Here is a 117,128-nt window from a genome sequence, read left to right as displayed (position 1 = left end):
CTTGATCGTCTAATTTTGAAAATTATCCTTCTTAGTTATGCACTTGTGAAGCTTAGAATGAACATATTTGGTACCTATTTTCTTTTAGTCACACTTAAAGGTATGATGTTTTTTGGAGAGCTGATTTTAAGCTGCAACCTTTTGATAGAGAATGTTAGGAGGATAATGACAATCAATAGGTTTTTCTTAAACTATATATTTTGAAAAGTTAAGGACACATTTTCATGAGAAAATATATTGCATAAAAAGATATGATTTTATCAAAATACATTTAAGATATCCAAATTCATATCCACAACTCTTTTAAACATATGATCATGTAGATAAAAACATTTACTCCCTAGATCATAAATAGTGGCGGAGCCACACACAGTCAATGGCCCACCCTAGATTTTTATTTTTTATTTTAATTAATTAAAATTAATTATTAAAAAATTTAAAAATATACTAATAATTATTTAAAAGTCTCATATATATATATATAATATACTAAAGAAGCATCTCATAGAAACCTTAGTCTGACATTTGACAAAGAGAAAAAGCAAGAAACGTTTTCCCATGAAAGTTTCTGAGAGAGAGAAAATCAAATTGTCACAAAGATGGGATGGGGTGGTTGTTGCTTGAAGTTGTTGTCCTTGCTTCTTCTTCATCTTCTTTGTTTGTCTTAGACAACAACAGCACCAGAATGCTCCACTCCAACTAGTCTTCTCATCGATTGCCCACTATTGCTGTAAAGGTTAGATAATAACTTATTATAAATAATATATATATATATACATGTTTGTATAGTTATTAAGCATTGATAAAATGTCATGTTGGACCAGTCTGTAAGCCAGTGTTTTTTTTAATATACTGTAAGAAAAAAAATACTTAAAAATTTAAACAAAAATTCAAAAATCAGCAGGTATGACTACAAGTTTGAGTTATATGGTCTGGTCATTGTGTTTGTGTGCGTTTTACTTAAAACTCGTGTGGTTCTGAATTCTGATTAGTTTCTTACATCATTTAGGCGATTCTCTAATTCAGTCATTTCTCATCACCAGCCACCACCACTACCACCAAGTATGACTATAGCTGTTTATAATCTATTATAGACGCATAATTGTATGCATATAAAATGTTTAGTTGAACTCCTATTAACTTGTGTTTTTTTGCATTCATTGCTACAATTTGTTAGATTGTTTTTTAATCAATTTACTTGAGTCTTGAGTATAAGAGTTACTAGAGACCTCTTCAAACTTCTATTTGTTTTTCTTCACTTACTCCTGTTTGATATAAATGAATTGCTAATTGGAATTGATTTTTGAAACTATGCTAATTTTTTATTTAAATTTATTGTCAACGGTTATGGAAAGATATTTCAAAAGAATAGCTCCATTTTCTATTGAAGAGCAAAATGTTAATAGAAAGAAATCTAAAGTTGTTCGGGACAAGGTTGTTAAAATCGGGATTTTAAGTGGGATCGACAAAGGGTCTATAAAATCGAATCGTAAAATCGTAAGATTTTAGAGATAATTAAAAATACCCTTAAATTTGTGTAAATATATGTTTATAATAATATAATTTTGTAGAAAATGAATTTATATTATTTAATAACTTGATTATTCCTTATTATAATTCAAAAAATGATACTTCCCAAATATAGCTCAAAAATTAGCAGGTTGGTATAGGCAATTTAGAGGCAAAATATAGGTAATTTATAGGTAAAATATAGCTTAAAATTCTTTAGAGGATGCTTCCAATGTCTTCCATTAGATTTAGATTGCAATTTTTTCTTGATTTAACATTGATTAAATCAAGTAATATCCCAATTTGGGGTTGGGTGGTCCATTAATTAATTACTTGTTTGTCTTGATTTACTTATGCAATCAATGTTAAATCAAGTAAAAATTATAATTTAAATCAAGTAAATTAGAACTTATGCAATTAATGTTAGATGCTATGTGACATTGGAATTTATGTAATCAATGTTAAATCAAATTCCAATTTAGAGGCAAAATATAACAATTCATTGCATAAGTTCCAATGTCAGATGCTGTGTGACATTGAGACGTTGGAAGCATCCTCTAAATTACAATTTAAATCAATAGAGGTCTTTGAATCGTAAAATCGTTTGGGAATCTTTGAAGCGTAAAATCGTAAAATCCTATATGTAAAATCGAGATTTTATAGGATTTTATCCCAAATTGGATTTTACATGGGATTTGAATCGTTTGGGGGTCTTCGAATCGTAAAATCGTACGAGTAAAATCGGGATTTTAACAACAATGGTTTGGGATCAAAGTGAAACTGATGTTGTTCGACAAGAAAGTGATATTTGCGTGGAAAGTAATGTTGCTCGGGATCAAAATGAAATTCATGATAAAGGAGATATTTAGGTTGAAATGGATGTTCAGGATGAAGATATTCAGAATAAAATTGATGTTACTCAACTTCCTACAGATCCTGGAGTACAAATTCCAATTATGGAATATGATGTTAAAGTCCAAGATGAAATTTGAAGAGCATACATACAATTGGGTACTTGTCAACCTTGTAAGCATAAATTTTCACAGATAAAAATTAAAAAATCATCATTGAGACGTTTCCAAGCTTCTTGGCTTAATGAATTTCCTTCTTGGTTAGAATATAGCATAAAGAAAGATGCATCATTTTGTTTCTATTGTTATCTTTTCCAACCAAGTGTGGAATGAGGAGATAATGACACTTTTGTTGAGAAAGGGTTTTCAAATTGAAAAATGAAAGAAAAACTTCAGGAGCAAGTTGGAAGTCACAATAGTCCACACAATAAAGCTCGAATTAAGTTCGAGCCTTTATGAATCAAGAGAAAAATATTCGGGCAATTTTCTTGAAGCAATCACATCAAACACGAAATGACTACCGAATTTGTTTAGGTGCATCAATAGATTGTGTTCGATTTCTTTTACGGCAGGGACTTGCATTTCATGGACATGATAATCTGAAGATTCAAATAATCAAGGGAATTTTCTCGAATTGTTGCACTTTTTGGCAGATCATAATGATGAGATTAAGGTCGTTTTTTTCAAGAATGCTCCTAAAAATCTTAAACTAACATCACCTGATATTCAAAAAATATTGTAAGTGCTGCTGCCTTTGAAACAATAAATGTCATTATCAACGAGATTGGTGATGGGTTATTTTCTATTCTAGTTGATGAATCTTGTGATATCTCAGTTAGGGAACAAATGTCTATTGTTTTGCGTTATGTGATAAGAAGAGATGTGTAGTTGAACATTTTGTAGGTTTCGAGCATGTTTCAAGTACCACAACTCTCTCACTTAAGGATGTTATTGATCATTTGTTCTTTAGATACAAATTGAGTATATCTAGTTTGAGAGGTTAAGGTTATGATGGGGCTAGTAATATGCAATGTGAGTTTAATGGTCTCAAAGCACTTATTTTAAAGGAGAACCCAAGTGCTTTTTATATTCATTACTTTGCTTATCAATTTCAACTAGCTCTTGTAGCCGTGACAAACAAGCATGTAAAGATTGAAGCATTCTTTGATTTGGTTGATAGGGTTGTGAATGTTGTTGGAGGATCAGCTAAACGTTGTGATCTTTTTAGAGAAAAACAAAGACTCCAAATTCTTGAAACACTCAATCATGGTAAAATATCAAGTGGACAGGGCCTTAATCAACAAACTATTCTTAAGCGTTCTGGTGATACACGTTGGGGCTCTTATTATAGTTCTTTATTGAACTTGATTCACATGTTTTCGCCTACAATTGATGTCCTTGAAATGATGGCTAATGTTTCAAGTTCTGGAAAAAGAGGTAAAACACGTAATTTGTTGAGTTTGATAATAAGATTTGACTTTACATTTAGTCTACATCTCATGAATTTTTTTTAGGAATGTCAAAGAATTGTCAAATACACTACAAAAGAAAGATCAAGATATTGCTAATGCCATGAGATTGGTGAAAATTTGTAAAGAACAACTTCAAGCAAAGAGGGACAATGGATGAGATTCTTTTTTGGAAACAATTTATTCTTTTTGTTAGAAGCACAATATTAATGTTCCCAACATGGATGATATGTATATACCTCCAAGTCGTTCACAACGTAATACTCCAGAAATGACAAATTTACATCACTTGCCACGGAATTTTTTTTATGCAGTTATTGATATGCAACTTTAAGAGTTGAATGATCATTTTTCTGAGGTAAATAGTGACTTGTGCATTTGTGTAGCATGCTTGTGTCTAGATGATTCATTCTCTGCTTTTGACAAGAACAAATTAATTCGACTTGGTGAGTATTATTTTGAAGATTTTTCACCAATAGATCTCTTGGCGCTTGATGATATATTTGAAACATATATTATTGATGTGCGTACTGACAAGAATTTTGAAGGACTACGGGGCTTTAGTGATCTTGCACAGAAGTTGGTAGCAACAAAGAAAAATGATGTGTATCCATTAGTTTACAAACTTATAACACTAGCATTAATTCTTCCTGTTGCTACTGCTATAGTAGAAAGAGTTTTTTCTACTATGAAGATTGTCAAGACCCGGCTACCCAATTGAATTGGAGATCAATGGTTGAATGACAGTTTTGTTGTATATATTAAAAATGATATATTTAGTGAAATTAATAATGATTCATTATGTGATGTTATCAAAATATGAAAACGCATCGAGAACCATTGTAGTAATTTATCATATATTTTCTTTAGTATAATGTTATTTCAAATTTTCTTTTGTTATTTAATTTTTGCACACCCAAGTAAAAATTTCTGGCTCTGCCACTGATCATAAATAATGCCATCAAAGTAAAATGCAGTATCCATAAGATATGCCTTTTTAATATTGAAATTCTAGGATGGCTGTAACAGTTAAGTCACTAACGGTTAAGTCACAAATAAGAGCACATATTCTGATACCATTTGTAAGTTACCTTCAGGAGTGTGTACCCAAGATGGGGTGAATTGAGTGTTTTCAAAACTTTTGCAAGTTTTAACTTTCATGTGTAAAGTCTAATTTTGAAGAATTTTATTTTCAAAAAGAAACTGTTGTTGAGAACAAAAATTGTCAATAACGAACATTTGAGATTACAAAATTTAGGCTTTGACAAGAAAATATTTATGCTTGTGATAAAAAAACAATTTAACACATAAAATGTAAATCTACAACAAGTGAAAGTTTAAATACAAAGACAAATAGAAGTCAAACATAAGACAACATTTAGAGTGGTTCAACCAAAAGGCCTACATTCACTATTTTAACTCCTTACTAAGGATTTTAAAACTCTTTACTAAATAAATAGATTTTCAAGAGATCAACTACAATTTATACACAGCTTTTACAGACTCAGCTGGAATGTCAATTTTTATAGGCTAAACTGAAACCTCAATTTTTCAAGGTCAAGTTGGAACCTTCGCTTTTTAAGGCTAAGCAATAACCTCAACTTTTCAATGCTAGGTTGAAACCTTAGCTTTTATAAATTAAGCAGTAGCCTCTGCTTTTAAGGTGAAAGCTACAACCTTATACATTTTTTCATGGGATCAGGTATAACCCTTACAATTACTTGTTGGAAAGAGAATTCAAAAATAAGCTCACAACAAAGAATATCCCTCAAAGAATAAGAAACAAGGCTCATGAGGGTTTATGTAAGAAGAGTGTAAAGAATAAGAATTGAATCACTCCATATTCTTGAAGTTTGTTGGTTTTGAAACAATTAACATGTAGCACAACCAAACAAGACTTGAGTTGTGGCCACAAATATAAACTTTTGAAAGCACTGCTCAAGTAGCCATAACATCATAATCCGACTAACAATCAGCTTGGTATGAATAAGCAACAATAACTTGACCTCGTGCAGCTCATGACCTTATATAGAAGATTTGAATTCTTAAATATTTATTACCTGCACATCTCAAGAGCTTTTTTGATATGATTGATAACAATCAAATTTGTTATACAAAATATGTTGCACAAAATATATAAGTATATTTTTTTTCTTTCTATTAAAAGAAAACACAATCACACCGCATAAAATAATGAAAGATAGCTCAAATGATTGAAACTGTTCTCTCTGATCGCTTCGTTAATGGCTATATTTTCCAATTTTGTCACACAGATACTTGAATGAAAAATAATGATACTTAACTGGATTTGACACATACTTGAGTGGACTAAATAGACAATTGATTGAGCACAAACTTCACTTGATTGCATGAATACTCAATCAATTACTTTTTAGATTATAGAGACCAACTTTTTCTCCAAGCTAATTCACTTAATTGGGTTATACTACATACTCGATTACATGAATAATATTATTTGAATACTAGATAGTTTACAATTCATTAGCAAATATGCTTCAGAACACTAGATTGAATATTTTTTGTATTCAATTGGACATGTTATCACTTAGAGTCTAAAATATCTAGTAGTCGATTTGGAAATAGAGACACAGAGACCCGCTCTCTATTCTTTTTAAAGTATTCGATTATAGTATTGATCATACTCTACTAAATGAATCAAGATACTCAATTTGGCATATACTTTAGTCTATTGCTTCATAGTTTAGAGACTTGACACCCTACAACCAATCTAATACTTGATTGTAAAAATCTTTTAATCAATTTAATATTTTAGCATATTTATTATCTCCAGTCGATTGTTTAAATGATGCACTTGATTGATGACTTAAGTATTCGAAAACAATTTGAACAATTTTCAAAGAGACATTTGAAATTATCAAGTTGATACTTGAATGGGTTTTATCAAACTTGTTTGGATACTCGATTACAGTAAGCCCAAATATTTTTCTACTCGATAACTAACATAAATTCACTCAAGTGATAGTTTGAAAGATGGTTAACAATATCTATCGCATTGCATTCACTCAAATACTTAGAAAGCTCCTATTCAAGTAGATTTAAATCTCTTGATTTATTCATAATTGTTGTGGGGTGCCCTAAGAAATTCTTAAAGTTTAAAAATTCCAAAAATTCCTAAGTATTTTGCATATCTCTAGATGACCCTAGAGAGTCTCCTGGACAAGAGTCCCCCGGAACCCCCGGGGCTTCTTTGAGATGCTCGAGCCTTTACATGTTTAAGCCTGAGACTCACCTAGAGTCTTCCAGGCCCAACTCACTCGGTGGCTCTAAAAAGTTTTTGGACCAACTCGAAAGAAATTCATCGGGGCACTTTCACCCCAAAAACCCTTCAGGCCCACCAACCTCACCTGATGCATCTCCCCGAAGAGTCTAAAGACTCTCATCAGTGAACCCCACTTGACTCTCCTCCCAAACATTATCTCGAACCTTTTCCTTGTGACTTTAGACCCGAAGACTTAAGACTCTAGACCCATTGGGAGCTTACTTCCCTAAAGACTCACACTGGACATATACTACATGCATTTATACATACATCTGCACTTCATCTCCAAACATCAATGTCTGGCTTAGGCATTAGAGGGCCTGTGTAGGAAAGATCACTGGGTGCATTTTAACTATTTTTGTGTTGTAGATACTTGGAAGACCTCGAGTACCATACCCTAAAGACCCTGAGAATAGTTCTCTAGAAAACCCAAAAAATAGTCATTCGAAGACCTTCCGAACCCATCCGGAGGCTGCTCCTCGAAGACCTGTAGGGTCGGTCTTCTCGAAGACTTCTGAGACTCTTCAGGGACCCCAAAGCCTCAGTCATCCTTGGGACAGACCCCAGTTTTTGTTAACCCTTGACAACCCTATCAATTTTCTCAAGGACTCTGCCTTGACTATTCCCAAGACAAATAAATCAAATTATTGTAGTTAGATAATAACAATTTGGCACTATTTGTGGGAAATGAATGAAAGGTCATGAACCTTGAGACAATCTATGAAGGCTAATTGTGTGAAATGCCATCTCAGTATGACAATTGTCAGCAACACTTGCTCCTTAGTATGTAACACCTCCCCGTGGCTCAGTTTCCAAATCCCTTTGGGAGTCACTAAGGAGTTTTCGCGAGGTTTTTCTCCTACTATTATGGGCCTTCTAAGGCTTTTTCTCCTACTATTATGCCAGCTCATGGGGGAAAAGCATACCTTCCCACCATCATTCTTCAGAGTTCTCAAGTATAGTCGTTTGAGAATCAGTTAAATAATGTGGGAAGCACTGGGAGATGTGCCTCTCATGCATGCCCTTCTTGAGCTGGGATTTGATGATGAGGTTAATAACTCCCTAGTAATGCTAGCACCTAAGGAAGAACGAGCCTTGAAGTCGTTTAAAAGTGGAGCAACTTCTTCCTTAGGGATGAATGGGTCAGTCGACCTCTTAGGTCCATCTTATCCCGACCCAAACATGTCACAATACCTTAGGCTTGTTAGTTTTCTTAGATATGCCTCTCCCCAAGCTTGAGGGTATTTTGGAGCAAAAGAATGCCTTCCAGTTCAAGTGGAGGCAGGAGTTGGTGAGTTGCACGAGGTGTTGACGAGAGAAGATTAATTATCAGCACTCTCTACAATAGCCTATTCTGCAACCACTTATGTCTCTCAATTGTTGCACATGCTCCAATCGATAGAAAATGCCTAGCATTTAGCACCAATCCTTTCCAACCCTGCGCAGGCTGGAGCATGCGATCGTTGGCGACAAAGGCCATAAATGCTTCAAAGGCAAAAAAATTGATAAAGTCGCTAACAACGTTATGTTAATCACTTTAGGAATGCCATACTCAAAAAGTTTGAGATAAATTATTTAAGATTGCAGACTAAAAGCTGCTAGTCCACAGACAAAGCACTTGAGTGAAGACAATACTAACTGAAAACTAACTCATTGTAACACGCGGTTATAGATACATGTATCAAACTACGTAAACAAAATACACTTGTATGTAAAATAGTGTAGTAGTGATAGCGAGCATGTATTTTATATGCTCGTATTTTTGTGTCTTTATGTTACATCAACTCAGTAAGAGACTGAGGAATCTGGATTAACTAACACTGGAGAGCCAAGGGGATAGAGCTCCCTGGGTTTGTCTGAACCTTTTGAATAAAGAACCAAGATTCAGCCAGAGAAGAACTTATGAATAAACAAGGACATTCTAGTGGAAGCATCAGAGTTGACCTTTTATTCAAAACATATGGATGGACTCGATTATGAACAGACACTCCAATAATTCAACGATTAGATTCCAAGTGCCTTGTCACAGACTCTGTAGCGACTTGAAAATTTTGGTACACATCTAAGAATGATAGTGATGTTGGAAGTAGACCTCGGTCTTAGCATTCTTATGGTTGCGAATGTAGGCGTCTTGCCGAACTGCCAAAACAAAATGCTCGTGGTTGTGAATGTAGGCGTTCTTCTAAAGGGCTAAAACAAAATGCTCGTAGTTGCAAATATAGGCATCCTACCGAATCACCAGAACAAAAGGCACTCATTCTCGTGATCGCAGACGTAGGGGTTCTATTAAACCACCAAAACAAAACATTGAGATCCTCTTTGATTGCGGATATAGGTGTTTCACTGAACCCCTAAAACAAAAATCTTGCTATTGCTGATGTTATTACAAAAAATATTCATCATCGTGGAAGTAGGCAATATGTTGTATCACCAAAACAAAATATTGATACTTTGATGGCAAAAAAAGGCATTTTGAGTAGGCACTTCGTCGAGCCATCACATTAGTATTTTGGTTGTGGAAGTAGGTACTCCGCCAAATCGCCATAACAAAATATTGGTATTCTGATTGAGGATATAAGCATTACACTAGATCATCGAACCGCCACAACGAAATAGATGAAGAGCGGATGTAGGCACTAGGTCGAACCATGTAAACAAAATAGAGTGCCCCTGGGCACGCCCCGTTCCAATAGGTAGATAGGCTCATGTCCTATCCACTCAGAATTCATCATCATGTGGGCACATGATACAATCTGCGAGACTGTTCCATTAGCTTTGGATGCAAAAACGAGGGTCACTCCTTTTAATGACTACATCTCTTACTCTACACAATTGTGCACCAACCAATGGAAGGAACGGGGTGTAGGAAACATTTCTCTTATGTAGGTCCACTAGTACTTACCCCCTTCACTGCACTAGGGTTCCTAGGGTAGTGAATTTCTCCCTGTCAAGCAAACCTTTCCACAAAGAGCTCGGGAAATAGGGGGGTCGACCAAGCTACAAACAAGATCGGCGAGTAAAAGGCGATTTGGGGACTCAGGCACGTGCCTCACCCCTAGTTGTAAGTGGCGGTAGTGGTACCCCCTGTTGATGCCATTTGCAGGAGAATATATCTTATCTTATACATTTATTGGAATTCTATATTATATATATTTATACATATATCAAGCTCAGGCATTTCATAGTGCCCTGGCAGGTACATCTGTATCCTTTGAATTGTTACATTTTTCTATAACTTTATACATATTGTTGCCTTACCCCCATAAAGTGGGATAGATCAACACTCGGCAGAACAATTACATTAGGGAGTTGGGTTTTCTTTGTATGTATGCTCGTGTGCGTAGGAACACAGGTATCCACGGAGTGTACAATCCCCGCTTAAGGTGATGGCATGCCATTAACGGTAATTGGTTATCGTTTATGATGTTTATCCATTTTACGTTCGTGCATTGTTCTTGTTTATGCTACATGCAGGCACTAGATTCATACATACGCTAGGTCCATGCACTTTGTCATTCAAACATCAGTCTATCCCCCAAAAGAATACCCATTCTATTGACATATGTGTATGAGTTTCAAAATACAAAAAATAAGATGAGCCGAAAAGTCAAAAAAGGCAAAGTTAGCCCTAGGCTAAATCAGTGCCCCAGGAAATTCGTCATCTAGAGTGAGGACCCTTCTATGAAGTCTAGGTTTGTAAATTCAATGCCGGCTAGAGCGTCGATCATCTATATCTCCTGAGGAGCCGTATGATTTGCTTGCGTCGGAGGATCTATATTTGGGTTCAGCACATATGGACTCCATGGACTAGCTGGGTTAGGTAGATCCCTTACCTCACCTTCTAGATAATCCTTTTGCGCTTTTGGGTCTGGATCCCCATACTCCTGCCAATCGCAAATTTTTCCAACTATCTCAGTTGAGAAAGTAACATCTGAGTGATCACTCTCCAGGTGTGTTCTCTTTAAATATTCCTGGGCCAAGTAAAATCCATATTTGATAAAACCCGAGGCATACGTCTCATTTTCTTTAAAGCACGCATAGGAAAGCTAATATTCCTTGACTACTGCAGCTCGGAATGGCATCAATGTCGGCCTCCTTGAGCTAGCAGACAAGTTCCTCAGACTGTCTCATCGTCTCCTAGAGTTGAGTCCGTAAGTTGTCCTTCTCCTTCAGAGTATGGTCGAGTTTAGCGTTTGTCAAGGCGTTACCTTCTTTAAGTGCCACCTTGACCCCTCTGTTGCTTCCTCAGCTCATCTTCTAGCCACTCAACCTCTCTCTTCAAGGAGTCTCTCTTCAAAGAGTCTCTCTCCCCAATTGCCTTCTCGGCATCTTGCTCGTAGCGTTGGGCATGGTCCCTATATTCCTCTAGGTTTGTAATCTTATGCTCCAAAAGCCTCTACCTATCTCTAAGGCGAAGAAAGTCTTAGACCATCTTGTCTCTGTCTGCCTTAGCCTTGGCTAAATTCACACGAGCATTCGTTATCACAATCACTTACTATTGGATTCCCTACTAGTCAAACCATAATTCCAAAATTAGCAACCATAATAAAAAGAGGGAAAACATTAAAAAGAAATCCCAAAATCTCTTATACCTTAATCAAGCACTGTTCCACCATGCTCAATTGCTCCCAAGTACTCCTCGAATAATTTGGTTCATCACGGGGCATTATCGTGGCATAAATCAACCTCACTTAACACATGGCTCTCTTATAGAATTCATATCCAAAAGTCCAAGACACACCTAGAATTCATGCTCATATAGTTGTCGATGTCGCAAAGGCACTACCCCCAGATGGATTGGGCCCATATATGGAAGTAGGGGCAGGTGTACTCTGGACTCCAAGTCTAGCTCTTTTCACCTCGGGTGCTCCATGGGCTGTGGAAAAGAAAGGTAGCACATGACCCGATTTTGGCTGTGGTGCCTCTCAAATTCAGCTTGTGCCTCAGCCTCTTCCCTTGCTACCTCTGTAATCTTAACAGCTTTTAGAGCGGACTACGTCATTGGGGTCAATGGTGATGGTAGCGGTGGTATTTCTTTTTCATCAATATTGCCGCTCGAAGGCTGGGGAGATGGTGGAACATTCAATGAGGGAAAATCGAAGAAGTCATCAAAATAGAATCCGCGATAGCCCCCTCCATGTTCATTCATTCTCCAACTGTTCTAACTCTCTTGCTACTCCGAGCCAAAGAAACCTCATCCTCTTCAATTTCTTCAGAGTGGGGAGGCTTTGGATAGCTTGTGGTTGTGTCTCCTACTAGGCCTCTCGCGCTAGTTGTAAAGACTCCTCCAACCTGCCCAACATCATTCTTTCATATTGTCGCATCTTTGTGTGCCAAAGAATAATAAATCATTAGTGAGATCATCAAAATATCAAAAAAAGAAAAATAACAAGCAAAAAGAAAAAGGGGATGGTAGTACCCTCAAGGTTCGCCTCCTATTTGCACCTTTCTTCCTCATCTTCTCTTGTCGCATCCTTGTCTCCGTTACATCCACCTCTTCGTCCTACTCTTTTTCTCTTTCTTTATCTTCTTCTTCTTCGTTCTTATCCAATGAAAAAGATTATGAGGACACAACCTCCTAGGACTCATTTGGTCTCGATGGACCATTATTATTGTCCCCCTCAACAACCATCCACCCAGGTTCGATGAGGCACCTGTCGACTATTAAGTTAAACAAGGCCACTAAACCCTCACGAATCAATTTATTAATTTCATCCTAGTGCTTATTCACCAGTGTATTCACATTCGACCATCGTGCCTTTGCTTCTTATTTCTTCAATACGCCAATATCACAACGACCTCTAGTAGCCTTGGGACGACACAACTACCAATCACCTAATCTCAAAATCATTTAATTTTTAAGGTCCACCCTTAAACAACCTAATATTAATAGGCATCTTTTGAAGCATCACAAATTCTTTCTTTCCTCTGGTGGACTAGACATGGTAAAAACAATCCAATAGAGATGTGGTAGGTTCTACCCCACACTCCTTACACAAAGTAAAAAATCCTGCCAGCACAACCCAATCGTTATGATGTAGTTAGGCCAACACCAACATCTCTTCATCTAAAAATTGCATCCCAAAAAGATGCAATGGAATCCTTAGTCCTACTCTCAAGCTATCTAATGGATCGCTACCCCACCCCCCTCAATAGTAGCTGTGAGTTTCGTAACTCTAGGGCTTATTTGGTCTAGGGCTTAAGGGTTGTATTTGTGGAGAAATGGTAATTTCGGAAGGAGGTTGGGGAGAAGCCATTGGGATGTTACCTCAAAAGAGTTTGATTTTCAGAGGAAAAGATAGTCTTCAGGAGCAAAGTGTTTTTCGGAGACTCAGAGTCTTCGGGGCCTATTGGCAAAGTGTCCGAGAGGGTTGACAAACTCTTTGGGTGCTCTAGATGACTCTAGCTCTTCGCGAGAAAAGACGTAAGGATTACCTATTTGGGACCATCGTTTATTTATAGTTTGCGTTTTTAGAAGCCCAAAAGTCTCCAAAAGTCCCTCAAAAACTTTCCCTCAGTGACTTTTATTTAACATCTAATCAAGTCGGTCTCTATCCTAATTTTTAGGCATCGGGCACCCACTTTTTACTTTTCTCTTTTCCTTTTAGCCAAAGACAATAGTGGGGAGCTATTGTTGTGGGGTGACCTAAGAAATTCCTAAAGTCCCAAAATCTCAAAAATTCCTAAATGTTTTGCATATCCTCAGATGACCCCGAAAAGTCTCCCAGATAAGAGTCCCCCGAAGCCCTTAGAGAGTCTTTGGGACAATCAAGCCTTTGCATGTTTAAGGCCGAAGACTTACCCAGAGTTTTTCGGGCCCAACTCACCCAATGGCTCCAAAGAGTCTTCAGACCCAATCGGAGGAAATTTGTCGAGGCACTTTTACCCCAAAGACCCTGTAGGCCCTTTGGCCTCACTTGATGCATATCTCCAAAAAGTCTGAAGACTCTCATCCATGGACCTTATCAAGTGTCTATAAATACCCACATGCTTCAAGGCAAATGGATCATTTTGGATAATATTTTTCCAAACGCTTATCCTAGACATTATTTTTGACCTTCTCTCTATGACTTTAGACTCGAAAACTTAAGACTCTGGACCCATCGGGAGCTTACTCCCCCAAAGACTCACATTGGACATACTACATACATTTATACATATATCTGTATTTCATCTCCAGACATTAGTGTTTGACTTAAGTATCAGAGAGCCTGTGTAAGAAAGATCCATGTGTGCCTTATATGTCTTTGTATTGCAGATACCTGAAAAATCCCAAAGACCATACCTCGAAAACCTTGAAAATAGTTCCTCAGAAACCCTGAAGACAGTCATCCGAAGACTCTCTAAACCCATCCAGAGGTTGTTCCCTGAAGACCATCCAGGGTCGATCTTCCCGAAGACTCCTAAGACCCTCTAAGGATCCCGAAGCCTTAGTCCTTCTCAGGTCCGAGCCCAGTTTCTGTTGACCTCTGGTAGTCCTTTTGATTTTCTCAAGAATTTTGCCATTGACTGTTTCCAAAACAAATAAATTTAATTGTTGTAGTTAGACTATAACAATAATGCCTCATTTGATTATTTGATATATTATTAATTAAAGTTTTGTATTAATATACTGTCATCAACAAGATCATAAAAACAACATCAATAGATTAACTTAATAACCAAAATGAATTTGATGAGGTCTATGAAGAAGGCATAAATAAAATTATATTTTATGTTTCATACCATGTATCTACATAATACTAGACCATTCCTATCTACCATATTAACTATGCTTGTCCATTAGCCATATTATTCATACCATAATATATAAAATGTTTCTTTTATTGGTATTGATATTGTTCATTTGCATGTCTTTATAGGTTCATAAACAAATTTGTTAACCCCAAAATTGTTGGTATGATCCAACCCTAGCGAATGCTGGGTTCAATTGAAGAAGATTGAATTATCATTCAATCATAGTTTATTTATTTATTTATTCTCCCACTCGCCCGCCATGGCTGTTTCCGTCATTTTTGATATTTCAGGGGGGTTTATGTTTTTTTTATTAAATCAGGTGTTAGGTGTAATTATTCCAAAACCATTATGTACATGTATGTATATGTAAGTATAAACTTGCCAATATTGCGAAAGCTGACAGCTGAAGGTAGCGAACTACTCCTCCATCGCCATGGCATCATTCCAGCGGCGAAGGGCCGCCTCTTTCCTCTGCAGCATCCTCAACTAGGGTTTATTTATCCTTCATCTTCATTCTTGACTCTTTCCAAACACTACACCAATTGTTCATCAATTCCTCGGTCGGAAGGTAATACTCTTCCCTCTGCCACCGTTCAATTCAGTCTTCTCCCGACCATAGTTGAGCGAATATACGGAGTCATCGTGTTTCCAGGTTTGGATTCTCCGTGTCTTTCAGCGTCTGAATTGTGATGGAAAACCCGACTTGAGAGAAGGTGATCGTTGTTCTCGAACCTCGGAGTTGAAATTTGTCGTGTTAGTTTGTGTGAGATTTTTTTCCTCGTTGGAATTTAGGGACTGTTTCGTGAATGACTTTGTATTGTGTAGATTTCGTATTACTTAGCATAGGCCTTAAAGCTCTCCGTTTTGTCATTGTAATTTTTCCCATGGAGTAAGCATAGATGTTTGGCATGATCGTTTGAGATAGTGTGTACGTGCGTATCAAACTCAGTGTGACTGATACTTAATTGTTTTAATTTTTTGTTACGGGTCGCAAAATGCCCAAGGTTTGCCTTTGTTCCTATCATCTACTTTGGACACTGACAAGCACTAAAACTCCACCAGTAAGCACCAAAACCCCACCAGTGGTTTTATGATAGAGCTTGCTCCACTATAGTGATCTCTAGGCCGCAATTTTGTCTTTTTGTCATTTTTTTTTTAAGTTTTTCAGGATTTTTCCCACCTAATGGAATTTTGGCTTGTGATTGTTGTTATTATTAATATAAGTTTTAGGAGCTTTGTCATACCACTGCTATTTCACCGTCTTAGTACTCTTTGCATTTATTGTTAGACGGTGAAGGGACAGGTAGACCAATATTGCTTCTCCACAGGTCTCAGCACTGACATTCATGGTGGAGCTACACAAATTGGTGCCAAGTCATGCAGCTTCTTACCCTTGAGTCTCTCAGAAAGATTGATTTTCCCTTCTGATTCACCTTCAATGGACTCTCCTGTAGACTGATTTTTCCTATATCTTCCAGTTCCTTATCTTTATTGCCATTCATATGTGTGCCTATGTCAACATTGGGTCTAGGGATTCCCTCCTCGAGTTGGTGTCTTGTTTATTAAGGCTTGCCTAAGTGGTACCCTGTGACCAAGTAGAGAGGTCTGATAGTTTTGAATCTGAGGTTTTTTAACATCAGGACCCATTAGTCGTACAATGAGAGCCTCAGAACACATAAAAGATCTGTAGTGCATTTATCATGTCTCCATATATTCGCCACCTGAGTTCTTATGGAATGTTAAGAGTTGCTAAATCATTTCACTTGAGGTTGCACCATTAGTGTGGTGTTAAGCTAAATCTAATCAACCACAATTCCCTCTTATGCAATAAGGCACGTGCACACCCACATTCCAAGATAACTCATCCTTCATGGTTTAACACTGAGCTTCCTATCAAGCATTCATTCCTTTGGGACCTTGGTGGCTGTAGTTTATAGTTAGGGCTGGAAATATGATAGATATTAATTGGTCTCCCTTTCCCATTGCGTTTTCTAGCTGGGGAAGGCCAAAAGTGGTTTAGGTGATAGCAGAAAGGTTTAGCCTGACCTGATCTGTGCCTAATGAGAAAAGTTTTTTGAATACCCATTCCCAAATCTTTGGCTGGTTGGACACCTTGATCCAATCCTTGTGATTAGTTTAATTCCCTTATCCTAACCCCCAACTCACCTAATTTCAGCTAGTTTGAGAATTAAACTATCACAAAACTCCAAAAATAAAAGACAATATTAAAATATGAAATATACAAATATTAACATGAAATAAAATAGAAACAAGTTTTTCTTAAGGAAACCAAACTCCATATAGTTCTTATTATAGGAATACTGATATTGTATGGTACAAGAATTTAAAACATGTTATTATATAATTGCTGGAATGGGGTAACTTAAACCATATTCGGTTCCAAACCTGTTTTGGGTTGTAACAATTTCTCCATAATCCACCCCAAGTCAATTGTATAAACCCCATATAACTGCTGTAAATATTATTATATAATTGGGGATGAGGATGATATCACTGTCATTGATCTCTCAATAGTGAGTACTTAGATGCCCTAATTTAGAGAGAGATTGAATGAGAGCTTAGATCTGAACAAAACTTGGTAATTAAGTGACATGGTAACCACAAACTTACAAAAGGATTTAACTTCTATTGATTTTCCATTCTTGTCCTCTTATTCATTATAAGCGTAGTAAGTGTGATAGCTATCCTTCCTTATTTATGTGCTCCCCAGCTGGTAATTTTATTTTAAGCTAGGAACAAGGTGGAATTAAAAAGCTTGGGCATCAATGCATTATTTCCACCCCATATAGAGATGGTCTACTTATAGTGCTACACATGACCAATATGCTCAAATTTGCCATCATATACAATGATATTGTAATCATATACTTCTCAGATGTTATGATTTGTTGATAATTTGGTTGAAGTGTTTTAGATGCGCCTCAAAATTCTTCATTCCATAGCTCGGGATCTTCTTTGTTGGTTTCTCCTCTTAGATCATCCTTTCATCAATTTTTGTTCTCCCCTTGTCTATAAATGGTATGTTCATGGTTATCTTAGCGATTTGATGTTGAAGTGGTTTTTTATATGTGTTAGTTTAACTTTTTTTGGTAGCTCTTGGTTGAATCTTTGGAAAATGAAGTTTCCTTATCTTTCTTTTTCTGCCTTTCTTTCCCTGTCATATTCATAACTTTGATTGAGCTAAGTTTCTTTGCTCATTCGAAGGAGTCTTTTGGATTGCTGCTTTCTCAAGACACATTAACTTAACTTTGTAGCTTGAAGCAATAGACCAACTATGACTCTTATTATGGGACAAGAAGCTTGTTAGTAACTTGATTACATAAGGTAGGTTTTCTTTTTTCAATAATTCCATGTTTGAGGTCCTATCTCTCCATATAAAAGGTTTGATTCTCTTAACCCACTCTGTTCTCATCATTCTTCTTTATTTCCTTCTTATGTAATTGAGATATCTCAACTACTAAGTTTTGGAAGTGTCATGATCCTAGGGTTTAGCCTAGGACTAGAATGGAAATCGGAAGGATCTGATGCCGTTGAAGTTAAGAACATAATGTATAGAAGGGAAATTGAAGAAGAATGGGGGGAGAAACTTAGAGAGGATTGAGGGAGAATGGTGGCAGAAGAACGAGGGAGAGAGATTAGAGAGAAATTGTAGAGAGAAATTGGAATTTCAATTATCATTCAACATATCCTTCTCCTCTTACAATTGGCCTTTTTATAGGCATAGTTAGATGTTTAACTAATTTCTAACAATATCCTAACAGCACCCATGTGCTTCTTACAACTTGTAAAATATCTCTAACTAACTATTATACCCTATTACAATAATGCCCCTTTATTACTCCTAAGGTCATGACAATTCCCCCGCCTTAAAAGGTTTCTTGTCCCCAAGAAACTTATTACAACCGAGCTATTGTTTCTTCATCCAATGCCCGCTTTCTCTATCTGTTTAATTCTTCTTTCTTTCTTTCTCCTTCTAGGCTTCTTCGTCTTCGTTATTATGTTTACAAGATCAAATCCAAGCATAAATTGGCCCAAAATTTCAATAGGGAAAACTTCATCACCATCCAATACAAGTAAGAAGGGAAGATCTATAGCCATTGTTGCTGTTACTATATCCCCATTCAACCCACAACTATGTTTTGCTGCAAAAATATCAACAACAGCCTCAAAATGCCGCAATGGAGGTTTGTATTCTTTCCTTGAATACTCATACCAAGGCTGTTTGTGAGCATTAACATTAGGAGATGCTGCAACTTCACTTCTAGCCAACGATTGCTCAATGATTAACACCTGGCCAAGTGTCTCAGCACTAGTAAGAGTGCTTGAGAGGTTGTCAATTGATTGAATGTCATCCTCCAATCCCTTTTCCTCACTCTCCTCTTCTTCCTCTCCCCCTTCTTCCTCAAAGTTGGACTGCTCTTGTTGCAGAATCCCAAAAACATCACCATCGAGAACTTCTTTTCCCTTTTGTTGGCCACAATTCCCCTCTATTTGGACTTCTTTTTTAGCAATATCAGATGATCCCTCTGCATTGGCTTCCCTATCAATCTGTTCATTACAGGTTCCCTTTGAAGGATGTAATCCATCACCAATATCCTCTCTGATGCTGCCAACATCCTTCTTGATATTGCTGCCTAATTCAAAATACCCAAGCACATACTCGGAAGTCAATGATGAATCAGTTTTCCACCTTCTTGTCTTCTCCTTCGGCTTCTCCCTTTTAAGAAACTCCTCCTTATTAAAACTTTTATGATAGTCATCAAAGTATTTGGCGGGAAAACTGTAATGATACTCCTTAGATAGTATCATTGCAAACTCTTGCAACTTCTCGCGAAACATTCGACCGAATTCCTTACACTCTTCATGAATCCCATTGCTTATTCCTTTGTCCCTGTTGCTGCCCACTGAAAATGCAGTCTTCTTTGGCTGCCATTGAGGCTCCATTTCCGCTAAAAATGAAACATTCTTTTGCTGCAATTTAGGGCTCATCTGCTCCATATATGCATTGCTCCCAATGGCCTCACCATCAGGTCGTCCCCTTGAAAATGAAGCACCCTTTTGTTGCGACTGAGACTCCCATGTCCTTGTGCTTGCACTACTGCCCCTAGCAAACTTCTCACTTGCAGGACAACTCAAAGGCCAATAAACAGGAGCTTTGTACATCCTTAATCCCTCACTTCTCTTTAGTTTGTACCTCTCAACAGTCACCCTGAAGTTGATCCAAGAAGTGGCAAATTACAGCCACTGTTTTGCTTCTAGGACAAGTTTATTGTAGCAGTGGAAGAAGTTACACAATTACAGCGACTTGATCAGCCTTCTAGAATCGCCTAAGGCTACCGAATATCCTGTCTCGCTTGCTGCAATAATACCTAATACTTGCTGGAATCACTGTCGGAAACACCGGCCTACTCGCCTCCAAAAGTTAGGCTGAAATTCTGATCTCTGGTCCTTATAGCCACGAAGATAACCTCGCTCTGTGACTCCTTTCGATTCAGACCGTGAGGTGATCGGAAATCTCCAAACCCTGGTTCTCCCTTCAATTCCAAACACTAGTTAGTGAAATTATTTACCGAGGGTCACTCACTTGTTGCATCTTCCAAGTTTGGACTGAGGGTGCTTGCTTGCTTGGAGATACATCAAAAGCAAGAGTCTAGGACCGATCGGACTTCACCTGATTAGATCATCGACGAATTTCGCCTTCCGAATGCCGTCAATTCCGCCACTGGACCACCTTCGTAAAACAACGTTGGAGATTACTACCTCCAAACGTCAACCGCCTTCTAGGTCATTGGAGTCACCGAACCTGCTCTTCCTAACCATCGACTGCAATTGACAATGATCGTGTCTCCTACTTCCTCACCCGACTCACTCGTGAACCTCTTGGTCGTCTGCGTCACCACCTTCGACGGACTCCCACACCAATCGTGAATGCTCCTCGATTCATGTCCCACCTAGCCGTTGCTTCTTTCTGGTACTCGAATCCTTCCCAACCCAATTGGTTGGTGTTTCGATCGGGTTGATGTTTGATAGGATACCAAATAGAAAATCCAAATAACAATCAAATATCAATAGTTTCCAATACTTTTCAGCAGAAAACAAGAACAAACCAGGGCATTCGAGAGACCCTTACTCTCCCAATTCTTCTATCAAAAACTAGCTACCCTCTCTCTCTTCTTCTCAGCTCTTTATACTGCTCCTCTACCCCTCTCTAACCGAATTCCCTTGCACATGCAGATTATTCCGTCAACCTATGGATTACAAAACTATCCCCATGCGCACATGTTGGTTGTAACAACCTACATGTGCTAATTCCCTATTCTCCCCTTCATGCTTGCTGGTCTTTGGTAGGTCTGGTACATCGGTGGCCTATCATTACTCCCCTCCCGCACTTTCACCTTGTCCTCAAGGTGAAAAGTAGAAAATTGTTGCTGAATCGTAGGGCTCCCAATTCATCGTGGCGATTGCTTGCACTACTGCTACTACCAGTGGTGTTACCATTCTCACTGTCCTCAAACTCACTAGTAGCATAAAAAACATGTTCTCTGCAGAATTCCACGAGTATCGGCTCATGAAGTAACTGGTGTCAAGTGCACTCTCTGATGAAGGAACAAAAGCAGCCTTCTGTTTAGCAAGGGTGTCCCAGTTAATATCTCTGAAAAATGCATGTTGCTTCACCTCCGAGGCTCCTTCTGCTCCTAGTCTCTGATGAGGATCTTCGGTTAATAACTGATCAATGAGATATTGGGCTTCATAGCTCATTTCTTCAGGTACCCGGGGCCAAGGTATCTTTCAGTTGAGAATATTATCAGTTATTATCTGAGGATGCTCAGCATTAAAAGGTGGGATACCAACAATCAGCTCAAATAGAATGATACCCACAGACCACCAATCCGCAGTTGCACCATGCCCTGTCCCTAAAAGAATCTCGAGAGCCAAATGGTCAGGTGTTCCAACAACAGACCGTTTCTTTCGTCTTTCTCGCTGATGCTCAGATGCAGTTAACTGAGGTTCATCTTCTCCCAATAGCGATGTCCCACTAACAGCCGGACCAGATAAATCATCGACGCTGTTGATGAGACCAACCCTTGAAAGCCCAAAATCTGTTAACTCATCCCACAGAGTAGAATCAACCAATTCCTCCTTTCGCATTTCAACAGATTCAGCACTGTTAGCATTCTGACATCTCTGTGCCTAAGAGTGAAAAGAATGTTGGAGCTAATCAGAATTTAAACAAGACTCCATTATCATAAGCGGAGCTTCTAAATCATTGGGCTCCACAACAAAATGCGAATTGAGCCCTTGACTTCTAGAAACATGCTGTCCTTCCACCATCACAACCTCCTTGGGCGAGGCACCCACCCCCTCATGATGGTGAGAATACATGAGGGGCCCTCCATTATCAGCCAACCCCATGTAAAATTTATGAGAAACCTGGCTAGGAATCGCACCATCTTCCCAGACAACATGGATCGTTGATGGCGCCCCCTTCCTCGGCGAGATGCTCTCCTTGGTTGTCACCAGTTCGGCCGTCCGCGACCTTTTAAATGGATCGATCGTCAGCTGCCCTTCTACCTCGCCGTGGAACTCCCCAACACCATCGTCGTCGGCAGCCACTCTGCCTTGCGACACCATCATCTGCTCAACCGCCAATCCCCCTTCAATATGCAGCTCGTCCCCCGCGCCTTCCAGCATGGCCCCTAAGCGATTCCTCAGCAGCCCCTTCAACTCTTCCCAGCTTCTCACTCTTCATCTCCGTTGCTTGCACTGGACCCATGAAAGAGCAGCACCCTCCAAACACAGTGCTGCCGAGTCCATCTTCTCCTCAACAACCAGCCCCTTCACCGCAACTCCCAACTCTTCACCCGTCGCCTTAAGCTCCGCCCAACTCCTCACCTGTCGCCTTCGCTGCTCCCACTGGAACCACGATAGAGCCGCTCCTTCAACGCATAAGGCCGCTGTCTCCAGCTTCTCCACATCGGACAGCTGGTTCACAATGAAGTAGCACTCAGCCCTAAAGACCCAGCCATTTGGATCATCTCCCTCGAAGATGGGTATTTCCGGGCGTCTCCCACAGTACTCCTGCTTTCCGACACCATCGACCCATTCGCCCCCTTCGCCACTTCTCGCTCCAGCTACCGGCGTTCCCTCCCATGTCAAGGGCGAACCCGCAGGTGGGTCTTCCTCATCTCGCTTCCCCTTCCTCTCTCTCTCTTGCTCCTCCCGTCTCTCCTCGTTCTTCCTCTTGCTCTTGCTCGCCCGCTCCTGTTCTTCCCATCTTACTCGCATCCTCGCGAACAGCTCTAGCAGGTTCACTAGGTGACTCTCCATCTTTTGAAACGCACTCCTCATAACATCATCTCCCAGTGGAATGCCTTCCACCCTCACCTCCAAATCACCGACTGGGTCAGTCAAGTTCACCATTAGGATCGAAACGCTCTGATACCAAATTAATAGGATACCAAATAGCAAATCCAAATAACAATAAAATATCAATAGTTTCCAATACTTTTCAGCAGAAAACAAGAACAAACCAGGGCATTCGAGAGGCCCTTACTCTCCCAATTCTTCTATCAAAAACTAGCTACCCTCTCTCTCTTCTTCTCAGCTCTTTATACTGCTCCTCTGCCCCTCTCTAACCGAATTCCCTTGCACATGCAGATTATTCCCTCAACCTATGGATTACAAAACTACCCCCATGCGCACATGTTGGTTGTAACAACTTGCATGTGCTAATTCCCTATTCTCCCCTTCATGCTTGCTAGTCTTTGGTAGGTCCGGTACACCGGTGGCCTATCAATGTTCAATGGGTTCGCCCGAAGGTCTGGGTAAGGCCGATGACTACCTGAGTTCTAGCTCAATTTGTGATCGCTTCTGATTCCAGAACTCACTGCTGCTCCAATCGCTACACCCACTGTATCGCGGCACTCTCGAGTCCACCCACTGTATTGCGTCACTCCCGAGTTCAAGTAGCAACACCCACATAACCGCTAATACTTGGAATCCTACATGCAATTGCCTTGATTCGGCCAATCCACCAGATCCAATTGCGATCGCTGTAGGCTCTGAAATCACTGGCTCTGCTTGACCTAGCTGTGACAGCCTTCCTCACACACGTCGTCACTCTGATGGAACTCTCTCAACTTGTCTTCTGCTTACCCAATCACTGACCACTTCTCTGCACCACCCGCGAAATTCACTGCTCAATCAATAGTCATTAGAATCAATTTACCCACAATTGTATGAACCACAGCCGAAGAAGTATTGCTCTGCCTCGAATTGGCTTGATTACTTCATAATCGGATCGGACAAGGACAACCATCGAATTTCAGAACTCACAGTCGAGGAACGTTTGCTCCGATACCATTTGTCATGATCCTAGGGTTTAGCCTAGGACTAGAATGGAAATCGGAAGGATCCGATGCCGTTGAAGTTAAGAACATAATGTATAGAAGGGAAATTGAAGAAGAATGGGAGGAGAAACTTAGAGAGGATTGAGGGAGAATGGCAGAAGAACGAGGGAGAGAGATTAGAGAGAAATTGGAATTTCAATTATCATTCAACATATCCTTCTCCTCTTACAATTGGCCTTTTTATAGGCATAGCTAGATGTTTAACTAATTTTTAACAATATCCTAACAGCACCCATGTGCTTCTAACAACTTGTAAAATATCTCTAACTAACTATTATACCATATTACAATAATGCCCCTTTATTACTCCTAAGGTCATGACAGGAAGTTACCCCTTAAATGGGAGATACTTCTCATTGATGGATCTCATATGAGAGACAACCTGCCGTTCCTTTGGTTAGCTCATAATCCTCTTGAAACCTTTTATGATCTGGTCAGCCCTAGCATAAGCATTTGTTCTTGTAGATAGAAGCTAATTGTATAATGAGAAATCTTCTTTATCTTCTACCAAAGTGGGTACATTAGATTGAAACTAGTGGTAAAAACAATGGTCAGATCACTCTTTTGGTGTGCTGTTGCCAAGATACAACAATGATTTTTTTTGTTTTTTGTGCAGGAGAGTGAGATGCGAGTGACCTAACAAGTTGGATTGTCAGGACTCTATTCTGGCAAGGGATTCTCTCGCAATTCAGGATGAATTGCAGAGGAATTGTGAACCGAAAGAGAGTGAGAATATAGAGAGAAAGAGAAAGAGAGTCGAGAGAGAATATGAGAGAGAGAAAATGTGATCCAATTGTATTCAAAAGCATGCCTGCTCTAGTAGCGTGTGTTGGCTTATATACCTTCCTCGAGGAGTGGCGCCAATATTTGAATTACATGCGGTTAACTACCGATCTTCTACATTCTTCTATCCTTCTAACTGTTTGTCTCCTTTATTACACTATTACCCTTCTTCTAATAGGTTGTTTCACGGCTATCCTTATCACATGACAATTCCCCTCCCCTTGGAATTCTTCTTGTCCTCAAGAAGAGTTTAGAGTAGTCCTACCGCCTTAGGGAATTGTTGGAGTAAGTTTGGTAAGTACTCCCATGTGTTGTTCTTCGGGTGTAGGATGGACCATCGCACCAACACCTATGTAAGGGGTAGGTTCTGTTTGTAGATCACTTTCTTACCCACAATAGCTATAGGTTCAGCTATCTGTTGGGTCTCTGGAATTGCTGAGGGCAGGGTAACACTCACCGGGCTACTGCCGGAAGAGGGTTTGAGAAGAGATACGTGAGAAACTGGATGGATAGAGGTATCTTCTAGTAGTTGTAGTTATACACCGCTTTTCCCACCCCAGAGAAATCCCTCCTTCAGCAACTCAGTTAATGGCTTACTGATGATGATGTATTTTTTAACAAACCTTCTGTAATAGTCTGTAAGGTCCAGGAATCCCCGCAGGGCCTTTACATTCATCGGCCTTGGCCAAGCAGTCATTGCTGTTACCTTCTGGGTGTCCGTGCTCACTCCTTTTTCGGATATAACATGGCCAAGATATTCCACCTTGGTTTGTGCAAAGACACATTTGGACTTCTTGATGAACAACTTATTGAATCTGAGGATTTGTAGAGTTGTCCTTAAGTGCTCTAGATGTTTAGGAAAATTGGGGCTATAAATTAGGATATCATCAAAGAAGACCAAAATGAATGGCGTAGGTAAGGCTCAAATATTTGGTTCATGAGGGCTTGGAAGGTTGTGGGTGCGTTCGTCAATCCGAAGGGCATTACCAAAAATTCGTAGTGCCCTTGGTGGGTTCTTGATGTGGATGAGATGGCCTTAGCATTTTATGACAAGTGTGATTTGGGCGATTTTAAAGGCTAACTTTAAGGAAATCGGGCTAATGATTTCGAGTCATAAGCTTTGTTGATGAGGTCTATGCTTTTTCGGGCAAATTCCTTCATTTAGGCCTCGAAATTAGCAATTTTTCTATTTTAGGAAATAATTGATTCCCTAATAACTTTCATTAGGGAGTGAATTTTAACATGTCGTTTTGAGAGATTTTCCTTATTTCATGCTGATTTTTAATTCTATAATAAAATCTCAATCTTGCTTTTTTTGGTAAGATTCAAGATTTAGGGTTTTTGGATGTTTTCCAAATTATAGCCTATAAATTCTATGTTTATAGGAGATTTTGGGGCGATTGATAAATTTTCAATAAAATTTCTGTTGAAATTTTCTCTTAATTCTCTTCAATTTATTCAGTATTCTTTAGAATCAACGATTTATTGATTGAGTCCTGTAATCCGGTATTCATGAGCGAATCAATGGGTTATTAGAAGGCTTTCGCTACGTCAGTTCTAAAGATTGTTTTATGGATATCTTGGGGGTTTATACGGATTTGATGATCCTGAACAGAGGTCGAGTTTAGAGAAAACTTTGGCCCCATGTAACTCATCTAATAGGTCCTCGATGATTGGAATAGGGAACTTGTTCTTGATAGTAAGAGAGTTGAGTTGGCGGCAGTCAATACAAAACCGCCAACTGTTGTCCTTCTTTTTTACTAAGAGTAGAGGAGAGGCATATGGGCTGATGCTAGGTCTGATAATTGATTGGTGTAACATTTCTTTTATCATACATTCGATCTCGGCCTTTTGTTTTGGGGGGTACCAATAACAGACTGGGCATTAGGTTTAAGGTTTATAGTGTGGTCCAAAGGTCTAGGGGGTGGCAGAGCCTTAGGTTCCTCAAACAAATCCTTGAATTCAGCTAAGAGTTCATCAAGTAAGTCCAGTTGGTTTACCTCCTAGGGAATGGAGCCATTCCTCTTTGAGTCCAGCCTAAGTTTCCCACCATAGTCCGATTCCTCCTCCTCCTGGTTAACTGCTTGTATTGAGAACAATTGAGCCAACTGTGTCCACTTGCTTTTGAATAGCTTATGTAATCTCTTTCCCAAGATAAACTTGCAAGTACCAACCTCACTACCAGTGATAGTCATTCTTTTCCCCCCTTTTTCGAAAGTAACTTCCATTTTCTTAAAATCAAAGCAAATGGGGCTTACTTCTCTCATCCAGTCCATGCCCAAGACCATGTCACAGCCTCCCAACCTGAGGAGTCTTAAGTCAGCTTCGAAGACTTCCCCTGCATCTGCCAACAAAATCCCATACAGGCTGATTTACAAATTACCTTCTGTCCATTCGTGACAGTAACAGATAGCGATTGAGTCCCTGTTAGTCTGCAATGAAGCCTCTTAGCTATGCCTTCATTAAGGAAGCTATGTGTGCTTCCACTGTCAATGAGTATTGACAGGTTGTTCTCTTGTGCTTTACCATCTACTTTTATGATCTTACTTGTGGACACTCCCCTTAGAGCATGAAGGGAAATCTCCATTTTCTCATCCTCTTCTTCTTTCTCTTGGTTATCTATTTCACCAACCTCTTCCTCCTCTTCCTCTATTCCCTCTAGTAGCAGTAATTGGTGTTTGCACTGATGGCCCAAGGTGTACTTGTCCCCACATCTAAAGAAAAGCCCTAGGTGTACTTGTCCCCGCATCTAAAGCAAAGCCCTACTAACCTCCTCTGCTCCCTCGAACTGTTCTCGAATGATTGGGATGGAGCTGAGAGAGCTAACCCCTTGTTGTTCTGTCCCCATGTTCCGCCCTCCTTATTCCACCCCCGATTACTCTGTTGTAGAGGCACCGCTTGTCATCCCTTGCTCACCCCTTTTTGCTTCTTTGTTAATGCCTCTACTGTTAACTCTTGCAACTTAACGAACTCAATGGCTTGTTGTACTTTTTTTGGTTGAAACATTTTCACTGTGGGACGGATCTTCTCATTCAAGCCACTGATGAAACATGACACGAAGTATCCCTCAGTAAGGGTGGGATTGGAGATCAACATGAGGGCCTTCAGCTCCTCAAACCTCTGTTGGTAAGCTTGCATAGATCTTCCTTGTCTAAGCTTATTAAATTCTTCCACTACGTCCTACATTCCTTTACCCCAAATCTCCCACATAGTCCATCCACGAATTCTTCCTAGGAGCACTCTTCCTTCACTCCCATCCAACCTTGGTACCATGCATCTCCTATGTCGTTAAGTTAGGTCGCGACGATTGTTACCTTTTGTTGTTCAGCCACATTGTAGAGGTTGAACATTCTCTCACATCGCCTCACCCACCACCTTGGGTTCTAGCCATCAAATAGGGGAATCTCTATTCGAGGCATCAACGTACCAATCTGGTTCGATCCATGCGCAACACCTGACCTCCTAACTCCCTCATTTTCCTCCATCACCGGTTGCTCTGTTTCTAATTTAGCAGATCCCTCCGATCTGCAATTAGCTCCCTGGCTATTTAGGATCAGTTCTGAGTGCTCCCTCGGAGGGAACTCAGGTGAGATTCGTACCTGATTTTGGCGCGAAAGCATCAGCATGAACTAATGCATGAGATTCATACCTGATTTTACCTGATTCTGTTCTCTCATCTGCTCCTCCAATCGAGCAGCCTGCGATCTACTCTCCTCACGCCATACATTCACCGCTCCATCAATCCGTCTTTCCATCGAATTTTCAAACGTCTCCATCCTATTTTGCATCTCCGATACTGACACCGTCACCTTCTGGAGTTGTGCCTCCATATGCTTCATTCGTGTTCCATTTGCCATGGCCTTCCCGATCACCCAAAAACTTGCTCTGATACTAGATTGTTAGGACTCTATTCTGACAAGGCTTCTCTCGCAATTCAGGATGACTTGCGCGGGAATTGTGAACCAAAAGAGAGAGAGAATACAGAGAGAGAGAGTCGAGAGAGAAAATGTGATCCAATTGTATTCAAAAGCATGTCTGCTCTAGTAGCGTGTGTTGGTTTATATACCCTCCTCGAGGAGTGGCACTAATATTTGAATTACATGCTGCTAACTACCAATCTTCTACATTCTTCTATCCTTTTAACTACCTGTCTCCTTTATTACACTATTACCCTTTTTCTAATAGGCTATTACATGGCTATCCTTATCACATGACAGTTGGGTGTGAATCTTCTGAATTGAGTGACTCCCAAGTTGACAAGAGAGTCCCAAAGTGACGAGTGACCTCCTTTGATGACAAGAGTCCACGAGTGTCTTGATAACCGAAAGACTTGAGATACCGAGTGACCCGCAGAGAAAGAAGCAAGTTAGGGGCGTGGGTGAGGTAACTCACAGACCCTCTGATGTTTAAGTCAGTCTCGGCCTGAAGAGGAATTAAAGTTTAAGTGACGTAGTGAACATACCTTTGCTAGGAGGAGTCTCCTATTTTTAGAGAGGGAGGAGACTAACAGGTGGTAGGAGACCTGCACCTCTCGAGAGTAGTCTTAACCAAGTCTCGTGGGGTTCGCATGGCTTAATTGGTGTGTTTTCCTTGCGCAATGGGGTCATTGGTAGTCAATGGGGGTCACACCGTTATAATCGAGTGACTTCCTCAAGAGTCACTGAGTGACCTTGTAGCATGTGTCTTTGGTCATGGCTTCTTTGGTTGGGCCTGATATAGCTTGATGAGGCATGGCCTGAGGCCTTGGCACACCTCACTTGGTTTTGGGTCAGTCTTTCAGTTGGGCATGGCAGTCACTTGGTTTTGGGCGGTCATTCAGTTGGGCGGTGGCAGGGCGTGGCAGTCACTCGGTTTTTCCGAAGGCAGTTGGTTATTCCTGAGCGGCACAAGTCACTTGGTTAGCCTGTGCACAGCCGCGTGCTGCACAGGTACATGCTGCTGCCTGCTGCACCCTGCTGCTGTCTTGCCCGTATGCGCCTGCTGCCTGTCACCATGTGCGCCTCCTTTGCCCATGTGCTGCTTGGATATATATATATATACACATTATAAAAATGGCCACTTGTTGCTGTATACATATATCTCAAGTGCATGGCTTGTTGCTGTTCCACGTGCGCCTGCAGCGCACCACCTTGCTGCCTTGCTGCTTGCAACATCTCTCGAGCCAACATCTCTCGAGCCACCACTTGCTGCCTTGTTGCCATTTTGCTCCATGCACGCAACCTGCTGCCTTGCCACATAGCTGCCTACCTGCTGCCTGCTTGTGCTACCAGCTGCCTTCCATGCATTCTTGTGGCTTCAAGTGGCAGTCACTCGGTTATAACGGTGTGACTCTCAAAGATGTCACTTGGTTATAGCCGAGTGACTTCTCAGTTAAGTTGTGGCTGTATGTTTCTCACATCACACTCGCGCCTTGATTCCTCATAACCTCTTGCACAGCAAAGCCCATTCGATTATCTCACACGCCCACTCAGTTACTCATGCCTTGTCTCACCTGATTTGGCCTTGCATCTTCGTAGCTTTACACGGCCCCTTTGGCCGAGTGACCCCCAAAAACGAGTGAGTCATAGTTCACGAAGTGAGCCTTATTTTGGCCACTTTCACCTGCTTTAATTTCTGGCCCATCTCTTGGCCTACCTTCTTAGATTGTAAACCCATCATATCTGGGCCAATTATTGGGCTTAACACGTTGGTTTGGCAATGATGAGCAATTTGACACCTACATTAGAGAGAGAAAATGAATGATAGCATGCTTAGTTACAAAGCAAGAACACTCCTCATGTTCTACCTATATCAGACAATAACATTGCTTGGACTTGGTTGATGACTATACCAGACATGCCATTTTGCATGTTTAATTTTTTGATTTCTGGATGCATAGAGGACATGATGTGGACACATGAAGGACATGCCATGGATATTCATGTTTGGCAAGTTGGAACTTATATGGACATTACTTGGGGCGTAATATGATAATAAAAAATGGAAATTATTTTGGATATATGTGCAATTAGTGGAAAAGTCTCTGGATAAAGGGTGAAAAAATAAAAAAATAAGTGTTAATTCTGGTCCTAATCCATCTGTTTCAAACACTTTGAACGTTTACTGCTGAAAAGAGATACAAGAGCTCCCTCCTCCCTCCCCTCTAGAGGATGATAATCTATTTTATGTTTTTTTTCTTTTCTTGTTTCTTTTCAACTTTGTTTTGTTCATTCAATCAGTTATATTCTCATTGTTTGGATTGAACAGTATCCTCATGAATTGTGATGAATTTTTTGTTATTGTTCATGCTTTTTGGTCATTATTTTCACAAAATTGCTAATTTCTTCCCAATCATTATGTCATTGTTCATTCAAATGAGCTTTTCTTTGTAGCTCATTGTCTCCCTATTCTCATTTCTTCCCAATCATTATGTCCTGTCTTCATACCTGTACCTGTACCTGTATCTGTATCTGCAACATTGCTTCTTATCTTAACAAAACACTTAGCTTTTTGGCTTGATATGAATTTTTGCTCACCTTTAATGTGTTACCTTTATCAAATATAGTGATTATTCTCTCATTTAAGTCCTTTCCGAACTGGCTTTTCCATAAACTATAGTTGTTCGTAAGTACTTTTGGTATTATAATCCTTTATTCTTTATCTTTATCCCATGAAAGCAAACTTATTCTTTATCCTTATCCGTTGTTGGGCACCAACTTGTTTTCTAGATCAGTAAATGGGTGGGCTGTCCTTTCCTCTTTATTACTTTGATGAATTTGTTTTCAGTCATAATATTCAGAAGTTTATAGTTGTAACTACATGCTGATATTATACACATATTTATGTACGTGTAGGGGGGTTTCATAAATGATTTCCAACTATCCATTTCAAAAAATTATATGCATACATGTGTGGGTGTGTAAATATATATATATATATATATGAATGTACTATTTACTACCTTCCCTTGCCTCCACCACCATAATGGTAGCATAAACTCATCACCCACTTTCAAATAAACATACACACAAAATTTAGAAACATTTATAAAAAAAATGTGTTTATAGGTGCTTATCAAATATATATGTTGTATATATATGTATCACATATGAAAACATATACCAGCTGATGGGTTCTCCATAAAAGAATCACAAATATACCTAAACCTAGAGGCATGAGGCCTTGGAAAGATCTGAGAGTGTTGGTAATCTTACGGGGCAATCAGACAGACTGAAAGGTGCCAACTCAGTCAAGGGATGAAAACTTGATAATATAAGCACTGGTGTAAAGCCATATGCTCTTGCTTATGAGGGTTGTTTCTTAAGAATAATAAATCTTGAGTGTGTAGTCTCAAGGTGGGACGTTTTAACAGCCCGCTTCGTTTTGCTTAACCTTGAACTAGCCTCTTACCTCACAAACATCTTTTCTTTCTTCTTTTTTTTTTTGTGTATCTTTTCTAATTTTTATAAATAAGATTGTATGTAGCACAAAAGTGCCTTAGTGGAACTTAACCTTGAACCAGCCTCTTATCTCACAAACATTTCTTTTTGTTTTATTTTTTATTTTATTTTGATAATAAGATTGTAATAACAAAAAAAATTTCTTAATAGGGGTGACGACTCTAAAATAAAAGATAGATAGGAAACTAGAGCTTTGCTCTATCAAAAACTGAGAACAAAAATATGATCTATGGATTGCATAATGGCTGACAAACAAAAAGGAGGTACCTTCAACTATGTCAATAGAGAAAATAATGTAGCCCTTCAGGAAAAAAAAAAAAGAAAGAAAAAGCACAAAAAAAGGAACATTCTAATCCCTCAAAAGCTATTTTTGGTTCATTCCATATACACCACAAAATGAAAAAATAGGAAATGAATTTCAAACTATATGCTGGTTGGCTCATGGGCAACTATCCCTCCAAGCACGCAAAAATCAAACATAAAGTCTGGCATGACCTGTGGATTCCAAGAATCATATTAACAAAGCTTCAACTTCTATAGTGATTGAACAATGGTCGATGGAGGAGTGCTGTTGGTTTGGTGGGTTGACATGGTTGACATGGTTTTTCAATTTCAAGTTTAATTTGCCTCAGAAGTTCCACTGACTGGAGGGTGACAACTTTTGTTTGGCTTCAATTCAAGTTCTCTTTGATGGGTACTAACATATTACTTTAATGTACTGATATGACTATCTACAGGTGAACATCATTGTTTCCATTCAGCAATCCTGTGATGAGAGAAATCTCACCTTATCTATTCCAACAACAGAACTTATCTTAATAATGGATCTGACATTTAAAGGTAAAACATGGGTTGGGAACATATACCAGAAATTTGAATCCATGTGCCATGAAGTTGACAATCTAGTGAACAAGGTGTGAATCCCTCTCTGTGTATTATTTTCTTCTTCCTATAATTGCTTTTCTTTCCTTTTCTGTATTTATTTTTCAAGAGAAACTTACCTTTGATATGGTTATGCTATAAGAGAGTGCGATTGATTGTTAATCTGCTTTCTGTCATGAGATAAGAATTGGAAGTCATGTCCATTTGAGGATATATTTTAACTTTGTGATGGTTTCCTTCCATGTAATTCGGACTACACAGAAATCATTTTGTTAAAAATATACTTGCCTTTTCCTGATTATTCTTAAATTGAGAAAATGCATGAGTTGAAGCGTCAATCTGTACAGGACACAGTTTTATATGTCGAGAACCAGGTGCAGACAGTTGGTGGTAGTGTTAAAAGATTCTGTTCTGATGTTGTTCAAGATTTTCTTCCTCTGGTGGAATCTGGAAAAGATGGAGCTCAACTAGTGTCTCTAAAACAATGCAATACAGTTGATGACTGTAATAGATCAATGGTTAAGGAAAAGCCAGTATATCAATCTTCTGTTGGGCAGCATCCTCCTGTTCATTCTATAAAGTATATTGATGAACAGTTTATCCATCCACCTTCTTATGAGCACATTGAAGTGGAGGAATCTGACGTATCTTTGGGGTTAGAACTTGATTATCAGAAAGATAAAAAGTCTGATATTGTTCATGAGAAAAATCACTCTGACAAGCTGGTGGATAAGAATTCTAATGTTGAAGAAAATGACAAAATGGAGGAGCCAATAGATAAAATGCCCAAAATTACTGTTGACGAAAATGACGTGGAAGAAATGATCAACGAAAGGCCTGATATTGTTGTTGAAGAAAATGACTTGAAGGGGGAGGCATCTTGGTTGGAGGAGTTGGAGTTAGTTTGTCCTGAAAATAAGGATTTTTATGAAGCATCGGTATCAAGCGAGTACATTGACGAGAAAAATGAGATCATGGCCAAAATTCCACATGCAACTTTGGCTTGTCATACCCATAAAGACAATGTACTTTGTGATGGGTGTGTTTTTGATATTTCCAGCATGCTCCCACCTTCTAAAATGGACTCTTCAGCTGTTTCTCATGAGAATAAGAAACCAGAAGTGCAATTTATTTCTTCCTGCAGTTCCTTATCCACAGACACTTATAGCACATCAGAACTTTTGAATACAAATATTCCCTGGAACTATGAGAACATGTGCTATAATCCTGTTAATTCAATTAATGGTGATTCTTATCTCTCTGATGCTTCTCAGCCATTCCCAATTTTATCTTGTGATAACAAGATTGTGGATGTTGAATTGGCTTTCTCCAGCAGTGCTTTGTCACTAGACACAAAAGGTGTGCCCTTTTATTTCATAGGAAATGAGAACTTATAACTCTTGCTCTCTTTTAACTCTTCTTTGGCAGATGTCAACACCTTGACCGATAATGCTGCTTCTCTGGCTGGATCATCTGGCAATAGGTCTGGCCACTACTATGAGTGTACTCTGGTAGAGTCTTCCTTGAAAATTGGTATGTCATGGAAAACTTCACGAGCGTTCCCATTTTCAGTATTTGTTTCAGTTATTTCTGTTTTATTTTAGTGACAGATTTTCTTATCCCACCAGATTTTTAAATAGGGCATCAAGTTTTAAAATAAGCTTTAATAATGTCCTACGAATTTAAAAAAAAAAGAAAGATAGAAAGAAAATGCTAATTAGAATTTCTTTGTATGTGCGAAAATGCTAATTATAATTTCTTTGTATGTGCCCCCACAGTTGCATGTGCTTAGGAAATTAAACTCAAATGTCCATCTAATTGGAGAGGGAAAGAGGGTTGGAGAGGGCTAGGAGAAGTTGCATTGTTGGGATGAAGGAAAGGAATTATAAGGAAAGTTAGGGAAAGAAAAAGAGTTATGATCTTCTGTTTGGTCCAAACCTTATGCAAGCACTCATTTGTGAGTTCAATAAATCTCACATGATCTAATACCTATATTATACGCATCCTTCTATTCTCTTTTGCATAAATGTTATGTGATTGGGACTCAATATTTTTAGGCATTGTACCAATGTCAACATGACATGACACTCGTACTAGTATATGATATGTGTCGAACTCTTCATTTTTCAAGTCTATGTGTTAATTCTTGATTTTTATGTATTTAATTTACTTCTAATTTAAAATAATAATAATTAACAATTTATTTTGATTTATTATTTCTGTTAATTTTTTTTAGCCTTTTAAAATATATGTTTGTATTTGATCACCCAAATTGCTTACCTACCAGTTACCATTTCATCTTATATGTATAAGTAACATACCTGTAATTTTTAGTTATAGAACTAAAAGATAAAAAAAGATTTTAAATTGTAGAGGTAAGGTAGTAAAATTTTTTATTATCCATGTGATTGTCTTACATTTAGACACATATCCCCACATCCTAAAATTCCTGGAATTGACAAGTCCTACCTCTAGGTACATAGCTATATCTAACACCTAGACTTGAGTCCATACATGTGAGCACCAGATATGATTAAGAGTTTTTTTTTTTTTTTTTTTTGGGGGGGGGGGGGGTGGGGGGGGTTGTGGTTTATGGGTTATTCATTTGACAAATCCAATTGAATATTTAGATCCTCTAATTAACAATACTAAACAAGAAGTTTGCGGCATGTTTGGTGGATAAAGTATGTGGCATTTACTACTACAAGAAAGTTTTCAAGACTGTAAAATGGATAAAAGATATAGATATTGTTTTTATTCTGAGTCTGTCAAATTTCAAATATTTTCTAAATAAGTACATTATCTTTAATATTTTTTTTATTGTTATTCATGACATATCCTTGTATCCATACCCAACTCTTGGTATTCTAATATTAAGGGCTCAAGGATGCGTGGAGACTTGCCCACACCTGATACTCCTACTCAAATTACTATACATTCTAACATGAGATTGTGAATTGAAGATTTGAAGAAGCAAGATCCACTTCTTAGGGCATGCATTGACTTTTGGGAAGGTTTTTCATGTATTATCTTTCCAATGTTGTACCTTGATAATAGAGTACAAATAGGCATTTGTTGGGTTATGGATCGTCATTCAATTTAGTATCTCTTATTAGCAAAAACAGAGTGATTTTGTGTACCCCTATTGGGTGAGAAATACAGTTGGTCTAGTCATTCTTGTCTTTGCTATTCTGATGCCGTGCTTAGATTCAGGAGAAAATATCAATTTGACCCTTCAACCTTTCAAATGGTTTAATTTAAGGGTGAATTTGAGACTAGAGTTTTTTTTTTTTGGCTCAAATTCACCCCTAAATTAAATCATTTTGAAAAGTTAAAGGGCTATTTGAGCCCAAAAATAGGTTCAGAGACTAAACTGAACAAAATCAAAAAGTTGGGAGGACAAATTAGCCTTTTTTTTTTTTTTTTGCCCCCTAATTATTTAACTGATTGCTGACAGGAGAGGCAAGTGACTGCAGAGTTGACGTTGCTGACCCCAGCTTAGAAACCATTGATCTGTCTGAGAAGGTGAAACCTGATGAGAGTTGTGTCCTTGTGGATAGCAAATTGTTTCTCTCTTACAGAGCTCAAAAACACAGATCATACAAGGTAATTTTCAGTCTCCCCCCTTCTTTCCTTGCTCTCATTGTAGCTTCATTGGTACCACCAAAGGAAAACATTGACAGACAGGATATTAATGGCACAGAAATTGAGAAATTTAATTCAGAAAACGAACCCTACATGATTCTAAAATTTGAACCACCAACATGTGTCTTAAGGTTCTAGAATGCTCGAATTGATTTCATATTTTTGTGCTACTTTTCACGGTGAAATGAGCACATCGGTACTTCTATGTTCTCTTCTGGTAGTGTTGATACTCATTATTATTGAAATGATGCGACCTGGAGTGGGAGCTTCTCCAAGTTCCCATTCCAATAGAAGTCTCCTAATTCTACTCGCCCAAGCAGCAATGCCCCCCAATATTATTGAAATATTTGAGCCTTAACCAATTCTCTTTTGTTTTTTTTTTTTTTTTTCTCTTCCTTCCTTTCTTAGAAACTGTTAAAGGATGCTTTTGCATATCGGAGGAGGTTAGGAAAGGAGTATGAACAGCTGGCAATTATGTATGGGGATATTGATATTGATATTGATTTCGGAGGGGGAGAGCAACCCATGCAGAATCCCTCGCCCGTTACCCCCACCGCAAAAGCACCTCTAGGTTCCAGGAGATCCTCTCATGATTTATGCGACCTGGAATGGGAGCTTCTCTAAGTTGTAGTCTCTGTAAAGAAGAGTGAAAACAAACGCAGTGGTTGAACAGAGCATTCTACACGTTCCCAAAGATGAAGTTGCTGACTGGTAATAATTTATTTGTTAATATTTCCCCCTTTACGTAGGTTTGTTGGTTTTTAAGTATCAAATAAAGAGTAATTTTTCCTGTGTCGGAATAGAATTGTACAGGGAATATCACTGGTTTCTTATTTCTGACTTTTTGATGCTCTTGCTGATGTTTTATATTTTTTGAAGAATAATCTACAGGCCACCTCTTATTTATCAGACATTAAATAAAGAGTGATATAAAATAATAAAAAAATGCCATGCCCTTGGTTTTAGAATTTTTTTTGTAAAAATAAAAAAAATGTCGATGGTTGGTGGCCATGACTTATTGCTATTGGCCACATTAGTAGTGACTGTTGAAACGTTGGCAATGGTTTTAGAATTTTATAGAATTGTCGAAGTTTTGTAATCGAATCTCAACTATTAGTGTTCTAGTATGAATCCCAATGATTGTTGGGGTTTACACTACAAGAAATGGGAGCAAGAAAAAGAAGGGAGGGATGAGATTGTCAAACCCAGTACATAGGAAGAAACTTATCAAAAAGGTGGGTGTTGGTGATGAAAAGAGGTCGGCGGCGGTGGTGAAGGGATTCCATTGGCATTGATCCATCCTTATCAACACCTATTGAGATTCGTAATGGTCCTAAACTAAGGAAAGAGAGCCCACCAATGTTTTGATAACACTATAATTATCTTAAAAGGCAAAAGCGAGTTAAGACCCCTTTGTTGCAGCAAAGCTCTTGGGATGGTCAATTGATCATAAGAAACAGTGTTTACTTATTAATTATCGAGTTTAGACTAAGAGCAAGTAGTCTTTACAATTGTTTGCCCTCATTCTCCAATTGCATTAGCACAAGCTCGTAAGTAGCAAGTTCGTGATTTCTGAGTTTTCCTTATTAGAGGTCAAAGTCCTGATGCTCAATTAGAAGTGAGAGAACTTCATGATTGACGCCCCATTAAAAATGAGAGGAAACTATCATTGGTTCCATTGAAAACATGTAAGGAGCTAATTGTCCATAGGTGAAAATGAGAAAGAGAAGAAAAGAGAAAAATAAAAATATTTAATATAAGAGGATGTTTTAGTTATTTTAAAATATTTAACTAACGGTAAAAGAAAAGAGCAATGAGATATTAAAATATATGGCTATTCTTATATTTTTATTTTTTTCAGAAGCCAATATCACTATCTGCAATTATTGTAAACATGGGAGTACCGAAACTCTTTTTTCTCTAATTTTTTTTCTATTATTATTATTATTATTATTATTATTATTATTATGTTGCCGGCCCAAAGGGGGAAATATCGCTGTTTCTTATAAATTGCAAGGCGTTACTACCCAATAGCAAACACAAACTCATACTTGCACTTCGTTGAATGATGATTATTTTAATTCTTATGGCATATACTTATGTATAAATTTTATTTACATTGATTATTGACATAGAATTGAATGTCATGGATCACATATAGATTCACAGCTACGCACCGCAACATAACATACATAATAGCATTCACATGTATATATATGTATCTGTATTATTTGTTTCCTAAAAATTATCATCGGCATATACAAACAAACAAATAGAGGAGGGTTAAGGTTAAATAAATATATCTGGGAAGTTACAACAACAACAACATTATTCTCCACAAGTAGTAAAGCAGTCCAGCAAATTAAATTTTGGGCTGGGCAGGGCAGGGCAGGGCAGGGCTCTTTTTTCTACACACTAGTAAGTAGTAGTAGTAGTCCCTCGAGTCAGTGTCACAAAACTTTACTTCGAAGCTGCTGCAAACATAGTGCTTTTCATGATGATGATGATGATGAAGATGCTCCCAGTCCCATAAGTCAGCAAAACCACCCATTTTTATTGACTAGTTGCATGCTCAATTCGATAATAACACCTGACCAATAACATCCCCCACCCCATCCATCACTACTGATGGCAAACTCTTGCCAGTTAAAGAGGGTGCGCTGCGCTGCGCTAATTACAACTACTTCCAACAGAGAACACAAAACTAATTCCACATGCCAATTTGACAACCCATCCAAACAGTTAAACTTCATGCCTTTTTCTGGCTGATTTTTTCCCTTCCCCTGCCTCATAAAACCCACTCAACATCTGACCAATATCATAATAATAATAATAATACCCAGATGAAATTCTCTGCAAGCACATGATTTGCAGCAAACCAAATAACCAATGCGTCATATGATTGCCTTGTGCGTTACTAACTACCACAGATTGGCAGTAGACATTCAGTGCTCTCTTCTATATGGCAGACGGAGAATGTTAAGGGAAAAATAAGCCAAGCGCTTTACTCCCGACTTGTTTGTACCAACTATTGATTATCCAGGATAAAATTTGTAGTTCCCCAAAAGAAATAAAAACAAATAAAATAAATCGATGAGAAACAAGGAGCCAGCTACCTACATATAGAGAAAGGACGGGGTAGTTAGCGAATAAATAAATAACCCCGTAAACTGTTCAACAGCGACCAAATCAAGGGAGGAAAATATCAAGCAAAGTGCATGTTACACAATACTAGTAATAGTCCTGATCCCCCACCAAGACCCCAAAATTGGACAGGCAACAGGCAAGTTAGATTAGTGTTGCTATATGGAATGTGGAAAAAGTAAATGATTTACTGAGGATAGGGAACGATGAAGGGTGAAAGAGAATAACTCAAGTCTTGAGGCATGGACTAAAGAAAAACATTAAATGCTGCTATACTGCTATGAAATGCAAATGTCATGAGAAACTATGAAGATTGGGCATCTTTTGTGCCCCAATTAATTAAACAGAATATGGAACAGTAACCATATCAACTTCAGAAAAAGCCAACATGGACCACCACAGAAAATTGTGTGAAGCTTATCTGGCCTTCTCAACTATCATTTATGAGGCACTCAAACCTTATGCAACAATTGTCTTACACAGTCCCCAATTACAGAACAATGTTTGTGACTGGAGTAGTATCAAATGAAATCACGTCATCAAACCAGCAGTTCAACCATGCAACTATATTTCATAATAAGCAAACAAGAAGTGTAACCCAAAAAATAACTACAGAGAAAAATAAAACTACCGAGTCAAAATAATCAAAGGAGGCCCAGATTTCATGATGGCCAAAACCAATCATGGGATTAATGGCACAAATTCATGAAAGAGTACATCTACCCACCAAAATCCTCAGCAGATATTAACCAAAGCATACTCACTATGATTTTCAAATTCCATGAACATGACAGGTAAAACAAGCGGCAACAACACAGACAAACCACTATCACAACTCATGGGTAGTTAGAAGAGCATTATTGTAATAAGGTTGTAATAGTTAGTATGAGGTATTTTGTAAGTTGTTAGGAGCACATGGGTGCTATTTTCCAGATTTCATTTACTATTGAATAGCTTATAAATAGGCCCTAAAATGTAGAGAAAGGCATGTTGATGAAAGAGTAGATTCTTATCTCCCTAATTCTCTCTCCCTCTCGTTTCCTCTCTAATCTCTCTCTCTCTCTCTCTTTTGATTTCTCTCTCCCTCCTTTAATTCTATTATTCAGTTTTTCTCCCTAATTCCAATCACAACCCTAGATAACCCTAGGAATGTGACAAATAGTATCAGAGCTGGTTCTTCCTCAGCTGTGATTTTTGATAAATTCATATTAGCTTGGTTCGAAATCGAGAAGGCGCAAGCGGATCTTGTCTTGAACTTGTAGGTGGAGTCCATTGTGAGAAGCAGATCCCTCTGATTCCTTTGCTCGTTAATTTTCGAACCTTAGGCGGTAGAAATCGATCAATTGTTAGGCAATCTTAGCAGGAACGGAATTAATTAAACTTTTAAGAGGCGATTCCAGAAATAGCAGAGAGTTGACGGAGCGAGGATCTAACTTGGTTATTGATCTCCAACGGGGACTAATGTTGGCGATTAGGTGAAGCAGTAAATTACGAAATCGAGCCAGTGATCGCGAGTCGTGGTCTGTGATTGGGTGAGAAGGAGGAGTTGGGGGAAGCGATTCTTGAATTTGCAGCAATTGCGAGCAGAGCAGATTCCGGCCAGCAACAGCAGAGATGGTGTTCGACGGTGCTTTGGGAGACGCCTAGAGCAGCTCCGGTTGATCGGAACTTGCAGGCAAATTAAACCTCCTTAATAACGGGCCTAGTGATCGTCAATACTTCAAGCAAGTAAAATTCAGTGGATAGTTGAAGCAGAGGTGATTGAGGCGAGAAGGAATAGCACCGACCATTCTTGGCGAGTTGTGAAGACTGTCGGTGATTGGGCAAGAAGAACAAATTGAAGCAGATCCAAATCTGAGTGGATTCAGTGAGGTGAAGCGGAATTCAGATCGAGAAACGGATTGGAGCGAACGACCCGAATTTGGAAGGTGAATTCAGAGCCATTGATTGGAGACGGAAGTGAACAAGCAAGGCCAGGACAATCGTGCATCTGTAGCAATCTCAGGCAGTTGCAAGCAACTCCAGCAATCGGCAATTGTTGTAGAACTTGGAACGAATTGAACTCAAGTCAATTCAATTCCAGCGATTCCGACGGAGAATTGCCTCTCGGCTTGAAAATCTAGGAGGTATTGATCGGTCAAGGAAGGCGTGCATGTGACCAAATCTACGATGGGCGATTCCTAGCAGTGTTTTTAATCTAAGCTTGAAGGAATTCTGGATCAAATTGCTAGTAGTGACAGGAGCAACAGATTTTGGCTACTGCAATTGCAATTCAAGAAGGCGATTCACCTTAATTGCAACACAGTAGCTGAGATCCAGAATCGAAGCACGTTTAAAGCAGCTAACCCAAGAGGCGAGTTCCTTTGATTAGTTATATACTCGGAATTGAGACGCAACGGAGGCGTGGTGGTTTAGGTGATTTAGGCTTAAGTGGATCTTGAGTAGGGGTGAGAAGTGCTGCCACTGTATGTGACTGAGTTGCGACGGCAGGTGCAATCGGAAATGGTCTAGAGGAGAATTTCGCAAGCAGCGATTCTCAATTGACTTGATTTCAGTTGTGATTCTCAACTCAGATTGGGAAGTGGTGAGAAATGAAACTGCGCAATTAGAGTCATTGCAATCAAAAGGACAGATTGGGAAGTGGTGAGAAGTGAAACTACACAATTAGAACCATTGCAGGGCTGAATTAGATTTCGGGGATTAAGGATTGCTGACTTTTAATACAAGGAGGAGTTTTCGAAGGGATCCTTAGAGACTGATCAAGAGGCTGTTACAAGGTGCAATTTCAAGAACTTGAACTGAAGAGATAGCCGAATGACTAATTGCTGCAATAAAGGAAATTAAGGACCTCCGTAGGCAACTGAACCATTTGTTGATCCTGTGTTCACATAAATTTCAGACTACTAATCGGACTTTATCGACCTCAATTCCAAGTGTTGATTTGCCCACTATTGCTCCATTGGCTATTCCGGTGTTTGACAAGGATAGACCAAAATGGTGGATCCGACAATGTGAACAGGTGTTCTACCAACACCGAGTAGCTAAAAAGGAGAAAGTAAAAATGGTTGCAGCTAATCTGAGTGGAATTCCATACGTGTGGTTCCAGAATTGGAGCTGGGGAAGGGTGGAATTGAGCTGGCCGCAATTTGTAATTGGCTTGTGTAACCGGTTTGGAGAAAGGACCAAAACCTATATTATCAATGGAGCTTCTAAGGCTGTTAAGCTGGAGATGCAAGAAGCTAATGAGGAAGAAAAAGAAGCAGAAGAAGGGATTGAAGAATTGGGGCATGGCAGTCCAACGGTTGGCAACATCTCAAGCACCCCTACTGGTACTGAGAATTCAAATGCTAAAACCCTCAATATGACACCATTGGAAGAGGTAACTGTTGAGGATGAAGCTGAGATGTTTGCTAGCAATCCGGGAGCCAAAGATCTTGGAGTGGAAACGACCATAACAGCTTTAGATTGTGGAGATCTTAAATCTATTTCTCTTGAAGGAATAGGAATGGAAGGAGTTGCTAAATTACCTACTATGGATCAGGTAACTCCAACTAAGAAATCAGTCAATTGGGAGGAAACTTGTGCCTTAATCGAACTGGATAACCAATGGAGGGCAGATCAAGAATGGTTAGAGGTTAAGGAAGGATGCTTGCATAAAATTGATTACACTAAAACCTTCTAGCAATATGTTTCTGATTTAGAGCAATGGAGGATGCAGAAGGATAAAGTGAAACAAGATGAAAGGAAGAAAATGAAGGGATTCTTTGTTGAAGGGACCGAGACCCTTGTTATTTTGCTTACTCATGTTTCCATTGGTGTGGCAGCAAGACATACTGTTGTTGCTACTGAGGAGAAAGAAAAAAGAAAGCAAAAGAGAAGGGAAAAACAAGATAAAAAGAAGGAAAAGCGAAGAAGAAACCAATGGGTGAAGATGGGCATTGGATGAAGAAACAATGGCTTGGTTGTAATAAGTTTCTTGGGAACAAGAAACCTTTCAAGGGGAGGGGAATGTCACAACTCATGGGTAGTTAGAAGGGCATTATTGTAATAAGGTTGTAGTAGTTAGTATGAGGTATTTTGTGAGTTGTTAGGAGCACATGGGTGCTATTTTCCAGATTTCATTTACTATTGAATAGCTTATAAATAGGCCCTAAAATGTAGAGAAAGGCATGTTGATGAAATAGTAGATTCTTATCTCCCTAACTCTCTCTCCCTCTCGTTTCCTCTCTAATCTCTCTCTCACTCTCTTTTGATTTCTCTCCCTCTCCTTTAATTCTATTATTCAGTTTCTCTCCCTAATTCCAATCACAACCCTAGGTAACACTAGGAATGTGACAACCACCAAAGTAGTGTTTGTTAAAATGAATAAGATAAGCCTCTATCAAGATAACTTATCTGTAAAATTCAAAATAAGTTATATAAAGGGGAGAAAGGGATAAATTTATCTTGAAAATTCAAAATAAGAAGTCATGTGACTTCTTTTTAGAAAATTTAACAAATACAATGTAAAACACTTTTGTCCGGAATACTTTCTATATCCCACCTTTTCCGGTCTATATCTTGGTTAACAAATGGCATCCAAGTGAAAGAGAGATAATACATTTGACTTGAATACAACACATACACCAAATGGCTTGTGATGTAGCACAAAAGAGGATAAGCTATTAGAAGAAAAAGCATTGAAACAAAATTAAAAACAAGAGAAGTCTTAGAGAAGAAAAAACAAGTAGAGAACAAAAGGGGGATAAGAAATTTGACACAAACAAAGAGGAAAGAGAACTGAGAGGAGGGAAATATCAATGCTGAATAATCATTCTTAAATATGTTCAAGTCCAATCTATATGCAGGTCTGCTCCCACCAGGAACACAATAATAGAGACATTATAATTCCTAATGTAGGGCATTCCCTGTGCACGAGGCTTCCGCACATTGCAAATTAGACAATTCTACTTACACATCCTGTTAACATTCAAACTTATATTCCATATTATTCTCCGCAACTAAGTAGAACTTTACTTGAAGTGAAAATGAAGTACTACCACACATCCAGGATCCCGATGAGTGGCATCTACATATGGATGATTCTTCCAGCATAAAAAATCTGTGGCATCTATATCTGGGTAACTCTTCCAGTGTAATTGATATCTTCAAACTCCATCGCATAAGAAACGTCTCAAGAATGAAAGCACTAACAGAAAATATATGGAGCAAAAATGAAACAGCCAAAAGATCATAACTGCAGCAAAAGTGAAAGCAGTTTCCAAAAATAAAAGCAAAATTAGTTTTCCATATTAATAACATGTGATTATGTCAATAAGATGAAGATTACTGGTAAAAAGTACATAAAAACTAAATTTAACTAGTCACTTTAACTACCGGCAATAATAAAGGACCCACATCTTAAGGGAAGATAAGAGAAGAAATGGTGAAGTACAGCCAATCAAATTCATCAACCCAGAGTTCAAATTGTCTGCATTCATCAAATGACCAGAACCAGTAAAAGCAACTGCTTCCAACAAGCTGTCATACACCTGAATCAAAGACCCGGTGATTCAATCCATCAATCTAGATACAAAACAAGAAAACAGATAAATGCAAACCATAACCAAAGGATTAAAAATAACAAACAAGCACCTAGAAAACACCACACAGTAACAAAGGGCACACAAATCTAGAATTAGAGCAAAATAATAGTTTTCTTCTGGTAAATAGCACTGGAAATTTGCCTGCGAGAGAGATTTCCTCAGTAGGAGCATTTGTCACTTGCAAATTTGATAATTCATGAGGTCACTGGTCCTCATAAATCAGTTATTTTTTGTTTTGGTTGTGGGGTGTAGAAAGTTATAGTCCATTTGGTCAGCCTTTTTTTTTTTTTTACCCACCTAGTGGGATTAAGGCTCATGATTGATTTTGTTGGCCAGTCCTTGTTTGCAATATCAGTTTTGGGGTGTGCTTGGGGGAGAGGATCAGGTTTCAGCTGCATAAGTGGTGAGGTCATAGATCTCTAACTGAAATCTTCCCCCATTTTTTAAGGTTGGCTAGAACTAATAGGCTCACATTAGTGATCATATCAGTTATTAAGGAAGTGATGCTCAGTCCCCTATCTTTAGGATCAACCTTCAGGATTGATTGCAAGGTTGATTCAATAACAGCTATTCAGGTGTTCTCCATAATAATCTCCATCTAGGTAGCTTGAGGATGGTAGGATTTGGAGGCTTCTCTGGTGGCCATTTCTCACTCAGATCACCCTATGGTTTCTTTGTTGTTGTGACTGTCCCTTTCCTTGGAGAATCATTTGGAGGTCAAAGGTTTTTCCCAGAATAGCTCTCTTTGGCTGGGCAGCTTCACAGTGGTATCCTCATGATTGACAACCTGAAAAAGGAGGCCATTGTTTGGTTGTGTGCTGCTACTTGTGTAACAAAGATAGTGAGAAATGGATCATTTGTTTTGGCATTCCCATGTAGCTAATGAGAATTGAGGTTTAGTCTTCTAAATTTCTGGTATTCAACATTAAATGCCAGAATCGTGAAGGAGTTCTTGTTGCTTCTAGTAGCAGCTCCCGCCCTCTGATATACATAGATGTTTTTGGCTTATTGTTCCTTTTTTTTTTTTTTTGGTTGTGGAATATTTGGAGAGAAAGGAACACTAAGACCTTCAAGGGATGGAGCATTCTACTTCTCGAGGGGTTCTATTCCTACTTTCCTTTTCTCTGGTCTTCTGATTTAATTCCTTCTCTTATCTTCTTTTGTGCATTTCCTTGAACATTGCACCTTTTTCCACTACCAGGCTAGACCAACTTGTTCCAGGTTCACCTGATTTCGGCTTGCTTGTAACCTGCCTTCCCAATATCATTTGGACTTGATTTTTATGCACAAATTTTATATAATGAGTCTAGTTTATGCCCTTCAGATTTCATTTAAAAAAATTCCCTCGTTTGAGTTCCTATTGGGCCCAAAAATAGTGAGGTTTACTATTACCAGGCAGTTGTTCTTTTTAGACTCTAATTAGCCCATTTCGGCTGATGTTCCCAACTCGTTTTCAACATATCATTCAATAAGCCAGACATTTTTTCATTATTTCTTTCACACCTTAAGACGACCTTGGTGAGCATAGTAACAAGTCATATGACAATCTCACTTTAAAACAACTTAAGAGGCAGTTTGGCTTACCCTTTTTTAAGATGGCATTAAGCCTTCCTACTTAAAAGTTGTGTAAAGTTTTAAAGCTGGTTAGCATTTATGTTGATAACATGTTTGGATAAATGTGCTTTAAACTATCATTTATATAGTTGTGTTTGATTGGAAAAAACTGATAAACTATACATTAACAAAAAGCCTAAAATGGATATGTTATTCAATAATACAAATAAAATTCATAAAAATACTAATTTTTAATAAAAATAAATTAAAACTTGATGTCCAACTGATAAAATTTTTACCATTAGATATTAATAAATTATTAAAATATATATTAATACAACATTTTATGTTTAAATTTAGATTTAATTCATAAAAATGTTAAATATATTAATACAATAGACATTAAAATAGGCATATGTGTTAATAATATATATATACGTTAAATATATATATACATAGTGAGAAGCGCAACGGATGGAGGATGTGGCGATGGAGGAGGGAATAGAGATGATGGCGATGGGCTAGATCTGGTGATGCTGCAATGGAAGCTAGAGGCGACGACGATGGGCTGGAGAATGTTTATGGGCAAAAAGAGTTGGAAATATTAGAATTCTTGGAGGGCAAAATTGTAAAACATTTGGTTAACGAAATAAACTGGTAACCAGCGTTTTGAGAGGGGGGGGGGGGAGGACTTTTCTAAAACACTGTTAAAACAATGTTTAAGCTCGAAAGCATTTAACCTCTTTACTTTTTAATAAACATATAACTAAATAAGTTATACAGTGTTTAAGCTGAAGGGGCAGCTTATAAGCGGTCAAACCACTAAGCCAAACACCCACTAAATCAATCTCTCTTATATGCCTTCATTAACCTTTCAAATTCCTTTCCTATTTTTCTAAGCTTATTACAACATAACAAGCATTTATCCCACTATGTGGGGTTGGCTACATAAAATCTAACTCTCCAATCATTTCTACCCATGGCCTATCTTTTGTAAGACCCTCATAACGAATATCATACTTAAGTTTCTCCCACCAAGTTTTTTTTGTCTTCCTCGGCCTCTTTCTCTAGAAACGTGTTCCATTCCATCCACTCTCCTTACAGTTTGATGTGTTTTGATTGATTTGTTTCAGGGTATTCAAGAAGTGAGCAGAACAAGAATGTTGAAGTTCCAGGTTTACTCGAGGCAAAATAGTGGAGATCTGTTATTGTTTTGCCCGAGTTATTGTGTGCTGGAATTCTGGAAGAAATCAGAGAAGAAAAGAATGGTGATCGATGGCAGTTAGGTTGCAGGATTTAAATGTATCTAACTGTAATTAATAGGGGTAGTTTAGACTTTATGTAAGACGGTTATATCCCTAGGAAGTTCCGCCTCTCTAGTTTATAAATAGAAGGGTGCGGAGGCAAGTTATGATTCATTCAGTCAGTCATTCATTACATTCTCTTGTGATCGAGTATAGTGAGAAGCGAGAAGAGAGCTGTGATAGAATAGTTCTTGGTGTCTTCATTAGAGAATTGTATTCGAGAGATAAGAGGAGGCGAGTGAGGGGATTTTGTACTGATTTCTACATTCTTAGTGGATTGTTTGCTTCTTGGATTGCTGGATGTAGTGCCATGTTTATGGCATGAACCAGGGTAAATCGGGTGTACAGCTTTCTGGTTTGCGATTCTTTTCTTTTTCAATTCTGTCATTTAATTGTTTTCTGATTTATACTTGTAATCTGTTTGTTTTCGGTGAGAGTATTGAGTGTTTCTTGAACCATATTAGTAATCAGTTTCAACAGGAATCTTAAACAAAAGGAAAGAATACAAAAGTCATCCTAATTGCCTCCATAGAATCTGCCAAATCTGCCATTTACAGTTGTAACAGCTGTCTGCTTGACTTATCCCTTGATTGTGATATTTCCAACACTTTCTATTTCCCTTTTTTATTCCAACACCATGAAACAAACCCTAGGGCATGAGAATAGAAGAATGCGAGAGAGAGAAAAGAAACCCCGCAAGAAATCTTATTAATCAGAAAATGAACCAAGTAACACAAAAAGAGAGGTGCATTTGTGTTTATATACAACACGTCACTATGAGAAAAGGCGCCTTACAACCATCTAACAGCAACAATAACAAACAACAGCAATAACACCAATACGCAATAATATTAACAACAAAGATAAAGACTTCTATGCTTCCACAAACCAAAGTGTTTTAAAAGGGGAACTTGGGACCAAAATGTTAAAGAATGGAACTTGGGATTAAAAATGACCCAAAGGACCCAAAAATAAATACCAAAGAGGCCAATTATTGAAGATTGACCGATAATGTAAAAGATCACTGAGGCCTTAGGAAGGGGATTACAGGAATTAGGGTAATGTATCCTTTGAGGTTTGAATGAAACACAAGCTAGATTCAAACTTTTTTGGGCCCAATTTTGTTGTGACAAAAATTATAAATTAGGGTCCACCAGAGGTATTATTGAGTTTCGATTAGGCCCACTTCAAGCGATCTCCCCAAATCATTTTTGACATGTACACATCACCAACAAATAAGTTTGAAACCCAATCTATAAATTTTGTTGCACCAAAGTTGAGTCCAAGCAAACTTGGTTCTAGATTGTATTCCATTTGTACCTCAAAGCTCATTACCCCAATTTCCTTGACCCCCTTCCTATCACCTTACATGATCTTCACATTTTTGGCTCATTTTAAGGCTCAATCTTCAATAATTGGCTTCTTTAGAATTGTTCTAGTCTTTAGGCCATTCTTATGCCCAAGTTCCAATTTCAACATTTTGAGCTCAAATTGTCCTTTTAAAACACTCTTGGGACTTTCTTGAGCCCAATTGGCTTCTATAAATTTTCTTTGGCCTAAGCCCATTGCTTTTATTTTTTTCAAACAAAACAGGCCTTTTTAAACCCACTTAGTTTGTTTTAAATCATTTTTGGGCCAACTTTGAGCCTAATTCATCTTCTAAAATCCTCTTTGACCCACATTACATCAATGTACAGACTATTACACATTACTTTTGAGATACCATCATTGTGCTCAGTTTCTATCTATAATGCAAGAACTAGAACCACCTAATCATCCAATATATTAACAGTAAGCATCTGGACATGCCAACACAAACACATGCCAGGGCATGATTCATATTGCATGCAAAGGAGATTTTGGTCCCTTGCTTTGTTGTTGAGTCAAGACAGATTCAAATTGAGCCTTAAAAATTTTCCCCAATTGATGTGTCAAAGCTTTAAATTATCGTGCGTAAATAAATAGAGAAGAAATAGAATGTGCACACGGTGAATACAAATGTTTATAGAGATCTGATGCCTCTTGCACCTACATCTACTTCTCTAAGACAAACTCATCTACTGTTCCATTAATATAACCAGAAGTTTTTTTTCACAAGCTCACTCAGCAACTTGTACAAGTTTTCCCTATATTTGTTCAGGTTCTATGAAGCCAGACCACAATTAGGTAAGTTTCTAGTTTCCCTTTACACAGCCAGTAGGTGTTTATAGTTTATATAATTCTTTATCTACACTTAAAATAATTTGTACAACCCCCAATAACACAAAGATAATGAAAGATAGACAATACTTTTACAGCTTTGGATATAACAACTTCCTTTGGAAATATAAGATTGATCAGCTTTATAGAGGCTTGGTTTCTGTGCTATTGCTTGATTTGACATGCTTTTGTTTTGAGACAATACATGACTTGATAAATCTAGATCAAAGCCTGTCCTTGACTTTTAAAGCCTATTTATAATAGTTTGAACATCTTGGTTTTGAATATCTCCAACGGCTCTTTCATTTCCCTTTCATGATTGTCATTTGTTTTCAATTTTCAGGAAACACATATATAGCCGTTAGGGCCCAACAGCCAACTAACAATTGACTGTCAGTTCAACCATGCAGCCCCTGAAATCAACTATCTATTAGGGCAGTTGACATCTGGGTCCACTCATGTTCAAAATAATTCAAATAACAGAAGGAAAAAACAAGTACACAGATAAGCAAAAAGTCTGAAAGATTGACTGTCAAGGCGGACAGTCAACTCTTACATCAACCATGAAAGCATCAATTCAAAAATTTGAAACTGTGCTTAGTTGCTTACTTATGTCAACTGTGGGATCAAGCACTCAATTGTTTATTCCAGTGAACAACTAACTCAGTTGTCAATGGATAATCGATTGTTGAGATTAATTGTGGCTTGCCTGCAATCTAAAGCCTATTTGGATCATCAATTTTTCAGTGCCAACAATCAACCCAGCACCTCCCTCACAAGGATCACAAAGAATAGAACTCTTAACACACAATGGTCTAAGTCCCAACACACAAGTCAATATTAGAGGAAAATTATAGTTTAGCTTGACTAATAACTTAACTGTTTCCAAATTAAATTTATTTCTTCTTTTTTCTTCCTTTTATTGAGTAAAAGAGTCGACAAACACATCTAAATTATACCCAGTGTTATTAAAGGCGCGCCTAGGTGCACCTTGGGCACCTAGAATGCTTCCAGGCAAGCACACACCAGCAAGGCATGTCTAGGCCCAAGGCACCTTGGGCTTAGGGCCTTCTTCACTTAGTCATCTCTGCCTACGACTTTTCTTCTTTCTTGACCCTGCTCGCAAGGAAAGGAGAGAATCTATTTCCTTCCAAGCAGGCTGTAGTCAATGAATATCTCATTCATAGGTAGTAGACTCTTTTAAGTAAGTCTCACTCCGATCACCTTGAAAGTCAGACCTTCCTTTCCGAGTAGTGAGTCACTTCAACCCTTGTTAAAGCTTTTCGTCTTTCTCCCTTGTATTGTAGCATTCCGCTTTTGGTTAGCCGGTAGTGCAGGGGAAGTCAGTCTTTCAAGTTCCTCTTTCTAGTCCCACTTTTGGGCCTAGGCGTGCTTGGACTTTTTTAACTGTTTTTTAGGGTTTTTATTTTACTGTTTATTACTTTATTTAATTTTTACTGTTTAGGGTTTATATTTATTGTTTCAACTACAAATTTGACAATAAGTAAAAAGGCTACTACTTCAAATGCTCCAATTGAATTTGAACTTGATGGAGAGGGACATGATGTGGAAGAAAAGGGTATTAGAGATGATGGTTCTAATGATGAAAATATGGAAATGTTTGATCTTGATAATAATGATGATTTTTAGATTACTTAAAATACATAATTAGTTAATCTTAATTAAGATTTAAGATCTATAAATTGTTTAAAATTTAATTTAAGTTGACTTAAAAGACTTTTAAATTACATATTTTGACATTTTTTATTGTTCTTTTCATTAATATATGTTGAATTTTTTAATTTTCTTGATAACATGCTTGTGAATATGTTATTAGGAATTAGGACTTAGGAACTATTTTATACCTTATTTTCCAACTAGGATATATATTTTTTATTTTTTTTTAATTAGCATGCGCCTAGTTCCATCAGGCCCATGCCTCGCCTTGCACCTTGAGCCTTAGTCTCCAACACCCTTTTACGCCTTAGTGTGCCTTGAACCTTTAATAACATTGATTATACCAACATGAATCACCACAATAATGCACAATCTAGGTTATCGAACTCAAATTTTTGTATGTTTACTAATTCCTGTGTGGTTTGGTTAACTCAAATATTCATGCTAAGCATACCACGAGCATCTTTGTCAGAGGCAGGGCCATTGAGGCTCAAAGAGTGCTCGAAGCTTAAGTTCAAGGTGCAAGCTCACACCTCATGGATGTGAGGTGCACATTTTCAGTAAATACATAAAGAGGTAAAATCATACCCATAAAATAAAAAATAACAAATAACCAACACTGCAATAACAACTAATATCATTTAAACAAAACACTAAGAACTGTTTCAAATTCAAGTTTCAACTCAAGTAGACAAAATTAATGAAACAGAGAGAAAGTAAAATGAAATACAATTTGCAAACATAACAAATCACAAGTAATCCTTAATCATAGTCCAACTGAACAATTCATATTTTAAAAGTTACACTCATTTATTTCCTCACTAGAGGGTTGCATCATGAAGGGCATCTCAGCATAAAATTTGCCACATCCTTGACTTGGAGGACAAGGATAAAAGACATGGCCCAGCTCATGACAATTGAAACGAGAAAATGGCAGATAGTTTAGGGTTGCTTCCAGCACCCTTGGAAGCTCCAAAATGCATGACTTCCTTCCCCTTTTTGCAGCAACTTGAATCCCCTGACAAGTTATCCTTCCAAAACTACTACCTATTTGATCCTTTCTTGAAGTTGTTTGGGCACTTTTACAGCTTGGACAGTAGTTGGAACCTTGGGACTTGACACAACAGTCAAATCATTAAAGGCACCTAGTAGCACCATAACGAACTACCCTCCATTAAAGCATTTTGTTCAGCATCATCAAGGTTAAACAAATATACAACTCCCATATCATCTCTTGTAGATTGGTTTAAACCAGCCAAATATCATGGGTCATCTATTCATTGGTTTGATTTAAGCTAAAATGAATTATTAGATTATTAAACTCGGTTGCATACTCCCCCATGGTCATCCCCTTTTTGCTTCAAGGAATGAAATCTCTCATATAACTCCAATGCATGGTCAGCTGGCAAAATTGCTTCCAAAGCATCTTAGCCTTCAAAGTCTGACACTTAGGTTTTCCTCAGACAGCATGCTGCTCTAAAACTCTCTTCTACCATTAAAGGACAGTGCCTTTAAATTTCAACTTCACAAAAAGCACCTTGCGGTCTTCAACCATAGACTTCCACTCAAAATTACTATCTAAGCTTGTTTCCCAATCCAACGAGTCCTTGGCATGCATAAAAATCAGCAACTTCTATTTTCATTCCACCACCCGACAAATCAAATACACATACCAACCCCTCTCGCAATCTGCCTCATGCCACAAAATCTGCGGTTGCAACATCATGAAAAGGATTTTCATCTTCTCCATTGCCATGTTTTCCCTCAAGACTGCTTTTCAATATGTCAATAGGGTCATGGTCACCTTTCGAAATCTCCATATGGGTTCCCATACATTCCTGTCACTGCAAAGCTAGCACAGCTTGCAACAAAATCTTCAATCATATGCTGCATCACAGCCAATTCTGTTTCTTGGACTTGATTACCTCTTCACATCCTCTATCATGCCCAACCATGCCTCTAAAGTGAAAATCCTAACCCGACCATAGGATCATTTTGCTCTAATACAACTTTGATGGAGTGTGGGAGAAAGAATAAGCAAAAACAAGCGCAAAAATTGGGATAAAAAATGTATGATCAGATCTGGAATGAAGATATGAAATTAAGGTTTAGGAAAACCTCAGGAAGTTGAACTAGAGTGAAAAAGCTCCCTACAAAGTGTCTTAAAAGACAATTTATTTATTCTAGAGGTTAAACAACATATTAAGCCTCTGTCCCAGCATGCAAAACCAGTTATATGATTTCTAGATTTCCATTCATTTCTATCCATTGCCATATATTTTGTAAGGCCCATATATTTAATGTCAAACCTAAGGCTACAATAATAGTTACATCATAGTCCTTGATCACAGGAATCCTTCTACCCTTAGGAATACATCTATTTTAAAAGTTGCATGCTAATCACATGACTACTTATTAAAATTAATATGGTAAAAAAAATTCCAAAGCCTAATAACTCAAACACTAACCGTAAATGAACAAATAAAAATAAAATAAAAGCACTAATAAACAAAGAATCTAAACCTGCATCAAGAAGTCATTTGAGTTGTGTATTAACTTTTCTGCTGTGACAATTGAGTTTGTTTTTAAGGGTTCAATAAACATAATGCACATTACAAGTGTGCGTTATGCTATGTTTGAGGCATGCGCCTCAATGTTGACAAGGCGCACAGAGCTGCGACTCACACCTAGGTGCATCTTTGACAACTATGACCACAAGTATGCTAGAACATACATGTTAACCTAACAAGTGAATACCGCACCAAAACATTTAATAGATAATTATATTTAATAAAGAGAATTTCCGTGCCTAAAAAATTCATGATGTTTGATTCAACAATTTTTGCACTGTTTATTGGATACCTAAAGCAACCATTCTCCCTTATCCAGGTTTGGAGTCAGTTGTAAATTGGAGCACCCAAGAAGGAGTGCCTTGGTGTATGCCATGTGCAGACGATATTTTCTTGATGGATGAGGTAAAGAAGATATGAATAACAAAACTGAGTCGAAAATTGTAGAATTTAAGTTCAATAAAAATATAAGTGTGTATGATCTAATTGTGAGACTTAGAGATCAAGATATCATTAAAAAAGCTAAATTTTGATATATCGAATCCATTAATAAAAATGAAAAAAAAAATTATGGAAGATATTATTCGTAGAATCAAGGCATCATGGTTAAAATGAAGAAGTACATTTTATTATTGTGAAATCCTTTAAGCTAAAAGAGAATAAAAAAGTATGGAAGATACTATTCGTGGAATCAAGGCATCTTGGTAAAAATGAAGAAGTACATTTTATTATTGTGAAATCCTTTAAGCTAAAAGAGAAATTTTATCAGAACATTTATAAGACCATCTTTGTCATACAGCTCAAAATGCTAGCCCATTAAATGCCAATGTGTGCAAAATATGAGTATAACTAATATGAGAATGTTATAATAAATGTGAGGCCATACAAAAAAAGACAAAATAAAAAATGAGATTAGGTTGGAATGGCGCTTATTGAAGATAAGATGTGAAAGTCATAATTAAGATGGTTTAGACCTATAAGCAAACGACCAATCAACATACATGTGAAATGAGTAGATGGGATGGGGAGAATTCACAACAAAAACAAGCAAAAACCAAAACAAACTTGGCATGAAACCCCTAAAAATGATATAGGAAATAGTAACCTTACAGAAAATATGACCATGGATAAAGATGGCTGAAGATTTAGAATTCATCTAGTCTAATCACTCACACCTAATGGAATTATGGTTTATGATTGTCATTGTTGTAGAGAGTATTTCCATGCAGAAACAACTTTGGAACATAGTAAACAACCAAGTGTGTTATATACCACAAGCAATTAAAAATATACCCAAAAAAACACTTCAAAAAATATAGCACAAGGATCAACAACAATCCCAAGCATTAAATCCCTTATTTGGCATCACCTACATGAATTCAGTCTTTCTATTAAAGTAAGGTAAAAAATAAATCCAATCTCAATAATTCAGAGGCTAAAACAGCCATTATATACATGCCATAGACACACTATCAGAATAGGCAATTTCCTAAGTCTAATTAGGAGCTTTCCTAATTAGATGATTCCTAGACTCCCTTAGGAAATATATACAAAAGGAAAGTATTGTACAACTATGCAATTACAAAGCAAGCAATCAGAAACAAATCAATCAAACAAATCTGTGGGCATATGCATGATTCAATTAGATCAATCTAGGAAAGTAGGATGCACACATCTTCTCGAATTTCTAACACTCTCCCTCAAGCTGGTGAGTGTATGTTATACATTCCCAGCTTGCTCAAGAGTTTGTGATACACTTGACTCAATAATCCCTTAGTCAAAATATTCGCCAACTGCTCTCCTATAGAAACAAATGGAGTATATATTAAGCCACTCTCAAGCTTCTCTTTGATAAAATGTCGGTCTACTTTCACATGTTTGGTCCGATCATGTTGAACCGGGTTATGGGCTATGTTTATTGAGGACTTATTGTCACAATAAATCCGCATAGGAGCTGTCCACCTGACTTTCAAGTCATTCAACACAATTTTTAACCACAATAATTCACAAATACTGAGAGCCATAACTCTAAACTCAACCTCAGCACTAGATCTAGCAACCACATTTTGCCTTTTACTTTTCAGAGTAATGAGATTCCCCCCTAAGAATGTGTAATAACCGAAAGTGGATCTTCTATCCACAAAAGACCCGGCATAGTCTGCATCAGTGTAGGCTTCCAAGGATAATGTTTCATGCTTCTTAAAAAGAATTCCTTTACCTAGTGTGCCTTTTAAATAGTGGAGAATCATGTGCACTGCCTTTAGATGACCTTTTCTAGGATCATGCATGAATTGGCTAGCCACACTCACGGCATAGGCAATGTCTGGCCTAGTATGAGATAAGTAAATAAGCCTCCCTACTAGCCTTTAATAAGATCACTTGTCTAATGTTTCTATGTCAAGATCAACACCAATCCTATGATTTTGTTCAATAAGAGTATCAACAACCCTTCCTCCACGTAAACCGGTTTCTTTCAATAAATCAAATACATATTTGTGTTGAGAAATAAAAATCCCCTCCTTAGATCTTGCTATTTCAATACCTAAGAAGTACTTTAATTTTCCCACCTCCTTGATCTCAAACTCCTTTGCCAAACATGCTCTTAATTGATCCATGCCTTATCTTCGATTACAATAATGTCATCAACATACACTAGGAGAATTGTTATCATACATGTAACCAAGTGATGAATAAACAAGGTGTGATCACCTTGGCTTTGTTTAAAGCCTAACCTGAGCATGACCTTGGTAAACCTCCCAAACCAAGCTCTTAGTGACTGCTTCAACCCATAAAGGGCCTTTTTCAACCTACACACAACATTTTTTCCTTCATTTTGCAACCCAAATCCAAGGGGGACCTCCATATAAATCTCTTCTTCTAATTCCCCATGTAAGAAAGCATTCTTTACATCAAATTGATATAATGACCAGTCATAGTGAGCTGCCAAGGACAATAGTACCCTGACAATATTCATTTTTGCTATAAGGGCAAAGGTTTCTAAGTAGTCTACCCCATAGATTTGTGTATATCCCTTAGCCACCAACCTAACCTTGTACCTTTCTAGAAACCCATCAGATTTGTACTTGACCGTGAATACCCACTTACAGATTGCTTTCCTTTTGGCAAATCAACCAACTCCCAAGTTTGATTCTTCTCAAGAGCTGCCATCTCCATTTTCATCGCATCCTTCCAATTCTCATCAATTAAAGCTTTAGACAAATTCTTAGGAATAGATATGGCGTTCAGGTTGGTTAAGAAGGCTTTATGGTTAGTAGACAAATGGGAGAAGATCATAAATAAATGGAGAGGGTGCTTGGTACAAGTCCGGGTTCCTTTTCTATAGACAATAGGAATGTCTAGGTCATTAAACTCAATTTCAGGTTGAGATTTGATACTTGAGTTAGGCTCTGTCATGGTTGGGTTAGTGGACTACACTTGTTGAGCTGGTTCATCAATGGAACTCCAAGGTTCTAAACTCGATTCCAAAGATTCATCATGTGTAGGTTGAGGATTTGAAGTCTTTCTCCTTGAATAAACCTTTAATGGACAAGGAGAAGGTGGTTGTTGTTCCCCATGTATCATTTCTAGTGACCTTTGTAGAATATCCTGAGGAGAAAGGTTGGAGAATGATTTGAGGAAGAAGGAAGGATAAGAAAAGACAAATCCCTATTTTCTTCTTCTAAGAAACTAGTCTCCCCCTGAGGATAAGAATCACCAAAGTAAGATTTTTCTTCCATGAAACTTACATCCGTTGAGATAAAAAAACGTTTAGATGGAAGATGGAAACATTTATAGTCCTTTTGAGTAGAGGAGTATCCAACAAAAATGCATTTAAGGGCTCTAGGATCCAATTTTCCTCTAGTAGGTAAGTGATTGTGAACAAAACTGAAAACTCACACAACTGAACACTCCAAGGCAAAGACCATTAAAAGTCATGAAATCTGGAAAAGCTTTAGCAAGAAGCTGAATTGGACTATTTAATTCAAGATTTCTAGAAGGCAGCCTATTGATTAGATAAGTTGCTATCAAAGCTACTTCTCCTCAATAATGTTTAGGAACATTATTATGAAATAGCAAAGCCCTTGTGACAATAAGAATATGCCTATTTTTCCTCTCAACTACCCCATTTTGCTGAGGGGTATATACACAAGAAGATTCATGAATTATACCTCTTTGAAGAAAGAAATTAGATAGGGTTTGATTGAAAAATTCTTTAACATTATCAGTTCTAACCCTCTTAATTTTAGCCCCAAATTGAGTTTTAATCATGTTGCAAAAATTGGGAAAGATAGAGCAAATTTCTGATTTAGCTTTTAAAAGATACAGCCAAACCACCCTTGTACAATCATCCACAAATAACACAAACCATCTAGCCCGGCATAGATTAGGAATTGGAGATGAGCCCCATACATAACTGTGAACAAGATCAAAAGGAAGGGAACTTCTCTTATTAATAAGAGGGAATGAAGCCCTTTTATGTTTAGCAAGTTCACATACATTACATCTCAAATCTCTAGCATTAAATCCCTTGAACAAAGAGGGAAACATAAACTGAAGTATTCTAAAAGAGGGGTGCCCTAACCAAAGGTGATGAAGCCAAATTAGATCTTTATTAGGTTTAACAAAAAAAAAAAAGATACGAGAGAAAACTTTCCTTTTCCAAGCTGTCCACTATAGTCTTCAAGATGATAGAGACCATCCTCAACCCTAGCACACCCAATCATCTTCCTCGAGTCCTTTTCTTGAAATTCACAAAACAAAGGATAGAAGATAACCTAGCAATTAGTATCCTTGGTTAACCTTTGGATGGAAATTAAATTGGTGAAAAACTTAGGAATATGCAAGACATCTTTCAAGGTTAGGTAGGGGTTGATTAATATGTCCCCTTGTCCAGCCACTATTGTCAACGACCCATTAGCAAGAACTATTTGTCTGGTACTAGGGCAGGGTTTGTAGGACAAGAAATTGGCGGATAAAGGTGTTATATGATGCATAGCACCGGAGTCAAGAATCCAAGTTTTCCTAAGAGATATATCTGAAGCATAAAAGTTAATTGAGTTGGAAGTGATACCTATGAATGCTAGGTTAGAGATACCTGTCCATGGCACTTTTTCAAGAGATCCTAGCAAGTTTCTCAATTTCTTTATTTCCTCCTAATTTAGAACCATTGAATCAAACTGTTCAGAGGCCTTCTCCTCCTCACTCTGTTGGTTGTCGGCTGCAAAGGTTTGGCCTTTGGGTTGTCCTCCTTTAGTTGGCTTTCCATGGAGCTTCCAGCAATTGTCCACCATGTGTCTGAGCTTCTTGCAGTAGGAGCACCATAAGTTATCCTTGGTAGTCGTTCTTATTGATTCTAAGGTCTTCCTTTCTTCTCATGCCACTCTCTCCTTACCAAGTCATTTCAAAGTCAGCAATGCTGAGCTTTCCATAGTGCTTGTCTCCAGCATCACTCCACTTCTACCTTCTTTTGCCCGGACTATTGAGATAGCCTTATTCAATGATGGCAACTCATATTTGCCAAGTATTTGAACCCTAACAACATCATATTCCACATTGAGGCTCGCAAGGAAATCATAGGTTCTCTCCTTTTCCACAAACTTCTTTTAGATAGCAACATCATCACGACACTTCATTTGGATACATTGATAGTGTTCCAATTCTTGCCACAAGGTTTGCAAAATATTTGCACACTTGGTTATAGATTGAGTACCTTATTTAGTGGCTACTACCTTAGTCCTAATTTCATAGATTTGGGCAACATCATTTACCTTAAATTATGTCATCTTCACAGCATCCCAGATCTCCTTGGTTGTGAAAAGAAACATGACTGTGTCACTAATCTCTAAAATCATTAAGTTCCAGAGCTAGGACATCACGAGGGAGTCTTCATCATCCCAAGAGGAGTATGACGGATCCCCTTTCTCTGGCCATGTCCCAATTAGGTGGCTTAACTTCCCCTTGCCATTCAGAAAAGTCCTGATTAATTGTGACCACTTGAGATAGTTCTTCCCATTTAACCGGTAGGCCGCTTGGACATTTTGCAATTCACCACTAGAAATTGCCCCTCCATTGGTACTGCCCGTAACAAGGACCTCACTAGAACCCATCAGATTCTATGGTTTCAAACATATCTCAAGTTGGATGAAGAAGATTGGATAAATGAAAGGCAGATTAATGAAAGATTTTTGGCCTCAAACGCTCAGGAATTAAACCCAGCTCTGATACCATGTTAAAGGAAGAGAGAAAATAAATCCAATCTCAATAATTCAGAGGCTCAAATAGCCATAATATATACGCCATAGACACCCCTATCACAATAGGCAATTTCCTAAGTCTAATTAGGAGCTTTCCTAATTAGATGATTCCTAAACTACCTTAGGAAATATATACAAAAGGAAAGTATTGTACAACTATGCAATTACAAAGCAAGCAATCAGAAACAAATCAATCAAACAAATCTGTGGGCATGTGCACGATTCAATTAGATCAGTCTAGGAAAGGACCAAATTAGGAAAGTAAGTAGGATGCAGACATCTTCTCAAATTTCTAACACTTTCCAACCATCTCTTTCCATGGCCATAACTAGTATGAGGAAGCTAAACATATTTAAAGTGAAATGCGATAATATCACACCTGTAGTACTTGTTACAGGCAAATGGTAACACAGAAATCAGAATTTGTAACCAAAAGCAACCACCAGAAAAATGAAAGAGAATAAACATCCCATCAGAAATTCAGAAGACTACACACCAGCTCCAAGAAATACAACCCCCAAACAAACAAAAATGCCAATGGGAAACAGAAACATTTAAGTAACCATCAAAGTATGCAAATAAATTCACACCAGACAGCACCAGCAAGTAGATCTAAACCAACCAATTCATCACAAGCAACACATAATGCATCTAAAACTAAAAACAAATAAAAAAGCAGCAACAGAGCCCTTTAAAATTTTCATGGCGTAATAAGAAAGACTACCTCAGTAGTATGGAGGGCCACCCTGATACATTCCCCCAGGTGGAACTCTAGTTGTTGATAATGTCCCTGTAGGCTGATTAGGATGCCCAGAAGATGACAAGCTATAGTGTGCGCTCTCAGGGAAACTGCCAGAAGCCATCCCGCCTGAACTTGGTGGCAATCCATACAATGAAGAACCACGACCAGCACCAGCCAAATTGCCACTGCTACCACCCAATCCCCCTGCAACAGCAGCAGCTAATCCGCCATACCCAGTTGAAGCAGGACCTCCATAATGAGAACCACCATAAGGACCGCCCAACCCAGAACCGTAGCCGCCACTCGCAGCCAAGGAAGAAGGTGCAAGACTGCCCACCCCGGATAACCCAGGACCCCCACCAACAGGCGAATTCAGAGCATGATGACCCAGTGGTGGACCCTGTAGGCCACCTGAAAGCCCACCACCATATTGCGCTGCTGCAGCAAATGAAGATTGTGGGTGCATCCCAACCCCAATTCCATGTCCATCACCACCCCGCAGATGCGCCGCCTCAACGAGAGGAGCACCTGCCGGTCCAGCACCGAGTGTCGGTGCAGCAGCAGCAGGCAACATCCCTGGTGCCACCCCTCCTTTCTTTCCATCATTTGCGAATTTACAAGTCATTTGGTGGCCGTCAATTGTCTTAATTGGATCAACCAATGAAGCCCTTGCACCCTCGGCTGTCTTGTATACGAACAAAGCAAACCCCCTTGATTTGCCCGTGGCCTTATCGAAACCCAGAGGCCCCTCCTCAATCTCTCCATAAGCCAAAAAGTGGGCCAGTAACCTCTCCGCAGGCATATCATACGGCACATTCGCTACATAGATCTTCCTGTTCGACGCATCCAAGCCGGGCTTCGGCTGCGCGTGATTCGCCTCGCCCATGGGACCACCACCCCCAGGGTTTTTCACCGCCGCAAGCTGCGTCACAGTCATCCGACCATCAATTCTCTTACTCGGCTCCTTCAACGCCAACAACGCCCCATCCACGTGCTTGAAAGTCACGAATCCGTACCCTTTGCTCTTGCCAGTGGTCTTATCCAAAATCACCGCGCCCTCTTCGAGATCGCCGTAGGTTGAGAAAAGGGCGCGAAGCTTCTCGGTGGTGGTGTCCCAGCCGAGGCCCCGAATGAAGAGCTTCCGCTGGGTAGGGTCGCGATCGGCGATCGAGCGGACGGCGTCGAGGACGTCGGCGTGGCGAAGGGCGGCGTTCTGGACGATCTCAAGGAGCTGCTCGTGAGTGAAGGGCTGGATGATCTTGCGAGCGTCTTCGAGGGAGATTTGGTTCAGTCCAGCGCTGGCGTCGGCCGCGACGATGCCATTCTCGTCGAGCTTTCGTTTCTTGGCTGGGTCCATTTGGCAAAAGAGAAAGACGATGCTTCCGGCACTGAAGTTGCACAGACAACACTAGACTTTCCAAACCCTAGCCTAGCAGCAGGAACGAATAGCGGTGAACGTTGATAAACCCAAGTTGGACGGATTGGGCTCCATTGGAGGGTGTTATTGTAAGAGCAGGGGCGTGGAAATTTTCGATTAAATTGAAGGGAAATTCTATTTACAACCATCAATTTTGCTCTCCGTAACCTATTTTTAATATTCCTAAAAAATCCTCACATAAAATCTCATATTTACCCTTAATAAATGCTGTATGTTCAACCACTCAGCATTTACTCTTTCAAGCGCGCGTGTACTCAATTTCTCACCCACCGTCGCTACAGCCACTTTATTCACTATATCACCATATCTGAACACTTTTACTCACCCACGCCGCGCAGCCATTGTTATTCAACATACAACATTACAGAACAACTATTACTCACTCAACACGAAAGATTACTAAGCAAAGTTCAGCTCGTGATAGGCAAGTTAAGCATGGAAGATTATCATAAACAAATGTTTGCGGAGTTTTACAAAGAAGAGAATAACTATTCATGTTCTGGCGAGAAAGAAGATGATGAAATACATGAGGTATTTGAAAATTTGTTGTATTTCTAAATTTATTTATAAGCAAGAGTTGGGAAACTCTGAAGGATACCCCAAATCCTCGGGGGGAATCAGTGTGTCTCGAATCCTTCGATTCGGGGACTCCTTGAGTATCCGAAACGAAGGATTCGGGAACTCGATGATGCCCCGAATCCTTCAGTTCGGGGGAGTAAAGTAACCCCGAATCTAATGATTCGGATATTTCATTACTTTAAATTATTTATGTTTTTTATTTACATAATTTTTATTTTTTGTTCATATTTCATCAGTCAGCTGTTGAACCGGTTACCAATCAGGTATCATACATTATTAAACTTTCATTTAGTTATTATGTGAACAATGTTTTTAAATTATTTATGTTTTCTATTTACATAATTTTTTTTCATTTCAACAGTCATTTGATACTATTGAACCATTTACTACCAATGAGGTATTATACATTTTTATTAAATTTTTATTTCATTATTATTTGAACAATATTTGAATTCTATTTTTTTATCAGTTGTTTAGCAGTAAAGAAGAACTTATTGGATGGGTTAGACAAGTTGGAAAAGAAAATGGAATTGTTATCGTGATAAAGGGTTCTGAATGTGAAGGTCCCGGAAGGCCATTTAGAGTTCGTTTTGCTTGCGAAAGAGGTGGAAAATATAGACCATCAAAAAAGAGAGAAGAATCAGGGGAAGAATTAAAACGTAAGTGTACGGGTTCAAAGAAATGTGATTGTCCATTTCAATTAGTTGGCCTCAAAGTTTTAGACGAAAAATGAAAGTTGAAGATTACATGTGGATTTCACAATCATGCACCATCAACTCAACTTGAGGGTCATTCATATGCAGGGCGGCTTACAGAAGAAGAGAAAAAAATATTGAATACAATGTCTAATAATCTTGTGAAGCCTAGAAATATTTTGATGGCTATAAAGGCACAGGACCATAGAAACGCAACTACTATCAAAACTATATATAATGCACGTCAAAGATATAGACTTATAGAGAAAGGTGGTCGATCACAAATGCAACAGTTGATGAAGAAATTAGGAGAATGTAATTATGTGGAATGGCATAGATGTGAGAGATCAACAGATTGTATTACAGATTTATTTTGGGCTCATCCGATGGCTATAGAGTTATTAAAGGTATTCCCCCATGTTTTAATAATGGATTGTACATACAAAACTAATAGGTACAGATATCCACTGCTTCAGATTGTTGGTGTAACATCCACTGAATTGACTTTTCCTGTTGCATTTGCATTCATGGATCATGAATACGAGGATAACTATACATGGGCAATGGAAAGATTACAGAGTTTGATGGGATCTAATATATTTCCGAGAGTAGTTGTTACGGACAGAGAATTAGCATTGATAAATGCAATACATAAAGTGTTTCCAAATGCTACCACTTTATTGTGTAGGTGGCATATATCAAAAAATGTACTCGCTAATTGTAAGAAGTTCTTCGATAGAAAAGAGACATGGGAGAAGTTTATATTAGATTGGCAGCTTGTTATGTTTGCCTCAACTGAGAATGAATATGAACGTCGGCTTCATGACTTAACAGTTGAGTATCATATATATGACAATGCACTTGATTATGTGAGAAATGCATGGTTGAATAATTATAAGGAAAAGTTTGTTGCAGCGTGGACAAATAAGATAATGCATTTTGGGAATGTTACTACTAACAGGTACTATTTATAAAACTCAGATCTTATATATTTTTACTTATTATTTATATTATAATATACTCCAAAATTACGATATCTGATATATCAATATGATTTTGTTGAAGGGCTGAGAGTGCGCATGCGAAGCTGAAAAGACATCTTGGATCATCTCAAGGTGATTTTGAGTCATCATGGACAATCATCAACTCTCTTATTGAGTTACAGCATACTGAGATCAAAGGATCGTTTGAGAAGAGCTTAACATTGGTGCAACATAATTTCAAACCAGAAATTTTCAGAGAACTACGAGGTATTATCTCTAGAAATGCAATGAATATGGTGTTAAAGGAAACACAGATAGCTCAGAAAATTGGGGTGGATAAGATTTCATGTGGATGTGTGATAAGAAGTACACATGGTTTGCCTTGTGCACATGAAATTGCAGAGTTCATCATTCAAGGACGACCAATTCCCTTATCAGTTGTGCATTCATGCAGACTAGTTGTGATGAAGATATCTCATCTCTACTGATGATTGAGCCAGAGATAGATACCATATATAAGAAGTTTCAATTAGAATCAGAGGCAGGTAAATTGGTATTGAAACAAAAGTTGAGAGAATTAGTTGATCCTGCTACAACTTCATTGATGGCACCAAGTGTTAAAGTTAAAACAAAAGGTAAGCCATCCTCAAAGAAAAAATATCACTTTGATAGTTCTACCAAGCGTGATCCATCTTATTTTGAAATAGTACAGTCGTCTCATGATAATACAACCCCAGTAATACAGAGTTCAAGTAAGATAGGGAAGGAATGTAAGCATTCAAAATCTCGTGTGAATGTGAAATATAGATTGCGAGGTTATGATGATTCTTTTCCACCAAACGTACAATATTTCATACACAATATTGTGAATGTAGATTCTGATGGACATTGTGGGTTTCGTGCCATTGCGGCATTACTTGGCATGAGTGAGCAAAATTGGGGAGATATTCGTCTTAACCTGATTGAAGAGTTACATGTTTTTCGTGCTGAGTATTCACAATTATATGGATCTAATATGTGTGTAGATGAGTTAATACATGCACTCTCTTGCTTTGAGTCTGTTGCACCTCCCCAGCACTGGATGACATTACCTGACATGGGACATTTGATTGCTTCAAAGTATAATGTGGTCTTGATCCATTTGTCTAGACTTCAATGTCTTACCTATCTTCCGCTGAGATCAGTACCTCCTCCATCACTACAACACAGAATTATTAGTATTGGTTTTATGAATGATTGTCATTTTGCTCAGGTATTCTTATTTGTTATTATGTTGTGTATTTGGATTATTATATAGTTATTAGATTGTTATTAATAATACATATTATTATTTTTCAGGTGTTTCTTAAATCAAACTCGCCAATACCTCCTGTTGCACTCAAGTGGCATAGATATCGAGCTGATAGTGCACGAGAATGGGAAACACCATATATAGCTAGAATTGAAGCATTTTTGTCTATGATCGACAAAAATGTGGCAACTAAAGATATTATTGATTTAAGTGATGGTTGACAAAAATATGAATGTAATGTTATTGATTTAAGTGATGGTTGACAAAAATATGAATGTAATGTTATTGATTTAAGTGATTGATAAGAAAATTATGTGGTAATTTGTTTATCAAGTTTTATTTTTATAAAATTATAATTGTATTAGTTATAGTTGTTATTTGTATGCAAGTACCATTGATATGTTTCAGTTGCTTTAATTTAGTTTATTTAATTTTTTTGAAATTACATCAAAATTTATATTCATTTTGTTTTAATTTCTTTTCCATTGCTTTAATTTTAACAGAAAATTAAATTAAAACTCTCCCGAACTTCAATATTCGGGGGGAGTCGATATATCCGAATCATGTGATTCGGGAACCCGCAGCATTCCTGAACCTCTAAGTTTGGGGTCATCCTCAATCACCGAATCTAGAGATTCGGGAGGATTTGTAAATTCCGAACTCGAGGGTTCGGGAAAATTCTCAATCACCGAACTCATAAACTCAAAAGTATTTGAAAATCTCGAAGTTAAGGATTCGGGGTCATCCCCAATCACCGAAGAGAGAGATTCTGGAATTTGAGTGACTCCCGAAGGCTGCACGTCGATACCTCCTTGACAACATTTTTAAGTATATTAAATTTATATTTTTTAAGTTACATTATATTAAATTTATATTTCTTTACTTTTAATTTGTTTAGTTCCTTTAATTTTAGTAATTTTAAAAGTTAAATCAACATTTATATTTATAATTTTTTTTAGTTGTTTTAATTTGAGTTTTCTTAAAATTTTTTAAAAGTTACATCAAAATTCATATTTTCTTTTGTTTTTTTGTCTTCAACCACTTAAAATTTAATTTGTTTAGTTAAATATAAAAGAGAAAGAAAAATTAAATAAAATTATATTAAATTAAAACTAACAATAAAATATTATTACAAATCACTTAAATAACTTGATCCATTTTAGAAATACAGCCAATAAAAATACTAATAAAAATAATTAATTGATTCAATGTTCCATCCTACTCGTGCTTGAATTAGACATACTCATCATGCTTGAATTAGTCTTGCTCATCTTGATTGGGGGGTTGAGAAGTACGAGATGTGGAGGGTCCGGCAGCATCACACGAGGGCGATGGATTGAAGCTTGTAGAAGCTGATAAAATACGGTTTACGTGGATACACGTCTCTCTCCATGCATCTGAGGATACGGGTTCAACACTTGACATGGTAATATTGAGAGCACGTAATGCAACATCATTACGCTGGAAAAAAAAAAAATATCAATGTTTTTGATTTAAATAAACTATATTCAATAATAACTTAAACATAAACTTAAAATCTTACTGCTTCAGCAAGACTAAGTAGATCTTGGCCACCTCTATCGAACCCTGATCTACGTTCAGGATTTTGTATCAATGCATGAGTAATAGATCCATACCACGGTAAGTATTCATATGTAAAGTGCCACGGAAATTCACAAGGTCTACCACGTCGATGTGGTGGTAATAAATGAATATCCCACCGATTCCAACTATCGTCAATAAATGCATAAATTACTCGATATGATGCCGTACCTGCACCCTGCTTAGCTTCAATAGGTGATAATGGAGGTGGAGGAATAGTTTGTACATATCCAAACTGTCGTAATACCCTCTCAGGATGGTATGGTTCGATAATACTTTCACATTTCAAACAACCCGAGAAAAATGTAATCTCTGGTAATGGGTGATATGCACGAGCCCTCCAATACGGCATCCAAATTACCTGCAAGTGTTTTTTTTAATATAAACATTAATTTTAGAATATATTAATTAATTTATAAAATCATAACACGAAAATAAAATACCTCGTCTGGTGATAAATCATCAATCTGCTCCCTCACAGATTGTAAAGTATCATTATCACGAACAGGTAACCAACGAAGAGCACGTGGTTGTTCATCACTATATAACAAATTGTATTTATTTCTACTAAATTGAAAATGTTCATACACCCATGCCTTGTAAATTTCATATAAATAATTATTAATATATGTTAAATATATGTACATAGAGTTATGAAATTAAAATAATTACCTCGAGTAAAGTAAGATATCCACTGATGCTCTTCACCTCTCGTCTACTCGCAATGCCAAGCTGTCTATATAAATATGCTAGGCATGCAGCTCCCCATGCATAACTACCATTCATACTCAAATCATCCAACAATGTCAAATAGGCCACTGGAATTAATGTACCGCTCTTATCTACAAATAAGCTACAGCCTAATAAAAATAACAGATATGCTCTACTGACATGTTGGATTTCTTCGTTGGAAACTGAATCTGGTACATGCATGAATGTTTTTCTTAACCAATCTAACTTTACAAATGGTCCTCTATTTTCTGCTATCTGTTGGGCTGCTATATCTATTGAAATTCCAAGTAAATTAGATAATAAATCACGAGCTTCGTTACCACTCAAATGATAAGGGATAGATACGGGCCTTCCAGTGACTGGAATCTTCAAAATAGATGACACATCATATAATGTTATACTCAGCTCTCCAAATGATAAATGAAATGTATTCGTCTCTGGCTGCCATCTTTCTGTAAATGCTGACACAATCGTAGGATTTATAAAACGATACGTGCAATCTATCAAAGGTGATAAACTAGAGGCCATAACGATATCACGAACACGTTGATTATTTAATGGCCATTCGGGAATTTTTAATCCATGACTTCTACATTTTAATACACCTCTTTCCTGTTAAAATAAAAAAATACTTAATTATTTCAATTATAATAATAACATGGGTGTAACAAAAAAATAATATAACTTACCTCTCCTGACCATATTGCAAACGCAACGTGATTTTTAAAGCTTTTCAGAATGGATGGATCCTCGGGGCCTCCAGGTAATGGTCCAACAGAAATATCATCGTGATCGGATGGTTGCTCTTGCTGACTAGCCTCAGTAGCATCAGCAGCAATGGCAATAGATGGTGAGGCATGTGGCTCTGAAAGAGATGGATCTACTGGTTCTGATACATCTAGTGGCTCACTAGTACCCTCTACTCGTCTCCTTCTCCTCGATGCAGTGGGACGCTGTCGAGAGGAAGAAGCAAGAGCTCGTTCTTCTTCATTTCTTCTCCCGCGTACCATATCTATACAATATAACACACAAATTATTAATATTTTTCTAAAACACAAGATTAATTAAAAAAATTAATTAGGCAAGTTTCAGGGGTTGGGGTTACCCAAACAATAGGCTCGGGGGAACTCGCACCCCCCCCGAAACTCGTTGTTCGGGGAAAAATTTTTCCCCCAAACAGCGATGTTCGGGGGGAAAATTTTTTCCCCCGAACATCGCTGTTCGGGGGAAAAAGTTCGAGAGAAATCTTTCTCCCGAACAGCGATGTTCGGGCGAAAGATTTCTCCCGAACATCGCTGTTCGGGGGAAAAAATTTCCCCCGAACGGAAAAATTTTCTCGAGTTCCCCCGAATCTCAAGGTTTGGGGGAACCTATCCTTCAAACGCGTAAGTCTGCCGAATCAAAATTAACAATAAACAATATGAATCAAAATGTTTACCTATTTATGCGATTTGGGAACTCCAACAAGCTGGATGAGGCAAACAAAGTGGGTGAGGCTAAGTCGGTGGCACTGTCACAGAAGACGAAGAAGAAGAAGAAGAAGAAGAAGAAGGAGAATGAGGAGGAGAAGAATAGGGTTTGATGCGCGTGGGTGTAGTTTTTGAGGGTTGAGTGTGTGGAGGGTATATTTGACATGTAAATGGTTGCAAAAAGGAATAAGTGTGGCTGCAAATAGTAAAATTAAATATTTTAGTTAGAATGGTTACAAAGAGCAAATTCTATGGTTGCAAATAGAATTACCCTAAATTGAACTCACCAAATTAAATTAATCGAATGTGTCGATTTTCAATTGATTAATTTTGCAAAATAGTTCCGTTTGATTATTTTTTTTTTAATAATTTGATTTAATTATGTTAATTTGACCCAAAAAAAAAAAAAAAACAAAACGAATCAAAATTATCAAAACAATGACATTTTGACCAAACCAACCCAACATCACATCACGGAACCAATTGAACCAAATTTACTTAAGTTTATTGTCTTATTGTCTTACGAATCGATTAATCGAGATTCGTAATAAATATCTGTTAAAATATCAAAAAATTATCAAAATATTCTTGTATATAAATCTTCTGTTTTTTTTCTTATCAAAATAATCGAATTGAACGTAATTAACTGAGTTTGTTCTAAATAAATGATACCTTAATAACCACTTCATTCACGATTATTGTTTCCTTCTATTCTTATTTACAGAATATTAGTTTTCGAACCAAATGCAAAATTCAAACTTTTAGAATACTCAAATTAAATTGAACTGAAGATAAAAAAAAAAAAAAAAATGAATCAAATTAATTAATGTTAATTCAATTCAAATTCAAAATTTTGATATTTTAATCGATATCAGTTTAATTGATGTCGGTTAATAGATATCGATTGTTAATAGATGTCGGTTAATCGATATCAGTTGTTAACATATATCAATTAACCGATATGATCTCGATTAATCGAGATCCGTAACAAATATCTGTTAAAATATCAAAAATTTATCAAAATATTCTTATATATAAACACTCTATCTTCTTTCTTATCAAAATAATCGAACTGAACGTAATTAATTAAGTTTTGTTACAAGTACTTTCCACTACTGCATGTGGGCTGGACTTAATTCGGTGGGCCGACCCAACCGCTTGAAATCCAGAAGATCTCGAGTTACACCCATCAAAGCGAGCTCGCGCGTTGTTGGAGCCCAGGCTCATGCAGTAGGACCAAGCGAGCTCGTTGTAATGCCTCTAACTTATCAACGTATTCGGGCGAGCTCCTAGCTGCATTTCGAGCGAGCTCCCAGTGATCCTTGTGGTCCGTTGGCTCAGGCGATCAGCTTGTGCAACAGAAAGGATGTAAGTCACGGTATATCATTAGGCCAAAGGCCGCCCTAGTAGGACTGATCAAGCCTATTTTCTCGGCCCATTTAGCTGGCCCATGCCAGTCCCAAACTGGCCCCTTCGCAACAACATCATTACAGTCGCGCCTGGGTTTCCCCGTGTTCACCTCAGATCCCATACTCATTAATGGCAGATCCCATCCACATTAATGAGGGGGATCTGCTATTAATGAGGGTCTTGTCGGCACCTTGTTGTTGCATCGCCGTCCCACCAATGCCGGCTATTCCATCCCATCATCTGTATACGTATAGAGGAGGGAGTGAGACATGTCCGAGGATATATATCAGCCAGCTCTTCTGAGAGGCGGGGTATGTTTTTCTTAATCTACAAACAAATACTTTGCACATTTTACTTGCTCGCTCACTGACTTGGGCATCGGAGTATCTTGCAGGGAAGGGCCGACAGGTCAAGGCGTTGAACCAAGCATCATGTTCTTCATTTCTCGAATCCATCACACCAGAACGGGCTAACGAATCATCGTCGACCAATTTTGAACATCGACATTTTGACGCTAGAAGGAGGGCCCGCTCTGGTTGGCAGTAATGCCGAAAACAAGAAACGCCACAGGTTCCGAAGCAACAACCGACCGACCTGTGAACCATATCGACAGTCTGCCAAAAATTCTGCGAGCGCCTGAGGGAGTTGTGGCGTCCACTTCCATGCCTCCTTTTGCTGAAACTGTTTGTGGAGTCCCCGCGCAGTGTTCCCACCCGCCCATGGCTCTTACCACTGATGCAAAAGAAATGCAAACTTGGCAGCAACATCAAGAGACATTGGAAAACATTGTCATGCAGCTCGCTGACATAGTTAAGACGCTAGTGCAAACACAAGCCCAAACAACATAGGCGTAGGCGGGTGCTTCTCGGCCTCTAGGAGGAAGACCTCCTTCAGAAGGGAGAGAAGTCAGAAGGGACACGCAACGAGCTGGGTCAGTCCGCTCCTCCAACCTACACTCTCGAGCGACGGAAGAGCGGTAGCACCACGATGAGGAGCCGAGGGTGCACATCGCCAAACAGAGGACCAGTGCAAGCCCTTGTAGAAATCGTTGTGAAAACGTTCATGGAAGAAGTCGCCGACTTGAGAATTCACGACGTGGGGATTCCTTGGTCGAGGTTAACACTAGTCACGCTGGCCACCGCTACTCCCCAGATCATGAGAATAGGGGGCGACCTCCCCCGCGGGACCGCCGCCTCTCAGACTAAGGCACCGCACGGGAAAAAAACCCCCTACCGGGCGGTCTGTGAATCAAGACCCTATAGTGGGGGAATTACTGCTAAGAATCCAGCAGTTAGAAGTGAGACATGGGGCACACGGTCGGAGAGAAAGCCACGAAGAGAGGACCCCATTTTTCAAAGAAATCGAGCTAGAGTCTCTCCCCCGTAGATTCAAAGTCCCCAGTATCCCTCAGTACAACGGGGACAACGACCCTTACGACCACCTGGACGCATTCAATGTCTAGATAGACCTACAAACTTCCAGTTCATTAGCAAAATGCCGAGCTTTCCCTGCGACCTTGGGAGACATACCCTGGGCGTGGCTAAGAAGGCTCCACCCTCGCAGCATTTGCAGTTTGGAAGAGTGCCAGAACAAATTCATAGACCAATATAGGTTGCTTCGAAGGCATCTCGCCCCAACATGCCACCTCGCTACAGTTTTCCAACGATCTAACGAATCTTTGAAGGACTACATAGAAAGGTTCAGGCGCAAAGTAAACAATGTGGAGAGCCCTTCCGACGAAAGCATCCTGACCGCGATCTCCGCTGGGCTTCATAAAGATGGGAAGCTCTACGAAAGCATTTACAAGTCCCCAGTAAGAGACCTCGGCGAGTCTTATGAGCTAGCTGCAAAAGAGGTCCGGTGGGAGGAAGCTTTTGGCATGAAAAAACTGAGCGACCAGAAAAATGAGGGAGAACATACCGGCCAAAGCAAGAAGAGAGGTGGCGAAGACTCTCGCAAGGAAGGTTAGGGATGGAGCCCCAATGATTAGACTGCCAAGAAGGCGAGATATGGGCAGGGAGCTAAACGACCAGCACGCCAAGGTTGGTATGAAAGTTATAGTGTCTTATCTGACTCCCAGGACATGATCTTCGCCACAGAGTGTAACAAGGTAGACTTTGGAAGGCCTAACCCTTTAAAGACTCCCGACAAATATAGAACCAAGAGCAAATTATGTGCTTATCACAATGAGGTGGGCCACACCACCTCCGAGTGCTGGGTGTTGAAAGATGCAATTGAAGAACTAATCAGGAGAGGTCGACTACGTGACTATGTGGTGCGTCCTAGGGATCAACAGTCCAAACAGCCAGCCCAACAAAGTCCTCACCAAGCTCCCGAGCTGGACCAAACACCCACGGTGAAAACCATCTTTACTATTCATGGAGGGCCTCATATTGCAGGGACTTCTTACAGATGGCACGAATGGTACATTCAAGAAACTGGCCACCTTCTGCTCACCGGGGATGGTAGCCAAGAAAGACCTTCCAAAAAAGCCAAAATAGCTTCAGACGATGTCTCTTTCACCAAGAATGATTCCAGAGACGTGCACTAGCCGCACAATGACGCCCTCGTGATCCGAGCTCGGATTGGCAATATGGAGGTGCGGAGAATCATGGTGGACACGGGTAGCTCAGTGAACATCATGTATAGGGGATGTTTTGATCAGATAGGACTAGGGCCAGACCAGCTGATATCCTCTCCAAAGCCGTTATATAGGTTCACTGGCGATGCAGTAATCCCGAAATGACGTATAAGGCTCCTGCTATCGGTCGGAGAATCAGACCTCCAGGCCACAGTGATGGCGAACTTCCTCATCATCAATGGTCCTTTTGCTTATAACGTCGTCATGGGGAGACCTGCCATGAACGACCTTGACCTAGTTGTCTCAACCAAGGCCTTGGCCATCAAATTTTTTACCCCGAAAGGAACCGATTGTGTGAAGGGTGAGCAGCATTCGGCAAGACGCTGTTATAAGGAAGCATTGAAAATAGGGCTCAAAGGAAAAAAGGTAAATATGGTTTCCGGAGGGGAGGTCCGAGTCACAAATAACCGGGGAGTCAGCCACGACCTGAACCCACACGACATGGATTGCGACCGAGCAACCAGCCCGGCGGACGAACTGGAAGATGTTGTAATCAGTAGCCTCGATGTTGAAAGACGCCTCCAGGTGGGCAAAGGTCTCTCCCTCGAAATAAAATCTTAACTGACTAAATTCCTTAAAGCAAATCTGGATGTTTTCGCATGGAACCACGGAGATATGATGGGAATAAAGCCAAGGATAATGCAACATCGGCTCAATGTCAACCCCAACTATAAGCCAGTTCATCAGAAGATGAGGCCAATGATGGCTGAGCGGTATGCGGCATTGAAAGAAGAAGTAGACAAGCTCTTGGCCAGCGAATTTATCAGGGAGGCCCAATACCCGACTTGGGTGGCGAACCCGGTCCTGGTAAAGAAGAAGAATGGGAAGTGGAGGACTTGTATCGACTTCACGGACCTAAACAAAGCTTGCCCAAAAGACAGCTTCCCTTTGCCAAGAATTGACCAGCTCGTAGATGCAACGGCTGGCCACTAGCTTCTGAGCTTCATGGAGGCCTATTCGGGGTACAATCAGATCCCTATGAACCCCGATGAGGAAGCGCACACCTCCTTTATGACGGATCGGGGATTATACTGCTACAAGGTAATGCCCTTCGGACTAAGGATTGCAGGAGCGACATACCAACGACTAGTCAACATGATGTTCGAAGATCTGATCGGGAAAACCATGGAGGTATACGTTGATGACATACTGGTGAAATCCAGACAAGTCGCTAACCACGTCAGCGACCTAGTAGAAGCATTCCAGGTTCTCAGGAAGTACCAGATGAAGTTAAATCCACTCAAATGCTCATTCGGTGTGGCTTTTGGAAAGTTTTGGGGGTTCATGGTAAACGGAAAGGGGATCAATGCCAACCCCTAGAAAATTCGAGCTCTACTTGACATGCGATCACCCACCAAGACTAAGGAAGTACAAAGCCTAAATGGACAGGTCACCGCCCTCAGCAAGTTCGTCTCCAAATCATCTGATAAGTTCATCCCATTTTTCAAAGTTTTGAAGAAAGCAAATAGCTTTGAATGGACAGAAGAGTGCGAAACTGCTTTCCAGCTATTGAAGGAATATATGGGGCGGGCTCCTCTCATGTCAAAGCCAAAGGAAGGGGAGGAATTGATTGTCTACCTGGGGGTGTCTGAATATGCAGTTAGCATCGCACTGGTACGAGAAGAAGACCGGGTCCAATACCCAGTATACTATGTAAGCCACAGACTACTCGACGCCGAAACAAGGTACTCCCCCATGGAGAAGCTCGTTTTTTCCCTGGTGATCGCATCCCGAAAGCTACGCCCCTATTTCCAAGCTTATCAGATTAGCGTGCTGACGAAACATCCACTGAAGCAGATCTTATAGAAGCCTAATTCATCTGGCCGCCTACTCAAGTGGGCTATTGATGTAACACCCCGCTTTTCCCTTACCGAGCGTGTCACTATGCTAGGGCCCAAAATATACGTAATTTATTTTTTTTTCTTTCTTTCCCGGTACATAACTTAATCCTTAAGTACCGAGTCCCGAACAAAACCCCCAGCAAATCATTAAAAATGCGGAAGCGATAATCGAAACCTGATATGGTACATAATCAATTCACTTATATTATATCATAAAGAATTCGTACCATATATTACATCATATCTTTAACAGCCTTAATACAAGAAGAATCCATAATATTCTAACAAGGCTAATCATCAATAAAGCATCAGCTAAAACATCTCCGAGATAGCTTGCTGAATCATCGGCCACGCCATCACGTGCCGTCATATCTCAACCTGCTCCCTGCCCTAACTGCAAGTCTAAAACTAGAACGTGGAATGTTTCAGGGGCATAACCCATTAGAAGATGAAACTTCTAGTGAGGGTCCAAAACATATATATGAATGCATGATGCGATAATATAAACAACATTTGCCCTTAGTGTAACTTCCCTGGCCCGCAAGCCCGGCTAGGAATCCTAGGCAAATCCCGAACCTCTGTAGGATAAGCCTAACGTTATTCCCTCAACGCCCTTAGAGAATTACGGCTACACTCTGGGGGCGACATTCCATTCCCATGCACAAATATCAACGTGACAATAATATCGTGCCATGCAATTATCACGACTTTCCATCAATATGACAAAATGAATCATATCTTTCATAAATATCATGCATAATAAACAATCACATCATGTAGGATAGAAAAACTCACAAAACCATGTTTAGTATAAAATCACTCACAAAATCATACTTAGGATAGAACAACTCACCTTTTGAGATAAACTTGCATTTTCTTGAAAAGCGCGCATTGCCTCGATATGCGTGCCACATCTCAATTTTTGTGCCAACTCTCAAAAGTTGCACCAATCACATCATCTCGATTACCTCAATCACAAAAATGACATTTAATTACTAAATATCTCAATATTCCATTTATTTCATTTTTCCTTAATTTTCTTTCATTTTTCCTCTCCAAAAATTCCAATAATATCTCGGGACTATTTTCTCAAATCTAATTTCACAAAAATTCATAATATGCTATGAACTTCCAAGGAAAAATACTGAATTTACCTAGATGTTGCGTTTTCACGCAAAACGATGCTCTTTGGTGCGAAAACCGAGACATCGGGAATCCCAACCTCAAAACTTTTTGCATGGACCTCTGTAAAATAATTTTCTGGATTTTTTCAAGATTTTTGCAGAATTTTAGGAAGCTCCACGCGCCCGTACGCGCCCACATGAGCTAGGGCGAGTGGCGGCGCGTGAGGAACAGCGCGTGCCGGCCACGCGCCGGTCATCTTCCCCGGCCACGGCAACGCCGGAGATCTGAGATGACTCCACCTCCTTGCTCGCCTTGACCAGTCGATCACGATGGGAGAGTTTTCAAGCCGAAAGGAACACCAGAGCACCCTCAACCGGGCGGCCAAAGCCTCGGCTTGGCCGTGCGCCTCCTTTTCCGGCGAGGCATCGAAACCCCACCAAACCTTCACCAAAACGCATCAAATTCTCCAGAATGCTTCTTCAAGCCATGGGCAACAAAAGCCCTATGGTTTAAGCCTTCAATTCGTTCATTAAAGAGCCCGATTTGAAGCTCCAACTTACCCATATTCGGCTAACTCGAAAACCCTATTTATAGGCATCATCGATGCTCCAAACGCTCGAGATCGGTTAGCCCATGAGCCTTTGAGCATAACCCTACCCCGGATCGACCTTTAACAAGCCTCATTTGACAACCAAAAGCATTTTACAGGTACTCGATCGCGTGGCCACTTTCGGTGGCTTTTCTGCTTTTTCTGGCCACCATGATGGCTGTTGTTGGCCAGGCCTTTACAAAAGTTGGTCCCATGACCACCCTCATGCTATCCCTGTGGCCAATTTCGGCCATGGTCGACCAGCCATGTGCTGGTCATTAGCCAACTTTGAAAAATTACATTTTGGCCCCTTAACTTTTGGTATTCTCATTTTGGCCCATTTTCACTTAACCCCTGAACTTTTCAATTTTACCATCGAGTCCCTCAAGTCCTAAAACATTCATTTGACCCTTGAGGATTCTGAAAAAATATCGTTTCGGCCTCCCTCTAGTAATTTCGAAAAATTACACTTAGGCCCAAATCTTCATTTTGGCCCTAAACCTCTTCGTTTCTTCTTGAAACCACTGAAGGGTTGTTTCTTATGAAAAACCAAAGCCCCCTCAAGCTTTCGTTGACTTCCGGGAAGTCGTCTACAACAATTCGGTATTGCAGTCTAAATGGCAGTTGTATTTTTGCTGTACCAAAAACTGTTCCCGATCTTATTTGTTTCGATGCTGTAAATCATATCTCGGGGTGCTCGTTAATTCCACATCATTTTCTTTTGGCATCTCGGCTCCAAGGCATTCCCGGCAGTCTATTTAGTCAATTTTTTGGGCTATTCAGATACCAATTTTCTCTGAAATTTCATTTCTCTAATAAATTGCTTATTTTTAATTAACCCAAATTTCTTGAGTATTACAATTGAGCTCGACCAATTCAACATAGAGTATAGGCCAAGGACGGCCATAAAGGGACAAGTATTGGCAGACTTCGTTGCAGAATTCACAGGACCAGTCGAAGAGCCTGCTCCTTCGACCTCTCCAATCTAGGAATTATTCATTAATCGTTCCTCCAGCGAGCATGGTTCCAGAGCTAGCGTACTCTTAATAAGTCCGGAGGGACATAAGATCCCTTATGCACTAACCTTCGGGTTCAGAGCGACCAGCAATGAAGCCGAGTACGAAGCACTGCTGGCTGGTCTCCGCTTGGTAAAAGAAGTCAAGGCATAGCGATTAAAAGTTTTCAACGATTCCCATCTTGTGGTTTGTCAAGTACAAAGGGAGTATCAGGCAAAGGGCCCAAAGATGGCAGTGTACCTCTAAAAAGTTTGGGAATTGTTCCACCTCTTTGGGGAGTGCGAAGTAAATCAAGTCCCGAGGAGCCAGAATTCTAACACCAATGCCCTGGCTTGTTTGGCGTCAGTTGGAGAGGAAAACTCATTGGGGGCCATCCTTATAGAGTTCATAGCAACATCGAGCATAAAGGAAAAAATTGAGACATTAATAATTGAGCTAAGGCCGGATTCATGGATGAAATTGATTGTTGACTATTTGCAAGGAGGACAGCTGCGAAGCGACAAGCTGGAGGCACAGCGTATTCTAACCCGGGCGGCCATATATTGTATTTGCGATGGGGTGCTATATAAGCGAGGGTTCTCAGTCCCGTTGCTTAGATGCATCGACGAGCCTGATTGCTGAGTGGTTCTCACTGAAATCCATGCCGGCCACTGCGACAATCATGCTGGGGGAGTATCCTTGGCTCAAAAGGTTTTTCGCCAGGGTTTTTATTGGTCTACCATCAAGCGAGAGGCTGCGGACCTAGTGAGGAAGTGCGACGCATGCCAAAGGTTTGCGAAGGTGCCACGAGCTCCCCTCGCCTATCTTCAACAAATGAGCAGCCCTTGGCCTTTCGCCATATGGGGCATCGACCTGATCGGTCTACTTCCAACAGCTCGCGGTGGGTGTAAGCATGCTATCGTGGTTGTAGATTACTTCACGAAGTGGGCAGAGGTGAAGGAGCTCGCACAGATATCTATCGCGAAGGTAGAAAGTTTTGTATGAAACAACATTATCTGCAGGTTCGGTGTCCCTCAACAAATTGTCACTGACAACAGGACCCAGTTTACCTGCGAGCAGTTTGTACAATTTTGCGAGTCACTAGGGATCAAAAAAAGCTTCACAGCCGTGGACTACCCACAAGCCAATGGTCAAGTCGAAGCCATAAACAAGATAATCAAGCAAATATTAAAGACTAGGTTGGAATCGAGAAAGGGAGCCTGGGTGGATAAACTACAAACCGTGCTTTGGGCCTACCGAACTACAGCTTGCACAACCATGGGAGAAACCCCATTTTCTATGGTATATGGATCAGAGGCAATGACCCCGGCTGAAAATGAAGTAACAAGCCAGCGAATAGCCACTTTCGACCCAAAGAACAACGACCAACTACTGGCCTCAAGTCTCGATCTGTTTGAGGAAATAAGGGAGATAGCTCGCTTGAGAGTGGCAACTTACCAACAATGCGTGGCAAGATACTATAATTGGAAGGTCCGAGTCCGATGCTACAATGTCAACGACCTCGTGCTGCACCTTGTCCTCCCCGGAGCTCGTAAGAGCAGCGAAGGGACATTAGGCTTGAGCTGGGAAGGCCTCTATATTGTAAAGGAAAACCTCGGCAACGGAGCATACCACTTGGCCGACATGGACGGAGCGGCTCTCCCGGGAGCTTGGAACGCGGAGCATCTGAAACCGTATTTTCGATAAGCAAACATTTTCTCCCTTTCTCGCATTTTCAATTATCAATTGACGTCTCAACTTTATTGGTGTTTGCTTTATTGAATCGAGCAGCAAAATTCTGTTTGAACCATATTAATGTGTCTTTCATCTCTGATAAATCTTTTTACACCCACACTTTGGTTGTTAATAATGAGAGTCAGAAAATAATTGGAGGGTTAGAAGACTATGGTTTACGAGCTGGGGCCCATTCAACTTGTCTAACGTGCCATGGTTTGCGGCTTATCTGAGCATTCATCTTAGTCTTTGCCCCGGGGTCGTAGTTGGCAAAATGAAGCCCATTCATCTTGATCGCAGTGTCATGATTTGGCACTAAAATGAGTCCCAGCCCTTAAAACTCTTGAGTTATGGTTCACTAGTCGGGGTCCTCTTATTTTGACAAAACTCATGAACTGCGACCCACCTGAGTGTTCATCTTGACCTCGTAAAAACCCTCAAAAGTCATGGTATGTTAGCTGGGGGCAAATTATGACCTACCTGGGCGTATAAATTGACAGTAGAAAAAGTTAATTAAGTTGAGGTCACCGAGCTACCATATGATAAGCTTTGATTTGATTTCCTGATCATAACCTACTGGACATACGAATCGAACCAATGGAAGCTTATTTAACATATTATCCAAAGCTGTTTAGCCTCAAGATTTAAGTTAATGTTTCCCAGATAACTGAATTTAAGCTCACGCATAATCTTTGTGTTCTGCTATCAGCTTACGGCAAACTTCAAAGCAACAAAATTCGATTGAATAATGGAAATGTATTGCTCCCAAAATTCAAGTACAAGAATAAAGGAAGAAAAAGAAAATGGTCTAATGGCTTGGAGGATCTGGGCTTGGAGCTGCCGCGCCTTGGGAAGCAGGGTTGGTGGCATCCTCTGCAGAAAGATCGACCACGGCTTGGTAGGGTTTAGATGCTGGGGCATCGACTCTCGAGCTCGCAGTGTCAGCGGCATATTTCTTCACCGCCTCCACCGCTTCCTCACTGAAGAACGAGAAGTCGAGATCTGGATACGCTTTCCACAAAGTAAAAAGAAATGCACCGCACACATCAAATTCGACCTCTTCACGATCCCTCACGACCTGGACCTCGACGTCGACTTTCAGCTGCTCAACCTCCCGCCGAGCCCACTCCAATTCGCTTTGCATCGCAGCCAAGTCTATTTCAGCCTTGTTTAGCTTCGAGGTGGCTTGGGAACAGGCCAGGTTGAGCATTTGTTTCTAACGATACAGCTCGTCTTCAACCTCCTTCTTGGCTCTTTCGGCCTCCCTTACCCGATCTTCCAAGCCTTCGACTTGGTTCCGGTATTTTCTTGACTCATTGATCATGAAGGCCAGGCTCTCCTCCAACTTCTTCTTATCCTTTTTTAGCGCCTCGGCAGTAGCCTAGAGCCTCTCCCTTTCTTTCGTGGCACGAGCTCTTTCTTCTTTTTGCTTGAAGATGCCCAAGGAAGCTTACAAAATTGGAAAGGTCAGCGCGCTCAAAAAATAATAATAAATAAAATAGAGAAACGCAAGAAAGGGAAAAAGAACTTCACTAGGAGGCTGTGGCGAGCGATGTAATCCTCAAGCGCCTCACCCGACATTTCCCTCCTGTCTAGGTTCTTGGCATAATTACCAAGGACCCGGTCTAAACTATTGAGGAGGGGGCGAAGTACGTCCCACCGGCCACGACGTTAGACGCACTTGGCCTTGTAGAGGTACTCGTTTTCTTCTCTTGTCAGCCTGGGCCTGCTGAGCGGGCTACGAGGTCAGAGGGGGTCTTCCTTTTACTTCTTGATGTTTCCTCGTAAACCACGGATTTCTCGCAACTCACAGCAATTTTGGCCGCCCCGGGCTGCGAGGAGGTGCCTGTGGCAACTGGCCTTGAGGGAGCCGCGATCGCCGGTGCAATGTCAGCACCAGGCAGGCCGATGAGGTCGTGTCTTGAACCGGCTGCTTTAGTATGAGCTCCAGCCCCTTGAGCTCTTGCAGGGGAAGAGGATACGCGAACGGCCTTAGGGACGCTAGAGATTTCGGAAGAACTAGGTCTTTCGAGCTGGAGCCTCATCGCCTCTGATAGCGTCGGTAAAGCCGTAACAGTAACTTCACCACGAGTTTCGCCCTCCCTGACCGGACTCTTGTTAAAATCAGCTTCGTCAAAGACTGACCTTATCTCCCTTTGGCCACGTATTCCGTTGTGACCTTTCCTAATTTCCTTGATACCAAAAGGAGGGGCGAGCTCGTAGTCGTAAAGCAAAGACTCACAGAACTCGCAGTCATCTTCGTCTATCTTTGCTTCCGAAGCCGCTTGGAGATATTGCGCCTCAGAGATGGTTAGTTCGGGCTGCCCCCCGACGACGTCTGTGAAATCAGAAAGACACTCACGAGTCAAAATTAGGAACAGCTGAAGTGGTGTTGTAAGTGCAAAAAAAAAAAAAAAAACTACTTACTTGGCACAAGAACGAAACTGAAATTGTTAAGGTCTTTAAGAAAGGAACAAGAAAGATAGAACCATTGGGACTTGTAGTCTCCAACATTGGACTTGCCTTTGGTCCTCCCTTGAGGCAAGACTCTCTTGCAATCCGAGAAGCGAGCTGCCATGTAATACATCCCGTCCTTGGTACCTTTGAAAGAGTAAAGGTACCTCAGTACTCTAGAGGTTGGAAGATGAAGTTTGTTCTTTTTGATAAGAAGGGCAATGGAGGTTATCTGGGCGTACGAGTTAGGAGTTAATTGGAAAGGAGCGAGCTTAAGGTTGTTTATAATATCAATGAGGTAGGGCTGGAGTGGACACCTAAACCAAATTCTAAGTGTTGGGGGCTAATGGCAATGAATCCCATGGGGGAAAAGCAGCGTGGTCACCGGGAGAAGGGACCATCAGACGTGTTCCACAGGGAAGGCGGTACGTGGCAGCATGCGACTTCAATTCGCCGATTGTTAGCCTCGAGGGATATTGCCTGAAGATTTCATGAGCCACACACTCCTCGGTAGATCGCTAGGTCAGCACAAGAGTGGTACGCTAAAGAACTCTCACAGCAACCATTAAATGAGATGAAGCCACGTCCTGAGTAGTTTGCGATAACGTCACTCTTCTTTGCTCCGAAGAGCTAGAGGTATCATTGTCCTCTACCCTGTGGTCGCGACGCTTTTGAGTTAATTTAGACATCTAAAAGAAGAAAGGAGAAAAAGAAAAGGAAAAAGAATCAGAGCGTCGAACCAAAGCTCCTAGAGACGCCTCTTACCTATCAAGTCACACGCTTCGCAACAGGGTATGACTTGAAAGAAAAAATGGGTAGAGGTTTCTAAGTTTATTAAACCTTTTGAGATAGGCAAACTCTACTCCCATGAGCATTGTCGTCGCCGAGTAGCGAGGCATGGAGGCAGAATCAAGGGAAAGTACGAGAACGGAGACCAAGTGCATTAAACAAACATAAGGAACTTACAGTTCTCGAATCAGTAGCTGTAGAAGCCAAAGAAGAAAATCAATTGAGAAACAGGGGCAAAGAAGCTCCGAGGCCGACGATAATAGAATCGAGAGGAAGGAGGCTATAGGAGCAAGGGAAGTTTTCGAAATATTACAGTAAAGAAGGAGAAATGTGAGAACCTCTTTCCCTTTTTATACTCCAAGACACTTCGTCCGATGGATGAAGAGACTGACAAGCTTTCCTAGATCCAACAACAATGCACAAGGGCGTGGGGCCTACGTACATGAAGATAGAGCGGTTACGAGAAACGTGCGCATTAAATGTGCCGCAGACAAGACATGTTGTATAAAATAGCGTGATATGAAACGATTGGGCGGGAGGCTAAAAAGATGTATTGATAACTGGAGTAGCCGGTACGTGTCAGCTCCCAGCCTGAAGATTGCACTGCGAGCTGGGGGGCTTAATGTTACAAGTACTTTCCGCTTTACTGCATGTGGGCTGGACTTAATTTGGTGGGCTGACCCAACCGCTTGAGATCTAGAAGACCCCGAGCTACACCCATCAAAGCGAGCTTGCGCGTTGTTGGAGACCAAGCTCATGCAGTAGGACCAAGCGAGCTCCCTGTAATGCCTCTAACTTATCAACGTACTCGGGCAAGCTTCCGGCTGCAAATCGAGCGAGCTCCCAGCGATCCTTGTGGTCCGTTGGCTCAACCGATCAGCTTGGGTAACAGAAAGGATGTAAGTCACGATATATCATTAGGCCAAAGGCCGCCCCAGTAGTACTAATCAAGCCCATTTTCTCGGCCCATTTGGCCGGCCCATGCCAATCCCATCCTGGCCCCTTCGCAACAACATCATTACAGCCGCGCTTGGGTTTTCGCGCGTTCACCTCAGATCCCATCCTCATTAATGGCGGATCCTATCCATATTAATGAGGGTCTCATCGGCACATTAATGGCGGATCCCCGCCAACGCCAGCTATCCCATCCCATCATCTATATACGTACAGGGGAGGCAGTGAGACATGTCCGAGGATATATATCGGCCAGCTCTTCTGAGAGCCGGGGTATGTTTTTCTTAATCCACAAACAAATACTCTGCACATTTTACTTGCTCGCTCACTGACTTGGGCATCGGAGTATCTTCCAGGGTAGGGTCGGCGGGTCAAGGCATTGAACCAAGCATCCTGTTCTCTCTCTCTCGAATCCATCACACCAGAATGGGCCAACGAATAATTGTCGACCAAGTTCGAACGTCGACAAGTTTCTTCTAAGTAAATTGTACCTTAATAACCACTCCATTCCCAGTTACTATTTCATTTGATTCTCATTTACAGAATATTAATCTTCAAATCAAATGAAAAATTCAAACTTTTAGAATACTCAGATTAAATTGAACTGAAGATAAAAAAAAATTAAATCAAATTAATTAATGTTAATTCAATTCAAATTCAAAATTTTAATATTTTAACAGATATATGTTAATTGTTAATCAATATCTATTAATTGATATCAGTTAACCAATATATCAGCAACGCCATGGCCGTCACTTTTCTCTTTTTTCTGTACATGGTCGCCATCTGGCTCTTCTCTTCTCCCATCAATGCAAAAACACACAGTACATATATAATGCATATATACACAGTGGAGAGAGAATGAAAGAGACCCACATCTCTTGAACTCAATCATTGAACATGAACAATATATACACATATATTTAGGTTATAGAGAGTGGTAAAAGAAAAAAATGGTTGGTAAATATATATATGTGTGTGTGTACTTTATATATAGAGTAATAGAGAGAAAAGGAAAGACCTATTGAAAAAGAAAAAGAAAGAACACGGAGAGAGTTAACTGAAAAGTAGGGGTATTTTTGTCTAATACACATTCAAAAGTCTTAGTTTTGCAAAGATTTTTAAAGTGTCTTATTTTTGCAAAGTTTCGTACTGAGAGTCCTATTTTTCCAAATTTTCCCAGAACAAAGAGCAGGAACGAATAGTGGTGAATGTTGATAAACCCAAGTTGGACGAATTGGGCTCATTTGAGGGTGTTATTGTAAGAGTAGGGGCATGAAAATTTTCAATTAATTGAACTCACCAAATTAAATTAATCGAAAGTGTCGGTTTCATCTGATTAATTTTGCAAAATAGTTTCGTTTGATTAATTTTTTTTTAATAATTTGATTTAATTATGTTAATTTGACACCAAAAAAAAAAAAAAACTAAACGAATCAAAATTATCAAAACAATGACATTTTGACCAAACCAACCCAACATCACATCATCGAACCATTTGAACCAAATTCACTTAAACTTATTGTCTTATGTTTTGTTTGTTCCTCAAAATTTAATCAACACATTCTACCATTTTGGTCTACCTCTACCCTCTCTACCTCTATGACTATCAAATGACTCCGACTACGATTCAACCTTTTGGTTTGTGACACACCATCAATCACTATCCACAAGTTTAGCCTTCATATGTTTTTGTTCTTTATGTCTTATTCGTCTTTTTTACTCTTTTTTGAGACTTCAACTACGATTTTAGTCTACGACTACTGATTTTGTCCCACTACGTGTCCAGTTTACAACTACCATCCATCTTCTTCATCCCTTTCTAAATATCTTATGTGATTCACCCCACCACCATCGCGATCCACACCCTCTGTAACTGTCATCCATCTTCCATCTTCTTTAGCCTTCAACTAAAAAACGTGCTAATACTTAGCAGTAGATGTAAGAAAACTAACCTATTTTCAAAACATTTTCAAAAACCAAACATAGAAGGAGAGGGAATGGGTCGTCTTCTGCATAACATAGTGATATTAGCCATATGCATATAACAAAAAACATCAAATGAAATGGCTTAATAGGTAATAGTTATCTCAAGCATGAAAAAGAGATGTTAGTTGCTTCCAATGCGCATCTAATATGAACTATTTCAACATCCCGCTTGAGCTCCCGTGAACCCTTCACGAACCAACTCCGCATCCTTTCTTGAACTTATCCTTGGCTGACCAAGCCACTATTACAAATATAATATTGTATAAATAAAACTAATAGTACAATAATATATAAAATTGAACTGAAATAGTGCATGGATAGAAAACCAAGGCCTGTGTGACACACAGTGTCCTTAAAACAGATTTGCGTCCTCACCAAGAGTGCTAGATGTTGTTTAGGCATTTGTCTCCCTGGGTACAATGGTATACAGATTTTATAGTTAGCATAGTTACCTCAAAACCTTTCAACGAATTTGAACAATGACAAAACACTATCAAGGTATCTTCATATGTTAAAATGCTTTGGAAGGATGTAATTTTTATGTAGGGAAAACTCCCTGTCTTTTAAGAAAAGAGAAGGAAACATAGCTTAGTCCAGGGTGCTCATTTTGGTGTTGCTTTCGTGTACGCAGGTCGCGCGCTTGCACACAAGTTCAATCCGTCAGGCCTGGGATTTGTAGCCCTTCTACTCATGCATGCGTAAGAGAGAGCCTTTTGTCTAACAAGCTTACTCATTACAAAATGTGTAAGCCTATATAAACACCAAAAAGTTATGTTTCTTTTCCCATGTGGGGTAAGAGTATTTTCTTTTATTTTTCCAACTCAACAGGTATACTTTGAACATCAATTTCTCCTTCAGCCATTTATCATTTTGGGCATATAAATATACCGAATTGATCTCCTTATGACGGAGAATAAGAATTCACTTAAATTTTAGCCTTAATATGACATGTCACGATGTTAATGTTTGTGCCAATTTTCCAACAATCCTTCATATGAATAAAAATTAATGGAGAAAATATTTTTTGACAAATTAATAGTGTTTAATAGTTGAAACCAACATATGATAGGTAGGAATTACGCTTTGAACATTCCCTTATGAAAATATATTTACTTTACTAATTGTCTAGTAGATACGATGTCCTTGAACTATCCTACTATCTATGTAAATGATAACATGTCTCGTACATGAATCTTCCTAACATTGTTCAATTCTCATGAATATGTTCATTTTTGCCATAACATCAACCTAGTTCTGCGAGAGTTTCTAAAGAATTGAACCCTATACAATTCTCCTTTAAAGCGGCCCCACTTCCCTCTCACATAACTGATTACTTGATTCAGAGTAACCCTCTTACTCTACTCAGAATTTTTGAGTTTAGGAATCATTAAAGTAAATATTGTTATCATTTTTCCTTATAGGTATCATTGTTTCATTATAGGAATGGACAAAGAGGATAAACCCCCACAATGACCTAATAAAGTTTTTTACAATTAGGTTGTCCCTTTGAACCAAGATCTTGGGATCTCCTGTTAACTAGGTTGGGTTTCCATTGTATCAACTTATTCTTTTATGGACTTTAGTCCCACTCCCCTTGATGACTTTTCAACTAACTCTCTATTTAACCCTTTGGTTAACGGATCCTCAATATTATCCTTAAACTTCACGTAATTAATAGAGATAACTCCAGTTGAGAATAGTTGTCTAATGGTATTATGTCTACGACATATATGCCTAGACTTACCATTATACATGTGACTTTGTGCCCTTTCAATTGCAAATTGATTTTCACAATGTATACATAGTGGAGGCATAGGTTTCTGCCACATTGAAATATCTTCTAAGAAATGACATAACCATTCTGCCTCTTCACCACATTTGTCTAAGGCAATAAATTCAAATTCCATAGTGGATCTGGCTATAACAGTCTATTTAGAGGATTTTCATGCCATAGCTACATGCGCAAGTGCGAATATATATCCACTTGTAGATTTTGAGTCTTTTATATCAGAAATCTAGTTCGCATCACTATATCCTTTTAGAACAACTGGGTATCTGGTGTAGTGTAGCCCATAGTTACAAGTATACCGTAAGTACTTAAGTATTCTTACTATTGCTTTCCAATGGTCAGCATTAGGATTACTCGTACATCTACTCACTCTACTAACTGTATATAAGCAATATATGGTATAATACAACTCATTAAATACATTAAACTTACAATTACTCTAGAGCATTCTATTTGAGAAATACTCTCACCTCTATTCTTGGATAGATGAAGACTAATATCTAATGGTGTTCTAGCCACACCAAAATCATTCCTGTTGAATTTTTTAGAATTTTGTTCACGTAATATGACTGACTTAAAATGAGACCATCTAATACTATTGTGATTTTGATCCCTAAAATCACATCTACAAGCCCCATATGCTTCATGTCAAATCTTGAATTCAACATATTTGTAACGCCCCCGCTTTACACGGGCGCATCACTATAAAGGAATCATGGGAATCCTTTTTTTTTTCTTTCCAAGTCTGTCATACACGGCGCCATGGGAACAATCTTCACATACAAATGAAACATCCGTCGCATACAATGGCTGGCACTCGCGGTGATTTCAAGAGCAATCTTCACAAGTAGGTATAAATCCTGAGAACCCCAGTCTCGCTCGTTTACTTAACAAGGTCAATAGACTTAAAACTAAACGAGATATAATATAACGCAGCGGATTAAATAATATCAAAATGTCGTGACCTAACACGAGTTCCTTATAAGGTGTTCCCACACCGAAATATGTATTACAATCTATCAAAATGATATAAACACATTCTCATACAACCGTTCATACATATACCAAAATAAATACTAACACCTCCAAAATGGTACAACGACTATCAACTAAACACTGTTGCCCTCACCGGCCATGTTCTCGACCTTGCAGCAGTCCCTAGCTGGAACGTTGAATGTTCCAGGGGCATAACCAAGGTTAGATGATAAAACATCTACGTGATGGCACGAAACAGTTTACATAATGCATGAAGACATATAAGCATGGCATATACAGACAAACGACAACTTGCAACATGTCTTACTTGAGAAATCTCCCTGACATACTCAACCTATTGTGGAAAATCCATTTCACACACCATTGAGGTTAACCTTGCCGCGACATACTTAATCCCTCGAGTGCCCTACCGTGTCACTCGTTCTCCAGGATTAACCTTGTCTCATTCTCAAGAAGACCCCATGCCATCCCATACGGACCCAACAATGACACGAAAATCGACACCCCGATGATATGAAAATCACACGCCATGCATCGACTCTTTTATAAGTTTAAAACAGTTGATGCAATATACCACATGTTCAATATGCATATGATGCCACAAATACATACGAGAAAACATCTTTGAAAAACTACCTAAGTTCTGGAGGGCATAACCGCTCACTAAAACTGGTCCAATCACGTGTATCCTAAGCTCGGGAGGGTAAAATCGCTCGCCAAAACCCACTACACACACTCCAACACATATTCAAGATAAGGTAAAGCTAGAATCAAACCACTCACCTTAATTCCAAAAAACCAGTTTTTGCCTCGAAAAACGTGTGTGTCTCGAAAAACGTGCAATCCTTTCTTCCAACAAACCAATCATCTCCTATTCGCCAATTAGGACCTTAAAAATCAATATTTCTATTTTCCCTTAATTTTTCCTATTTTTCAAACATTTCTCCCTCTCGAAAAATCATAATAAATACTAAACATCCATTTTTCCCAAATATTTTTGCATAAATCATCCTAAAATAATTTTATAAAAATTATAAAATTAAAACCAAAGAAAACCTGGGCTTCACGCGCCCTCACGTGCTGGCGCGTGGGTGCGACTGGAGTCCGCGTGTGCATACGCGCCACTGCCTTCTCCGGTCTTCTTCTCCGGCCACGGTGGCTTTCCGGCGACTTCCTTTGGCCAAAACAACTATGGGGCCTTGAAGATCTCGATGAAGCGACCTCAATGGACCCTTCACCCGTCGGAAAAAGTCACCAAAAGGGGGTTTAAAACCCAATTACAGGTCGCGGTCCGGCGACCCTTGCTTTTCCGGCCAACTCACTGAAATCCTATCAAACGTACATGAAACTCTTCGAAACTCTCCAGAAATGATCCTTTCAACTCAAAGAACAAAAGCCCTCTAATCTCTTTGCTCGATTCTTGCCAAAATGAGAGAAATTCCTCTCGATTTAAATTTCAAACTCTCAGCCATCTACCATTTTTATACCCGTTCTCAACCCGATTCCCCACCATATCTTGCTCGTTCTTATCACTTAAGCCCAAATCTAGCTTCCAAACCAATATAAAAGCCCCAAATCACGAGCTATAGCCTTCGAAAAATCTGACCGAATCGACGGTCACCTCCGCCATTAATACTGGTCACTTCAATGCTTTCTTCGGCCAATAGCATGCTCCAATGGTTTCACCATCACCTAGAGGCTAGTCCCGAGCCTCCAGGCGAGCTTCTCGACGTCTCCAGGGGCGACTGCCGGCGGCCACAGGTGGCCGGTCGGTTTCCCACTTAAAAATTTTATTTTTTGCATTTTAGCTTATAACAATCTTCTAATCGTATTTCCTCCCAAACCTCGATGCCCCTAGACTTCTTGTTAATTCCTTGACTTCCCTCAAGTTATGAACTAATCATTTCCCTCAAGAATTTCTAGAAAATTCGTCGTTTCGACCTTCCTCAGTTATTTTACAAAATCTGCACTTTTGCCCGAATGCCCCTAATCGCATGTTTTCGACTTCAATCCTTCGGAAATCTCTTGATTTTGGCAAATATCGCTTATTTGGACAATTTTACCTTTATTGACTTGCTTTGACTTAGTCCCTCACCTTTCGTTTATGTTTTGAATTTTACATGTAGGCTCGAAACTATAATAAATACCATTTTGACCTCGAAAATTCCGAATATACTCTTAATATTAAATATTGGGTATTACAATATTCTTGGTAGATTTGATCATCTTATCATCACTACCCCAACAATAAGTATATCATCCACGTAAAGATACAAAATGACATAGCCATTTCCTGTGTCTTTAATATATACACATTTGTCATTAGTTTTAAGCCATACAATGATTTTACCAATTTATAGACTTTCTTTTCTTGTCTTAGAACTATAAAACCCTCGGCTTGTTCCATATGTATTACTTTATCCAAATCTCCATTTAAGAAAGCTGTTTTCACATCCTTTTGATGTACTTCTAAATTTCGCAAAGCTCCAATTGCAAGTATCATCCTAATGGAATTTATTCTCGTTACAGGAGAATATGTATCAAAGTAATCTAGGTCTTCTCATTGTCTGTAACCTTTAATTATGAGTCTAGCCTTATACTTATCAATAGAACCATCTACTTTCATTTTTCTTACTTGGACCTTAAATGTTTACAACCGGGAGGAAGATCTACTAGTTCCATAATGGATTACATGTATGGTGGTGCGAGTAAAAATTAAAAATTTTATGTGCATAAATCATACACAACAAAATCTATAAATACACACACCATACACAACTTAGATATTTAAGTAACACATAATTTTATCACATGAAATACAATAAATGATATACTTGATGTCTGATGTAAGGATGGAGTACAAAAACAAAAGCTTAGAATCATGAGGTAGAAGCTAACAAAAATAGCTCAAACCCTTTGCCAATTTCCCATCCAAATAGCCTCTAGAAGCCTCCCCACCCCTGCTAATTTTGTGCCACGTGTAATCCATAAATTGGCTAGGGTGGTGCAGGAGTTGACTATAGGTTTAAGGGAGTCCACTTTCAAGTCGACTATCAAGTTTAAGGGGTTAACTCCCATGTCAACTCCTACAATAGTCAACAAATTGAACAAAATAGTCAACTTTGAAAGGCACCGACTCATTAACTATTAACGAACCGTTATCATTAAGACTTAATGACGTTAGTGTTGTGTGCCCTATTGCTAGATTTGAATGACATCTAGCGGACGTGTAATTGGTCACATTTATTGTATCTTTGTATATATTTATAAAAGACAAGTTTCATCATTCATGAGCTCTCTAGTTTAACACATGAATGAGTCCCTAGATTTTATGTTTGAGAATCTTATTCTCAAAGTGTTGAGACTGTGTGACAGGATTCTCTAGTAATAGAATGTCTTAAACTATTCCTAGTCCTTAGATTCTTTTGATGGGGACTCCAATTAGTTGAGCATGGACTAGCATAAGGGTTACTACCTCGTTCAATATGAGATACTGATAGGAGTGGTGTGTCACACGCCATGTGACATGAGATGTTGCTAGTTGAATGTGATGTCAATGACATACCACATGGCATGGTGGATAATGGTCTTGTCGTCAGGCTATGATAGCGTGTTGATCCTTGGACTTGAACCAGCATGATTGTTTTGTATATGGGTGTGAAGGATTTGCTGCTGAGCCGAACTATCCAATCGCGAGGTGAAAAGGCTCATTTATGTTGCTCCGTATTGCTCGTATATGGAGACAGATGTTGGGAATATGATCTGTCACCCTCGTCCGTAATTAATGGGGTGAATGTTTTATGTGATCTACTATTAGTGTGATATGACAATCCCTGGCCAGGGTAGCTTGAATATTAGGAAATGAGTTTCCTGAGGTGTTATCTAGTCACATTGACAAGGTCAGACACATAGGTACTGAGTTTGTGAGTTTATCACCCCATGACTCTCGCTCAGTCGAGATGTTAGGTGATTGAATGATTATAACATACGGTAATCGTTAGCCATAATAAATTCACTTGAAGTGAGACTTCACTGGCACCTATACTGTCCTAAATGGTAGTTAGGCGCTATTTAGGAACTCTCGGATCGTCATCGAGATATGGAGAGATTTTGGTAATGGGTCAAAGGGTTGGTTGGTACCAAAAGGGGTTTCGGTGCTATCTAATTACTAGCGGGTAGTGAATCTAGGAAGTCACACACCATATAGTGTCACGTTTGGTAACCACATCTTGTGCCCTAAGCGTCTCAGGGATTGGCAGGTCAAATGTTGACTTGTTAGCCTGGAGAGTTGACCTTTATACTGCATAAGTCAACTTTCTCCAAGGCAAGAGTCGAATTTTAGTCCCAACTGCTGCCTAAATTGAAATTCCACGAGGTGTGAAATTGAGAGGCTTGGCTGGGAAGGTGGTGGTTGTTCTGGGGCAACAAATAAATTGAAGCATGATGTTTTACTGCTTGCACGACTCCTGCGTCTTCTTCCTTTGCTACTTATTTAAATTTTGTAGCCATTATAAATTTAATACGTGTAATAGTTACATGAGGAAATTTGAGGCGTGGGTACAGGTAAGACGATAACCCCTGTGTTTAACTTGAGAAGGGGAAATCGTAATGGTACCAAACAACATACTAGGTGTGGACCAACTAGGATCACCATAACGTGAGGTGAAGGAGTCTTAATACAGAAATAGTTTGTGTACCAACCCTACATTGGGCTATGTGTGTATTTATATACTAGGATCAACATACTATGTGTGTATTTATATTTATGAGATGAATATACATGTTGCTTAAATACCCAAGCTGCGTGCATGGCGTGTATGTATATATTCTGCTGCGTGCATCTAATGTGCATAAAAAATTTAAAATTCTTCATACAACCATACATGGGTTTTCTATCAAATGACACATCCAAAACCATCAATAACAATTAATGATGTTCAAGACAAAATAGATATACAATGTCCATACTATGAGCCATACTATATGGTCTGTGACTTTCTAGATTTACTACCTGTTAGCAAACATATAGCACTAAAACCCATTTGGCACTAGTCAACACCTTGACCCATTACAAGAATCTCTCAATATCCTGGTGATGATCCGAGAGTTTCTGAAAAGTGCCTTGCAGCAGTTCAGGACAATATAGGTGGCAGTCAAGTCTCATTTCAAGTGTACCTCTTACAATTGACAATTATCGTGCGCTTTAATCCTTCCATCACCTTGTTAATGTTAATGCCCTTAATGCTGAATTTAGATAACATTTAGCAGTTGTATTATGGGACTAATGATGAAAATATTGAAAATATAATAAAATTTATTTTCATATTTTAAGGTCATATCTTCATTCATATCTCTTTAATCTATCTATATATATGAGTGAGCTCTTAGAATTACTGATAAGAGTTTTATTCTTAAGTATTGAGAATATGTAACAAAGACTTTCGAATTAAGGGTTTCTTAAAATAATTCCTAATCCTTAAATTTCTCAAAAGAGGGCTATGATTAATCTATTACGGACTAGCACATGAGTTATTACACCTGATTAGTATGAGATACTAATGATAAAAGATGGTTGTCACATACCATAATCCATGAGATGGATATAGTAGACATGTTGTTAGATGTTAGTTGAACATCTACTGAATGTAACACAAGTAATAGATCACATGCCTGAGAAGATCTATGATCTATCACGGCTTCGATTATGTTATTGGTCCTTAAATCGGAGGTAACACAGTTGTCATATATGTTGGTGCCTAGGATTTGCCTTTGCTAAGAAGCGTCTTGTTACTGGGTGGGAGATGCACTGTGTGGTCTTTGTGCAACAACGTATGGAGGCATGTAATTGTTTATGGGATCCGTTTGAAAGGGAACGAGGGCACGAGGCCAAAAGACAACCACTCATGGATCATTGTAAAGGTTTTACATAAAATAGAGCGTTTCCTACATAGAAAATAGCACAACGGAAGCATAAAATAATCACAATGGATTCAAAAACAACCTTGCATGACTCGATATTCAACATCCATATCCATAATGGGAAAACCCATGCCATAGGGGGTTTATAGATATACCGTTCGGACGAATATCTAGTGCTAGTTGTTAACACGATGACTGTCTTTCCATTGTCTAGCAAGCTCTCTCATCCCTACAATCATCTGGGTGACCAGCCTTCCTCCACAAGCGTAAAGGACCTAGTTGGTCCATGCCTAAGTCACCACGAAACCCTTCAACAGAGTCGTGTTAGGACCATTTCGAAAGAGGTGACCTGAAGCTAAACATTATCCCTTCTTTGGTTATTTGGTGGTTGTCTAACAGCCTCTCTATGAAAAGAGAAGATGATGAGGATGATATACCAATCGAGCTTGGACAAGAAAGAGCAGAGGCTATAGCTAATAGCAAGAATGAAGAAGCAGCAGAGAAGAAACAACAATGGTAGAGAAAAACAAGGAAAAAAAAGACGCAGAGAGGAACAGCTCTCGTGTTGCCTCCTTTAACCTTCTCAATCTCTCTTTTTCAAATCAATCTGCCAAGCCCATACTCAACTTATCTCATAGGCTTCTTTTTATCCTCTTACCCAAATCATCACATGCGACAAAGTTGTGTCTCATTAAATAGTAGAAACGGTCGACAGTGTGAGGCACCAAGTTGACCGCTTGAAGCGATTGACCTTTCTCACGTACCAGTCAACATGACGTAATCGGTGGACCACCCCAGGGGGTTGACTACTCCATGCACTTGTTTACCATTCTAGTCTGCCAAGCACCAACTTTGTCCAATTGCTTCCAAGGCCCTACTATCCAATAGCAATCTCTCATACCCATAGATCCTTGTGTCCCACACATACAACAACCAACATCATTGTAACGCCCCGCTTTTCTTTTCTCCAAAACACATATACAAAGATGCATGATGATGCTAGCGTCCATAAGACAATCAAGGGCATTTATGGAAGCTTTTGCTAATGGAAGCAAATGATCGAACCTGAAATCTTTTAAAAAATCCATAAGCTAAGTAACAAATGCTCCCACTATATGCTTTTAATGTAAAAACAACTTGACAACCCCTTAAACAAAATGGGGATCCAGGGATCATTTAGACTTCCTTTTTACAACAATTAAAACTCCCTCTAAAGCTACAGTATAATGCTTTTACAGTCAAAATTTAAGAAGCTACCTATCCGAGAACCACTCCATTTCCTTTTCTTTCCTTTGGCTCGATTCTGGAGCACCTGTCATGACTAACCCACCTGGAACGTTGAATGTTCCAGGGGTATGAGACACCCATGTTAGACAATTATATTTAAATGACTGCATCAAGAAGAGAAAGCATGCATGTAAATAAGTTATGCGAAATGACATGAAATAGCCGGTGTGGAAGTGACGCCCAAGTGATGCAATCACCCCTGTTGATCCATCATGTTCTCACATTTTCATGAATTTTCACCAGTCTAACATGAGATCCTGACTTCAACTAGCCACACACACCAAGTCATGCATGACAAAGAAAGAGAAAATACTTAGTTTAAAGGAAAGTCATGCTTATGCAAGTAATCACCCTTACCCATGTGAAGACAAAATGTTCGGTACGTAGCATAAGGATGCAAGAAGCACTCACCTTGCTGGTTTGGTAGTGTTAAGGCACTGTTCACAAGGTTTGGGAATATTTTTCTACATAAATAATATACTTTCGTAATTTAAATCTAAAATATTTTTATATAGGGTCCTAGGGATAAAATAGAGGACCAATACTACAAAATTGTGGGCCAGGGGGGCCCCACATGCACTGGGGGAAGGACCCCCATGCGCTGCACTCGCAGCAGGCAGGTGGCGCATGAGCTCCACGCATCGCCCTTCCATTTTGACCTCTTGATATTTTTGGGCTAGTTTTCCCTCATCCGAACTCTGATTTGACCCCCGTTTGAACCCACGTGACCCTTATTCAATTCTCTATCAAACTACCAAAAGAAATTGGAGTTACCTTGCTGTTTTAATGCTGTTTCACTCCTTTTATGATGGCGGTCCAAATTTTCTGACGAAATGTTTTTCCACCTCATTCTTTGGTAAAGTTTCTCCTCTCAAACTCACCTCATTTTTCTTCTTGTTTAATGGTTAGAATGTCCCTTCTTAAGGCTTAATATTTATAGGCATCCTTTGCCAATCTGGGTATGCCATGTGTCGCTTGGATAAGTTAGGAAATCATTACTTTCGTAGGATCGTGCCATGTGTCCCTAGAGATTTGTGCCTTTTTATGTTCTTGCGACAAGTGTCCCTTGAGATATGTGTCATCACATGTTTAATTTGATTTTTAAGATTCCTCATCATTACATCCCACATGGTAAATTACATTTTCTACATTTCCCATCATTTCTCATGATTACTTCCCTAACTATAAGTTAGCTCACTTGGTTTCCTTAAATGTTTAGTTACAAGATATTTTAAGTTTCTCTCAAATAACTCCTTAGCCCAAAAAGTCCTTTGTACTTATAACACTTGAGCCCTAGAACCCCTTAAACCTTTCCAAAATCTCTTAAGATGATGCCCCCTCGCGGTAGTCACCATGATCTTTCGAAAAATCCTTCATTTGTTCCTCGGCGATTACCCATGAACTTCACATGTATCGACCGTATCCTTCAACTTCCAAGGAAATGCTTTACTTCTTGAACAATAATGCCTAGAAAAACTTCGGGTATTACAATCACTATCTCATAGTGATGAGGAACACATTAACAACAATGGATCACTAATCTACTACATTACTCAGTGTGCATGCAACTTTCTAGGTTCACACTCATATAGCAATTAGAACATGTCAACTCCTTGATGTCGGTCAATCCCTATCAACCTATTAAGAGGATCTCTCCAAATCCCCAGAGCACCCTAAAAGATACTGAGTATCCTCTAGTTAGGAATCAAGACAATCCTAATGGTAATAAAGTTTAACTTCATATGAACCTATTGAGGCTCATCGATTACCATGCACTATAGTTATTCCATTAACTAACATCCCCAACTGAGTGAGAGTCATGGGCTGATTAAGCTCTCAGGACTAGGTAGCTATGACAAATCTAATATGGTGTGATTAAGGTAACATGTCATATCCAATCTAACATTGGAACTCTTTTCAATCTCATGCTCACCCTGGCCATGGAATTTCCAATCACATTCACCAACATAAATCACATAGGATGTTCGCCCCCATCTATTGGAGGTCAATGGATCCAATCAGTGAACATCTGTTTCCATATACCACTGCTGAGAGACCACAGAAAGAGGATCCACACCTCTTACTTTAGATGGTTCTGCCTAACAACAAATCCCTAACATCAGTGCATAAGACACTATGTTCGTCACAAGCGTCACATTCAATGGATGTTCTCCAACACCCACCCATATGTTTACTATGGTGTGTAACTCACCACCCTATCCCATTAGTATCCCATACTAAACAATGGTAGTAGTCCATGTGTCAGTCCACTAATAGACAAATGTTTAAGAAATCCTAGACTAGAGATCCAAGTCACACAATCTCCACCCCTTGAGAGTAGGACTTCTACCAGGAAATCTAGCTACTCATTCATGAAGATGAGATGGAGAGACATAAATGAAAATATGACCTTTATTAATATTAAGAATAATCAACAATGCTATACACATACATCCTATGTAATGTAAATATAGCATCTAGGGCACTATCACTAACACCATTGACGTCCGGTGTGAGGTGAACATCCAGGGCCGGCCCTGACATTTTAAGGGCCCTAAGCGAAATTTGATTTTAGGGGCCTACACGAAATTTTATATGAAATTATCAACATTTAAAAATGAAATTACATGTAACAAATATGAATAAAATATTTTATTATATAAAAACATTCAAAATTATCACAATAATAGTTTAAAATTCATAATATTTCACTTTAAATTTACTCTTCTAGCATTTTTAGGTGAAAAATCAACAATTAAACTATTACAATCAATTTGTTCCAACATATGTTTTTCAATAGACACCATCGCCAATCCATTCAACCTTTCTTGTGACATTGTTGATCGAATGTAAGATTTTATCAGTTTCAACTTTGAGAAACTTCGTTCTGCAGAAGCAATTGTAACTGGTATGGTCAGAAGTATTCTATACATGATCCACACATTCGAAAAATAACAATCCATTGTCTTCATGTAGTCTAACACTTTAATTGCCTTTTTGGTCTCTTTTGGCAAACATCTCACAACTTTCAACTTAGAGAATAACTCTTGTCCATCAATATCTGAATCCGTCTTGTATCTTAAAAATTCTTCTAACTTATCACATGATCTCTTTAAACAATCATCATCTATAGAATATAATTTTTTCAAATCAAATAAAAATCCAAAAATATTTTCATATTCTTGAAGTTGTTCAAATCTACACTTAAAGCAAAAAAAGAGCTTGATCAACTACATATAAGTATAAGAAATAATCAACTCTAAAAGATTCTTCAACTAAATGTGTTATCTCATCATTGGCATTTTCATCAAATTGTTTCTTTCTACGAATAATACGTTTTTCTTGAAAAATAGGTTCAATTTCCATTTGAGTAGCAATTTATTTAGCAATAATCATATCAGATTCAAATCCAGTTTCTCTATATGTTTCAAAAAAAGAAATAAGTGCTTTCAAGTGACTTATAGCAACATCAATGACCATGTCGTTACTTTGTAACATTTTGCTTACTCTATTAATAGCAGACAATATATTATACCAAATAATCATACCAAACAAGAACTCAAAATCCATAATGTTGTCTAATAGACTTTTAGCATCTTGAAATGCCTTAGGGTCATCACATGTTTCCATCAAATGAGTTAAAGCATTTTTTATTTGTGGAGCTTGGAATCTTATTGCTTTAATACTTTCAACTCGGCTTTCCCAACGAGTTTGTGATAGTTGCTTAAGTGTTAGGCCTTCCACATTATCTTGCAAAACTTTCCATTGCTTTGTAGAAGATGAAAACAATATATATAAGCATTGCACAATTCCAAAAAAAGATTTAGCCTTTATGCATGAATTTGCCATATCACATACTGCAAAATTAAGACTATGACAACTACACGGAGTGTAAAAAGCCCTTGGATTTACTTCTAATACTTTTTTCTGCACACCTTTATGCTTTCCTTTCATATTAGAACCATTATCATAACCTTGACCTCTTAAATCACCAATATCAACTTCAAGTGTTTGTAGAGCATTTATTAATTCCTCAAACAGTCCTTACCCTGAAGTATCGTCTACCTTAAGGAATCCTAAAAAAAACTCTTCTACTTTAACTGGACTTGTTGAGACATTTACACATCGTATGTTTAGAGGCATTTGTTCTTCATGACTTATATCGGGTGTACAATCAAGTGTCACTGAAAAATATTTTGCTTCTTTAACTGTTTTAATTATTGCACTTTTGATCTCACCTGCCAACATGAGTATGAATTCATTTTGAATTTTGTGACTTAATAATGATAGTGAATTTGCTTTTCTTGAATACGTCGAACGTGTTCTTTCATAATAGCGATCATTTCAATTAAACCTCGAAAATTTCCATTATTTTCTTCATATAATTTTTCATTACTTCCACGAAATGCCAAATTATTCTTACTAAGAAAACTAACAATTGAAATTATTCTCGTAAAAAATTCTTTCCAATGTTTTATATCTTTGTTGATTTGATCTTGCAAAGCTTTATCAATTGTTAAATTCTTTTGTAATCGTTTTTCTAATTCAATCCATTTTCTCATGTTATCCATATGCCCATTACTTGTTTCATGGCTTTTCAGTTTAGAACTAAGATTTTTCCAATCACTTGTCCTTTCATTAGCTAATTGAATATTGTTTTGTTCTTGTTTAAATAATTTGCAACAAAAGCAAAATACTTTATCTAATGAAATGGACTATATCAACCATTTTCTATCACTCTTCTTACCATTTGATAAATGACGAGTGTAATATGTAGAAGAGAAATGCCTATTTTTTGAATTTTTAGGAAAATCAACCACTTGACCTCTTATAGGACCTTTTTCTACCAACAAATCTATAAAATTTTGATCAATATTTTTCCAATTTTTTTGATCAGTTATGTCCAAAGGGTAAGTTGAGCATTCTGTATCTAAATCTTTATGTTCTTACTTATTTCTATTTTCAGCGTCTCCTAATTCATGTTGTTCTTGCATGTCGTTTTGAACCTCTTTATCTATCAAATTATCACACTCTTCATTTACTATTGTATTACTAATGTTCCTAGTAACAAATTTATCCAATGCTCCTGCTTGAGATAGAATAAACTCTTGAGTTTTTTTTTGTTTTTTTCTTTTTTCATTTCTAGACAAATATTTTTTAGTGGACATAATAAATCAACTTAAATGCGAAAATTAATATAATATCAAATTCAAATGCAACTGAGCAATTTAAATATGAAAATCAATATAATATCAAATTCAAATGTAATTGAACAAGAAAGAATTTGATATTCGGAATGAAATCTGCAAAACAAATTAATAGAAAAACACAAGAGAAAGAATTCAAGAAATAATATGCAAATATTCTATGCATCAATATATATATATAATCAGCTTATTTTCACTCTCTCTTCTACAAAGTAAATGAGGCGCGCGTGCTTGGTACTGGTAGCTGTTGTGTGCTACTGACAGAACTTAAGAAGAAGAACTGAAGAAGAGAGCTGAGACTTGAGAGGGACCACGCAATGCAAACAGACAATAAAAGTCACAGAATAAGAATGAAGATGAGAGGAATGCACGCAGACGAGAGGCAAAGCACTGGAGTTTGGAGTTTAGAAGAAAAGTAAAGTTTTGTTGCATTAATGCTTGCTTTTACTTTAATTATAAAATATTATATATATATATATCTACATAGGCAAGCTGCAAAGAGCCCACTCCCAGACGCCAACTACCAATTCAATTTTAAATTTCTTTCTTGTGCACTTGGAGCACACTGCCCTATGTGCAACTCACTGCAAGTCTGCAATGCATTAATTACCACTATGCATAGTTCACTTCAATGTATTAATTTCCATTTTCTCATGCCAAAATAATGTTTTACTGTCAATTTTTTATATTAATTAAATTTGACATTGCAACTTTCTCACGCCAAAATAATTTTTTATTATTAATAATTTGAGCTTACCTGAAAGGACCCTAACCGTTGGATTTGAGGAGGAGGGCCCTAGGCAGCCTATGCCCAGGGCTGGCACTGTGAACATCATATGCGATCAGTGATGGTTATGATTGTATAAACCCATGGCCAAGGTACACATGATTGGAAAGGTGTTTCCAATGTTGGAAGAAGTTCTGATGTGTCATCTCGATCAGACCACGCTAGATCTTGGCATAGTTATCGAGTTAGTGAGTTTGATCAGTTATGACTCTTACTTGATTGTGATGTTAGTCAATGGATGAATTATAGTACACGAGAATCAAAAGCTCAAATAGGTTCTCTTGAAGTATGACTCAAGGTCTTTCGGGGTACATCGAGAAGATGGAGAGATCCTTGTTGTAGACCAAAGTATTTGGTCAATGCTAAAATGTTTGGCGTGTCCCGATTACTACTTAGTGGTAACTTAGAAGGTCACACACATATATGAGTGTAATGATTAACTAAATGATGAAAACTATATATGATCGTCATTAAAAATTAATGATAACACCGTTAAGAGTTAACAAATCAGGTTCAAATTAATCAAAGCAATTGTCAAGAGTTGACAAGCATGCCATTAAGAGTTAACGAGGGACTTGATTTCATTATTAGATAGTGAAAGGGCCATTGAGAGTTAATGGTGGGTCTAGATGCAATTTGCGAAAACTTGAAATGAGGGAAAGAAACTGGTTGACCGGCCTTGAAGGTGGTCAGCTAACTTGTGGCAGAACTAATCGATCGGGCCTTGCAATTCAGTCGATTATTTCTTAGAAATCGATCGACCATTTATGGCAACGAGAGTCACATTTGGTATGATTGTTTTATCATTTCTTCAACCATTTCTGCAAGGGATGCGTGGAAAGGAATGATGACGATAGGACAGCGTGCCTATGGGACACATCTCCTCCCTTAGTCTTGTCCCCTATCTCTCTCCTAGCTGGTTTTGCCTATCTTGGAGGTTTTAGGATTTTAGGGTTCATATATAAGGAATGAAGAGGAGAAACGCCCAAACTTTTTGTTGCTTGCATTTGATGCCTAATTCTCTCTTGGTTGGAGCGTTTTTTTCTTCAATCAGAGTGTTGAAACCTTTCTCCCTTGCTTTCCATTTGCTCATTGAATTTTCATTACTAGTGTAGCAGTACCATTCCAATAGAGAGTCTATTGGATTTGGGATTTCATTTTGAACCCAATATATTTCATCTCCTTCAATTAGCTTGGTTAGCACGTAAGCTAAGTTACAGGATTAAATCTCCTCTCGGAGCATGGATTAACTAGGCTCCTCGTATCGATTTAGTCAACCGATAAGTTATATAGAACAGTTGGACTATTTGGATAAGCTATTCGGGAGCTGTCCGGCGTGCAAAGGTTACTAACACTGGAGAACGTTCAACCTCTTCATTAAAATGGGAACTGCCAGTGAGGTATACTACTAAACCCCATATGGTTTGGTTTCGATTTGTTTTGCATATGGTCCCCGATACCTAGTCTTGGAAGGTGGTCTTGATTTATTTCCACTGCGTATTTGTATGAGTTTTAGAAAAAGTTTTGAAAACGGTAAAACCCTTGAGTTGATACTCCAAGTGTTGGCGTAATCCTTCACACCTAACGTCCTGATTGAGCGAGAGTTATGGTACGATAAACTCATAAACTCAATGATTATGTGTCAGATCTTATTAACATGATTAGATGACACCTCAGGAAATACCTTTCATGATAATCAATCTGCCTTGGTTAGAGATTGTCCTGTCATACTAACAATAGACCACATAAGACATTCACCTCATCAATAATAACAAGGGTGACATATCCTATCCCTAACACCTGCCTCCATATACCAACAATACGAAACCACATAGATGAACCTCTCCACCTCACAATTGGATGCTTCGGTCCATTAGCAAATCCCGTATACCGATACACAAGACAACTGTGTTAATTCAAGTCTAAGGATTAGCTACCCTATCATAACTTAGATGATGTGACCATTATCCGCAATGCCATATGGTTAGTCATTGGTGTCACATTCAATGCATTATTCTCCAACAACCACCCATGAGTTTACTAGAGACATCCCCATATCATATGGTCCTTAGATTAATCAGTCCCTATCTGATTAATCTAAGGACCATAAATCTTTTAAGAAGTCCTATCACTAGATAATCTTGTCACCTAATCTTAACAGTTTAAGAATATGATTCTCAACATAAGAGATCTAGGGACTTATTCATATAATAATTGGAGAGTTTATAAATAAAGATAATCTTGCATTTTATTAATATATATATATATAAAAAGATACAATTGTTGTACCACCTGCAGAAGATGGGATTTTTTGAAGCAAAATAATCCCTAAACAAGACTTTGCGACAATGTGCTTGAGGACGGATCATCACGATAGTGAGCTCCTACATGGTAAAGTGGAGGCTCGCGATAAGACCGGGGCTTGTGGCAACAATAGGGCTCGTGGCAATGGCTTGAGGCATGAAGAGCCTTGCGACAATGAGTGGACGGCAGAAAAGAAAGGCTCATGGCATGTAAAATTGAGGGTGAAGTCTTGTGGTAAGAGGAGTTGTGGCAAGGGAGCCTCGCAACAAGGAGGCTTGCGGCCATGGGAACCTCGCGACAAGGCTTACGGCTAAGGGAGCCTAGCAGCAAGGAGGCTTACGGCAAGCTTGTGGCAAGGAGGCTTGTCTCCTCCTACTATCTACTGACATTGGGACCATAGTCTCCTCCTTCTATCTACTGACAAAGTTTCCTACTCCTTCGGGCATAGGGTAAATTTGAGAAGACCAGCGACAAGCACGCATTTGCTACGTGTCATCCACAAAGGGAAAAAAGAGCAAAGAGACTTTCGGCATTGCTAAACCAACCACGTAGGATTGATTGGCAAACTTTAAAAAATTGTAATGTTTCTTTCATTTTGAGTAGCACACTTTAAATTTACACATCAACGTAAGCCCCAGGCAGGGTTATGGACCTAGGTATGTGTAACCGAGCCATGTAAAAAAAAAAGATGCTTATACTCTTTAATGCAATACATCACTACTTTCTGTGCATTCTCTATTATATTTTCCAAGGCTTAAGAACAATCCCTTCATCTAAATGATTGGCTCGTTGTCCTATCTAATGACCTGGCAACTCAATTCACACAATTTCTCCCTTGAAAAGGATTGGCCCGTTGTCCCGCCTAATGGCCCGGCAACGCGTTTTGCACAATCCTTTCATCCAAATGATTGGCCCATTGTCTTGCCTAACGGCCTGGCAACATGGTTCGCACAATCGGTCCCTCGAAAACGATTGGCTTGTTGTCCTGCCTAACAGCCTGGCAATGCAGTTTGCACAATCGCTCCCTAAAAAATGATTGGGCTGTTGTCCCACCTAGCGGCTCGGCAACACGGTTCACACAATCGGTCCCCCGAAAACGATTGACCCATTTTCTTGCCTATCAGCCTGACAACACGGTTCACACAATCCCTTTGTCAACACGATTAACCCTCTATTCTGCCTATTATCTTGGCAAAGCAATAAGGACCTTCCCATCTTGAGAGATTGGCAATGGTTTAGGAAATTTTCCTACTCTTCCATTTCACCTTAAGCCAAAAAAGAAGAGTGGGGGGCAATTGTTGTACTACCTGCAGAAGATGAAATTTTTTGAATCAAAATAATCCCTAAACAAGACTTTACTACTGTGTGCTTAAGGATGAATCATCATGATAGTGAGCTCCTATGTGGCAAAGTGAAGGCTCGCGGTAAGATTGGGGCTCAACAATAGGGCTCATGGCAATGGCTCGTGGCATGAAGAGCCTTGTGGTAACATGGTCTAGCAACAACAAGTAGCTAGCACAAAAGAAAGGATCAGGGCATGTAGAATTGAGGTCGAAGTCTTGTGGCAAGGAGGCTTGCGATAAGCTTGGGCAAGAGGAGTTGCAGTAAGGTAGCCTCGCGGCAAGGAGGCTTGCGGCCATGGGAACCTCACGGCAAGGCTTGCAGCCAAGTGAGCCTCGCGGCAATGAGGCTTACAGTGAGCTTGTGGCAAGGGGAGTTGCGACCATGGGAACCTTGCGACAAAGCTTGTGACCAAGGGAGCCTCGAGGTAAGAAGGCTTGCGACGAGTTTGTGGTAATAAGGCTTGCGGCCATGGGAACATCGCGGTAAAGCTTGTGACTAAGGGAGCCTTGCGACAAGGAGGCTTGTGGCGAGCTTGCGGCAAAGGGAGTTGTGGCTAAGGGTGCCTCGCGGCAAGGAGGCTTGCGGCCATAGGAGTCTCGTAGTAAGGGCTTACAGCCAAGGAAGCCTTGCGGCAAGGGCCTTGTGGCAAGTGTCTTGCAGCAACAAGGCAAGGTATATGGTCTCGCAGCAAGGAGGCTTGCGGCAAGAGTCTTTTCCCGTTCAAACTAAGACTCCCCACTCAACAAGCGACACGTGTCAACAAAAAAAATCCTTGAGAAGCGCGCCCTATAAATACCTAGCTACAGGACATTAAAAAAAACTCAAGAATTCGGCAAAATTTTGACACATTGACTACGTTTTTACTGTTTTTGAGAATAATTATCTCCATCCGACCCTGACTTAGGCATCGGAGGGTTATCACGGGCGAGGATTCCCGGGAGCCTTTCAACTAATTTGGGAGTATCAACAGGGCAATATTCTTGCGGCGAAGACCCTTAAGGCAGGATCTTTGTGGCAAGATCCTTGCGGTGAAGTCTTCATGGCAAGATCCTTGTGGCGAAGACCCTTAAGGCGGGATCTTTGTGGCAAGATCCTTGCGGTGAAGTCTTCATGGCGAGATCCTTGTGGCGATAGCTTTGTGGCAAAGATCCTTGCAACGAAGTCCTTATGGTGAGATCCTTGTGGCAAGATCTTGCAACGATAGCCTTGTGACGAGATCTTTATGGCGAGATTCTTGTGGCGATAGCCTTGTGGCAAGATCCTTGCGACGAAGTCCTTGTGGCGAGATCCTTGTGGCAAGATCCTTGCGGCGAAGTCCTTGTGGTGAGATCCTTGCAGCAATAGCCTTGTGGCGAGGTCCTTGTGGCAAGATCCTTGAGGCAAGCATCCTTGCGGTAAGATCCTTGCAGCGAGAGCCTTGTGGTGAACTTCCTAGCGGCAACTTTACTTCACTAGACACCGAGCTTAAGTAGATCCCACGTTGTAAAATTTAATTGTTGTATTTTTTGCAACAACAACAATAAATGTATTTTTTACAATCTCATTAGATGCTATCCAAATCTAGCATTAGGACATACTACACTAATACTCCCAAGTATAATCTTGCAAGATAGAATCAACTTTATTTTTAATTGCTTCTTTCCACAAAGGTCCCTCTGAAGAATTTATAACTTTTTCATAATTTTGTGGTTCATTTTCTAACAAGTAAGTTACAAAATTTGGGCCAGAAGATTTTTCTACTTTTGTTCTTTTACTACGTTTAGATTCATTTTGAAGTTATTGTTTATGTTCTGAGTCATGACTTTCATCATTCATAGTTTCATATGTTCATTTTGACGAACTTGAACCCTCTTTAGATTTACAAGGAAACACATCTTCAAAGAATGATGCATTTCTTGATTCCATTATAGTGTTCTTGTGTATGTCTAGATTTTTAGACTCATACATAAGAAATCGATAAGCATTACTGTTATGTGCATACCCAATAAAGATACAGTCTATTGTTTTAGAACCTATTTTCATTTTTTTTGGTGTTGGACGACAACTTGTGCTAGATACCCCCACACTCTTAAGTATTTGTAAGATAGTTTCCTACCTTTCCAAAGTTCATATAGAGTTTTCTCTTTTTTCTTTTAGGGTATCTTATTTAAAAGATAATTGCTCGATAAAATTGTTTCACCCCACATGTTCTGAGGCAATTCAAAACTTATTAATATCGCATTCATCATTTCTTTCAATGTGTGATTTTTACATTAAATAACACAATTTGATTGAAGTGAATAATGTTGGAAATGTATGCCCTAAAGACACGTTTTGTTTAATTTATGGTAATGATGTTTCTTTTATTCAGTTTATGGCACATATATTATTTGCATTTAATTGTTGGAAAGGTGTCCATGCTATTAAGTAAGTGATTCATGTGATGGGTCGTTCTTCACAGTTAGGCATGAATCATGGGTACTTAATAAGCAAGAAAATATAACTCTTGATCTTTTGATAGAACTGGGCATTCTATCATGATAAGATCATTGTGCAATAGATCCTAATGGAGGATGGCTTGCCTTAGCCAGTAAACAGTCCGTTTACTCTAATTGTACAAGCGCATTTGGAATGCGTAGAGTGGACCTGTGATAGAAGCTAATGACAAAGTACTAATTATCATGGAGCTAGTCTATCACTGCTACTACGTGGACGAGTACTCTAATACTTGAGTATTAGTTGGTGGTCTAGTGAACCTAGAGCTATATTCTTAGATTCATTGCAGGTGAGGTCTATCAAAGATCAATACCCTTTTGAGTTGGGAGTATGGTTTCTAATTAGCTAAGACAGACTAATACAAGATAGTTTCTGTGATTCACCCCCTTGTGATTGTCCAAGAATAATCGAATAATCCAGGGCCCTGGGAACGTGACTTATGAGTGTGTGCTTCTGGGTAGCTCCCAATGATAAGCAAGTACATTCGAGTAGTCACGGATTATTGGACTAGTGATCTAAGGATGGTAGAAGTCATTTAGAAAGGTGTTAGTACATTATTCCTTTCTAAATGATGGGTGTTACACAGAGGGGTATTTTCGTCATTACACTAGTAGGTCAAAGACATGGCATATGCAAAATTATTCGTGGGGTCAGTGTTACCATATGGTGATAGTTGGAACACTTAGAATGACAAAAATATAGCTACTAGGTAGCAGGGATATTTTGGTCATTTTAGCAGCCGTGAATAATTTGTCTTTTGGTCCCCGGGGTAGCTCGATGTAACTCATGTATTTTTTAATACATTTGGCTTGTTGGATGAATTAGATTAAGAGAGAATTATTTTATTTAGAATGGTCCATTGGGCTAAAATAAAATAATGGTTAATTAGGGTCTTAATTAATTAATTGGGCTAACCCAATTAGGAAATTAATTAAAAGATTTGGCCCATTAGGGTTTGGCCCACTAGGGTTTTAACCCTAGGGTTCTCCCTATATATATCTCTCTTTAGTTGTTTTTTAATCCAAGTCGTTTTTCATTCTTCTTCACCGAAGAGAGGCCACGAGTTCGAGTCATACTCCGGAAGATCGAAAGGGGGCGTTTGTGTTCTGATGCGACGGAGCCGAAGGCTAGCAGGGCAGCCGTCGTCTCCTCCACACGAAGAAGCACCCATCGCTCCATTCCGTCCGGTAATCCGCCGAAAAAGTGAGTCTCCTAGACTCTAACCAATACGAGGATCGTTTTATTTTTAAAACGCTTCCGTTGCATGCTTTTGATCCTCGTTCATGATCCTTCAAATAAGGCATTGTAACTTCGTGTATAATTCCATGTTATGCACAAAATTCACTAATTGGTGTTTCATACTCGCCACCTCTATCACTTCTCAACGCCTAAATTTTCTTATTAAGTTGATTTTCAACTTCTTTTTTATAGAAAATAAATTTCTCTAAAACTTCATCCTTACTTTTAAGTAGATACACATAACAATATTTAGTGTTATCATTGACAAAAGTAATAAAATACTTATTGTCACCTCTTGTTTGTACGAATTTTAAATCACACACATCATTATGAATTAAATCAAGGGGTTCAATATTTCTTTCAATTGTTCGAAAAAATGATCTCGTCAATTTTACCTCTACACAAGTTTTACACTTAAGTTTTGAATCGATATGGAAAGAGGGTATATGATTCAAGTTAATTAATCTACATAATGTATCATAATTAACGTGTCCAAGTCTACCATGCCACAAATTGGAAGACTCAAACAAGTAAACAAAAGGCTTATTAATTTTATTCATAATAGTCATTACATTGAGCTTAAAAAGCCCATCAAATACTTAGCCATTTCCAACATACATTCTAGACTTAGACAAAATAACCTTATCTGACTCAAACACCATTCGAAATCCATGCTTGTTTAATAGCGACTTAGACACCAATTTTTTATGAATTTTCAACACATACAACATGTTGTTTAGAGTTATCTCTTTCTTAGATGTCATCTTCAATAGCACCTTCCCCTATCCCTCAACTTCAGAAGAAGAAAAAATTTTCATGAAGAACTTCTCCTCATTTATTGGCTCAAAGGTAGTAAACAATTCCCTGTTTGAGCATATATGCCAGGTGGCACTAGTGTCAATCCACTATTCTCTCAAGTTAGACCCGACTAAGTTCATTTTAAATACCATGGCAAACAAGTTTATATCAGACACATCTTGAGTAATGGTATACACCACATGTGCCTTTTGGTTCTTGTTTTTTTTCTTTGAAAGTCTGCACTCTGTAGATTTGTGACCCACCTTGCCACAGTTGAAGCATTTTCCTTGAAACTTGTTCTTGGAAACTCTTCCTTTAAGTCCTAGCTTTGGCTTGTTTTTCTTGTTTTTGGAGCTTTACCCGTACTTTACTACATTTACCTTAGTAATAATAGGATTGAACCCTTTCTTTTATGATCCTTTGTTCTCTTCTTCAAGGTTCATTTCCTTTCATTTGTGCTTAAGGTAATTCTTGAAATCCTTCCAACTAGGAGGCAACTTCTCAATAATAGCAGCCACTTGGAAGGTTTCACTTAGGATCATCCATTCTACATGAATTTCATGTAAAATCACTTGAATTTCTTGCACTTGACTGATCACAGTTTTGGAATCCACCATTTTAAAATCAAGGAATTGACCAACTATGAACTTTTTGGCTCCAACATCCTCAATTTTGTATTTTTGGTCTAAGGATTCATATAGCTCCTTGGTAGTTTTGATTGTACTGTATACATTGTACAATGAATCATGCAGACCATTCATCACATAATTTCTGCATAAGAAATCATAATGCTTTCATGCATCAACAACATTGATGACTTGCATGTCTGTTTTGTCCTCCTATAGTTTAGGAGCATACTCAGTCAATAATATTGCAAGATTTAAAGTGGTACTGTAAAACAACATCTTTGGCTTCCACCTCTTGAAATTTAGCCCGTTGAATTTCTCTGTCTTTTCACCATGGTTCACAGTCAAGGTAGTTCGAACAAAATTTAAACTAGTAGTCATTTTTGAAACAAAAATTAAATATGAGTAATCTGTTTTAAGATTGTTACAAAATATAATACTATATAAATAAAACTAATAGTACAATAGTATATAAAATTGAATAAAAGTAGTGTAGTAACAGTACAACAGTATATAAAATTGAACTGGGGCATGTGTGCCACACAGTGTCCTTAAAACAAATTCGTCTCCTCACCGAGAGCGCTAGATGTTGTTTAGGCATCTGTCTCCTAGGGTACAACGGTATACAAATTTTATAGTTAGCATAGGTACTTCAAACCTTCCAGCAAGCTTGAACAATGGCAGAATACTATCATGATATCTTTGTGTGTCAGAATGCTTTGGAATAATGCAATTTTCGTGTAGGAAAAACTCTTTGTCTTTTAAGAAAAGAGAAAGATCCTATCTATAGGAGAAGATTGTCAGTTAATGGCATTCATTGCCCGTGGTTGTTACTATTTTAAATCAATATAATTTGTAACAACTTTTCTCTTTGTGAATTTTGGGTAATAAAAATAAAAGGAAAAATTGGTCTAGGGTACTCATTTTGGGGTTGCATTCGTGTGCACAGGTCGCGTGCTCACACACAAGCTCGGTCCCCCGGGCCTAGGATTTGCATCCCCCTGTGTATGCACCCGCAAGAGAAAGGCTTTCATCTAATAAGCTTACTCATTATAAAATGTGTAAACCTATATAAACATCCGTTGAGCAAAGTTGATGTCGCCGCCTTGAACTGTTCTACATATTGTTTCAACCGCTCGCCAAGCTTCTACTGTAGGCTCATCAGATACATCACGCTTTTTTTCTTCAAGACGTAAGCCAAGAATGCCTCCAAAAATTCCTTCTTCAATTGCCCAAACGATCATATGTGCCTTACTGGTAAATCCGTGAACCATTGTTGAGACTATCCTGTCAGAGAGAGGAGGAAGGCTCGGCACCTGGTTACCTCATTCCAGCTATATAGTACAGCCATGGCTATAAAATGCTGCAAATGTCTCTCTAGATCTTCTTTCTCAAAATAAACAGGAACCTGGGACAACTTGAATCCTTTTTGGATTGGTTGTCTCTAGAGTTCTTCTGACAGGGGGAAACCCTTAGTGGGGGCCTCTCTGGGCATTGTCATTACCCGTTTCTGCTCCAACACTTCCTTTATAAGCCTTCTAACGCCTGTCACGTCCAACATTCCATGCCCTGCGTCTTTCCTGTGAAGAGGAGGGAGGTAGAGAGCCCTGGAATGGGTGCTCTCTGCTGTTTCTTCATACATCAGGGCTTTCTCTACTCGTCTACCACTTTTTTTAGGTGGGTATGCCAGTTTTGGGGCGCGATCATTTTGCCTTTGTGTCCCAATCCTTATCCCCATTTGTGCTACTCTCGAGGGCTGACCTTGTGCTCCAGGTCTACTTTCTCTAGGATCTGCATGCCCTATATAGGGAATGTGTATGTCAGGCATCGACTCTTGCAAGAGGGTTGTGATCCCTTGCATTCTCCTAATGTTCTCCCTATTATTCCTTTGAAGTTCTTTGTTCTGATGTCTCAGCTTCTCATAATTCTTTTGAAGTCTTTTGTAGTCAACGAGCGGCACTACGAGAGGTGTTATTCCGGAAGGTCCAGAGATTTCTCTTGGGGTCATGGTTGGATTCTCCTAGGGAATTGATGATTGTCCCAAAGAGTCCAACTCATAAACCGTACGAGTTGTGGGTGGTGCTCATCTTCCTTGCCTCATAACTCTTGCCCCAAGATCAACAACGTGTATTTCTCCTTGCTCCAATTGTCCTTGAACCCCAATCTCAACTATAGGGTCCTCTTCCAGACCAGCAATCTGATTGCCCCCAGTCTGACTACCTAACTGTTTTCCGGCTGGGGTATACGTCCTAAGTGAACTTCTTGCTCCTGATGATGTTCCATTCGTATTAGTTGTTGTTGAGGAGGTAGGCTGGGCTCCCTAGTAGCTATTGTTCTGGAATGAGTACTTCTCCGTGTTGGATAGGGCGGGCTTCCTAAGCCTGTCGATCTGGTTTTTTGGTCATCTTGGCTTTTTGTCAGTTTTCCACAGACGATGCCAAATTGTGTTTGCCAAAAATACTGTGTATCATATTTTTTGATATATGAGAAAATATGTTTTATGAAAAACCAATTTTAGAATGAAAAATCTTTATGAGAATCTCATATTTCGAAATAAGTTTTTCATATTTCAAAACAAGCATGATTAATGCTTTGGCACGAATGTTCAAATATTTGAAAAACCCAAAATTCATGCATCATGTTTCGAAACTAACTTTCCATGTTTCTATACATGTTTTGAAATGTCTATTGATAGGGTTTCTATATTTGCTAAGTTTATATGCTGTGTTTCAAAACCTATATAGTATGTTTCGAAACCTCTGTCATCTTTGCCAACCGAGTATTTAAAAACTTTGTTGAACATGTTTTTGAAGTATGTTTCGAAACCTTCATAGCATGTTTCGAAACATCTGAGTCTGTCTGCAGAATATTTGAAAAACTGACATGCTTTTGCACTTTAATTCAAAAGTTATTTAAAAGATTACTTTTGAAATAATCTCCATACTCTTATGTTTAAATTTCAGATATTTTGAAAGTGAAGAATAAAACAAAATCATTTTGTTTTAAAAGCATTGTCTCACACTTGTTCTGTCTCTTGGTACATAATTAGTTGTAAAGGCTATATGTTTCGAAACATGAGATGTATGTTTCGAAACGTCTATGTAAAAATGTGTTGTTTCGAAACCTAAAAGGTGTGTTTCGAAACCTACTTTAACATCTTGTCTCTAATGGTTATAATTAGCCAAAATTTTATTTCTTGGTATATATATCAGTTCTTTGAAGACAAGAAAGAATCCCTTGCAAGCATACACAAGTATACACATCTGCAAGAGATATTGCTAAATACACAAGCACAAGTGAACGAAACTCTTTCAACAAGCTCTCAAAGAAGATCATTTCAATTAATCCTTGGTGTGCATTGTGGTGTGAAAAGGAAAAGCAACTGAAACCAAAGCTCTCATCATTTCAAGCTCTCCTCACTCCATACCAATAGGTTTGTAACAACTATTTGGTAAGGTATTTCATTACATTCAATCTGTTGAGTTGTAAAAGATAAGTTTTATTTATCTTGTTGTAAGGTTTGAGTTGAGCTCGTAAAAACTCATTGTGTAAGGTTTTAGGGTGAACCGTGGTAAAATCCTTGGTGTCGTTGATCACTAGTGAAAATGATTGTGTTTGAAAATCCTTTAAGTGGGTAAGCTTGAAGGTAATGGAGTAGGCGGGTGCCGAACCACTATAAATCTCGTGTGCAATTTGCTTTATTATTTTACTTGCTTATTCTCATTGTTCATGCTTTCAAAAGAATCATTTTCAAAAGCTAAAAGGTTCAAATTAAGTAAAACAGAGAGGAAAGTTTTGAAACATATCATTGTAGGTTTCGAAACATACTTGACAGAAAGTTTGGTTTCGAAACATAAACCAAAACATACTTACTTATATTTCGAAACATACTTAACATAAATGTTTATTTCGAAACATACTTCCTCATGTTTCAAAATATAGTGTCCTGTATGCTATAAGTCTTTAAACTATCAAAAATTTACCCAAATCCCAATTCACCTCCCCCTCTTGGGATATATTTGCCATTATATAAAACTAACAATTGGTATCAGAGCACAAGGTCTCTAAGTGTTTTTTAGGTCTAACCACCCAAGAGCAAAGATCCAAATGGCATTCAACACTGACTTCAAGTTGGAAGGACAAAACACCTTAAGGCTGCCTTATTTCGATGGTTCGAACTACACCTATTGGAAAACAAGAATGAGGTATTTCTTAATGCAAAATACTGAACTATATATATACATGTATATCTAATACGGTTACATTACCGGAACCTCCTATGGGAACTTGGAATGAACAACAAAAACATAGTAATGAAACAAATGCTAGAGACTATCAATATATTGCATTGTGCATTAAGCCCAGCTGAATTTAATAGGGTCATTTCATGTACTACGACAAAAGAAATTTGGGATCACTTAGAAGTAACACATGAAGGAACCAAGAAAGTGAAAAGCACTAAAATTGCAATCCTTACCAGTGAATATCAAAATTTCATAATGAATGCTAGTGAATCCATTAAGGAAATTGTCACAAGGTTTAATGACATTGTAACAAACTTGCAAGCTTTAGGAAAAACAATAACAACCGAAGAAAAGGTTTATAAGATCTTAGGAAGCTTTCCATCTAGTTGGGAACCTAAAGTCATAGCCATAGAAGAAGCTAGAGACACATCTATGCTCACAATGGATGATCTATTAGGCTCACTATTAACTCATGAGAATAAGTTAAATAGAAGAGAATCAAATGAGCTCAAAATGAAATCCCTAGCATTTAAGGCCAAAGAAGAAGATGAAAGTGAAACAAATGAGGAAGATGAAGAACTTACTTTACTCACAAAAAGTTTTAACAAGTTTATGAGAAAAGGAAAATTTTCAAAGAGAAAACCATATGAAAACAAGAAATTTGCTAAAGATACTCCTTATGAATTAAAATGTTTTGAGTGTAAGAAATCAGGACATATCAAGGCAG

At 38.9% G+C, this 117,128-nt stretch overlaps 6 protein-coding genes across 11 annotated transcripts; 4 read left to right on the top strand and 2 right to left on the bottom strand.

Moving 5' to 3' along the window:
- Positions 1–15,262: 15,262 nt before the first annotated feature.
- On the top strand, positions 15,263–38,015 carry LOC127811688 (uncharacterized). 3 transcript variants are annotated; one of them, XM_052351785.1, is made up of 7 exons: positions 15,263–15,435; positions 15,520–15,580; positions 33,258–33,434; positions 33,750–34,761; positions 34,831–34,935; positions 36,860–37,008; positions 37,456–38,015. In XM_052351785.1, the coding sequence occupies exons 3-7, from the start codon at positions 33,342–33,344 to the stop codon at positions 37,669–37,671; spliced, it is 1,575 nt and encodes a 524-aa protein (XP_052207745.1). In that variant the 5' UTR covers positions 15,263–15,435; positions 15,520–15,580; positions 33,258–33,341; the 3' UTR covers positions 37,672–38,015. The 3 variants fall into 3 exon arrangements, with proteins under 3 accessions (XP_052207745.1, XP_052207746.1, XP_052207747.1); XM_052351786.1 differs by lacking the exon at positions 15,520–15,580; XM_052351787.1 differs by lacking the exons at positions 15,263–15,435; positions 15,520–15,580 and adding an exon at positions 18,188–18,212.
- LOC127811139 (uncharacterized) lies at positions 21,678–22,580 on the bottom strand. Its single transcript, XM_052350850.1, has 2 exons — positions 22,203–22,580; positions 21,678–22,079 (listed from the first exon to the last, which is right to left on the bottom strand). The coding sequence occupies exons 1-2, from the start codon at positions 22,578–22,580 to the stop codon at positions 21,678–21,680; spliced, it is 780 nt and encodes a 259-aa protein (XP_052206810.1).
- Positions 38,016–39,241: 1,226 nt separating the features above from the next.
- Positions 39,242–63,559, bottom strand: LOC127811690 (UBP1-associated protein 2C-like). 4 transcript variants are annotated; one of them, XM_052351791.1, is made up of 2 exons: positions 62,059–63,559; positions 39,242–40,163 (listed from the first exon to the last, which is right to left on the bottom strand). In XM_052351791.1, the coding sequence occupies exon 1, from the start codon at positions 63,431–63,433 to the stop codon at positions 62,060–62,062; it is 1,374 nt and encodes a 457-aa protein (XP_052207751.1). In that variant the 5' UTR covers positions 63,434–63,559; the 3' UTR covers positions 39,242–40,163; position 62,059. The 4 variants fall into 4 exon arrangements, with proteins under 4 accessions (XP_052207751.1, XP_052207749.1, XP_052207752.1 ...); XM_052351789.1 differs by lacking the exon at positions 39,242–40,163 and adding an exon at positions 44,977–45,427; XM_052351792.1 differs by lacking the exon at positions 39,242–40,163 and adding an exon at positions 44,977–45,379.
- A 1,299-nt stretch (positions 63,560–64,858) lies between these two features.
- On the top strand, positions 64,859–66,959 carry LOC127812122 (protein FAR-RED IMPAIRED RESPONSE 1-like). Its single transcript, XM_052352450.1, has 2 exons — positions 64,859–65,749; positions 65,854–66,959. The coding sequence occupies exons 1-2, from the start codon at positions 64,935–64,937 to the stop codon at positions 66,257–66,259; spliced, it is 1,221 nt and encodes a 406-aa protein (XP_052208410.1). The 5' UTR covers positions 64,859–64,934; the 3' UTR covers positions 66,260–66,959.
- LOC127811138 (uncharacterized) lies at positions 66,259–67,479 on the top strand. The gene is made up of 3 exons (XM_052350849.1): positions 66,259–67,023; positions 67,110–67,247; positions 67,471–67,479. The coding sequence occupies exons 1-3, from the start codon at positions 66,259–66,261 to the stop codon at positions 67,477–67,479; spliced, it is 912 nt and encodes a 303-aa protein (XP_052206809.1).
- Positions 67,480–75,072: 7,593 nt separating this feature from the next.
- LOC127811137 (uncharacterized) lies at positions 75,073–75,849 on the top strand. The gene is made up of 2 exons (XM_052350848.1): positions 75,073–75,451; positions 75,497–75,849. Exons 1-2 carry the CDS (start codon positions 75,073–75,075, stop codon positions 75,847–75,849), a joined length of 732 nt encoding a protein of 243 aa, XP_052206808.1.
- The last annotated feature ends 41,279 nt before the right edge of the window (positions 75,850–117,128 follow it).

The sequence above is a fragment of the Diospyros lotus genome, chromosome 10, assembly GCF_014633365.1.
Source record: "Diospyros lotus cultivar Yz01 chromosome 10, ASM1463336v1, whole genome shotgun sequence".
In the NCBI taxonomy this organism is placed as follows: Eukaryota; Viridiplantae; Streptophyta; class Magnoliopsida; order Ericales; family Ebenaceae; genus Diospyros; species Diospyros lotus.
This window is presented reverse-complemented; position numbering and strand designations above follow the sequence as displayed.

Bases quoted from the DNA above. Each gene is read 5' to 3' on its own strand.
- LOC127812122 (XM_052352450.1), top strand. From the start codon at position 64,935: ATGTCTAATAATCTTGTGAAGCCTAGAAATATTTTGATGGCTATAAAG. The intron at 65,750-65,853 runs GTACTATTTATA...ATTTTGTTGAAG, and splicing joins GGGAATGTTACTACTAACAG to GGCTGAGAGTGCGCATGCGA.
- LOC127811688 (XM_052351786.1), top strand. From the start codon at position 33,342: ATGGATCTGACATTTAAAGGTAAAACATGGGTTGGGAACATATACCAG. The intron at 34,936-36,859 runs GTATGTCATGGA...GATTGCTGACAG, and splicing joins AGAGTCTTCCTTGAAAATTG to GAGAGGCAAGTGACTGCAGA. The intron at 37,009-37,455 runs GTAATTTTCAGT...TTCCTTTCTTAG, and splicing joins AAAAACACAGATCATACAAG to AAACTGTTAAAGGATGCTTT.
- LOC127811139 (XM_052350850.1), bottom strand. From the start codon at position 22,580: ATGCTGGAAGGCGCGGGGGACGAGCTGCATATTGAAGGGGGATTGGCG. The intron at 22,080-22,202 runs GTTTCTAGAAGT...TTTCACTCTTAG, and splicing joins TGATGGTGGAAGGACAGCAT to GCACAGAGATGTCAGAATGC.
- LOC127811137 (XM_052350848.1), top strand. From the start codon at position 75,073: ATGGCGAACTTCCTCATCATCAATGGTCCTTTTGCTTATAACGTCGTC. The intron at 75,452-75,496 runs GTCTCTCCCTCG...AATTCCTTAAAG, and splicing joins ACGCCTCCAGGTGGGCAAAG to CAAATCTGGATGTTTTCGCA.
- LOC127811690 (XM_052351791.1), bottom strand. From the start codon at position 63,433: ATGGACCCAGCCAAGAAACGAAAGCTCGACGAGAATGGCATCGTCGCG.
- LOC127811138 (XM_052350849.1), top strand. From the start codon at position 66,259: ATGATTGAGCCAGAGATAGATACCATATATAAGAAGTTTCAATTAGAA. The intron at 67,024-67,109 runs GTATTCTTATTT...ATTATTTTTCAG, and splicing joins ATGATTGTCATTTTGCTCAG to GTGTTTCTTAAATCAAACTC.